Here is a 107,039-nt window from a genome sequence, read left to right as displayed (position 1 = left end):
AGCCAACTTTTTCACTCTCCTTTTTCACTTTCATCAAGAGGCTCTTTAGTTCTTCTTCGGTTTCCGCCATAAGGGTGGTGTCATCTGCATATCTGAGGTTATTGGTATTTCTCCTGGCAATCTTGATTCCAGCTTGTGCTTCATCCAGCCCAGCGTTTCTCATGATGTACTCTGCATATAAGTTAAATAAGCAGGGTGACAATATACAACCTTGATGTACTCCTTTCCCAATTTGAAACCAGTCTGTTGTTCCATGTCCAGTTCTAACTGTTGCTTCCTGACCTGCATACAGGTTTCTCAAGAGGCAGGTCAGGTGGTCTGGATATTCCCATCTCTTGGAGAATTTTCCAGTTTGTTGTGATCCACACAGTCAAAGGATTTGGTGTAGTCAATAAAGCAGATGTTTTCTGGAACTCTCTTGCTTTTTTGATGATCCAATGGATGTTAGCAATTTAATCTCTGATTCCTCTGCCTTTTCTAAATTCCGCTTGAACATCTGGAAGTTCCCGGTTCACATACTGTTGAAGCCTGGCTTGGAGAGTTTTGAGCATTACTTTAGTAGCATATGAGATGAGTGCAATTGTGCAGTAGTTTGAACATTCTTTGGCATTGCTTTTCTTTGGGATTGGAATGAAAACTGACCTTTTCCAGTCCTGTGGCCATTGCTGAGTTTTCCAAATTTGCTGGCATATTGAGTGCCGCACTTTCACAGCATCATATTTTAAGATTTGAAATAGCTCAACTGGAATTCCATCACCTCCACTAGCTTTGTTCGTAGTAATGTTCCTAAGGCCCACTTGACTTCTCATTCCAGAATGTCTGGCTCTAGGTGAGTGATCATACCATCATGATCATCTGGGTCATGAAGATCTTTTTTGTATAGTTCTGTGTATTCTTGCCACCTCTTCTTAATATATTCTACTTTTGTTAGATCCATACCATTTCTGTCCTTTATTGTATGTATTGTATGTCCCATCTTTGTATGAAATGTTCCCTTGGTATATCTAATTTTCTTGAAGAGATCTCTGGTCTTTCCCATTCTATTGTTTTCCTCTGTTTCTTTGCACTGATCACTGAGGAAGGCTTTCTTACCTCTCCTTGCTATTCTTTGAAACTCTGCATTCAGATGGGTATATCTTTCCTTTTCTCCTTTGCCTTTCACTTCTCTTCTTTTTACAGCTATTTGTAAGGCCTCCTCAGACAACCATTTTGCCTTTTTGCATTTCCTTTTCTTGGGGATGGTCTTGATCCCTGCCTCCTGTACAATGTCATGAGCCTCCGCCCACAGTTCTTCAGGCACTCTATCAAATCTAATGCCTTGAATCTATTTCTCACTTCCACTGTATAATCGTAAGGGATTTGATTTTGGTCATACCTGAATGGTCTAGTGGTTTCCCCTACTTTCTTCTATTTGTCTGAGTTTGGCAATAAGCCTCTTTCACCAGATCCCAAATAGCCAGTTAAACACTCAAAGTATTGAAAAGCATATATCTTTCTACTAAGCTATTTATTGAGTAATTATTAAATTATGGGCACCCTGCTAAGCCTTTTACATAGATTACACGATGTAGATTACATCCTGTTTCATCTTTGCAACTCACCAGGTAACATGCGAATTTTACCTGAATTTTACTTCGGATACTAGTTATGTGAAATACCATGTCGTATAAATGTCTACTAGGAAGAGCTAAACAGAAAAGTCACTCAAGGTTCCCTCAGCCCTTAGCCATTTTTGTAATTTCAGCCTACAAACTCAAAAGAGCAAAGCACAGGACCTTTAGATTGCTATAATTTAAAAGATTTATTAAAAGATTTAAGACATTGCTATAACTTAAAAATTGGAAGAAAAGTTATGAACAACCTAGACAGCATATTAAAAAGCAGAGACATTACTTTGCCAACAAAGGTCCGTCTAGTCAAAGCTATGGTTTTTCCAGTAGTCATACATGGATGTGAGAGTTGGACTATAAAGAAAGCCCGAGCGCCTAAGAATTGATGTTTTTGAACTGTGGTGTTGGAGAAGACTCTTGAGAGTCCCTTGGACAGCAAGGAAATCCAACTAGTCCATCCTAAAGGATATCAGTCCTGAATATTCACTGGAAGGACCGATGCTGAAGCTGAAACTCCAGTACTTTGGCCACTTGATGCGAAGAATTGACCCATTTAAAAAGCGCCTGATGCTGGGATAGAATGAAGGCTGGAGGAGAAGGGGACGACAGAGGATGAGATGGTTGGATGTCTTCAACGACTCAATGGACATGAGTTTGAGTAAACTCTGGGAGTTGGTGATGGACAGGGAGGCCTGGCGCGCTGCAGTCCATGGGTTTGCAGAGTTGGACACGACTGAGAGACTGAACTGACTCTCTGAAAAGATTTCCATTCAAATATAGCTTCATTATCATTTTACAGAGAGTATACTTGCTGCTAAGAAGAAACCCTCAATTTTTAAACCGGACGTGCAGGATCTAGTCTCTGTCCTTAAACTCAATCAGCACCCAGCTCAGGTGCTCTGGACTGTGGAGTAGTCTGGATGGGGTCTTGGGATGCCTCGGAACCCACGCGGTAGAGGAAAGAGGCGGGCACTAGGACCCGGAGGGAGAGTGGCAGATGCCCTCCCATTCCGGTTTTCCGGGTTTGGCGTGCTGTCAGCGGCCCTGGTCATGTGAACGTGTCGTCACGTGATAGCGTCGGTGGGCCACACGTAGGGGAATGCAGATCTGGTTCGAGTAGGGGGTTAAGGGGGCGGTGGGGCAAGATGGCGGCACACTTGTCCTACGGGCGAGTGAACCTCAATGTGCTGCGCGAGGCAGTGCGTCGCGAGCTGCGCGAGTTCCTGGACAAGTGCGCGGGAAGCAAGGTGAGGGACAGTGCGCGGCGACACCGCCGTCCGGCCTGGCCTCATTCGGTCCCTAACTGCCTGGGCTCCAGGTGTACTAGGTCTCCTAGGGCTTCCAGGGAGGAGAGCCGGCGGGAACGATAAGTCGGGGAGAGGGGCCTTTTGGTGGGGCTTCCATCGCAAAGTACGCGTGGCATCGCTGTTGTTTCGTGGCTGCAGAATAAGCCACCGTGTTGTCTCAGCCCTTCGTGAACCAGCTTGTGTCAGGTGCCCCTCCGGCCCAGAGAGGCGGATCCGGTGCTCTCTGCCCAGTTCCCACCCGAAATATTGGAACTGGGGAGGCGGCCACGCCCAGGAACGTAGCTGCACCAGTGTCCATTCATTACAAAGATCATACGTGTCGTTATAGATCATATTCTCAAAAGAATTAACATGAACTACCAACACCTTGCAATCTGCTGCTCACTTGAATCGTGAGAAGTCGTAACTATCTGAGATTTTTAACGTCAGCTTACTTAAATAGTATTGTTTTTCTTGTTAGATGTTTATTAGCACCCAATTCACAATGGAATCAGAAACCGTAGATCAGGAACTTCATAGGACTTCTTTTAAGTGGTATTACCTCCCTCCTCTCCCTTTAGGATTTATCAGTCTTCTAAGTAACTGGCAATATAACTCTGAAGAGAAGAGGAAAATTGGGGAAATTCAGCAGTCAGTATTAGAAAAAATAGGACCCCAAGAGGTGGGGTGAGTGCTAGCAGCTATGGATAGAAAACAAAAGCAGGCTAAGTCCTAGGCGCCCAGTTCCAGCTCATTAAATAACTCTGAAATCTGAATGAGATCATGGATTGTATCAGTGTCAATACCCTGGTTGTAAAGTCTATTGTATTGTAATTGTCTATAGTTTTGCGAAATGTTTGCATTGGGGGAAACTGGACAAAGCATATTGGGGAGTCTCCCTGTATTGTTTTTTCAACTGAGTATTTATAATTCTACAGATGTCTCAATAAAAATTCAATTTAAAAAAGAAAGAAAAGGAACTGACATTGGAGTTTAGCAGTAGAAATGCTAAGAGGATCCCAGAGCAGTGCTCAGTGAGGTCGTTCAGTCCCAGGCTGGAGACTTGACTTCTTTATGCTGTTTATATTCAAGGTCCTAATATGGCCTTGGACGTTTTTTAAGAATTAATTAATCTATTTATTTTTATTTTTGCTTGTGTTGGGTCTTCGTTGTGCCTGTGAGCTTTCTCTAGTTGCAGAGTTTGGGTCTACTCTCTAGTTTTGGTGTCCGGGCTTCTTCTTGCCGTGGCTTCTCTCCTTGTGGAGCACGGGCTCTCGGTGCACAGGCTCTTTAGTTGCAGCATGCAGGCTCGGTAGTTGTGGCTTGCTGGCTCTAAGGCACGTGAGCTTCAGTAGCAGCACGGGGGCTCATTAGTTGTGGTTCAAGGGCCCTTGAGCATGCAGACTTCAGTAGTTGCAGTACTTGAGCTCAGTGGTTGTGGTGCATGGGCTTAGCTGTTCCAAGGCATATAGAATCTTCCCAGACCAGAGATCAAACCCATGTCCTGTGCATGGCAAGTGGACTTCCATCCACTGTGCCACCAGGGAGTCCTGGACATGTTACTTAAACTTTCTGAGCCTTTAAAATTTTTCTCGGCGCCGCCCCGCCCTCGGCCCCGCCGCTCGCTCCGTTCCTCACGCTGCAGCCTCCGCCGTAGCCGCCGCGGAGCCCACTGCCAACGCTTCTGAGCAGAAGATGGCTGTGCCTCCCACGTATGCTGATCTTGGCAAATCTGCCAGGGATGTCTTCACCAAGGGCTATGGATTTGGCTTAATAAAACTTGATCTGAAAACAAAATCTGAGAATGGACTGGAATTTACGAGCTCAGGTTCAGCCAACACCGAGACCACCAAAGTGACGGGCAGCCTGGAAACCAAGTACAGATGGACTGAATATGGTCTGACGTTTACAGAGAAATGGAACACTGACAACACGCTGGGCACGGAGATTACTGTGGAAGATCAGCTTGCACGTGGCCTGAAGCTGACCTTCGATTCATCCTTCTCACCAAACACTGGGAAAAAAAATGCTAAAATCAAGACAGGGTACAAGCGGGAACATATCAACCTGGGCTGCGATGTGGATTTTGACATAGCTGGTCCTTCCATCCGGGGCGCTCTGGTGCTGGGTTATGAAGGTTGGCTGGCTGGCTACCAGATGAATTTTGAGACTGCAAAGTCTCGAGTGACTCAGAGCAACTTTGCAGTTGGCTACAAGACCGATGAGTTCCAGCTTCACACTAATGTAAATGATGGAACAGAGTTTGGTGGCTCCATTTATCAGAAGGTGAACAAGAAGTTGGAGACCGCTGTTAATCTGGCCTGGACCGCAGGAAACAGCAACACTCGCTTTGGAATAGCAGCCAAGTACCAGATTGACCCTGATGCCTGCTTCTCGGCTAAAGTGAACAACTCCAGCCTGATAGGATTAGGATATACTCAGACCCTAAAGCCAGGTATCAAACTGACACTCTCGGCTCTGCTGGATGGCAAGAACGTCAATGCTGGTGGCCACAAGCTTGGTCTAGGACTGGAGTTTCAAGCATAAATGACTATTGTACAATCGTTTAATTTTAAACTATTTTGCAGCATAGCTACCTTCAGAATTTAGTGTACCTTTTAATGTTGTATGTCTGGGATGCAAGTATTGCTAAATATCATGTTAGACTTCCAGGTTAAAGATGATTCAGCTTTAGAGTGTTACCCTCTCAGAGGTACAGAAGAAACCCAATTTCAAAAAAGGTCCTTTCAGCTGTAGACTTGGTGGGGAGCTTGCTGGCCCCATTAGAGATGTCAGGTTTCTTTTTTACCTAGAAATGGCGGCAAGTGGAAGCTGATAATTTGCAGGCACTTTGTAAATTCCTATTGAGTAACTGAATGAAATTGTAACTTCCTGAGAATTGAACCTTGGTTTCCTCCCCTAATTGATTGAGGAGAGGCTCTTTGTTTGATGGTGTGTACAAACTTATCTGAAAGGGACTTTTTTAGGCAGGGACTTTTTCCACCTCCATCCATCACCTCTTTTACACAAAAAGTAGTCTGCAGGGTGTGGTAGCTGTTTCTTTTGTGCCATTTTGGGGTGGAGAAGTTGTGATGAAGCCAATAATTCAGGACTTAATTCCCTCTCACGTTGTGGTTTTTTTGCCCTTGCACCAGAGTATGAAATAGCTTCTAAGAGCCCCAGCTGCAAGCTGGGAAGAGTCTCTGTGACTGTAATCACATGGTGACAACACTCAGAATCTAAATTGGACTTCTGTTGTATTCTCGCCACTAAAGTTTATTTTTTAGCAGTTTAATGGGTACATTTTAGAGTTCCATTTTGTGTGGAATTAGATTCTCCCCTTCAAATGCTGTAATTAACATCACTTAAAATAAAACTTGAATAAAATATTGAAACCTTAAAAAAAAATTTTTTTTCTCAAAATAAACTTTGTAATACCTATATCAGAGGTTTTAGTTTTTATAATTGAATTGTATGCTACTTATAAAATAGTAGGTTGAACTGTTGCATTTGACAGTTTCCATGTGGTTCAGTCTAATAATAATACCGTGACACAGATACACAGCAAACTACAGTTCCTTGTTTCCTCTAATTGTTCAGTTGCTCAGTCGTGTCCAACTCTTTGCAACCCCATGGACTTTAGCACTCCAGGCTTCCCTGTCCTTCACCATCTTCTGGGGCTTGCTCAAACTCATGTTCATTAAGTCAGTGTTCCCATTCAACCATCTCGTCCTCTGTCGTCCCCTTTTCCTCCTGCCTTCAATCTTTCCCAGCATCAGGGTCTTTTCAGCTCTTCACATCAGATGGCCAAAGTCTTGGAGCTTCAGCTTCAGCATCAGTCCTTCCAATGAATATTCAGGGTTTATTTCCTTTAGGACTGACTGGTTTGATCTCCTTGCAGTCCAAGGGACTCAAGAGTCTTCTTCAGCACCACAGTTCAAAAGCCTCAGTTCTTCAGTGTTCAGCCTTCTTTATAGTCCAATTCTTGCACCTATACGTGACTACTGGAAAAACCATAGCTTTGACTAGCCTGACCTTTGTTGACAAAGTAGTGTCTCTGCTTTTTTAATATGCTGTCTAGTTTGGTCATAGCTTTTCTTCCAAGGAGCAAGTGTCTTTTAATTTCTTGCCTGCAGTGATTTTGGAGCCCAAGAAAATAAAGTCTGTCACTGTTTTCATTGTTTGCCCATGTATTATCCATGAAGTGATGGAACTAGATGCCATGATTTTTGTCTTTTGAATGTTGAGTTTTAAGCCAGCTTTTTCACTCTCTTTCATCTTCATCAAGAGGCTCTTTAGTTCCTCTTTACTTTCTGCCATAAGGGTGGTGTCATCTGCATATTTGAGGTTATTGATATTTCTCCCAGCAATCTTGATTCCACCTAGTGCTACATCCAGTCCGGCATTTCACATGATGTGCTCTGCATATAAGTTAAATAAGCAGGGTGACAATATACAACCTTGACATACTCCTTTCCCAATTTTGAACCAGTCTGTTGTTCCATGTCTGGTTCTAACTGTTGCTTCTTGACCTGTACACAGCTTTCTCAATAGGCAAGTCAGGTGGTCTGGCATTCCCATCTCTTGAAGAATTTTCCAGTTTGTTAGAATCCACACAAAGGCTTTAGCATGGTCAATAAAGCAGAAGTAGATGTTTTTCTGGAATTCTCACTTTTTTTATGATCCAGCAGAAGTTGGCAATGTGATCTCTGGTTCCTCTGCCTTTTCTAAATCCAGCTTAAATATCTGGAAGTTCTTGGTTCACATATTGTTGAAGCCTCCCTTGGAGAATTTTGAGCATTACTTTGCTAGCATGTCAAATGAGTGCAATTGTGCAGTAGTTTGAGCATTCTTTGGCATTGCCTTTCTTTGGGATTGAAATGAAAACTGACCTTTCCCAGTCCTGTGGCCACTGCTGAGTTTTCCATATTTGCTGGCATATTGAGTGCAGCACTTTAACAGCATCCTCTTTTAGGATTTGAAATAGCTTAGCTGGAATTCCATCACCTCCACTAGCTTTGTTCCTAGTGATGCTTCCTAACGCCCACTTGGCTTTGAAGGACAGTGATTAAATCTTAAGTTTCCTAGGACTGCCAGTAACATTACTTGCCTTGATGCTGGGTTTTTTTTTTTTTTTTTTTTTTTTAAGATCCACATGATATAAATGTGACCAGAGCCAGTTACAGTCTGTTTATTCAGACTTTGGGGGCAGTAGTTCTACTATGTATGACTGCCATTTTCTGTTGATATTGTTGAAATTCTTGACATTAACTGTAATGTTCATTTCTCCCCTCTTGTAGGCAATAGTTTGGGATGAGTATCTCACTGGACCCTTTGGCCTGATTGCACAGTATTCACTGTTGAAGGTAAGTGAATTGTTCAGGTTTTGTTCAGGAATTAATAACTCTGTACTTCAGCAATAGTAAATGGCTTGCAGGGCTGTTTGGTCTTTATAAAACAGCTGCTAATGTATGGCTAACATTTTGTGTACAGTGATCCTTTGGTTAATGATTCTGTATTGATCCTGTTTGCTCTCCTTGTTGTCATTTAGTCGCTAAGTCGTGTCTGACTTTTCTGTGACCCTTTAGACTGTAGCCTACCAGGCTCCTCTGTCCATGGGATTTCCCTGGCCAGGATACTGGAATGGGTTGCCATGTCCTTCTTCAGGGGATCTTCCTGATCCAGGGATCAAACCTGCATTTCCTGCATCAGGAGGTGTACTCTTTTACCACTGAGCCACCACAGAAGTCCAGCATTATATGACTGTTACCTGGTATTTTTGATAGTTTATTGCATTAGAGTCATTTACACTCAAAGACTGTCACAGTGACTTCATCCTGAAACCTTATTGTTAATACAGCTGGCTTTGGGAAATCTAAATTTTGAGAACAAAGCATTGATGTGCATTGACTGCAAGTGTTTCTGATGTCTGAGTCTGACTATGATACTTAAAGTTGAGTGATTTTGTTAACCTTTTGTGTATGTGTTTTCTTAGGAACATGAAGTGGAAAAAATGTTTACGCTTAAAGGAAGTCGTTTGCCAGCAGCCGATGTCAAGAATATAATTTTTTTTGTCAGACCCAGGCTAGAATTGATGGATATCATTGCTGAAAATGTGCTCAGGTATTGCAGAACTTATGTTTGTGCCAGTAGGAGTTAATCCTTCTAATGTTTTTAATGTCCTGAGCTTTTCATTGTAACCCCTTCTCTTGCCAGTGCTTTGGATAGTGGTCTTTTGCTTCTTGTTTGTTTGTTCTTATTTATTTATCTGGCCATGCTGTGTCTTAGTTGCAGCACTCGGGACCTTTGATCTTCGTTATGGCATGTGGGGTCTTCAGTTGCAGCATGCAAACTTTTTTTTTTTTTTAAATATTTATTTATTGGCTGTGCTGGGTCTTTGTTGCTGCACATGGGCTTTTTCTAGTTTCAGAGAGTGAGTTCTACTCTCTAGTTGTGATGTGTGGGCTTCTCTTTGCAGTGGCTGCTCTTGTGGAGCACGGACTCAAGGGCATGTGGGCCTCGGGTGCTGCCGCTCATGGGCTCCAGAGTGCAGGCTCTGTAGCTGTGGTGCACGGGCTTAGCTGCTCCATGACACGTGGGATATTCCCAGACTAGGAATTGAACCAGTGTTTCCTGCATTGCCAGGCAGTTCCTTAACCACTGGACCATCAGGGAAGCCCATGCAAACCCTTCGTTGGGATCTAGATTCCTGACCAGGGATCCAACCCGAGCCCCCTGCACTGGGAAAACAGAGTCTTAGACCCTGGATCACCAAAGACACCCCAGCAAGTGGTCTTTTAGAAAAACTAGGACAAACATGGAAAAATACAAAAATGGAAATAGGAAACTTGTGGCATTGTTCAAGCAGTCTGAGAGGGCAGTTATTATAAAACCGCATTCTTTTAGGACAGCTAAAAGTTTGGATATGTATCAGTAGAAAGGAGCCTGGTTTTAAAAATGAACAACAACAACAAAAAAGCCTACTTCTAATGGTTATACTGATGACAAGGTGCTTGCATTTCATAAGCAAAGTAAGAGCTGATTAAAATTTAATATAGCATCCAGTCTAGAGAGGAAGTTCTGCCAGCTCCATCTGCACTCTGTGATATAATCGATTGATTTTAAGATTTTAAAATCTTAAAAGCCATATGGGCTATTTTGAGAAGTTCACTGTCAAGGAGAGGAGAAAGAAGAGTCAATACTGAGCTTTCATTTGAAAAGGAGTCTCTGTGGCTGCATTGGTTTGGTTAAAGAACCATTTGTTTTCAATAAGACACAGATACACCATTTCAGTAAACCTCAGAGCTTTAATGCCCCTGAAAATAGTTAAAGAGAAAGCTAGAAAATGTACATATTGGCTATGCATCAATGCTGGTTTCCTGTCGGGGAAAAAAAAAGAGAGCAAGAAAGTGACTGTAACTGTTTGGGTCTGAAAGTCAATGTCATACATTTATCTCACCAGCATTTATTTAGTGCTTTCTGTGTGCACGGCAATGGGGATAGAGTAAGTGAAATAGTCGAAGACTCTAGGGAGCTCATAAGCTAACAAATGTTCCTTCTTTTGCAGCGAAGACAGACGTGGCCCAGCAAGAGATTTCCACATTTTGTTCGTGCCACGACGTAGCTTATTGTGCGAACAGCGGTTGAAGGATCTGGGTGTTTTGGGATCCTTTATTCATAGGGAGGAGTATAGCCTAGATCTTATTCCTTTTGATGGGGATCTCCTATCCATGGAATCGGAGGGTGCGTTCAAAGTAAGTTTGGCATTTTCTGTTTTAATGTCAGGCTGTGATTTTTGCCCAATTTATGAGCTTGATGGTCATTTTCATCTCAGATGTACAGCAGAATGCTTCAGTATTTTTGCAGATTATATTCTATTATGGGTTATTATATTAGGTATAGTTTCATGTGCTGTACGTATATCCTTGTAGCTTTTTTTTTTGTACTAGTTGGTATCCGTTAGTCCCATACCCCTAATTTGTCCCTCCCCTCTTCCATGCCCCACTGGTTTCTTGTCTTGTCTTTTTTTTTTGGATGGGGGGCTGTGAAGTAGAAAAGAATAGCTTTATTGCTTTGCCAGGCAAAGGGGGCCACAGTGGGCTAATGCCCTCAAAACTGTGTGTCCCCTCCTGGAGGGAGTAGTGAGGAGTTTTATAGCAATGGTCCAAAGAGAGCGTGAGCAGCTTGTGGACACGCTTCTGATTGGTCAGTGGTGAGATGCGTGGAGGTCAGCATCATCAACCTTCTGATTCCAATGGGTCTGGAGTCTGCATGCTTAATGAGCAGCATACAGTTAACTTCTGCCACCTGGTGGGGGTGTCAGTAGCTGGTGTCTGGGCTTACTAAGGCTCAGGTTCTTTGTGTCTCAGCGCAGAAGGGATTCAGTGAGAGGCAAAGGGTTAGGCAAGAAGCAGAGTTATTAACATGGGACACTTGTAAGAGGTGCAGGCCGGCAGGTGGGGGCTCTGCCACCGCTAGTTGGTTTTCTGTCTGTAAGTCTGTTTCTGTTCTGTGTATACATTCATGGTATTGTCTTTGCAGATTTCACATGAGTGGTATCACGTAGTGTTTGTCTTTTTCTGTCTTATTTCGCTAAGCATAATATTCTCTAGGTCCATCCATGTTGCTACAAATGGCACTATTTCATTCTTTTTTAATGGATGAGTAGTATTCCATTGTACACTTGCTAAGTTGCTTCAGTTATATCCAACTCTGTGTGAGCCCATGGACTGTAGGTCTGCAGGCTCCTCTGTCCATGGGATTCTCCAGATGAGAATACTGGAGTGGGTTGCCATGCCCTCCTCCAGGGGATTGAACCCATGTCTCCTGCATTGGCAGGTGGGTTCTTTACCACTAGTGCCATTTGGGAAGCCCAATATTCCATTGTGTGTGTGTGTATACAGTCACATACATTTATATATATATACACACACACACACCCGCCACCCCCCTCCATGTCTTCATCATCCATTCATCTGTTAATGAGCACTTGGGTCGCTTCCATGTCTGTTGTAATTAGAACTCTCATGAATGTTGGGGTACATACAGTATCTTTTCAATTAGTGTTTTTATTTTTTCCAGATATATATCCGGGAGTGGGATTGCTATTTCACATGGCAATTCTAGTTTTTTAAGGAACCTTCATACTGTTTTCCATAGTGGCTGCACCAATTTATATTCCCACCAGTAGCGTGGGAGGGTTCCCTTTTCCCTTTGCTCCATACCCCCTCCAGCATTTATTATTTGTAGCCTTTTTAATGATGGCCATTTTCACTGGTGTAAGGTGGTACCTCAATGTAGTTTTGATTTGCATTTTTCTAATAATTAGTGACATTGAGCATCTTTTCATGTACCTACTGCTGCTGCTGCTGCTGCTAAGTCACTTCAGTCATGTCCGACTCTGTGCGACCCCATAGACGGCAGCCCACCAGGCTTCCCCGTCCCTGGGATTCTCCAGGCAAGGACACTGGCCATCAGTATATCTTTTTTGTAGAAATGTCCGTTTATACCATATGCTTATTTTTTTATTGGAGTGTTTATTTTTTCGTTAAGTTGTATGAGCTGTTTGTATATTTTGGAAATTAAGCCCTTGTCCATCGCCTTGTTTGAAAATAACTTCTCCCAGTTCGTATGTTGTCTTCATTTTGTGTATAGTTTCCCTTGCTTTGCAAAAGCTTATAAATTTGATTAGGTCCAATTTGTTTATCTTTGCTTTTATTTCTATTGCCTTGGGAGACTGACCTAAGAAAACATTGGTATGATTTATGTCAGAATGTTTTGCCTACATTCTCTTCTAGGAGTTTTATGGTATCACATCTTATATTTAAGTAAACATGGCACTTTTTAAACAAATTTTCTTGGTTGATTTATATTTTTGGCTGCAGTGGGTCTTTGTTGCTGCGCTAGGGGGCTAGTTGCCACAAGCACGGGCTACTCTCTAGTTGTCTCTTGACTTAGTTTGTGATAGTTTTTGCTATGTGTACGTCTTTCTAAGTATATTCTGTACTCAGATGAGTGCACAAATCATGAGTATAAAGTTTGATGGATTTTCACAAAGTGAAAACACCTGGGACTCTGCTTAAAAAGAAAACAACAACAATGCTACCAGTATTCCAGAATGCCTCCTTTTGCCACTCTAGTGACTCCCCACCCTATGTGTGTCTTCTTAATGTAGTCATGTTTATCTGTGTTTCCTTCTTTGAATTTTGCGTATGTGACAGTGATCCTCCTGGTCTGGAGACTAGAACTTTTGAGAAGCACTGGTGTTGTGCCCAAAGTTATTTGAAACTTTTTCTTCTGTATTATGTTGTTACTGTGATCACCATCTTCAAAGAGTTAACCTGAGGAAGAACTCAGTGGCACCCCTGATGAATTTTATAACCAAGAGAGTTTCTTGGCTCTTTTTTTTAAAGTCATGTTCCCCATTGTTTTGCTTACAACAAACCTCTTCCAGTGGTAGTACAGATTTCTCCACCTGCCCCCCGCCCCCAACCTAATGTTTTATATGAAACATACAGAAGAGTTGAAGCTTGACAGAATGGTACAGTGAACACCTGTATACTCATCACCTAGATTCTGGAATTAACATTTTGCTGTATTAACTTTAAATCACATACCTATAATGATGTACCCTGGTGTAATCAATTCACATCTGTGTAATTAATGTGACTTGGTAGCAGCTGAGGAAAACTTGCCCCAGCATGACAAAACCTGCCCAGAGGAGAGATTTCCTGTTTATTTAACCGCTGGTTTGCAAGAAAGGACAGAATTCTTTTTTGCCAAGAATTTCAAGCCCTTGGCTGTATATGTTCACTGAAGATTCTATTTTAGAAATCAAGGATTTTGCCTGGATAATAAAGCTAAGAATTCTACTTGAATGTTAAATTCAAGTCCGATTTCTAATAGAGGTGAAGTAATTATACTTATTTATTGGATTTTAAACAGTGAGCATAATTAGGTTTTTGGTTTCTTTTTTTTTTGGCATCAGGAGACACATGTGGATCTTTCTGTGCTTTGGGGATATGATTTTGATCGTCTTGAACGTTGTACTGTACAGAATGTGGGAATTAGAGTTCAGTTCAGTTGAATGCTCAGTCACAGGGCTTAAACTGTTTTGGCCTTCACTAGTACATGTAGGAATGAATACATAGAAAATCTGCCTACCTCCTTTTTAAACATTGCAAGATACTCTACTGTATAGGCATGTGGGACTTTGGGGTCAAAAAAACATGTATATTTAAATGTTAATAGGTATTAGCATTTGTCCCCTCCAAAAATGTCCTCATGGCTGAAATACCAGGTGAAATTCCACAAGCACAGAATAGAGGGATATTAGGACAAATAATCACCTACCACCAGTCATATGACAGCAAAAAATTCAAGATAAATGTGTATCCTCAACTTTTAAATCTTTTTTAAGAGATAGAATTATAAAAGGAATATCTTTATAGTAATGCAGCTTTCTAAATTTAAACAATTAATACTACTTTGAGAGATGTTCTCTAATTTTTTTTTTTTTTTAATTTTGTCTTGGCTCTGCTCCGATAGGGAGTTTTAAGTAATTTTTCCATAAAGTATGTCTCTGGACATTCTTGATTTGGCTGTGTCGTATGCGGTGAAATGTTAGCATTGCCAGGCTTGGAAGAGCCACCAGGCATTACTTTCAGTGAAGACCAAGCATCCTCACAGGCTCCTTCCAGGCACAGCCCCCCTTCCTCCCTGGGGCAGAACAGATGAATTCCGCCCTCTCATCCTGAATCCCTCCAGCGTCCCCTCCCTCCTGGCTTTGGAGGCTACAGACATGTCAGGAGGGTCAGTGACAGGTGTCTGGTCCAGTGTTCCATTCTGACTTATGAGTGGATGATGATTATGAAAAGGAAAAAATCCAAATGATTTCTAATTGTTATATAATAAAATAATAGAAAAATAAAATAATAAAATTATTGTTAATAAGAGCTATATGTGAATATCACTAGAAAAGCTAATAATTTTATTTATATTTTATTATTATATTAATAATGTTAAATATTAATATTGTAAATAATGACAAAAGCTAACATAAGCACTTGTATGTTTCAGGTCCTGGGATGAAATGTTTTACGTGTGTTTTCCTCATTTAATCCATATACTGTGTTGAATATACTCCTTCTGCAGACAATAAGGCATAGAGAAATTATCTAATTGCCCCAGGGCACCAGCTGGGAAGTGACACAGCTGAGGTTCGGAACAAGACAACCAGAGTCAGGAACCTGTGCTCCTACCAGTGTCAAAACTTCTGGAGTCTCTCCTGTCACTTCCTAGCTGTTCACTTCCTAGCTGTTTTTTTTATTTTTAACTTTTTATTTTGTATTGGAATATAGCCAATTAACAATGTGGTTTTTTCACTTTATTATAATTTTCATAATTTATTGACTTTTTAGGTTTTCTTCCCTTGAGTTGTCACTTTTGTGCCACTTTTGTGTATTATGTTTATTTTTATTTCTATGTTTTATTTTCAATTAGAGAATAATTGCTTTACAATGTTGTGTTGGTTTCTGCCATACAACAACGTGAATCAGCCATAAGGATACGTATGTCCCTCCCTCTTGAGCCTCCCTCCCACCTCCCCCAGCTGGTTTGGTGTGTATTTTTGTGTCCCTTTTTCTATGCCAAAGAAGCATAATTTTGCCTGCTTTACAAAATTTACCCTGTATACTTCATAAGGCAAAATATATTTTCTGAAAATGGGATCACTCTAAAGATGTTCAGCTGCCCCTTTTTCATTTCTCAAGATGTTATGGCCTTCAGTCGGCATCATTGTGTGAAAATCTGTGTCATGTTTGTAAAGACTGCTGCATATCCCATTGTGATGTCCCCTGGGATTCTGGGACTCGTGCACTCGTGGGCATCGCCACGTGGCCTCCCGCAGTGCCCTCCTAGCCTCTGCACTCGCCACTGTGAGTGAGGGAGCCTGGTTCCCTTCTCAGTCTTTCTTGGTAGTAGTGGTCTAGTCAATAAGTCATGTCCAACTCTTTGTTACCCCTTGGACTGTAGCCCACCAGGCTCCTCATCCATGGGATTCTCCAGGCAAGAACACTGGAGTGGGTTGCCATTTCCTCCTCCAGGGGGTCTTCCTGATCCTGCTTGCCAGGCAGATTCTTTACCACTGAGCCATATGGAAAGCCCGTAAAATCTTTTCTAATCAGTAGCTTATTCAAGAGCTGGTAAACTAGGAGGAGTGCCTTCCAGAAGGCTCTGCCCTGGGAGAATTGCTTCCGTAGCTGTCCCCTGATGGCAGAGCTCTTGGGCTCCTGGCCTGGGCTGCCAAACAGCAGCTTCGTAAACTGGACCCCAGTTTGCAGCTTCCTGGCAAAGTGGGGAAGTGGAACCCATCTTACCCAGTGGCTGCCAAGTCCCAACACCAGACGGAGGCAGGCACCACAAGGCACCCAGGTGACCGTGACTGTAACTAGCCCTTCCTCTCCACAGGAGTGCTATCTGGAAAGTGACCAGACCAGCCTGTACCACGCAGCCAAGGGGCTGATGACCCTGCAAGCTCTGTACGGGACTATCCCCCAGATCTTTGGGAAAGGAGAGTGCGCCCGGGTGAGAAACGGGAGATGCTTCTGGTGGTGGACCAAGGGCCCCCTGGTGCCTGGGAGGGGGAGGAGTGGGAATCTGTTTTGATTTGAAAATTCGCATACTTGCTAAAATTTCTTTATAGCTCCCAAATTGGCACAGTGCTCTGCAGATACGCTCAGGGAAGCAGTAATTTGTATCATCCAGTAATTGAAGTTGCGCATGTTCTCAGCTGAGATCACAGCAAGCAACGCTCTGCCTTCAACTCATACCATGAACAAGTGTGATTTTTGCCACTATACTGCTGTGCAGTACTCATTGCCACTTTTGTGTGTGTGTGTGCATTTTTGTGCCTTTTTTTTTTTTCAGTTGGTGATTTCACTGTTAAAATGGCCCCCAGCGGTGGTGCGGAAGTGCTATCCAGTTTTCAGAATGTAGGAAGGCTATGATGGGCCTTTAGGGAGAAAACTCATATTAGATGAGCTTCATTTAGTGTAAATGATAGTGTTGGAGAATCAACAGCATATATTTAATGTCTTTAAATAGAACACACATAAAACAAGATTATATATTGATCAGATGATGAAAGTGTTGTAATCAGAGACTCAGGGAGCCCTCACCCTAATGGCCCTGCAGAGCGGTGGTTCAGTATTCACTGATTCAGCATTCATGGTGACTTTATAGAATAGAACTTCCGTGAATAATAGAAATAGACTCTGATTTTATGCCTCGTTGAGAAATAGCTGGTAAAGTGTAAGCACTGGAATGGGCATCCAACATGGAGTGGTTTTCTGTCACTGTTTATTTCTTGTCTATCTCACTCTTCCACGATTTTTCTCCAGTTTTTACTTTTTTGATACTTTCCATTTTTAGCTGTTTTTTTTTGGCTGTGCCATGTGGCACATGGATATTAGTTCCCTGATCAGGGATCAAACCTGGGCCCCTTGCAGTGGAAGTGCAGTCTTAACTATTGGATCACTAGGGAAGTTCTAGCCAATTTTTTTTTTTTTTTTTTAGTCCTAGCCAGATTTTTAAATCTGCTTATGCCCAGGAGAGTCCCACCTGACCCCATGTTTTGTTTCCAGCAAGTGGCCAATATGATGATCAGGATGAAGAGAGAGTTTACAGGAAGCCAGAATTCAATATTCCCCGTGTTTGATAATCTCTTGTTGCTTGATCGGAACGTGGATTTGTTATCGCCTCTCGCCACTCAGCTTACATACGAAGGACTCATTGATGAAATTTATGGCATTCAGAACAGTGAGTAAAGTAACCCTGCCTTTTACCAATAGGTAATCTGATAGGAATATCCAAAAGACCAGTTGAAATTTTTTTTCAAAGAAAAACCCATATTCTAAGCAGTATTTATTATAGTGGACAGAGAAGAAAAAATATGCCGAAATTGTAATTCAAAAGACCATTTTTTTTTCAGGAGACACTTCCTTTCTAAATAACTCAGTATTTGGAAAAATTAAAATGCTGACTTTAGACACTAGGATTCAGTGACATCTGAGCACACTGTCCTTGTTGGTCACACATAGGCTGGCGAGTATTTACTGCACAGGACTGTGTGTGCCCCCTGTGAGCAGAGGCCCAGGGCTAAATGCAGGTGGCCCTGCAGTTGGAGAACATAGATTCCAAGGTGGGCAGTCATTCAGGAAAGCTTATGGACGAGGTGGCTTTTGTACTGGATTTGGAAAGATGGGTAGAATATAGGGGGGTGTTGCTGGTGAGGGGCAGTCAGCATAATACCTGTGGGGAACCATGGGGCAAATAGCTTGCTGAGGCAGGGGGCACAGCCGGGTACATTCTGGGAGAAAGGTGATAGATAACAGGAGGTTGGAGACACTTGATGATAGACTTGAGGGCCTACTAGAGTTAGGCTTAACAGACAGTTGGGGTCAGAGATCACAAGTGTGTTTTATTTGGTTTTGACCGCATGATTTGTGCCTGTTTCTGTCACTGTTTAAAATTGGAGAAGACTGTAATAATGATCTTGATGTATTCCATATCTTTAAAAACCTATGAGGCTCTGGCAACCCCATGACCACATTCCTATGTGGCAGCTGGTGCCCAGTGAATATCCCTTCTTTAGACAGGCCCTTCTCTCTAGAATACCACAGACTCCACCACTCCTGTCCCATCCAGGCCTCCTTCCCTCATTTACATGAGCCCCAGTCTCTTTTGGCATCCTGAATTATATCACAGGGAGCCAAGGAAGAGCCTTGGAGGAAAGCATGGAGGCAGAAAGCCAGCTGGTGGTGGCCAGGGCTCAGGAAAAGGGTGGGGAGTCAACTCCTGTTGGGTACGGGATTTCCTTTGGGTTTTTTGTTTTTTAATTTTTTGGTTGCACCACAAGGCATGCAGTATCTTAGTTTAGCAAGTAGGAATTGAACCCGCACCCCCTGAAGTGGAAGCATGGAGTCTTAACCATTGGACTGCCAGGGAAGTCCCAGGGTTTTCTTTTGGGATAAAAAAAGCTCTGGAACTAGAGACCAGCTGTGGTTGTAGAAAGTTGTGTATGTAATAAATGCTTTTGTAAAATGGTTAAAATGGTAAGTTTTATGTTAGGTGTATTCTACCATAAGAATGCATGGAGAGCAGATGGATAGATGGATGGCCAAGGGAGTAGATGAAGACACAGCCATGAAGAGGGGTTTCCACAAAGCAGAGTCTTTAATGATAAGGCTGTAAAAAGTCTTATTTTTAAATTATTTGTTCCAAAATTAGGCTTTTTTTTTTGGCTGTGTTGAGTCTTTTTGTGGTGCAGGGGCTCAGTAGTTGCAGTACATGGGGTTAGTTGCCCTGCAGCATGTGGGATCCCAGTTCCCCGTCCAGGGATCAAACCCAAGATCCCTGCATTGGAAGGCAGATTCCTAACCACTGGACCACCCGGGGAAGTCACCAAGAGATGGCATCTTGAATACTTCTAAAAACTCCATTTCATGGACAGAGGAGTTCTATGCTAGATAGTAGGTGGGAATCAAAGAAATGAGGGAGCCCCTCCTCTCATGGTTGCAGAGAGCAAACACCTAAGAGACCTTTAGAAGGAGCTAGGGTTTAGGGCAGGGAGGTGGCCTGGGGAGTGAGGGGAGGCCATGTAAGATAGGTGAGAGGTAGGAAGGGATTCTCCAAGAAGAGAAGGAATATGTGTAAATTCAGTATCTTGGCAGCAAGGTTTGTTTTTGTTTTTGTGTTTTTTTTTTTTATAATATAAGTCAAATGTTGATTAAGGGAAAATTGAAAAAATAAAGAAGGAAAACATACATCTTCCATGATGCCTGAAATCCTGCCCCTAAACTTTGGGACAATGTTAATATTTTGGTGTATTTCCTCATAGTCGTTTTTTCTATGAAGAGTTTGTTTTCAGTTAACAAAACGACTGAGCAACTTCACTTTCACTTTTCACTTTCATGCATTGGAGAAGGAAATGGCAACCCACTCTAGTGTTCTTGCCTGGAGAATCCCAGGGACGGGGAAGCCTGATGGGCTGCCGTCTGTGGGGTCGCACAGAGTTGGACACGAGTGAAGTGACTTAGCAGCAGCAGCAGCAGAATCAGCTTGTACAAATTATTCTGAAAAATTTTGGGGGGGTGGGTTGTGGGAGCCCACGCAGCTTGTGGGGTATCTTAGTTCCTTGACCAGATTTTGATTGAACCTGGATTGAACCCAGGTCTTCACAGAGAAAGTGCTGAGTCCTAACCACTGGACTAGGTACAGGGATTCCCTGAACCTCGTTTTTGATTTGGTATAAGATGAGCATTTTCTCAACATATGTATAATTTTAATAGCTTAATTAAAGTCCATAATATATATTATACCATGGTTTGTACAACCATTCCCCTAATGGTGGGCAATTTATGTTTGGGTTTCTTTTTTTTTAATGGTTATAAAGGCATCTGTGTACATAATTTTTTTTCATATACTGTATTTCTTCCTCTGCATTCTCTGATGCAGGATTTAGGGGTCAGAAGTATTAATGTTATAAGGTCCTTGATTCATACTGCCAGGCTTCTTAGAGTTAAACCAGTTTATATGCTAAGGCAACTCGTAAGAGCATGTAGGGTGTTTCTGGAAATGACTAAGTTGGTTTGGAGGGAGCACAGGTGGAAGAAGTGGATTAAGGCTGCTTAGTGGAGGGGCTGGATGCTGTGTTTTGCATGTTTGTTTATAATGCTCATCGCAACCCACCAACTTGATTTCATGATCCACTAACAGGACATGACGTACAGTTTGAAAAACACCATAAGATAATGGGAGAGATCCTTGTAAAATTTTTTTAAGGGAAAACATAACCCATCCCTGAATAAGTTTAGAAAGTAACTAAACATTGCTGCAGTGATTTAGATAGGTGACTCCAAAGAAAAGTGGAACCATGATATTAATATTGAAGAGTGACTGCATTCTGTACTGTGATTGTGGAAAAATCAGAGCCTCAGTGCCATGCACCATTTTTTATAAAGCCGGCTTCCACCCTCTTCTGAGTTGGAAAATTCTATTTAGTGCCTGAGCTAAACTGGTTCTTCCATTAAACGCACTCAGGGCCTTGTTCCCTTCCGCTGTTTTTCAGGTTATGTGAAATTACCTCCGGAGAAATTCGCACCTAAAAAACAGGGCGATGGTGGTAAGGACCTTCCTACGGAAGCAAAGAAGCTTCAGCTGAATTCTGCAGAGGAGCTGTACGCTGAGATCAGAGATAAAAACTTCAATGCTGTGGGCTCCGTGCTTAGCAAGAAAGCAAAGGTGATCTCTGCAGCATTCGAGGTGAGATGGTTTGGTTGTTACCCAGCTTCTGTAGGTCACAGGCTAGACTGCCCACCCCTCCTAGCGAGCAAGGACTGCCAAAGTGCAGCCACTGAGCAGGGCTGCAGTTCTGAGCAACTGTGGGCTCAGCCACTGGAGAACCCAAGGTTTTCTTTCTTTTTTTTTTAAATATATGCACCTTCATTCATTCATTCTGCACTTCGTAGCATGCAGGATCTTAGTTCCCCAATCAGGGCTGGAACCCCTGCCCCTGCATTGGAAGCAAGGAGTTCTAACCTCTGGACCACCAGGGAAATCCCTGCCAAGGTTTTCTTTTTAAACTTCTCCCCACACCTATGAGAAAAGGTGTTTTTCTCTTTCAGGGAGAGAAAGGGGTAGTATTTTGAGTTTACAAGCGTTCACCATAAATATTTGTTTTACCTTCTTTGTAATTATTTCCCATCTCTCTTAAGAGGAAGCCAGCTGTACTCTAAATTTAAGATCCTCTATAATAGAACTTGCAATTTGGGCCAATAGCTCCCAGTTTAGCCAACATGCCAATGGCAAGGGAACTCTGCAGATGCAGGAGGTGATAATAAGAGCGAAATCCCAGGAGCCCAGAGCTTTTAATTGGACGGCTTCATTATCACCTTCCTGCCTCCTCTTGCCCAGCCACTGATTTATTCTTGGTTAAGCTCATTTTTGAAATGGGAATTCAGTAAGATGCTGAACTCTGCGTGTTTAGTCTTTGGAAACATGTATTAGGAGAACTTTGAAGACTGATTTTTTGCACTGAGTGTGTATTTCCAGGTTTCATCTTTATTTTTTTTAGTGTTTTTTTTTTTTTTTTTTTTAACGTGGACCATTTAAAAAATCTTTATTGAACTTATTACCGTTTTTGCTTCTGTTGTTTATGTTCTGGTTTTTTGGCCATGAGGCATGTGTGATTCGACCAGGGATCAAACCCACACCCCCTGCATGGGAAGGTGAAGTCTTAAAACGCTGGACATACCTGGCAGGTCCCTAGGTTCATCTTTGTTAGGATTTGTTAATTGATTTTCTTCAATTTTCTGAGTTACTTGCTTTACAATTACTAAACTTTGCAAAAAAAAAAAAAAATTTCTCACCACGAAGTAAGGTTCTTTTTATCCGTGGATAATATTCAAGATTGAGGTTCAGCAGTAAGAATGGATTTTCTTTCTGTTACAGAGGAAACTTTTTGCTATTTATGTTCCCCTCTTAATATAATGTCTTCATTTTAATTTTTTACTCAGAAATGTTTCTGGATAACCTAATATCGTCCCCCACAAATACTAATCACAATATTATCTGGTCCCTGGGAAGGAAAAAAACCTTAGGCATTTGCTCCCTAAAAAAGTACTAATGTAGTGAACAGGAACAGTGAGCCTGTCTTTTCTGTTTTTCTGTGTCATGTTGAAGATGGGTCTGGCCTGATTTATTTGTATTCCCTTCTTTCTTTTGCATTAGTATAAATTGAATGTCCCCTAAGCAATACAAAGAACAGAGCGCTTAAAATATCTTCCCCACTTCCTGCTCCTGCTGTTTTATGCATTTCAGGAAAGGCACAATGCCAAGACAGTTGGGGAGATCAAGCAGTTCGTTTCACAGCTGCCCCACATGCAGGCAGCGCGAGGCTCCCTCGCAAATCACACCTCGATTGCAGAGCTGATCAAAGATGTAACTAGTGAGTATCCTTGGGAAGTGATGGAGCTTGCCTGGGGCTGACTAGCACGAACCATGACTGACACCATGGCCATTGGCACCGCCATGCTCCCTTGGGAGGGTTAGCTCTGTTTTAATACCGTATGTTATCCTCAGTGTTAATTAAATGTTCCCATGTTTAGAGTCAAAAATGTTCCCTTTGTGGTTAACTCAGTTTTCTTTCATTAATAAGATAATGTAATCATGTGATACAATATTTGGAATGTCAAAAAGAGAAAAAAATTCTTCCCCTAACATGAGGCAGTTAATTGTTTCGGTCTGGTTTTTATCGTGTCATTAAGGATTACTTAGAGCAGAATCCAGTTTCTGTTTTAGTTTTTGTTTTTCCCTTGAAGACTCCCTAGGTGGAGAGTGTATGTTAAGTATTTTGAAAGAGCTTGGGAAATGTCTATTACACCAAAGATGAATTTACTTGTTAAAACACAGGCTGTAAAAGCTGAGTTAGAGATTGTTCAATGCCCTGTTTTATAAAGTATGCTTTGAATCTTACATAAAAGTGTTAGAAAATCAGTCCTTTGTTTTCATATTGATGGAAGTGGAGATCAGGTGAAACTGGGTTAGATCTGATGATGCAAGTAAAAGGCTCTTGGCAAATTAGCTTTCATTGATACTGAAGAAAAGGAGAAGGCAATGGCAACCCACTCCAGTACTCTTGCCTGGAAAATCCCATGGACGGAGGAGCCTGGTAGGCTTCAGTCCATGGGGTCGTGAGGAGTCAGACATGATTGAGCGACTTCACTTTTACTTTTCACTTTCATGCACTGGAGAAGGAAATGGCAGCCCGCTCCAGTGTTCTTGCCTGGAGAATCCCAGGGACGGCAGAGCCTGGTGGGCTGCCATCTATGGGGTCGCACAGAATCGGACACGACTGAAGTGACTTAGCAGTAGCAGCAGATACTGAAGAAAAATTCCTAAGATCTTATTAGAATCCTAAGGATATTGAGATTTCATGAGAGTCCTAAGAATAGCGAAAGGGTACAGTGGTTGACTATTCCTGGATGTAACTTAGGAGGTCAGAGTTACAGTTTTCCATGTTTCTTAGATTCTCCTCAGGTGGCAGTTTGAATTTTTGTTTGCTTTCTTTTTTGCATGTCATGTTTCCTAGTCATGCTCTGTGTATAAAAGCATTAACATTTATTGAATTTCTTACTTACAAATTTGCTGTTTCCATTTTAGCTTCTGAAGACTTCTTTGATAAATTGACAGTGGAGCAGGAGTTTATGTCTGGAATAGACACTGATAAAGTATGTGAAAATGAAACTGTTCTAACAAATAATTGATACCTTATAAAAACTAAGATTACAGCTAGAAAAGCAATTGCTTTGATTCCCATGCCTTATCTAAATATTTTGAAGAGCAGATGCAAAATGTGAAAACAGAGATCTTAATCAAGTATTTAAGATTATTGTATTGAAGGCACTTTCTTCAGTGCACAGAGAGGTGAGGCCCTGCCCCTAAAATCAAAGATCTCTAAATGAATAGATTTACTTCCTAAATGAATTGATCTTTTTTTTTTTTTAATTAATTTATTTGGCTGCACCGGGTCTTAGTTGAGGCATGTGGGATCTTTTCAGCTGTGGCATGTGGGATCCAGTCCCCTGACTAGGATCGATCCCAGGCCCCCTGCATTGGGATTGCTGAGTCTTAGCCACTGGACCACCAGGGAGGTCCCAGCAAATTGGTCTGATAGTTCCTTTACATATCCACCTCTATTACTAAATTTGAAATGATTGAATTTGTGAAAATTCCCATCTTCTAGAAAGATTCTTGTTACTTTATGCTGATAAATTGCTGCTGGGATAGCCAGGATCACACACCCGGGACATGCAGCAGCCTCTGGAGGTTGTCCATCCATGGAGACAGATGAGTCCAGACAGGCTGCTGGGTCCCTCGAGTCTGCCCTCACCAGCCTGTGCTCCCCGATCGCTGGCGTGTCTGCGTGGTGGAGGGGGTGTGTGTAGCAAGGGCCGAAGGAGCTACTCTGGAGGGAGCTGAGGGAAAGTGCAAAAAGAATGAGCCCTTCTTCCACTCATCTCCTTTATTTGACTTTGAAAAATAATAGTAAATATCCAGTTCTGTCAGTCCCCAGACCAGATGCTGGTGCCCATCTACACTTTGTTTTCAGGTCAACAGCTACATTGAGGATTGTATTGCCCAAAAACATCCCTTGATCAAGGTGTTAAGACTAGTTTGCCTCCAGTCTGTGTGCAATAGTGGACTCAAACAGAAAGTTCTGGATTATTACAAAAGAGAAATTCTACAGGTCAGTATGTTTTTAAATGACTAATTTGCCAGGGGTGAAAGCGTCTTTCTAAAAAAATACTTCCCAAAGCTGCTATTTGGGTGTAGGGTTTCCATTATCTTTTAAATGTTTTAATACCTGGAGGGATTGTCCTTGGTATTTGTCTGCTGTGTTTGCATAATAATAACGATAGTTAATGTTTATTGAGCTTTTACTACATGCCAGGCTTAGTTAGAAGAGCGTTATGTGTATTCATTTGTTTAATCCTTACAAAGGTGATGAGCGAGATAGTCTTATCCCCATTTTATGGATGAGAAAACCAAGGCACAGAGTAGTGCTGTAACTTGCCCAAGGTCAGCAGCTAGTGTGTGCCAGTTGTTGTTTTTCATTCCCTAAGTTGTGTCTCTTTGAGATGCCATGGACTGCAGCACTCCAGGCTTCTCTGTCCTCCACTATCTCCTGGAGTTTGCTTAAATTCATGTCCGTTGAGTTTGTGATGCCATCTGACTGTCTCATCCTCTGTCATCCCCTTATCCTTTTGCCTTCAATCTTTCCCAGCATGAGGATCTTTTCCAATGAGTTGGCTGTTTGCATCAGCTGGCCAGGGTATTGAAGCTTTAGCTTCACCATCAGTCCTTCCAATGAATATTCAGGTTGATTTCGTTTAAAATTGAGTGGCTTGATCTCCTTGCAGTCTAAGGGACTCTCAAGAGTCTTCCAGCACCACAGTTCAAAAGCATCAATTCTTTGGTGCTCCGCCTTTATGATCCAACTCACATCCGTACATGATACTGGAAAAACCATAGCTTTGACTATGTGGACCTTTCTTGGTAAAGTGATGTCTCTGCATTTTAATACTTGTCTACGTTTGTCATAGCTTTTCTTCCAAGGAACAAGCATCTTTTGATTTCACAGCTGTAGTCACTGTCCACAGTGATTCTGGAGCCCAAGAAAGTAACGTCTGTCACTGCTTCCACTTTCTCCTATCTGCCATGAAGTAATGGGACCAGATGCCATGAACTTAGTTTTTTTAATACTTAGTTTTAAGCCAGTTCTTCCACTCTCCTCTTTCACCCTCATCAAGAGAGTCTTCAGTTCCTCTTCACTTTCTGCTGTAAGAGTGGAATCATCTGCATATCTGCGGTTGTTGTGTTCTTTCCCAGAGAATCCCATGGATAGTATGTACCGGAGCCAGGACCAACCCCAGACAGCCAGGGACTAGTGCCCCTGCTCTTTAACCGACAGTTCCACAGAGGAAGGGAACTTTCTGATGATGATTCCTTAGCCGACTTACTTAAATCAAGCCTGTTACTTTATAGTAAGGAAAAGCCCACCATTGTTTTTAAAATTCTCCTCTCTGGTTAAAAATGTTTCAGCTGTATGTATTTGCTGTTACTATTTACAGTTAAGTACATTATTGTCAAAACTAAATACTCACTTAGTTTGGGTTTTTTGTTTGCTTCTCCTTTAAAAAATTACATGTGCATTCTCATCATATAACATTCAAATGAAGCAGAAGTATATGGTGCAAGGGCTTCCCAGGTAGGTAGCTCAGAAGGTAAAGAATCTGCCTGCAATGCAGGAGACCCGAGTTCACCCCCTAGGTCTGGGAAATCCCCTGGAGAAGGGAATGGCAACCCATTCCAGTATTATTATTGCCTGGAGAATTTCATGGACAGAGGAGCCTGGCAGGCTACAGTCCATGGAGTTGCAAAGAGTCGGACACAACTGAGCATCTAACACACACACACACACATACACACACACACCGTACAAACTGTGACGCCCCGCCTCGCCTCCCCTGCCCACCATTCCCCTCCCTGGAGGGGACTTACATGAGCAGTTTGGTTGGAGTGCTTCCAGATCCCCTTCTTTGCGTGTGTGTACAAAAAACGTTTACATACACAGACCATGGGGCGAGACCAACTGGATCTGAGTCCCAGCTCTGTTACTCATTAGCTGTGTGACCTTGGGCAAGTTATTTAAAGTTCTCTGTAAAATGGAGATAATAGTATCTACCTCATAGGGTTATAGTAAGAATGATTAAGTTAACATATATAAAGCACTTAAAACATGGAAAGTATCATATAAGCATCAGCTTTTATTACTCATTAGGTCTCTTTTAATAGAGATAAAATCCTATTATGTGAAGTACAGTAAGTCCCCTACACACAAACCTTCAAAAATTAAAAACTTTCAAAGATGTGAATGTGCATTCCGTCAATGTGAGACTTAAGAGAAACTTCAGCTTGCCCTCCAATTGTGTTAGTTGGGTACTCAGGCTAACTTTGCTGGACTTAAAAACACACTCTCAGAACAGAACTTTTTCGTATCTAGAGGACTTAACTATATTCTATTTTTTTGTCCTTAAGAATAAATCCAGAAACTTGTTCTTAATCAGGATGTGTAGGTCTGCCTCATTCTGCTTTTAACAGCTAGTTATATTCCATATGAAAATATACTATAATTTTTTTTTTTGGCCATGCTGTGGGGGATCTCAGTTGCCTGACCAGGGATCAGACCCCCACCTCCTGGGGTGGAAACATGGGATCTTAACCACTGGATTGCCAGGGAAGTCCAGAATACTATAATTTATTTGATGCTCACTTAAGTTGGGCCCATAAATTCTCGGAACTTTAAAGTGAAAAGTTTAAATCCTTTGAGTAATCCAGTGAGCTGGATTTATTGTCATGGGCAAGCAGCTTTAGGACAGGCTTCCGTCCTGCCCTGCCTGCGCCCGCGGACAGTCATCACCTGGATTTTGGTAACGTGCCCCAGAGTGCTCACCAGTGAATTTGTTGGAAGTGCTCCTTTTTGAAAGTCACAGAAACCATTTTCCTGATTTGATTTCTCTTGCAGACCTACGGCTATGAGCACATCCTGACCTTGCACAACCTCGAGAAGGCTGGTCTGCTGAAGCCACAGACGGGGGGCAGAAACAATTACCCCACTATCCGGAAAACGTTACGCCTTTGGATGGATGATGTAAATGAGCAAGTAAGATGCTCCTCTTCAACTCACTGAGAGCTTCCCAGGTGGCTCAGTGGTAAAGAGACCGCCTGGCAATGCAGAAGATAATAATAATAGGAGACTCGGGTTCTATCCCTGGGTCGGGAGGATCCCCTGGAGGAGGAAATGGCAACTCACTCCAGTATTCTTGCCTGAAAAATCCCATGGCCAACGGAGCCCGGTGGGCTACAGTCCACGGGGTCGCAGAGTCAGACACCCCTGTGCATACTTCAGCTCATTTGAGTTCCCATTGCTGGTGTATTGCCATGACATACGCTACTTGATCTATTCACCTGCTTTGCTTTCTAAAGACAGTTTTCTAATTTTTTTTTTTTAATGTGTGGATCCTGGCAGAAAGCAGTGCTCTTGTACTGAGAAGTTTGATGGAGTTTTATAAAGATGGGGTGGGACAGGCAGTGCAGTAGAGAACCACTTACCCCCTCCCATCTGAGGTCTGAGGGCAGGAGTTCCAGAACCAAGAGAGCAGAGCTGTGTGGTGACAAGCCAAGGGACTCAACCAGCCTCTGGCAGCATTACAGAGAGGGATTCGGGCAACAAAACGTGACCGCACAGTCCTGTCCTCTCCATTTTCGAGCTGGTGTGGAGCCCACAGGGCTGCCTCCTGGGCACACAGCACCAGGTAGAAGGTGGGGAGGGTCAGGCAAGGATCCAGTACAAAAGGAAAGCAGATGGTGAGAAGCAAGGTTCCTCCCACAGCCAACCCGTCTCCACTCAGAATTGATCACTATAACCAGTTTGTTACGCATCTTCCCAGAAAGATTCTGTATATAGACAAACATTTTTTAAAATATTTACTTATTGATTTGGCCGCTCTGGGGTCTTAATTGTGGCATGTGGGATCTAGTTCCCTGAACAGAGATCGAACCCGGGCCCTCTGCATTGGGAGTACAGAGTATTACCCGCTGGACCACCAGGCAATCCTAGACAAACATTTTTACATAAATGGTGCATATTCTATACCTTGGGTCTTCAAAGTAGGGTGCACTTTGCTTTATATTTGTTATGTATTCCCATCTTTCTAAATTTCATTTTTCTTATATTCTTTTTTTGGTTTTTCATAAGGGGCTTTATTAGGCTGCCTCTTGGCACAAAAGCTAACAATTAAACAATCTCTTCTCTCAGTACTAAAATTGGATTGTTTCTCCCCAGTGGGAATATCAGTTCAGTTCAGTTCAGTCGCTCAGTCATGTCCAACTCGTTGCGACCCCATGAACTGCAGCATGCCAGGCCTCCCTGTCCATCACCAACTCCCAGAGTCCACCCAAACCTATGTCCATTGTGTCGGTGATGCCATCCAAGCATTGCATCCTCTGTCGTCCCCTTCTCCTCCTGTCCTCAATCTTTCTCAGCATCAGGGTCTTTTCAAATGAGTCAGCTCTCCACATCAGGTGGCCAGAGTACTGGAGTTTCAGCTTCAATATCAGTCCCTCCAATGAACCCAGGACCTATCTCCTTTAGGATGGACTGGTTGGATCTCCTTGCAGTCCAAGGGACTCTCAAGAGTCTTCTCCAACACCACAGTTCAAAAGCATCGATTGTTCGGCGCTCAGCCTTCTTCACAGTCCAACTCTCACATCCATACATGACCACAGGAAAAACCATAGCCTTGACTAGACAGACCTTTGTTGGCAAAGTAACGTCTCTGCTTTTGAATATGCTATCTAGGTTGGTCATAACTTTCCTTCCAAGGAGTAAGCATCTTTTAATTTCATGGCTGCAGTCACCATCTGCAGTGATTTTGGAGCCCAGAAAAATAAAGTCTGTCACTGTTTCCCCATCTATTTGCCATGAAGTGATGGGACCAGATGCCATGATCTTTGTTTTCTGAATGTTAAGCTTTAAGCCACCTTTTTCACTCCTCTTTCACTTTCATCAAGAGGCTCTTTAGTTCTTCTTCACTTTCTGCCATAAGGGTGGTGTCATTTGCATATCTGAAGTTATTGATATTTCTCCCAGAAATCTTGATTCCAGCTTGTGCTTCATCCAGCCCAGCGTTTCTCATGATGTACTCTGCATATAAGTTAAATAAGCAGGGTGACAATACACAGCCTTGACGTATTCCTGTCCCTATTTGGAACCAGTCTGTTATTCCATGTCCAGTTCTAACTGTTGCTTCTGGACCTGTATATAGGTTTCTCAAGAGGCAGGTCAGGTGGTCTGGTATTCCCATCTCTTTCAGAATTTTCCACAGTTTATTGTGATCCACACAGTCAAAGGCTTTGGCGTAGTCAATAAAGGAGAAATAGATGTTTTTCTGGAACTCTCTTGCTTTTTCCATGATCCAGCAGATGTTGGCAATTTGATCTCTGGTTCCTCTGCCTTTTCTAAAACCAGCTTGAACATCTGGAAGTTCACGGTTCACATATTGCTGAAGCCTGGCTTGGAGAATTTTGAGCTTTACTAGCGTGTGAGATGAGTGCAGTTGTGCAGTAGTTTGAACATTCTTTGGCATTACCTTTCTTTGGGATTGGAATGACAGCCGTAATTCCCGTGTTGTACAGTGTAAATGATGTATTAGTTTGGCTCTTCACTGCCCTGACCAGCCTGTACCTACCTCACCCACCCACCTCTTACCCTCTCAGCACTCAGGTTCTTACTTCCCGGAGAAGGGACGAAACCTGTGCTTCCTGCAGTGCAAGTACAGAGTCTTAATCCATGGATCACCAGGGAGGTCCCCTCCTTCATTCATTTATATATGTATTTGACTGCATTAGGCCTCAGTTGCTGCCTGTGGGATCTTTTACTATGACGTGTGGGTTTAGTTGCCCTGCAGTGTGTGAGATCTTAGTTCCCCAACTAGGAAATCGAACCTGTATCCGCTGCATTGGGAGGTGGATTCCTAACCACTGGACCACCAGAGAAGTCCCCCGTCCTTCATTCTTTTAACTTATTTTTAATTGCACCATAGTGGTTTTCAGTTATATCCTGTTTTATGATTTATTAGAAATTCAAGTCATTTGCAGTCTTTCACTAGTTCATTCAGTGTTGCATTAATATGTTTGTGCTTTGGTCTTTTCTCCTCTGGAGCACCAGCCCCTTTGTGGGATAAATGCCTGAAAGTAGAATTGACAGGTCCAAGGGTTCTGTTTCTCGGCTAGAGAGTTCCACTTTACTTGCCAAGAAGTTTCTTGCCAAACCAAGTAACAACTTTCCATCTTCAGTTCCTAGAGATGCTTTGAGTGGCTTTTGAAGGTTTGCGTCGAAAGTGCACCTTTGGATGGAATAGTATGGAAAGGTGTACATTACCACGTGTTAAATACATAGGCAGTGGGAATTTGCTGTGTGACGCACGGAGCTCAAATCCAATGCTCTGTGACAAACTAGAGGGGTGGGATGGGGTAGGAGGGAGGCTCAAGAGGGAGGGGATGTATGCATACCTATCCAGGTGGTGCTAGTGGTAGAACCCGTCTGCAGATGCAGGAGACTTGGGTTTGATCCCTAGGTCAGGAAGATCCCCTGGAGGAAGAAATGGTAACGCACTCCAGTATTTTTGCCTGGAAAATTCCATGGACAGAGGAGCCTGGTGGGCTCCAGTCCATGAGGTCGCAGAGAGTCAGACTCGACTGCACACATGCACACATGGCTGATTCGTGTTGATGTATGGCAGAAACACAATATTGTAAAGTAATTATCCTCCAATTAAAAGTAAATTACAGCTCTCTTTGCCGCATCTACTGTGAGAATGAAGACCATTCTGAGCAACCAGACTGTCGACATCCCAGAAAATGTCGACATTAACTTGAAGGGACGGACAGTTATTGTGAAGGGCCCCAGAGGCACCCTGCGGAGGGACTTCAATCACATCAATGTAGAACTCAGTCTCCTTGGAAAGAAAAAGAAGAGGCTCCGTGTTGACAAATGGTGGGGAAACAGAAAGGAACTGGCCACTGTTCGCACAGTCTGTAGTCACGTACAGAATATGATCAAGGGTGTTACACCGGGTTTCCGTTACAAGATGAGGTCGGTGTATGCCCACTTCCCCATCAACGTTGTTATTCAGGAGAATGGTTCTCTTGTGGAAATCCGAAATTTTGGGGGTAAAAAATATATACGCAGGGTTTGAATGAGGCCAGGGGTTGCCTGTTCAGTATCTCAAACCCAGAAAGATGAGTTGATTCTTGAAGGAAATGACATTGAACTTGTGTCAAATTCAGCTGCTTTGATTCAGCAAGCCACCACAGTTAAAAACAAGGATATCAGAAAATTTTTGGATGGTATCTATGTTTCTGAAAAAGGAACAGTTCAGCAGGCTGATGAATAAGATCTCAGTGATCCTGCTGCAGAAACAAGATAGCAGATGGTTCTGTGGACTCAGTTGTGATGTTTTAAAGAGACAATAAAAACTCTTGATTTGAAAAAAAAAAGTAAATTACAAAAAAGAAGAAGGTGACCCCTTGGCTGCTAAGAACAGAGCCAAGCATGAGTAGACTGGAGAAGAATATTTTGATATTAGAGAAAGATATTTCAATATTGCTGCCAGATATTTCAGCATTGGAGCAAGCTATTTTTAGGGCTTTGTGTTTCTACTTCAAAGCCAAATCAAATAATTTTGCATTACCCCAAAAGCCGCAGTTAGGTGGCTCCACTTCTCTGTCTCTTGCTGTACAAGCTTTTTTCTCTTCAATTATTTAACAGAATCCCACAGACATATCGTACGTATACAGTGGTTACGCTCCGCTCAGTGTGCGACTGGCCCAGCTGCTTTCCCGGCCTGGCTGGCGGAGTATTGAGGAAGTTCTGCGCATCCTCCCAGGGCCCCACTTTGAGGAACGGCAGCCGTTGCCCACAGGACTGCAAAAGAAACGTAAGTCCAGGGCCCGTATCTACAGATACTCATGCGCTGTTTCTGTGGTTTTCGCATATTAACGCACTTGCTTTATACATTTGCAAAGGACTTAGGAGTCAGAGTCCAATATACTGCTGCTGTTAGTTGTGAATTACATTGTAAGCACTGGAGCTCATTACTCCCTTAGGAGTAGCAGATTTCAACCTCTGAGTTGAGGATCTCCTAAGTTAGAAAAAACATTGAGATCAAAATCATGGTTCCTGAGTTTCAAGTGAACTGTCTGTACCAAGACATATACGACTTTTCTTAGGAATGATGCTGTTTTTTTAAGAGGTGGGAAAAGAAGCATCGATAATAAATAGTTCTTCCGTGGCAGTCCAGGGGTTAAGACTCTGTGCATTCCAATGCTGGGGGTGAGGGTTTGATCCCTGGTCAGGAAACTATGATCCCACATGCTGCACAGCCAAAAATAAATACATAATTTTCAAAAATAATGATAATGATTCTTCATTCTGAAATGTTCAAATTTTAGGTCAACCAGGAGAAAACCGAGTCACTCTGATCTTTTTCCTCGGGGGTGTAACCTTTGCTGAAATTGCTGCCCTGCGATTTCTCTCCCAGCTGGAAGATGGAGGTACAGAATATGTCATCGCCACCACTAAACTAATCAACGGGGCCAGCTGGTTAGAGTCACTAATGGAAAAACCTTTCTAGGGCGTTCCAAGTAGACTTACCAATGAACTACAGAATAAACTGCTCCTTTGAAGAAGTTACGGGAACGGCAGTGCAGTTCCATGGAGGAATAACAACAGGAATGCAGAATTTACTTTGGGGTCAGCTTCTTAAATTAGGCTGTTTTCTCCGTTCAGTTTCTCTTTTGTGTTCTTAAATTTTTTAAAGAAGAATGGAAGAGACTCAGCCTGTGTAAAAGAAATCCCAGTTTTTCATGTTCTGAGCCCAGGATCTTCATTAGAGACCTCTGGAAATACATGAAGCGTGGTGGGGATGGATAATCTGTTCAGCCATAAATGGGGCCAGTTCTTAAGAACGCAGGGACCAACCAGGTAAAAATGAAAATAAAAGTGGAAGTCCAACCCCTAATAAACAGTGCTGAATTTCTTGGAGGTGCATCATGCCTAGGGCAGTGGCCAAGTGTTAGGGACCTGGGGCTGGTATCTCAAATACCTGAGTTTGAGACTGTTTTTTCCTGTCGAACATGGCACCATACATCCAGTGTCACCAGTCTCTATGTTACCTGGTCGTCAGGGCAAGTTTTGGCTCCTTCTGTTTTTGATTCCAGTGCTTCTAAAAAAGCAAAAGGTTTGGAAGAGCTTCTTGCCGAAGAACAGATTTTATGCTGTGATCAGCTGAATTGGTGTGGGTCCCCAACTTATCAAGGGCTTTGTAAAACTCAGCTTTCTGAGAATGTATTTGAAGATGTGTTCTTAGCGCATGTTATTAAGAAATTTCAGTGGTAGATGCCTTCAGTTTTCTTCCCTGCTCATCGTGAGCCCCACCATCCAGCTGGTTCCCCCCCGTAAGCAGTGACAGCTTTGCTTCAGCATGTGGCAGCTCCCCCTCCCAGGTAAGTGCCACACCTGCTGCCCCAGCAGTCTGCAGCCACTCCTTACACAGCCTCCGGTGTTTGTTATGCTAGGAAACACCCAGCTCCCTGGTCTGGTGATGTCATCCCCCTCTGGTGCAGCTTGTTGGTGATCCAGGCATCCAGCTGCTACCTTTCCTGGGGGAGACTGCTAGGCTGTAGAAGGGAAGAGGGAAGGTGCTGGCAGAGAAGTTGGAAATCTCCCTCCTGCACTGTCCCAGCATCCGAAAGAGTTAAGGCCAAGAAGGGGACTAAATTAATGGTTTTATAGCCCTTGCCCAAGTCTCCAGCAAAATTAGTTGACCCCTCCCCCTTCTTTGCTGGGGTCCAAAGTCAGTGTCCCTCCCCAGGTGTCATTTCTTTTCTTTTTTTTTTTAAATTATTTATTTGGCTCCACTGGGTCTCAGTTGCAGCACTTGGGATCTTCTTTGCTGCAGCATGTGGGATCTAGTTCCCTGACAAGGGATCAAACCCAGGCCCTCTGCATTGAGAGCACAGAGTCTTAGCCAGCGGATCACCAGGGAAGTCCCCTGAGGTGTCATTTCTGTTGTTAATTAGTACCTGTACATGTTTTCGTCTCTAGTGAAATTCTGTTAGCACATGCCATGTTATGAGTGAAGGAGAAATCCTGCATTCAAAAAAAATTTCTTTAATGTAAAAATGAGGGGTAGAAGAGGGAATATTTAAAAGATAAGCTTCTTGTGAATTTGACTTGGCTTTAACATTCAGTATTTGGAAAGGTCTTAAAGAAAGCAATCCCTGTTTTAGGAATCCTTTCTCAACTTCTTGTTAGCCCAGGGAGATTAGTTTATACCTTCCAGCCCCAGTGGCTCTCAGTCTTAGCTGCTGTAGAGAATAAAATGCACCTTGTCCATCAGTGTTTTTGGCTCCTGGGATTCAATTCCAGTCCAGGCAAGTGCCCTTGGCTGGGGTTTTGTCCTGTGAACAGATGCTCAGTTGTGTCTCATGTGTCTGCATTCACTCATGACTCTCCACTCTCTTGCTCTGAGCATAGTTAGGTCAGCTCCTAAAAATGCATTCAGCATAAGACTTCAAAACCTCAATTGCTCCATTTGTATGCAAATAGAAAGTGGGGGATAATTATATATTACACGCCTTTGTGTAAGTTCACTTAATACTTGAAGCAGTCTTTGTCCCAAAGAAGTGTGCCCTTACTGAGAAAACGGGTACGTGAATGGTACATTTATTCTTGGAAAGGGTGGATTGTTTACATCATGTCTGGACTTTTTGTCTAGTTGGATAGACGGTTCTGCAACACCAGCAGTCCTACAAAAAGAAGTCTCCGTAGATAAAGAAGCCTACATAGGCGCTATTTTGTGTCCTTCTGTATACTTTTGAATTGTAGCCAAAAGAGAAATAAGTATTTGAACCCTAGTTTAACTGTGGAGCAAGAGACTAATGGTTAAAGGAGGTTTAAAACAGCGCACTGTAAAGTTTTTCTTGTATATTGGAGTACAGCTGATTAACAATGTTGTGATAGTTTCAGGTGGACAGCAAAGGGACTCAGCCATACATGTATCCATTCTCCCCAAATCCAGGTAACAGCACATTTAATTCTTGAAGAGAACTGGGAAGGGAGATTTCCATGTGTTCAGCCACTGTAGCTCTGTCCTCATGCCAAGTGGATTATGATTAATGTGACATGTAGTCTGTCTCTTGTTTTCAGTTGAACTGTTTATATTCAGCAGAGCTGAACTCAAAAAAAAGAAATACTTCTTTAAAAAAAAAATACCAGAACAAACTGAGTGCCTAAAGCAGCCAGTAAGAGGGGCTGTGCTAAGGATGGCAAGGCAGAGAAATACAGACACCGCATAAGACTATGAATGATAAACAGAATGAATTATACTCGAGAACCTTGTATATATTTCAGTCCTATGGTTTAACAATGACATAGTGTAGAAAATAGAGGATGTTTTTTGTCATCCAGCAATCAAAGACAGTACTGTAAAATTTCTCAGACTCTCTTATTTCTAAATGGATGCATGTGAACTTCAAGCTACATAATGTGTCTCAGCTTCAGTTACTCCACTGCGACATTATATAGTTGCTAAGTCAGGTCTGACTCTTTACGACCCCATGGACTGTAGCCCACTAAGCTCTTCTATCCATGGGCTTTTCCCAGGCAAGAATACTGAAGTGGGCAGCCATTTCCTTCTCCAGGAGTTCTTCCCAACCCAGAGATCAAACCCACGTCTTCTGCAGTGGCAAGTGGATTCTGTACCACTGAGCCACCTGAGAAGGCCACTCCGTTGGTATAAAATACCCCAAATTGGGTGGTGATTAGAGTCTACAAAGGCTGGAACACAAAACTGCCTTAAGATATCCGTATGAAGGATGTGAGAGTTAAAGGGTAACAGAATCAGGTCTATTTTAGTAGCCTTTTGCATGTTACTTTGGTGTGGGATTAGAATATAAATCTCAGCCATACTTGCCTGTGACTCGGCAGGACACAGCCCTCCAGATGACCAGGTCTCTGTGGGGAGTAATTACTCACTGGCTTCCTGCACGCAGCTTGATAATGTTCCGCTCCTGTTTTCAACCCGGCTGCAGCAGGGCAATGATTTGATAATAAGAGATCCTGATCAAATTAGAGAGCCATTTGGCTTCTGGATGAAGATGTTGATAAAAGTGTTGATGTCCATGCTGCCTGTTTTTTTTAAAGGTCAAAACATAGTCTTAACTACAAACTACTACAAAAAACAGGAATGGGGAGCAGCATAAAGTTTGTGCTTTCTTTTCCCTTCATTGTTACATCTGGGAAAGGGTCTGTTCTTTATTGGCTGGAATCCTGACTGGTTCTTTTAACCTTAACATTTGGAGGAGTTGAAATTGGAAGTAGGTACATTGCGAAGGTGTCTATATAATAAGTCTCTAAACTGCAACTCTGAATTAGAATCTAGCACTTGAGAGCTCTTGGTTTTCTGAGCTAGTTCTCACACAAATGCTTGTAATTGCATGTTTTAAGACAAAAAAACTAAAGTTTTTGCTTTAGTTGGACAGTCATAAGTGAATGTTGTATGTACAGTGGTTCTTCTTGTCTGAGACTCAAGGATGGGACTGCTGTTTGTGGAAGTTTGTTAGAAAAGAATCTGGACTGTATCCCATCCACAGTGTTTAGAAAAGCCAGGCAGAAGGGCCATGAAATCCCCCCTGTGTACCACTTGCTCAGCGCCTCTAAGACAGGAGCTTTTGCAGGCAACCTCAGAGCCGTGTGGGCTGTGATGGTGACACAGGCAGAGGGTGGGCAAGCCTGCCAGCGCCCCGCCTGGTCTAGACTTGCCTGTGCGCAGCTCCGTGAGAGCTCAGGGACCACGTGGAGATTGTGATTGGTCTCTAGACCACACCTAGTTGGTGAGTGCAGCTGCTGCCTGAAAGTCCCTCAGCTTTGCCGACATCACTGGAGCGCACACAAGCCTACCTTCGGACAGCAGACCGGAGAGGGACCGCAGGGCTGCCACAGTGGAGGATTCGTGGAAACTTTGTTGAGTGAGTGAAATGGGGAGACAGGGAAGTTGGTGGCTGGCACTGAGGGGTGTTGCTGGGCAGGGCAGCAGTGGAGGTAAAGAATTGGTTTGTAATTGTTACCATCTGATTCCATCCGAGGTGGAAGATAGAGGGCTGGAGCGGATGCCAAGAGCACAATGGGCAAAGAGATAAGCCCAGAGTCAAACTGATACCCACCTCTTGGCACTCCTGCGATCCTGGCTGGCCATAAAGCAGCGGTCCTCGGACTCTTGTAAATTGATAAGCCTTGGGGCCAGAAAAATTGCAGAAGGGCTGCAGTGAGGGCCCGCTGCTTTCCCACTACTCAAAACGATCTCTTTTCCTCTCCTAAGCAGCGCTGACAGCTGGGGCTGCGGCTTGAATGATGGCAAAAAGCAAGCTTTACTCCATTAGCCCATTAACAACACTCACAACATTAAAAATGCAGGAGGTGGATGGGAGGAGAGGGCTGGAGATGAAGACCAGTGCAGCAGCGGGAGCTGGGAACTCTCCTCTCCAGGCTTCCCTGCTCCGAGCTCAGATCCAGATCAGGAGCCAAAGAATGAGAACGTTCAGTTTAAAAGAACTATATGATGTAAATGCAGACAGTGTCCACGTGGGTTGTTAGGGAGAAAATCAGCCCTTTGGGCTTCCTTAGCCTCGGAGAGGGCAATGGCAACCTACTCCAGTACTCTTGCCTGGGAAATCCCATGGACGGAGGAGCCTGGTAGGCTGCAGTCCATGGGGTCGCGAAGAGTCGGACACGACTGAGCAACTTCACTTTTCACTTTCATGCACTAGAGAAGGAAATGGCAACCCACTCCATATTCTTGCCTGGAGAATCCCAGGAATGGGAGCCTGGTGGGCTGCCGTCTATGGGGTCGCACAGAGTCGGACACGACTGACGTGACTTAGCAGCAGCAGCCTTAGGAAGGTGTGTTTATACTTTTTAGAGGTCCTAGTCTAGCCCCGTGTCCACACTGCCTCTAACGGTGCGGGACTCGGTTGCGCCTGCTTAGTGTCCAGCGGAGGTTGGTCTAGCGAAAGAACCGTCCTCTTGGCGTGCTCAAGGTCTCCTGGGTGCCCCCACCCTGCAGGTTCTCGGGCCTCCCGCGTAGGGCGATGCCGACCTCGTCCACCATCCACGTGCTGCAGCTTCTGCGAGAGCTGCTGGCCTTCGTGCTCCTCAGCTACACGGTGCTCATCGGGGCGCTGCTGCTGGCCGGTTGGACCACCTACTTCCTGGTGCTGAAGTGACAGCGCCGCCTGCCCGGCTCCCTGCCCCTCCCACCTCCCGCCCCGCACCCGGCCCCAACCACCTGCCCTCTCTGCTCCGCCTCCGACCTCTGTCCTGACGGACCCGCACGGCCGGCCAGCCAACCAGAGAACTCTCCAGGGGCGAGGACCCGAGACCCTGTCCAAACACCCTTGGCGACGGCCGACTTCGCTCGGCTCCCTCTACCCCACGGTCGGCTCCGCCCCGCCGCGCCCCACGCGGAAGCTCTGGCGGTTAGGTGTCTGGCAACGCGGTTTCTGCCGTTACCTTCAGCCCCGCCCCTTTCATCGTCTGTCCAATCCCGACTGCGCTCTCGGGCTGGGGCGTGGTTATGGGACTAAGCCCTCTCAAGTGGCGGCCGCTCCCCGCCCCCTGCTCGCGAAGTGCCATCACTTCCGGCGTGTGCGCCTGGCGTCCTGCCGCCGCGGAATGGCGGCTCTACGGAGTTGGCTTTCTCGGAGCGTATCCTCGCTTTTCAGGTACCGCTGCGGTCGTGTAGGAGGTCAGGGTCGGACGGAGAGTGGGAACTCTGAGAGCGCCGTAACCAGACTGCAGCCCCGGCGTTGCGGGCTCGCGCTTCGCTTCTCGGCCGAGCGGGTCACGGCGTCCCGCCCCTCCCGGAGGTTTGAGGACGCCCCGCCCCTACTCCAGGTCTGAGGCCTCTACCCCCGGGACAAGCCCGGACTTTACGTCCCACTGACGCTTTTTCCGTTGTTCACCTGCCGAAAGAGCATTCCCCCACTTCGGGCTGTCTTTTGGGGGCGTCTCGGTCTGCCCGCGAAATGACTTCGGTTGGCCTCTTGAAGTCACAGGGGAGAATTAAGGGGAAAGGCCTGGGCTGGCGGTGGCTTGCCGGAGGGAATTTTCCCTGAGGGGGGAGGAGTTCCGGAAGTGTTCGGCTTCCAAGCAGGCCTGGTTCCCCTCGCAGCGCCTGCGGGCTCCACGTCGTGTCGCAAGGACCATCAGACCCTTTGCAGCCTAGGCCGGAGGACCAGCGCTAAATCCTGCCTGCAGAAGCGTTTTTATTTGGGCCTTAGTTTTTAAAAAGCTTTGAGACCACTATTTACACGTCTACACCTGGTACCTCTCAAACTCCACCACCATCCGCCCTCATTCCCGCGCGGGGGGAGCCAAGTAGCGATTGCCTGTTTGTGCGAGTCCAGGCCTCTCTAGTCCCGTCCTGTGAAAAGGCACCCTACGTCGTCATTTGGGTTCCAGCCTGGCCCCACTTTGAGTCTCCACCCCCTCCACGTAAATTGAAGAGGTTCTTCCAGATGGGTGGTTGTGCCTTATTAAACTTATTAAACTCTGTTTCTAGGTACAGACAGTGTGTTCCAGTCGTGGCTAACTTTAAGAAGCGCTGTTTCTCGGAATTGATAAGACCATGGCACAAAACGGTGGCTGTGGGATTTGGGGTCACTCTGTGTGCAGTTCCTATTGCCCAGGTGAAGTACCATCTTGTCACTCAGTGTTTTTGGTCTTTGTGTACTGTGTCCTCTGAAGTCTCAAATAGGCGATGAAGCATCTGACAAGCTCTAATGGTTTTCACCCAGCGCTCTCCCCAGCCCCAGGTGATGGTATGCTGTATCAGCATTGTTTCATAGCTGAGCAGATATATTAATATCCTCATTTTGGTCATTTGGTAGAAACTGGTATGTCAGTTTGGTCAAATTGTATAAAAAGGGAAGAAAGAAAATAATGTATTACAGAACAATAATCTTTTCATTGAACAAAACTTTATGGGGCAACTTTTATGTGTCATACACAAGAGACTAAGTAAATCAAGATTTCTGCTTTTGTAAATCTCACATTCTGGAGAGGAGGAGGAAGAAAAAGTGGAATGAGAGAAAAAAGATGAGCTCACAGATAGCGGAAGGTCAAAATGTACTTAAATGTTTGTACTTTGTGGGCCGTTGTAAGCATTGGAATTTATTATGATAAAGAAGCCACTGGGGATTTTAACATAAGATTATTATGGTCTGACATAAATTTTTTTTTAATTTATGTTTAATTGTAGGATAGTTGCTTTAAACTGTTGTGTTGGTTTCTCCTATACAACAGTGTGAATCAGCTACCAGTTCAGTTCAGTCGCTCAGTCATGTCCGACTCTTTGCAACCCCATGAATCACAGCACGCCAGGCCTCCCTGTCCATCACCAACTCCCGGAGTTTACTCAGACTCATGTCCATCGAGTCAGTGATGCCATCCAGCCATCTCATCCTCTGTCGTCCCCTTCTCCTCCTGCCCCCAATCCCTCCCAGCATCAGAGTCTTTTCCAATGAGTCAACTCTTTGCATGAGGTGGCCAAAGTACTGGAGTTTCAGCTTTAGCATCATTCCTTCCAAAGAAATCCCAGGGCTGATTTCCTTCAGAATGGACTGGTTGGATCTCCTTGCAGTCCAAGGGACTCTCAAGAGTCTTCTCAACACCACAGTTCAAAGGCATCAATTCTTTGGCGCTCAGCCTTCTTCACAGTCCAACTCTCACATCCATACATGACCACAGGAAAAACCATAGCCTTGACTAGACGAACCTTTGTTGGCCAAGTAAATATAATAATAAGTATACGTATATACTTTGCTTCTTCAGCCTCCCTCCCACCCCTGACATAAGTTTTTAAAGGTTGTTGTGTGGAACTAAAAAGACCAGTTGGGGTCCAGGCATGAGATGATCGTGGGCCTGAATCAGGTGGGGAGAAGTGGGTTGACGGTCAGCAGGTGTTGCTGTTGGGTTAGATGTAAAGTATATAACTTATTTCCAGTGGTTTTAAAAGGCCTCAGCAACTGAAAGAATGGTGTTGCCAGATACTGGGATGGAGAGGAGTGGGTTTTGAGAGGAGGAAATTTAAGAGTTTGGTTTTGCAAATGATGTCTAGGTAGAGCTGTCAACTAGACAGCTGATAGGGAAGTGACATCTTATTTTAAAACCATTGGTTATATGCCTTATCAGGAAGAACTAAATAGGAAACCAGCAAACATTTTGGCAAAATGTACTTGATACTTAAATGTGTGGTTAATCATGACAGCAAGATTAATTCCCTTTTTCACAAGTATTTTCAGCATCTTCTGAGGCTCTCTCATGAGCCCTTTCCTTTCTGTGCCGTACTCGGCCCTCGTCTCTGCAGACTGATGAATCTTTAACCTAAAAATGCTTACTTGGACACCAAGTTATTTTCAGTCATAATTAGGACAGCCTTTTCTTTCTTCCTCCAAAAGATTTTTTGTTTGTCCTTTGTAGTTTGTATATTGTTCTTAAGCCCTAGTTACCTCACTCAGTTCTGGGTCAGATGCCAGGACCCTTTGGTTGACAGGAGCCTCAACTCACTCTCCTGCAGGAAAAGCATTGCCACTTCCGTTCTTCAGAGCCTACAGTGGCTCTCCATTTTGTGTCAAAAAACTAAAATTCAGAGAACTTCCTCACAGTTCAGCAACCAGGCTAGATTCCCAAATAGCCCCTGCTTGCATCATATGTATTCTCCTCGTTTCATCTAACCCAGGATACCTGTCCATTCTAATCCTACTTGTCTTCAGACACAAGTCCCACCCCCGTGTGTGTTTGTTGTCGTTTTTAGCGTATTTATTCGTTTTGGCTGTGCTGGTCTTCATTGCTGCACTCAGGGTTTCTCTAGTTTCAGTGAGCAGGGACTACTCTCTAGTTGTGTGTAGGCTTCTCACTGCAGTGGCTTCTCATGGAGCGCAGGCTCAGTAGTTGTGACACACGGGCTTAGTTGCCTCACGGGCATGTGGAATCTTCCCCAACCAGAGACTGAACTTGAGTCCCTTCCATTGGCCGGCTGATTCTTAACCACTGGACCACAAGGGAACTCCCCCACCTCTTTTTAAAGCCTTCCTAGTTACTTGCCAGCAATGAGCTCCCTTTTCTGACCACTTATGTTGTATATTTTGATATTTGGTGATAATACATTTGACTCTGAGTCAGCAGAATACAAAGGAAACTTTGGAGTGAGGAGGTTTGGTTTGGAAAGAGTTACATAACTATTCTGAGCTTCCATTTTCTCATCTTAAAAAAAGACATAATAATACGTGGACTGTTGTGAGAGACAAGTAAATAAGCACTGTAAAATGGAAGGCATTTTATGAAGCCAAAAGGCTCAGCAGGTGAAGAGTCGCCTGCAATGCAGGAGACACAGGAGATCCGGGGTTTGATCCCTGGGTTGGGAAGGTCCCCTGGAGGAGGAAATGGCAACACACTCCAGTATTCTTGCCTAGGAAATCCCATGGGCAGAAGAGTCTGGTGGGCTGCAGTCCATAGGGTTGCAAAGAGTCAGACACAACTGAGCATGGTATAAAAATAAATAAATTTATATTTTTTTAATGGAGGGTATTAGCAAGACTTAACTTACCAGAATAAGTCAAAATTAGCTTTTCATGAGCAGAGAGGATATCATTCTTTGCTCTCTAGCTCTTCAATGCAAGGTACTTAATAAATTCTTACTTATTTGATCAAATGAAAAGTGTGATAAATATAATTCATGATTTATTCATGTATCTTTTTTTGGCTGTACCAGGTCTTAGTTGCAGCACATGAGATCTTTGATCTTTATGGTGGCATTTGAACTCTTAGTTGCCACATGTCGGATCTAATTCCCAGATCAGGGATCAAACCCAGGCCCCCTCCATGTGTTTATGCTCTAAATAGCAAAAAAGAGATAACAGATGATAGAGGGGTTGGTTTGTTAGTTCTGATACAGTAAGTCCTCTGCTGAGGGAGAAAAAGGGGAGAGTCATCACAGTTTCTAGTATTTAATCAAGGTGGTCACAGCCCCCTTAACTCATGAGCTGGTTATACTGGTTTTTGTTTTTTTCAAATAAAACAGCTGAGGTCAGAGGAAAGAGTCTCCCTGCTCCCCCCAACCAAGACTGTACAGCTCAATCAAGAGGGATTCACCCTCTCCACCAGCCGTTTACTTTCTTACGCTCAGCTGAACTCCTTATCAACTCTGTGAAACCTTTTCTAAGCTATTGTCATTTAACACAGATGTGATTGCTCCCTTATGTGCACCCCTCCAGACTTCTTCCATAGCACCCATGGTACTTGATTGTATTAATTCTCTAGTTCACTCTTAGCTCCGACTCCTCCTCCTCCATCTGAAATCTTTAAGATTCTTATCTTTATATCCCAAGCATCTAGCACTGTGGTAATGAAGAATCATACCTTTGTGAAATTTGTGATTATAAGTACTAAGTCTTTTATAAAAAGGAATACTTTGCTCTTCGGAGCAGAGAATGACAAATAAAAAAAAGTAGGTAGAAACCATACTGTAGAATCATTTTCATATGTTGTCTTTAATAGCACAAATAAAGCTTTAAAAGAAAAAGTTAACACAGAAGCAGCAGAATGTAGTTGTAGTGTGGGAATTACATTTTTTCCTTGGCTGTGATCTCAGCTTGAGTTTTAGGTTAAAAGTTAAGTAAAAATGTTTGTGTCTTTCAGAAACCGGAGCCTCATTCTCTTAGTAACGATACATTAATGAGGAGGGCTGTGTCTTTGGTAACAGATAGCACCTCTACCTTTCTCTCTCAGACCACATATGCATTGATTGAAGCAATCACTGAATATACTAAGGTAAGTGTCTCCTCGTTAAGTCTTGATCATCTAAATCCATCATTAGCAAACTATGGCTCACGGATCAAATCCAGTCTTGCCTGTGTTTGTAGTTTGATTGGAACATGGCCAGTTTCATTTGTGTGTTGTCTATGACAGCTTTCATGAGTTGAATAGTTGCAAACAGACCACTCTCTGGCCCTTGACCAAAAAAAGTTGCTTTGCAAATCAGTTTACCTGTACCATTTTTCTAGATTGCACATATAAGCAATATTAGGCGATTTTTTTTTCTCCTTCTGACTTACTTCATTCTGTATGACACCCTCTAGATCCATCCATATCCCTGCAAATGTTACTATTTATTTCATTCCTTTTTATGACTGAATAATATTCTGTTGTATATATGTACCACATCTTTTTAATCTGTTTCTCTGTTGATGGACATTTAGATTGCTTTCATGTCCTGGCTATTGTAAATAGTGCTGCAGTGAACATTAAGGTATATGCCTTCTTTTAAATGATGGTTTTCTCTGGATATATGCCTAAGAGTGGGATTGTTGGGTCATACGGTAGTTCTATTTTTAGTTTTTTAAGGAACCTCCGTATTGGTCTCCATAGTGGTTGTACCAGTTTACGTTCCCACCATCAGTGCAGGAGGGTCCCCTTTTCTCCACGCCCTCTCCAGAGTTTGTTCATAGATTTTTTAATGCTGGCCATTCTGACAGTGTGAGGTGATACCTCATTGCAGTTTGCCTTTCTCTGACTGGTACTGTGGAGCGTCTTTTCATGTGCTTTTTGGCCATCTGTATGTCTTTTGGGGAGAAACGTCTGTTTACGTCTGTTGTCCATGTTTTGATTGGGTTGTTTTTTTGATATTGAGCTGCATGAGCCATTTGTATACTTTGGAGATTAATCTCTTGTCAGTTGCTTCATTTGCACATATTTTCTCCATGCTGAGGGTTGTCTTTTAGTTTTGTTTATGGTTTCCTTTGCTGTGCAGAAGCTTTAATTAGACCCTATTTGTTTATTTTCATTATTCTAGGCAGTGGATCGAAAAAGATCTTGCTGTGATGTATGTCAAAGACCGTTCTGCCTATGTTTTCCTCTGAGCAATTTATAGTATTTGGCTTTACATTTAGGTCTTTAATCCATTTTATTTTTTGTGTATGGTGTTAGGGAGTGTTCTCATTCTTTTGCATGTAGCTGTCCTGTTTTCCCAGCACCAGTTATTAAAGAGACTGTCTTTGTTCCATTGTATATTCTTGCCTTGTCATAGATTAGGTGGTCATAGTTTTGTGGGTTTATCTCTGAACTTTCTAATACTATTCCATTATCTGTATTTCTGTACCATATTATTTTGATTACTCTTAACTGTAGTACAGTCTGAGGTCAGGGAGCCTGGTTCCTCCAGCCCCATTCTTGTTTCTCAAGATTGCTTTCACTATTTGGGGTCTTTTGTGTTTCCATATAAAATGTAAAATTTTGTTCTAATTCTGTGAAAATGCCCTTGGCAATTTGATTGGGATTGCATTGAATCTGTAGGTTGCTTTGGATAGTATGGTCATTTCCACAATACTGATTTTTCCAATCCAGGAACATGGTGTATGTCTCTTATCTGTTTGTATCACCTTTGAGTTCTTTCGTCAGTATCTTACATTTTCTGAGTACAGGTCTTTTGTCTTAAGTTTATTGCTAGATATTTTATTCTTTTTGTTGCAGTGGTAAATGGGATTGGTTTTATATATATATATATACACACACACACATATATATACACACACATACATTTTTCATATTCCTTTCCGTATGGCTCATCACAGGATAGCGAATTTAGTTCCCTGTGCTATATAGTAGGACTCTGTTGCTTATCCATTCTCTATATAATGGTTTGCTTCTGCTAATCCCAAACTCCCAATCCATCCCTCACAGTGGTGAAGTTCAATGAATAGCCAGTTTGCAGCAATGGGACTTCTATCCCATTGAGATGTAAGTCTCACCCTAATACATCTCACTTATTTTACTAATGTCTTCTGTATTTGTAGGCTGTTTATACCTTAATTTCTCTGTACCGACAATACACAAGTTTACTTGGGAAAATGAATTCACAGGAGGAAGATGAAGTGTGGCAGGTGATCATAGGAGCCAGAGTTGAGGTAAGCAAAGAGTTACTTGGATTATTCTGTTAGTGCTCCTACCTCATTGTGGTATCTAAATTATTAAATGAAGGTGTTTTACCAGTAACTGTCCTCTCAAACTGGTATTGAACTGAAGAAGTCCATTTAAATGTGCTTAATACTAATGAAGAGTCATGTTGTCTGAAGCGCTTTTGTTTAATTTATAGATGACTTCAAAACAACAAGAGTACCTGAAGCTGGAAACCACCTGGATGACTGCAGTTAGTCTTTCAGAGATGGCAGCAGAAGCTGCCTACCAAACAGGTAGGTTAAAGTTTGTACTGTAGAGGTGCTGTTGGAGTTTACATCCAGCCAAAAAATGAGGGATACTGTGGCTCTTTGTGAGAAGATGTTCCCATTTCCAGCATATTGTTTTCATTTACACAAAGAAAAAATTAATGCCCTTGTAGACCAGACCAGTAGAAGCTAGATGGTATAGAAAATGAAAAATGATAAAACTGTCAGTTGGAAATTTTGATTGCTTGCAAATAGTTAAGGATTTTACTTTTTTAGTAACCTAGATAATCTATCTGTATCTCAGGCTTTGTGGTAAACATTTTATAGATACTTTTAATCCCTGCAGTTCTTTTTAAAGTAGGAGTTATTATTATCATTCCCACTTTACAGATGAAGAAACTGGCAGATAGAGGGGGTTACATAATTCACCGAACATGCTGTGGTACCCAGTAAGTGAGCAGCCAAACTGGGATTCAACAAGTTAGGTCAAATCCTAAAGCCTTTGTCCCTGGTAGCCAGGGCAGCATCCTCTCTACCTTAGTGCCTCCCAGTATAGAATGGTGCCCCATTCACCAGGGGTTTTCTAACCATCACTATCCATCCAGTAGGCTTGAGGTTGAATGATTTTCCAGTGTATTTTGAGGGAAATCCTCATTTAACATCTTACCTGAATGGTCCCAAACTATGTCAACATAAAAATTCTTAAGAAACTGGTTTGTTAAAATGTTTGTTTTCTGAAATCTTAAAGATGTAAAAGATGTTTTAAGTAGATACAGAAGGAATTCTTAGTTAACTAATGCCCAAGGAATCAAGAGATTCTGCAAACAGGACTGGAATGAAGACCAAAACAACAGAAGCGTGAACTAGCATTAGTGGCACACCAAAGATGGGGGCAGGGTCTCCAGCACAGTGAAGAGGGAGCCTTGCTGAGAACATCGCCAGGCAGCCTTCACCACTCACTAGGCCAGCTTAAGGTCTAGCAGGAACAAAGAGGGAAGGTAAACTACAAGCATTATCTAAGAAAAAGACGTTTTCCCAGAACTGACTGAAGGGGCTCACAAAGGTTCTGAACAGAATTTAAAATATAAGTCTATCTCACATGGCAAGAAAATATTCAGAATGTAAAATATACAAAGAAAAATCCTAAAAACTATAAGAAAAAATAGAATACTTACAAAGGAAGTATATGCGTGAGTGTGTTAGTTTTTCAGTTGTGTCCAACTCTTTGCAACCCCGTGGACTGTAATCCACCAGGCTCTTCTGTTCACGGAATTCTCCAAGCAAGAATGCAGGAGTGGGAAGCCATTCTTCTCCAGGGGATTTTCCCAATCCAGGGATCAAACCCGTTGGTCTCTTGCATTGCAGGCAGATTCTTTACCTTCTGAGCCATAAGATAAACCCCAGAGGAAGGATATCTGCAACCCTAAGATACAAGGTGACAAATCAGTAATCATTCAAATATCATTAAAATGTAAGAGTGAAAGACCTTCCTACAGAGACTCAAGGTTTACCAGTTGCATGTACTTTCTGGAAAAGTGTTTTAAAAAAAAATTAGAAGCACCTGAGATACAGAAATAATGAACAAAACAGTACAACTTGTCAGAAGCTCTGAATGTTAAATTTTTAAGTAATCAAATCAGTTTGGGAAAGCAGTGAAAGCATGCTAAGCTTTGTTGTTTGAGAAGGGAGACGTTGGCTTAACATAGACATTGTTAAACACTTCAAGAAGAAGTGCTGGGGGAAGGGACAAAGAAAACTTAATAAATTCAGTTAAGGCTACAGGTTGAAGAAATAAAGCCTGTTAATTAGAAAATGCAAAGTAAAGGAACATGTTCAACCATCAGTAATCACAATAAAGAATAAATTTACTTACTAAATGATACTTCGTATTAAAAAATAATTCTAGCTAAAACTGTTTACAGAGGCACATCTAAAATAACAGATAGGAAGATTGGGTATTTTAAGATAAACTGAAATATTATCAAAAAGCTGAGCAAAAAGGTGACAGCAGTGTTAGAAGAGGGATTCAAGACAGAAAACATTAAAAGGGACAGAACAGTTTATCAAGACACCACTCGAAATGTGTGCCTAATAAGCCAAAATCTGATAGATTTACAAGGAGAAATTGAGCTTTACACATATCTCAGGCTCATAGGTCAAAACATGAAAAAAGCGATTAGGTGTTGGAACAGGATAATTTTTTTTTTTTTAAGCCTAACCAAATATATACACTGAATACAAAATGTTGCCCCCACCAAAAAAAAAAACTCTTCAAATACAAATAGTATATAAACATGTACAAAAATTGATTTTTATGCCAAGTGACAAAGACTCAGAAAATTACTTGATATCCCCTTCCTCACCAAAAATAAAAATGGAAATTTAACTTGCACAACTCAAGTATATTAAAAAAAATCCCTGATTTTAAAATGGACAGAAGACCTGAACGATTTTCCAAAGACATATAGATGGCCAAACAGGTGCATGAAATGATACACAGTGTTGCTAAGCATCAGGGAAATGCAAGTCAAAACCACGATGAAATATCACCTCACACCTGTCAGCATGGCTATTATCAAAGAGGATCATAAATAACAAATGTTGGTGAGAATGTGGAAAAAAGGTAACCCTAGTACACTGTTGGTGATGATGTAAAACGGTGTAGCCAACTGTGGTAAACAGTATTGTGGTTCCTCAAAAATAAACCTACACACCTATGGTCAACTAATCTATGACAAAGGAGGCAAGAATATACAGTGGAGAAAAGACAGTCTCTTCAAAAAGTGGTGCTGGGGAAACGACATCTACAAGTAAATGAATGAAATTAGAATGATCCCTAACACCATACTCAAAAATAACATCAAAATGGATTTAAAGACCTAAATGTAAGGCTGGATATGATAAAACTCTTAGAGGAAAACACAGAACACTCTCTGACATAAATTGCAGCAATGTCTTTTTTGATCCACCTGCTAGAATAATGAAAATAAAAACAAATGGGACCTAATTAGACATAAAAGCTTTTGCATAGCAAAGGAACTCATAAAAAGAAAACCCTCAGTGTGGGAGAAAATACTTGAAAATGAAGCAACCCACAAAGGATTAATCTACAAAATACACAAACAGCTCATACAACGCAACAACAAAAAAAATCAAAAAATGGGCAGAACAGTCAAGTAGATATTTCTCCAAAGAAGAAATACCTATGGCCAACAGCACATGAAAACATGCGCAGCTTCACTAATTAGAGAAATACAAATCAAAACTGCAATGAGATGTCACTTCACACTGGCCATCACCAAAAAGTACAAGCAATAAATGCTGAAAGGTAAAGGGAACCCTCCTACACTGTTGGTGGGAATGAAAAATTGGTACAACCACTATGGAGAATAGTGTGGCGGTTCCTTAAAAAAGTAAAAGTAGGACTACCATATGATCCAGCAGTCCCACTCTTGGGTATATATCCAGAGGAAAGCATAGTTCAAAAAAAATAAAGGCACACCAATATTGACTACAGCAACACTTACAATAGGTAAGATGTGGCAGCAACCAAACTATCCATCAACAGGAGTGGATAAAGAAGATGTAGTACATACTGGGCTTCCCTGGTGGCTCAGTGGTAGAGGATCTGCTTGCCGATTCAGGACACGTAGGTTTGTGCCCTGGTCTAGGAAGATCCCACATGTCAAGGAGCAACCTAGCCTGTGCTCTAGAGCTTGGGAACTGCAACCATTGAGCCCACATGCCCTAGGAGCAGCCACAGCAATGAGAAAGATGTGGCACATATATACAGTGGGATATAACTCAGCCATATAAAGAATGAAATAATACTGCAACTACATGGATGGACCTAGAGAGGGTCATACTTAGCAAAGTCAGAGAAAGCCGTATATGACATCACTTATATATGGAACCAAAAAAGGCAAAATAACTTAGAAAGATAAATAGAGTCACAAATATAGAAAACAAACTTACGGTTTCCAGAGGGAAAGGTTGAGGGTGGGAATAAATTGGAAGCTTAGGATTGACACATAGATACTATATATATAAAACAGGTAACTATTAAGGCTCTACTGTATAGCACAGGGAACTCAACAGTCTGTAGTGACCTATATGGGAAAAGAATCTAAAGAAGAGCAGATAGATGTATATGTATAGCTGATTCACTTTATTGTACACCTGAAGCACACCATTGTAAATCAACTACTCAAAACCTTCTTTTTAAAGAATTGTAAAAATAAATAATAAAACTGAAAACTGGGAATTCTGTGGCTGCCCAGTGGTTAGGACTCCATGCTTTCACTGCCAAGGGCACAGGTTCAGTCCCTGGTGAGGGAACTAAAATCCTACAATCTTTTTTTTTTTCCTTTTCTTTTTGCTGTGTGCAGCACATCCAAAAAAAAAAAAAAACCACTACTATATGATCCAGCAGTTCCTTTCTGTGCTGTGTGCATGTGTGTTAAGTTGCTTCAGTCATGTCAAACTCTGTGCAACCCTATGGATTGTAGCCTGCCAGGCTCCTCTGTCCCTAAGGATTCTCCAGGCAAGACTACTGGCATGGGTTGCCATTTCCTCCTCTAGGGGATCTTCCCAACCCAGGGACCAAATCCATTTCTCTTATATCTCTTGCATTGGCAGGTGGATTCTTAACCACTAGCACCACTTGGGAAGCCCTAATTACTTTCTACTCCTGGGTATATATCTGAAGAAATCTAAACTATGAATTTGGTTTTTTTTTGTTTGTTGTTTTTTTGTGTGTACACATTTAGTTTTATTCTAACAAAGCAACTTGTACACTTTTAAGGTTTAAAACTGAGCATCATCTTTCCTTTCCAGTGAAACAAAAAGAAAAATTTTAAAATAAACAGGAACAAAATTACAATAGAGAATGTCAATTGCAAATAAGATCCTACAGGTTCTGCTGATTATGAATTTGAAAAGATGTATGTGCTTCTATGTTCATAGCATTATTTACAATAGCCAAGATTCGGAAGCAACCTAAGTGTCCATCAGCAGATGAATTGATAAAGATGTAGTGTGTGTGTATACTGCTCTGCCACAAAAGAATGAAATTTTGCCATTTGCAACAGTATGGATGTACTTGCAGGGTTTAGGCTTAGTAAAATGTCAGACACCAATAAGTACTGTATATCACTTAGGTGTGGAATCTAAAAAAGAAAACTAGTGAATATAACAAAACAGACTCATGGGTATAGAGAACAAACCAGTGGTTACAAATGGGGAGTGGGAAGGGGATGAAGAGGTAGTGTATAAAATAAACTACAGAGATGTACAGCATGAGAAATAGAGCTGCACATAATATATTATTATAACAACTAAGTGGTTTAGAACCTTTAAAAGTTGTGAATAGTTATGTTGTACACCTAAAACTTCTATACTGTTGTAAATCAGCTATACCTCAATAAAGAAAAATGGAAATTTGAAAGTACTCAGAACTCTCATGACAAGTCTCATTAATAGCAGACACCTAGAGCGTTGTAGACAAAGTAGCTCTTAAATAGAAATGGACCCCTTATTTAAAGATGAATGTCATAAATACAAAACACAGCAACCATAAATGACAGGTAATGTTCCCTGTACCAGGAGGTACTGAAAATAAACTTTTAGCCCAGTAAGTTAGGAAAAGCAAATAAATTCAGACAGTGCCAAATAAAAGGTATAAGACGACGAAAAAATAGTCAAAAAGGCAAAAAACCTGGTTCCTTGTAAAGAATAAGGAAAATAAGGTTTAGATTGGGGGCAGGAGGAGAAGGGACGACAGGATGAGATGGCTGGATGGCATCACTGACTCAATGGACGTGAGTTTGAGTGAACTCCGGGAGTTGGTGATGGACAGGGAGGCCTGGTGTGCTGTGATTCATGGGGTCACAAAGAGTCGGACACGACTGAGCGACTGAACTGAACTGAAGTATAACTTTTAGAGTGCAGAAGTAACATCAGAAAGAGCTATTATAGTTTATCTATTTTTGGCTGCACTGGGTCTTTGGTGCACAATCTTTGGCGCTCAAGATTCTTGTTGTGATGGCTTCTCGTTGCAGAGCACAGGTTCTAGAGCACAGGCTCAGTAGCTGTAGCACACAGGCTTAGTCGCCCCTCAGCATGTGGACTCTTCCCCGACCAAGGATCAAACCTATGTCCCCTGCTTTGGCAAAGCCCAGAAAGAGCTATTAGGGAATTTTTTTAAATCATAGAATATTATGATATTTATGTAAATCCTGAGTTGGCCCAGGAAGAATCAAAGCAAGAGGAGTAACCACAAAAGTTGAAACAATATTCATAAAAAATCTGTGCCCCCAAATTAGACACTAAGTCCACGCAGTTTTGTGTGAGAATTTTATCAAATCTTCAAGAAACATAAATCCTGTGTTACAGAAAGTGTACCAGAAAATGACGACAAGCCTCCCAACTATTATAACTGTCTAAAGCCACCGTGGGCTTCCATGGTATAAAGAATACGCTTGCCAATGCAGGAGACATGGGTTTGATCCCTGGGTTGGGAAGATCCCCTGGAGAAGGAAATGGCAACCCACTGGTGTGAAGTGGTACCTCATTATAGTTTTGATTTGCATTTCTCTAATAATTATGTGATGTTGAGCATTGATATCCTTGCCTGAGAAATCCTGTGGACAGAGGAGCCTGGTGGGCTACAGTCCATGGGGTTGCAAAGAGTCAGTCACAACTTAGTTACTAAACCACCACCACCAAAGCCACCGTAGGCCTGAACCCAAACTGGACTAGACTAGCACTAGAACAAAAAACCTACAGCTCAGTGTCACCTGTGGATAGATATAAATTAAAAATAGCCATATACCTTCAAAATACAATTTTAATTCAACACTGGGGGGAAAAACTTATCAAGAGAACATAGGCAAAACATTCTCTGACATAAATCATACCAATGTTTACTTAGATCAGCCTCCCAAGGCAATACAAATAAAAACAAAAGTAAATAAATGGGACATAGTCAAACTTACAAGCCTTTGCACAACAAAGGAAGCAAACAAAAAAGAGCCTACAGAATGGTAGCAAATAATTGCAAACAGTGTGAACCGACAATACTTAATTTCCAAAATACACAGACAGCTCATACAGTGCAACAACAGCAACAAAAAGAAAACCCAATCAGAAAATGGGCAAAACATGTAAGATATTTCTCCAAAGAAATACATATGGCCAACAGGCACATGAAAAGATGCTCACCGTCACTAATTATTAGAGAAATTTAAATCAGAACTATAATGAGGTACCACCTCACACCAGTCAGAATGGCCATCATTAAAGAGTCTACAAATAACAAATGCTGGAGGGGGTGTGGAGGAAAGGGAACCCTCGTATACTGTTGGTGGGAATGTAAGTTGGTGTAGCCGCTATAGAAAATGGAGATTACTCAGAAAAGTAAAACTGCCATATGGTGGAGCAACCCCGCTCCTGGGCGTGTACCCAGACAAGACTATAATTCAAAAAGATATGTGCAACCCTGTGTTCATAGCAACACTATTTACAATAGCCAAAACATGGAAACAACCTAAATATCCATCAGCAGATGACTGGAGAAAGAAGATGGGGGTTCATGTACACAACGGACTACTACTCGGCCATAAAAAGGAAAGAATGCCATTTGCAGCAACATGGATGCAACTAGAGATATCATACTGAGGAGGAGAAAAACATACATACTATATCACGTAACTGTGGAATGTAAACTAGGACACAAGTGAACCTATCTGTGAAACAAGCATGGACACAGGACAGACTGGTAGTTGCCGAGAGGTTGGGGAGCGATGGACTGGGAGGTTGGGATTAGCAGATGTAAGCTTTTATATATAGAACGGATAAACAACAAAGTCCTACTGTATTACATAGAGAACTCTATGCAGTATCCTATGATAAACCATAATGGAAAAGAATATTTGCAAAAAGAATATATGTATTACTGAATCACGTTGCTGTGCAGCAGTAATTAAGACATTGTAGATCAACTGTACTTCAATAAAAATAAATTTTAAAAGATCTTGTGTACATACAGTGAAAAAACCCCAAAACCTATCAACATTTAATTCACTACTTAAGGTTATCTACAGTAGATTTAAGGAGAAAAGCCACCTCTGTAATCATATCAATGTATGCCCCAAGAAGCTTCAGTAAAATGTAGTGTCCATTTATGATTTAAACCTAAATTAAGTACAATTATAGTTTTCCTAACATCATAAAAGTAGCTGTACATCATAGTGAAATATGAGAAACATTTCCATCAATGTCAGAAATAAGGGTGCCTGCTGTTCTCCACTACCTTTCAACATTCTACTAAAGGTTCTCTTTAATGCAGTAAGCTAGAAAAGAACTGCTCGAGTGTTCTGTAGATGAATTAAATATGCGCATCTATATGGGCTTCCCTGGTGGCTCAGCTGGTAAAGAATCCATCTGCAATTCAGGAGCCCTGGATTCTATCCCTGAGTTGGGAAGATCCCCTGGAGAAGGGAATGGCTACCCACTCTAGGATTCTGGCCTGGAGAATTCCATGGACTGTGCAGTCCATGTGGTCACAAAGAGTCAGACACAACTGAGTGACTTTCATATGATGAAATACACTAGCAACAGGTATCAATAAAATGATATCATTCAAAAATAAAACTGCAAAATATGTTCAGTAAATACCGTTTGTGCCATTATGTCAATTTAGAGTCAATTTTTTCCTGAGTATTCCATGTGAATACAGTAACTTTTAAAAAAGATTAATCGGCCTTAGTGGTTCATGAATTGAACAGTAGCCCATCTAGTATTAATTAGTAGATGAAATGTTGCTTTACAGTAACATTTTAAAGGATGAGAAAGATGCTGTTTAAACTTCCAAAAGATAGAGCTTTGACAAATTTGTGAATGATCTCTTCATTGTCAAGTAGAAATGTATTACTTGAATGTAGTTTAAAAAATTAAAATCTTAAAACGCCTATACTAAGAGCTGTGCAGCCATAAAGATGATTGTGGGAATTGCATTTGATAATTATGACGACTGCTGACAGCTGGAGGAAAATGCCAGGGTTTTGACAATAGAGAGGAAAACAGACCTGAATATGGAGGTAGAAGGTTCTCTACTCTGCAGGGAGGCTCAGGTACAACCACAAAGAGCCCCTAGGCTTTCCTTGTGTCCACTCAGCATAAATGGCCCATCTTCCGGCAGGCGCGGACCAGGCCTCCATAACGGCCAGGAGTCACATCCAGCTGGTGAAATCGCAGGTGCAGGAGGTACGCCAGCTTTCCCAGAAGGCGGAAACCAAGTTGGCAGAAGCACAGACAGAGGAACTCCGACAGAAAACCCAGGAGGACGGGAGCGAGAGGGCCGAGCCGGAGGAGCAGGAGGCCTACCTGCGTGAGGATTGACACTGCTGCCGCTCAGCCTGCAGAAGGCAGGGCAGGCGCCACCCGGCCCTGGCTTAGCACAGCTTCCTCCGCACAGAGAGGCAGTGGCAGGGCCTGCCCGGGCCCGTCAGACCAGAGGTCGTTGGGAGCTGTGAGTGCCTGACCCCTGTCCCCACCGTCTCAGGCCTGTACTGGACCTGGCTCTTAGCCTGTGGGCACTGCACCCCACTCAGCAGGGTTGCCCTCTCGCCCACCCATGGATCTTTTTACCTCTCACCCAGAGCATTTCACCAACCTGGCCAGAGAGAGGGGGCCTTCTCTGTCATGTCCACAAGTTCAATAGCTGTTTAACCTCAGTTTTCCCATCTTATTTACATTTTCTAATGTGATTCAGTATTTGCTCCCTCCATAGGGGCATGAGTTTAGGGGAGAAGGGTAGACTGTCCTGTTTATGAGATTTCTTTGTGTTGAGTGTTTCTAATGCCTTCTGTGACCTGGCCCCAGTGCCCTGTAAGGATATCTCAGGCAAAGGAGCCAAAAATCCATTGTTCTTAAGGGACTGAATATGGAGTGTTTACCTGGTGCTCACAACAGGACTTACTCCAACACACGCTTCTCATTTCCTTTTTTGCTTGGAGTTTCTCTATTGTATCTGAAGGAAGATAATTTTTTTGCATTTAAAAAAGAAAATGTTTCTGTGTGTCTTCTGGAGTCCTGTGCAGTGGCCCTCCTTTGCCCGCCGCCCTCCCCCTGCCCCAACTAGAGGAGCCCTAAGGGCTCCAGGAGTGCCCCGGCACCTCATGGCGTTCTGGCAGCATTTGCCATGTTTTGCCCCTTTAACACATACTGGTACAAGTTAGCCAGATTTCAGTATTTTAATCAAAGGTAGCAAGGTGTGGGAGGGGTTTACAAAAACAAAGTCAGTGTTCCCTGTAGCCTGTCAAGGGCCAGGTTGCAGGGTTCTTGATTTCTCATCATGATTGAAAAATTAAACAGTCCACTCGCTCAGCCCACCCCAGGAAGCTGGGACAAGGGGGCAGCTGCACACTTGAGCCCCTCGTCTATTACCAGTGACCACATGGTCCACATCTCCAGGGGATTGAGGCGGTGGACCAGAAGGAGCCCTCTGTACAGACAGGGATCTAGAGGGTTCAGGGGCCGCCGGATTCCGAAAGTCTTGAAGCCAGCGTGGTGCATGGGGCTCACCCCCAGCTTTCTCAAGCACATCCCCACAAAGACGTCATCAATGGGGAAGAGTTCAGCCTCTTCCACAGCCAACTGGAGGCGCTGCACGGTGGCTCTGGACATGACATACCCCCCACCCCCAGCATAGGGCGGGTAGTGGCGGGCCCTGTACATGGATGGTGGGATGAAATATTTGACCTTGGTGTTCCTGTTGGGCAGGGCCTGACGGATGACGTCCCCCACCAGGAGGTCCTGGGCTGGGTCCCAGCCATCCAGGAACTCCAGCACATTGGGGATATGGACAAAGACGTCATCATCTCCTTTTAGTATGAAATTGGCCTGGGGACAGGCAGCAGCCACCCAGCGCTGCAGGTGCAGCTCTTTGAGTGTCAGGTTGAAGAAGTCCTCAGCAAAGTCCCACTGCAGGATGTCATCAAACTCGCGGCTCTCGTAGGCCAGCAGCTGGGCTGGGGGAGCAGGCCCTGCCAACCCCAGGAGGAACACCAGCTTCAGCTGCCGGCCCTTAGCCCAGCTTCCCGCCCGGCCCCACGTGCTGCGGATGGCCGCGCGCCGCTCCACATGGCCGGGCTGCGACTTGATGGCCAGGAGCAGAAAGGTGTCCTCGGCACAGCCCGAAGGCTCCAGCAGGATGGAGAAGTTGCGGCAGTGGCGGTAGGTCAAGAAGAGGCGGTGACGGGTGGGCAGGAACAGGGAGGCATTAGCCACCGTGTGGTTGGGTAGACATGGGCTGTGCCGGAGCCCTGGGGGAGCCCAGAAGGGCTGTCGGGCCACGGGCCCCCCTGCTGGCTGGGCCTCCTTCTTCAGTAAGAACAGGCAGCTGAGCAGCAACACTGCAAGGCTGTACAGGACCAGCCACCCCACCTTGCGGAACATGGTGGTCCTGCAAGGAGAGCGCTGGTGAGCGGACGCAGTCCTGGCCCAGCCTCCACCTCGTCCATCCAAGAGCAACCCACCATCCTGCGTGCGTGCTAAGTCGCTCACTCATGTCCGATTCTCTGTGACCCCATGGACTGTAGCCCACCAGGCTCTGTCCATGGGATTCTCCAGGCAAGAATACTGGAGTGGGTTGCCATTTCCTCCTCCACGGGATCTTCCCAACCCAGGGATCGAACCTATGTCTCTTGCATCCCTGCTTCCCTGGTGGCTCAATGGTAGAGAATCCGCCTGCCAGTGCAGGAGATATGGGTTTGATCCCTGATCCAGGAAGATCCCTCATACTTCAGAGCAGCTAAGCCTGTGCACCACAACCACTGAGCCTCCAGCAACTAGGTCCTTCTGTTTTTTTCAGTGTGTCCTCTGGCTCTTTCCACAGCCCCTCCCATAGAACAGACCAAGCACACCAGCCGTGCCAGCGCTTGCTTCCCTTCTGCTGTCATTAGAGAACTTGGCTCAACTTTTTCTCCAAAAAGACTTGCAGCCACTTTAGATATATGAGACACCACAAGTGTTTTCAGTATTTCCCAAGAAACTCAAGTACCTAATGAGTTTCAGTGAAAATGACACAGCTTATTTCCAGAAAGAAACTCGAGAGTGCTCTGTTGATGGAAGACCCAGTCTCAGAGATGACAGCCCCAGACACTGTCCTTAGGGAGTCTGGTCCACTGGGGAGAACCACTGTAGGGCAGCAGCAGGTGACAGAGGCCACAGAACGCACCCTTCACACCTGCCCCAGGTAGCTTGGGTTTCCTGGGGAGTCAGTGAAATGGGGCTTTAGGAAAAACACAAAAACATGCACAGGAAGAGCATGAAACAAATAGGGAAGCCATAGACTTGTATCAGGCTCCCCTGCAGACACCTCTCACCAGTTCCTACTGCTTACTGAGTTCCGGTTTTCTCTTAGCAAGTCTCCTGGTGATCCAAAGAGAAGGCTGAGAAATGGTAACTTAGCACAGTAACCTACCCACAGCTCACAGCAGCAAAGCCAGGCCTCAGTCTCCCTCCTCGTCACCTCCCTGCTATGTCCTGGACCAGCTAGCCATCACTTCGATCCAGTCTACCTGCATTAAGCTCATCCCTGTTGTCTCTGCTGCCACTCCCCCAAAAGCATCTCACAGCTGCCAGAACTGTGCTTTTGAACTGTGGTGTGGGAGAAGACTCTTGAGAGTCCCTTGGACTGCAAGGAGATCAAACCAGTCAATCCTAAAGGAAATCAGTCCTGAATATTCATTGGAAGGCTGAAGCTGAAACTCCAATACTTTGGCCACCTGATGCAAAGAACTAACTCACTGGAAAAGACCCGGATGCTGGGAAAAATTGAAGGCAGGAAGAGAAGGGGATGACAGAGGATGCGATGGTTGGATGGCATCACTGACTCGATGGACATGAGTTTAAGCAAGCTCCAGGAGCTGGTGATGGACAGGGAGGCCTGGTGTGCTGCAGTCCATGGGGTCACAAAGAGTCAGACACGACTGAGGGACTGAACTGAACTGACAGCTGCCAGGGCTGCTGTAGCAGGCAAAACTGGCAGGGTCACAGCTCTCACAGTCCAAGAAGCCAGTACAAACCTCAAAGTGTTGAAAAGAAATTAAAGCAGTGTGAGGGAATACAGTGACCCAGAAGGCTGTCTTAGCCAACAGTAGTTTAGAAGGACCTCCCTGAAAAAGAACACCTGAGCAAGAACTGAACAAAGTAAGGATCCAAACCACATAAAGGTGTGGGGGGAGGGGGAGACTTCCCTTGTGATTCAGTGGTTAAGAATCCACCTGCCAATGCAGGGGACATGGGTTCCATTCCTGGTCCGGGAAGATTCCACCTGCCGTGGGGCAGCTACACCCATATGCCTAGAGCCTGTGACCCACAACAAGAGAAGTCACTGCAATGAGAAGCCGGAGCACCACAACTAGAGTGGCCCCTGCTCACTGCAACCAGAGAAAGCAAGCGGGCAGCAACGAAGACCCAGTGCAGCCAGAAATAATTTTTTTATTAAAGATCTGGGGAGGAGGAGTGGGGAGAGGAGGGGAGAGCATGGCCTGGGCCGGAGGGAACAGTTGAGTGCAGAGCTCCTGACAGAGGACAGGAGGTGTGCAGTGTGGTTGGAGTGTAAAGGACAAGGAGGAAAGTGGTAGGTAGTGAAGCAGAAGCAAAAGCCTGAGGAAGGTCACATACAAGATCCATAGTGAAGTTCCCGGGAAAGATCTAGGGTTTTATTGTAAGCACTGCGGAGATCCCTTAGAGGATTTAGCAGAGAAGGTCACTACTGCTGATGCTTAGATGATGGTTTATGGAGGGGCAAGAATGGAAACACGAAAGTAGCTAGCAAACTCTTGCATTAGTCATTAAGGGAGCGCAGCTGAGACTAGGGTGGAGGCTGTGGGGCGCCTGAGGGCCAGATGGATTGCAGGCATAGAAAATGGCTTTCAGGTGTGGGAGATACACTGGCTGCGGGAGAGGACGCCGGGGGAAGGGGAGAGTGGGGGCAGATTGGTGGCGCCATTTACCGAGAAGGGCGCAAAGCCAGCAGTTTGGTTTTGACTTGTGCGTTTCAGAGGCGCTGTGGACCCGATTGCCCCTTTGCCCACAGCGCTCCCAGTGCGCCCAATTCCTCGGCGCTCCACTGCAGGAGCTAACCCCCAACTCCCCACCGCAAGGAGGGGCCGTTCCTCTGCTCCCCACTCCACTGCACTTACTGTGAATCCAATTCAGTACCTGCTAAACACAAGCCTCCCTCCATTCTGTGACCCGCCCCTCCCCCCCCCCAAGCCTGGTCCTTCGGTGAGTGCACGCCTTACCCTCAAGTGGGTGCTGAGCCCTAAGGGTCTGATATTGCTTCTGGGATCCTCACTGGTCTCGGTAACCTGGTATGCTTCGATGAGGGCAAGGGTCAAGGGCTGGTTCATTCTCCACACGACAGTCCGTAAAGGACTGTTGTGGGGGCGCAAAGTCCCGCGGGGTCGCCAGAACAGGAACCAGAGCCCCGCGGTGGGCACCCCTCTCCCGGCTGGAGCACAGTCAGCAGCGCTGCACGACGGGGAATCCGGAGCAAGCGCCCCCAGGCTGCCCCCGGCCAAACCCCCAGGTCCGGCCATTCGGCATTCTTGCCCCAGTGGGGCGAACAGAAGCCGAGAGGTATCAGGAGACACCCCTCACCCCACCCCCGGCCCCGGCTCCGGCCCCGACGGTTCACTGGGGGCAGGAAGCGGCTCCCGCCGGGCAGGGCGACCACGACCTCAATGCAACCAGGTCGGTGCATTGCCCCTCCCGGGCATGGGCCCGGCACCCCTCTGCTCACACTGGGACAGGCCCCTCCCAGTAGAGGGGCTCCAGGCGACCCAGACCCGACACCCGTCCGCCCGCCCCTCGCCGACCTACCTGAGCCGTGACGCCGCCTGGGCATAGGCGAGGAGCTCGCGCAGCGGCACCAGGTGAGCACAGTTTGCTCTTCTGGGCTCGTGCGGAGGGCGGGGCTTCGCGGCGCCCGCCAGCGCTGGCCACGCCCGCGCACGGCTGCCTCCCCAGCCGCGGACGTCGGGCTTGGGGGCGAGGCTTCTGGAGGGCGGGGCCCCTCCACCCCACGCACCTGCAGGCCAAGAGGTTCTCCCCGGCCAGGGACCCTCTTCCAGTTCGCGGCTCCTCCCCACCCCAGCTCCCCCGGCCAGCAACCCCCTCCTCCCCTCCTCGAGGACAACCCCTACCCCCCGACGCCGTTCCTCCCTGGCCAGCCCCCAACCCCCGCTGCTAGCCTCCTGCTCCTCCCTAGCCAGGCATTCGCCGCTCCTCCTGGCCAGCACCCCCCTCCCAGACGCACGGCGGCGGCCGGACTGTCGCGGGGTCAGAACTGGACCGGCCGGACATCCACAGTGTCAGAACCACCTTTAATCCCGCCCTACATGACGAGCCCCCGGAGCGCCTCCTCGGTCGACCGCCACTGGATCAGCTGGATCTGGATCTCCACCGTCAGGGGCTCAGGCTGATAGTCATTTTCGTACACTGAAACCAAAAGATTTTACTTCTGAGGGAATATGAAAATGTGAATCCGGAGAGATGAGTGGGTTGGCGGTGCACGGCCGACCCGGGCGATTCCGTCCCCAAAATGCAAACCTGACCTGGGTCCCCAGGCCAGCACGGTTTCAGAATCGCCCTGGGGTCTTAACCGTAATAAGGCATAAATCACTTCTAATTAAGTCATTCAACAAGCTTCAATTTGAGTTACAAGATGAACTAGCTGCTTTTTCTTCAGACATCTTTTTCACTTGAAAGAAGGCTGACAAAATATGGTTATTTCTGCACTTTTTGGTGGGCCCAGTGGCTAGGACCCCACACTCCCAATGCAAGGGGCCGGGTCCATTCCTGGTCAGGGAACTAAATCCCACATGACCGGGAGCAGCCAAATAAATAAATATATATATTTTTTAAATATGGTTATTTCAGCGTGAATATTTGGCAAATATTTTCTTAAAAACGAATGAAGCAAGCCTGGCACTCCAGGCAAAACATCTGAAAGCATTTGGATAAATACATTTGTAACATTTGCACTTTCAAGTAGAAAGTGCAAATACTTTGTAACATTGTATCTGCCACCATGAACTTAACAGTTTTCCAATACTGGAAGACTTTTCCAGTGATAGGTTTGAGGATAAAGAAGGCGATTTGGAGATAATGGATAAAGAAACACGTGAACAGCTGGAAAATATGCGTAACTCAGTGAACCAGTATTTCACAAAAAACAATGACCAGATGTTAGCAATTGTCCATGAGTAAGACAGATGTTCAAAATGCAGCGTTTGTTTTTTTTTTTTAAAGGCAATGTAGACTAATGAATTTAACATAACTTATTATGAAAAACTTCATTCATATAGATTGTTTCCATGTTGTAACAACCTTCTTTTAAAAACTACTGGTTGTCAAGCCTGATGTAATGTCAAAGAATATCCACAATTATTTTAAAGTCTATTAAGTTATTTCCATCTTTTCCAGTTGCATGTCCATGTGAGAATAGATTTTCTTCATATACTTTAACTACAGCAAACATCACACAGACTCACTGCAGAAGCACCTCTGCATATGTGGCTTCCTCAGTTAAGCCAGACATTAAAGAAATTAGCAAAAATGTAAAAAGTAAAAGCTTTCTTTGAGCTCATTTTAATCCCAGGGCTTAATGATAAAATTGCTTAAAATCAGTGATAAAGAGAAAACTTTTAAAGCTTAAAGAGAGAGGGCGAAAAAAGGACACATTATATAAGAGGAACAAATATGAAGATGACATCAGATTTATCATCAGAAAAAAAAAATGCAAACCAGAGGACAGTAGCAGAACAGTGGACATTAAACACTCAAATTTGAAAACTATCAACTTAAATTTCTCTCTTCCCTCCCCACTCTCCTTTGGGGGCTCCCACTCTGTGGATATGATTTCCTTTGAGTTTATGTCACTGATCACTAATGCTCTGTTCATTTTTTTTCCAGCCATTTTTCTCTCTGAGTTTAAGTCTGGGTAGTTTCTCCTGCTTCCAGTTAGTTTCCTCAGTCTTCCTTCTGCATTGTCTAATCTGCCATTAATCCCTCCGAGTACATTTTTCAAGTGATACTGTGGTTTTCATCTCTACAATTCTGATTTATCTTCCATGTCACTATGTAACATGGTCAATCTTTCCTCTAGCTTCTTGGCTATATGGAATATAATGATAAAGATGGATTTAATGTCCTTGTCTATGAATTCTATCATATATGTCATTGCTGAGTCAATTACAATTGATTCAATTTCATTATATACTGAATTGTCTTGCTTTTTTACATGCCTGGTAATTTCTCACTGGGTGGCAGACATTGTGAACTTACCTTGAGTGGCTGGCTACCTCACCTTGGCTTGGCTATTTCTGTATTCCTATCAATATCCTTAGGTTTTGTTTTAGGACACAGTTAAGTCTGACCCTTTCAGGTCTTGCTTTCCCTTCATGCTCAGAATCTGTAGTGTTTCCCAGAGTACTGGGCTCAACCCTTTTCTATCAACAAACTCATATCTTCATGGCTTTAAACACCATCTATAAGCTGATTCATTCATTCAATCGATGTGCTGGGAGCTGGAGATTGTTTGGCTTTAAAGAATACAAGCATAGCTCCTGCCCTAATAGAGCTTACTTGTGTGTACATACGTGTGTGTGTGTGTGTGTGTTAGTCACTCAGTCGTGTCCAACTCTTTGCGACCCCATGGACTCTTTGCGTCCACCTGGCTCCTCTATCCCTGGGTTCTCCAGGCAAGAATAGGGGAGTGAGTTGCCATGCCCTCCTCCAAGGAATCTTCCTAACCCAGGGATCGAACCCAGGTCTCCCACACTGCAGGCAGATTCTTTACCATCTGATCCACCAGGGAAGCCCAAGATCTCACACGCTGTGGGACAACTAAGCCCATGTGCTGTAAATGCTGAGCCCGCACCCTAGAACCCGTGCTCTGCAGCGAGAAGCCACTGCAGTGAGAAGCCCTCGCACTGCAACTAGAGAGCAGCCCCCATTCACCGCCCCTAGAGAAAGCCTGCGTGCCGCACGAAGACCCAGTGCAGCCATAAATAAATAAATTTAAAAAAAATTAAGCACCTACACAGATTCACATCTATGTAGGTATCATTGTGATACCTGTGATCATTGTGATTTCCTGTAAAGGAAAACACAGGATGCTGTGAAGAAGATAAAGGGCCTAACCCCAACCAGACGATCAGCTTCCCTGGAGAAGGGTCACTGAAGCTGACTGACCCAGGAAGCAGCAGTGGAGTGAGTGGGAAGAGTAAAAGTACTCTGAGTAGACTTCCCCCGTGCAGGCTAAGGAAACTGCAGTCGTTCTGAGTGAAGACCGCTAGGTGTTCTGACCAGGGCAGAGGAGATGGAGTCAGAGAAGAGGAGGCAGCTCAGCACACTGTCGACCATGGGGACTCTGGATGCACACCCAACTCAACTTCTCAACTTCACGTCCCCAAAGCTGAGCTCATCTTCTCCCCCCACCGCACCGGGCCCCAATCACTGCCAGGCAGAAGTCCTGCCTGCTCCTGCTCCCCAGTCACCAGGTTGGCCTGTTTCTTCTTCCTCATGGCTCTCTGCTCTGTCTTCTCCACACCATCCCCACCACCCATTCCTAAGCCCAGGCTCTGATTCTTGCCTTAAGTGCTTCTTTTTTTTTTTTAAGGTGACTTTTTTTTTTCCAGCGAGAGAAAATTCTCATAAAATTCAGAACATTTAAACCATTTAAAAGCATACAGTTCGGTGACTTTTAGTAAATTTACAATGGTGTGCAACCATCACCACTAATTCCAGAACATTTTCATCACCCTAAATGGAAACCCATTAAGCAGTCACACCCCTTTCCCCTCCCCCACTTCCAGGCAACCACTGATCTACTCTCTGTCTCTATGGGTTTGACTCATCTCAACATTTCATGTAAAATGGAATCATACACTACGCAGTCTTTTGTGTCTGGCTTCTTTCCCTTAGCACTGAGTTTTCAAGCTTTACCCATGGAGTTGGATGTGTCAGGGCTTCATTCCTTTTCATGATGGAATAATTGTATGGGGACTTCCCTGGTCGTCCAGTGGCTAAGACAAGTCTGAGCTCTCAATGCAGGGGCCCCAGGTTCGATCCCTGGTCAGGGAACTGGATCCCACATGCCACAACTAAAAGGTCTCAAGTCCCACAGCTAAAGATCATGCATGCTACAACTAAAGAACTGGCTTGCCACAACTAAGACCGAGCACAGCAAATAATTTTTTTCTTTAAAAAGTCCCACTGTATGGGTCGGTCACATTTGGCTTATCCAGTTCATCCACTGATGGTCATCTGGGCTGTTTCCACACTGCCTGCTGCTCACAGCACTGCTGTGATCTTACCTAGACTTTTGCAGCACTCTCCCAACTGAGCAATGTCTTCCATCTCTCCCGTAAGCCAAACAGTTCTAAAAATTAAATCTAAAACTTAACTATTTCAATGCTGCCACTGCCCACACAACAAGCCTGAGATCCTCATACAGCAAAGAAGAGCTAATGCCCTGCAGGAGCTTCCCAGGTAGGGCTCACATGGTAAAAGAACCTGCCTGCCAATGCAGGAGACATAAGACACCAGTTCAAACCCTGGATAGGGAAGATCCCTTGGAGGAGGGACAAGTATTCTTTCCTGGAGAATCCCCATGGACAGAGGAGCCTGCCTTGGGATGGCAAAGAGTCAGAGACGACTGAGCGACTTAGCATGCCATGCAGGAGCAAGACTACCGCTGAGCTGGAAGGACACTGGACCCCCCGAACCCGAGCCTCCCCTCCCCATTCCGTCCTGCCCCGCCCCGGGACGCCTGTCCTGCCCGGGTCCTGACCGAGGCAGGCCCCCATGCACAGGGCCACACAGAAGACTCAGGGCTTGGTCCTCAGGGTAGGTGTGGCCCTCCCATCAGCTGGAAGATACAACTCTCCATCCTCCCATCCCTTCAGTCCCCAGTCAGGCTGACCCCTCAGGGAGTCCTGCTATATTTGTGCCCTTCCCCAAACTCCTGTGTGGAAATCCCAGCCCCCCATGGTGATGCTGTTGGGAGGTAGGGCCTTTGGAAGGTGATTATGTCATGAGGGCGGGGGGTGGTTGGTGCTGGCCCCTCTCCCACCAGGTGAGGACCCAGGGGGAAGGTGCCAACCAGGCCGAGGGCCGTCACCTGGTGCTGCTGGCATCTTGGTCTTGGACTTCACCTCCAGAGCAGCTGGAAAGCAATGTCTGGTGTTCACTCGCCACCCGCCCTGGGGCAACTTACAGCAACCCTAACAGACTCGTCCTCGGCAAACCCTCCCTGCCCTCTGCCCCTCATCAGCACCTACCTTTTTTACCTTTCTTATTCTTCTTTGCATCCTGAGAGAGAGAACCACAGAGTAAGTTCCTCACTGGAGTGGGGGGGTACTGGGGGAGGGATGGGTCCAGACGCTAGCGGGTGAGAGCTCCCTGGTCAGGGTCCCTCTTAGACCAGGGAGGTGAGGCGGGGGTCTCCTCCGGAGGAGCTTCCCGGCCTGCCTGCTTGCCTGGCCCTTCGGACTCGAGAAGGCCACCCATCAGGCAGGTGACCCTTGTTGCATGCCCTGACCCCCACCCTCTTGTGGTTCTGCTGCTCTTCCCCATCCCCCCTCCCCCTCCATCCCCTCCCCACCATGACCAGGCATCTGTGGGCAGGGGAGGGGTGGGGGGGGGCATTATACCCTGTTAAGTGTCAGCCGGTCAGCTTCCAAGGTCCGGATCACCCCAAAGTTGCACACGGTAGACACGAACGGCTCCCCCGCCAGCAGGGGCTCTAGCACCACCGGGCTGCTGCCCAGCACCCGCAGGATGGGCGGGTCCTGGCGCAGCTCCTTAGGAAGCTCCTTCTGCTTCTTGCTCCCCTTTTGTGCCTGTGGGGAGAGGCCAGGTGGGTGGACGGGGTGGGCAGGGGGCCGGGAGCATCCTCCCACCACCCAGGCCACCGCCCCACCTGGAGGTACCTTGGGGGGTTCTTTCTCCCCTTTGCCTGCCTTGTCTTTGCCCTTCTTGTCTTTCTTGTCTTTCTCCTTCTCCTTCTTGTCCTTCTCTCCTTTGCCCTTCTTAGCAGCCAAGGGACTGTCTGAGGAAGACGGCTGCTCCACAGGCCAGGAGAGAATCTAGGGGGTGGAGGCGGGGAGGGGGCTAGCCAGGATCTTTCTGGAAAAGCACAGAGACCCTGCCAATGGGGGAGTAGGGCTACAGATGCCCGACAGAGAAGCAGAGCACAGGAGACAGGGGCAGAGTATGAAGCCTGGAGAACGCTGGCGCCCACCTTCTCCTCCACGACGGTGACCACGGTCCCTGAGAGCAGGAAGGCCTTGAGCGGCACCAGGTCCTTCAGCGTGTGCTGCATCTCGTAGTTGCAGGGGATGACGTCAGACCAGGGCTTGGGGACTGTGCTGAAGAGCACGGTCCTTGGGAGCAGAGAGGCCACATGGTGGGGGGCTGTGCCATCCGGGGAGGGCTTTGAGAAGATCAGCAACACATGGGCACAGCCAGGGACAGAGGCCAGGAGGGATGGGGGCACAGAGAATGGTAAACATCCGGTGTGGTCTGGGCCAGGTCCCCAGCCACGTGAGCATCCTTACCCCGGGGATGGGCAGAGCCGGGGATCCAGGAGTGGCCGCAGTTTGGCCAGCTCTTCTGCAGAGTCTGTGGACCGTGGCAACGGCTCAGAAGCACCAGAGACAATGGACTCCTCCATCTCCCCCAACTCGGACAGGGAGGCCAGCCCTGATTCCAAGGACTCTTCTACGTCTTCGATGATTTCTTCCAGAATGTCCTCACCCAGCTGTTCCAAGCTGGAAGGGGGCTTGATGATCTGTCAAAGATGTGAAAATACATTCAAGACTGCCAGCCTCAGAGCGCACGCCCGACACGACACGCATACGGTGCGAATGGGCGCCTGTGCTTGATGGATGTGAAGCAAAGAAACGCATGGCCTTAGAGGGCAGGAAGTTAAAAACCAGCCAAGCAAACAAACTGAACAGCCAGTCTTGATTCTTCCGAAAGTTCTGTGTTAGGAGTAAAGACAGGGACTTTCCTGGATGTTCAGTGGCTAAGACTCCAAGCTCCCAACACAGAGGGCCTGGCTTCAATGCCTGGTCAGGGGACTAGATCCCACATGCCACAACTAAAGATCCTGCATGCCACAACAAAGACGGAAGATCCAACATTCTGCAACTAAGACCCGGCACAGACAAACAAATAAATGAGTAATAATAATAAAGAGTCAAAATAGTAACAATTTCTTCACACGTTAGGAAACCCTCGCATTTCTCCTAGTCGGATGACGCTGTTGAGTTTTCTTGTGATGGGAAGGGAGAGGGGAGGTACAGGGGGAGTTGGAGAGCAGGGTCGGGAGGCCAGCAGCCTAGTCCCGAGAATCTGGGCTGCTCCCTTGTTAGGTCCTTTGCTTCTGTTTCAGGGGGGATTAGGAAGGGGTGAGCAGGACTGAGAGTCACTCCAGCTTCAAGGGGCTTCCCAGGTGGTGCTAGTGGTAAAGAACCCACTTGCCAATACAGGAGACTTAAGAGATGTGGCTTCGATCCCTGGGTCAGGAAGATCCCCTGGAGGAGGAGACAGCAACCCACTCCAGTATCCTTGCTTGGACAATCCCAGGGATGGAGGAGCCCGGAGGCTACAGTCCAGGGGATCGCAAAGAGTTGGACACGACTGAAGTGACTGAGCACACCAGCAACACCAGCTTCAAGAAAGGGGCTGAGCAGAAGCTGCCTTCCTGTTCAGAGGAGGGTATGAATTGGAAAGGCCCATGTCAAGGGGTTTCCTGGTTTCCCTAAAGCCATCCTGTCTGCACAGGGGATCCTGAGAACCCAAGGGCAGAGCTGCCCAGGCACCCACCTCGGCCAGGACGCCACCGTATTGGCTTCCTTCGCCTTCTTCATCTTCTACAAAATCGTACGTCACATAGTAATTGTAAGTGATGAAAGGGCCTTGGGGCCCTGGTTCTGGGTCCAAGACCGAGGAGTCCAGCACCCCTCGGAGGTTTCCAACAGTCACCAATAACTGTGCCTCGGGCGCCAGGAGATCTGCAGGAGGGAACAGGCAGGGGTGAGGGGAACTGAGGGATGAGATGGACAGACAGAGAGCAAAGGAGGGCGGGTGAGCACGCCTCCTGCCTCCTGCTCTGAGCCGGGCTGAGCCTCACTTTGCAGACTTGGGTTCATGTCCCAGCTCTGCCAAGTTCAACACGCAGGGAACTGGGGTAAGTCTCAGGGGCTTCCCTGGTGGCTCGGACAGTAAAACATCCACCTGCAATGTGGGAGACCCGGGTTCAATCCCTGAGTCAGGAAGATCCCCTGGAGACGGGAATGGCTACCCACTCCAGTATCCTTGCCTGGATAAGTCCAAGGACAGATGTTACAGTCCATGGGGTCACAAAGAGTCAAGACACGACTGAGTGACTGACACTTTCACTTTCCTTCGGGCAAGACACCCCTCTTCAGCCTTGTTTTCCTGATCCGTATAATGGAAATGGCAGGAGCTGCTTTGCAGGATGCTTGCAGGTGGAGGCTATGTGACTTTAGCCGGTGCCTGACACGCAGAGGGCGGAGCTATTACTACCCTGTTTCATCACCCTGACCTTGAGGAGACTCTGGTACAGCCACAAGGGGTGATCTCAAGTCACCAGCAAGCCAAGAAGCTGATTTAAAGAATGTTTCCCATTTGTCTCGCAAGGAAGGGAGGGGACCGCAATGGTCCCAACCCCCTACCATTTCTGTCCCCAAATCTCAATCACGTGGATCAAAATCTGGGCGAGAACTCTGCCCAAGAAAGTGAGTTACACCTGACCAAGGTCTGAGTCAGCCGAGTTGGGTGACAAACAAGACATGTACACCCAGTAGGGTGGTGGGTAGGCCGGGGGGCCCTCAACAGTTCCCCCAAGCCCTGCGCCTTGGCCCCCTCACCCTCGCTGCGGCTGAGCCCCCGGAAGAGATGCTTCTCGCTGGATGCCACGGTGATGTCGTCCAGCACGCAGAGCCTGGCCAGGCTGTCGATGGTGAAGCCCCGGTAGTGGGGCACCAGGGCCAGTGGATTGCCCTGGAGGAGCAGCAGCCTCAGGTGCTTCAGTGTCTGCAGGCCGGCCACCATGTTCTGCAGGTCCGTCAGGTTGTTGAAGCTCAGGTCCAGGGAGACGAGGTTGGGCCTGAAAGGCGAGCGGCACGGCCCAGGAGCACAAGGCCAGGTGAGCAGAGCGGTGGGGACAGGCAGCCGTGGTCGTGTCACTGTGCCTGCATCTGCCAGCACCCCCGGCACCCCGAGTCCCGGCTGGACAAGGCCCAGTGCTGAGGGCGGGATGGGAGACTGTGGCCTCCCTGACACTCAGGCCTCAGGCTGCTGTTGACCCGAGTTAGCCCCCTGTCTGGATGGAGCCCCCGTTTCCCCCGACCCTCTGGCTCTTGCTGTGCACAGAGGTGGCCGTCACATCCTGCTTCCACTCAACTTGTATGTGTATAGACCTCTTCTCAGCTAACCATCTGGCTATCTCCCATACATCTAGAAGGTTCTCAGCAGAGACAGAGAGACTGGTGAGGAAGGTGGAGGCAGGCCTCTGTATGGAGGGGCCGTGGGGGTGGGGTAGGAGAGCCCGACAAACAGGGGGGCCTGGGAAGAGGGGGTGTGAGCCTTGAAGGGTCTGGAAGCTGGAAGAAGTGCCCCAGGGTCAGACCAGGCCACGACTGTGGGAAGCAGTCTGATTTGTTCCTTTTATTTTATTTAAATATTTACTTATTTATTTGACTGCACCAGGTCTCGGTCCTGGATGTGGAATCTAGTTCCCTGACCAGGAATCAAACCCAGGCCCCCTGCTTTGGGAGCACGGAGTCTCAGCCACTGGACTGCCAGGGAAGTCCCTGGTTTGTTTCTTGGGGCACGTAGGTGAAGAAGAGCCAGCCACTAGGGACAGAGGCGGCGCCCGCACATCCCACCCGGTGGCGGGCCTCCCTACTGTGCAAACCAGAAAGTGAACGGATTCCAGCTCTGAGAGCAGAGGCAACAAATACAGTTCACAAGGGGACACCTCATCAGCACAATCCCGCCATCACACGTGACCATCTCCCAGCCGCACCTGCCCTTCTTCCCTCCTCTCATCCTGCCCTAATGTTGACCAGCCAGTCACAGAAATACCCGAGAAGAACACTTCGTTTGGACCGGCACACAGATTTTGCCCAGTACCAGCCTCCTTCAGGAGAACTGGTGGAAGCATCAGAAAGATGGATTCGCAGGACAAGTACCCTCCTTTTAAATTCAAAACAGCAAAAGATGGAGCTTTCACACATACATGTTTCTATGAAATCCACACTCAGCATCAAGCAGGCGACGTTATCATAAGCCTGTTTTCCAAATCAAAGACCAGAACACTTAAGGGACGTCCCTGGAGGTCCAGTGGTTAAGACTCCGCGCTTCCACAGCAGGGAGTGTGGGTTTGGTCCCTGGTTGGGGAACTAAGATCCTACATGCCATGTGGCCAAAAATTTTAAATGAATAAATTAATAAAAAATAACCAGAACGCTTAGAACTCTGGCAGAGTTCTGAACTCAGCTGTCACACACAGCCCAAAGCGTGTGTTCTCTTCCTGTGCCTCGGCAGCTTCCCTGACGACAGAGGAAGTGGAAGTCAGGGATTGGAATTGTGCATGGTTGAGGTTCTGCAGAGGCAGCTTTGCCAAGATAAAGAGGAGGAAGGAGGAAATTAGGGTCAGAGACAGGCCTTCCATGAGCACGTTCCCAGGCCACCTGGGAAAGCTGCCCTGCTCCTCGAGGCCTTCCTGGGCTGTGAGGAAAGAACTGTCATGAACCTCAGCCCAGGGAGGTCTGCCCGGGATGCTGAGCCCCGGGAATCCTCACAGGGGCTTTGACAGGCCTCTCTGGCCCAGCTTCCTCTGAGGGAGGGTCTTTTTTTCTTTTTTAATGTGGATCATTTTTAAAGTCTTTATTGAATATGTTACAATGTTATTTCTGTTTCATGTTTTAGGGGTTATCAGCCCCAAGGCATGTGGAATCTTAGCTCCCTGACCAGGAATCGAACCTACGACGCCCTGCACTGGAAGGCAAAGTTCTAACCACTGGACTGCTGGGGAAGTCCCTCCTCTGATAGGCTTTCATGGGTGGTGTCTGCTGCCCTCAGATGACTCAGACTGACCACTGCTCACCCACCAAGGAGACAAAGCCAAAGCAGACTTGTCTATAGGGCAGTGGTTCTCAGGTGGGGGTAGCTTTGCCCCCCAGTGGCCATGTGGCACTTTGGGTTGTCACAGCGGGTCTGGGGTGGATGCTCCTGGCCTCTGATGGGTGGAGGCCAGGGAGATGCAGGACGGCCCTCGGAACCAAGAATTCACTGGCCCGAACAACAGCAAGAGGAATCCTGAATTGGAAGCACGTCCTCAAAGCAAAAGGTCCGCTCACTCTCATTGGCTCTTGGTGCCCTCCCCTGGGCCTCAGTGGGATTTCTGGTTTATGACGTCAGAGGAAAAAACCCTAGGTCTGGACTTAGCAGCCAACCAGGAGTTATTACAGAAAAGAGCAAAGCTGAGTTCTCCAAGTCTCCAGCTTAGAGGGGCCCCAAAGCTCAGCCCCCTCCTCCCTCTTCCCCCGGGGGGCTCCCGAGTTACCAGTGGTCGCTGGTGACGTGCAGACTCTCCAGGGGGCCCAGGAGCTTGTTGTGGCCCAGCCCCAAGTGCTGGAGGCGCGGGGGTGGGTGGTGGCACAGACACTCCATGCTGGCTATCTTGTTGCCGTACAGCTCCAGGACCTGAGACGAGCGGACAGACAGCCCGGGAGCCCAGGTAGAACAGAGTCCGCCCCCTCCTTCAGCCCTGGGCAACTTAGGAGGGGAGCTGCGAAGTACTCAGGCCTTGTCTCTCTCTGCCCACCTGGACTCTCTCCTAAGGATCCAGGAAGAAGGACTTCCCTGGTGGTCCAGTGGCTAAGACTCCACACTCTCAGTGCAGGGGGTCCAGGTTCAATTCCTGGTCAGGGAACTAGATCCCATATGCTGCTGCTAAGACCCAGTGCAGCCAAGTAAATAAATATTTAAAAATAAAGTAAAAAAAAAAATAATAAAATAAAGTAAATACAGCCTTTGGGTTGGTGATTTTTAAAAAAGGGTTCGGGAAGAAAATATTCCTGCAGTAGCTGTCAGAAAGCTTCTTTTCCTTTTGCAAAGGAAACTTTAAAATATGGAGTGGAGCTGATGTCGGAGAGGGTGAGAGGGAACATCTGTAATATTTTGGCAACTTCCCAATCCATGGCAGTTGTCCCTGGGAAAGCCAAAGTGCCCCTGGACCAAAGAAATAAGCCCAAAGATAACAGATTCTTGTGTTTCTCCTCCCAGGCCTTCCTCATTTTCTTCTTGAGCCCGGCACTGAGACATACAGCGGAGCCTCTTCTGCCATCAAATTTACTAGTCCCGGCATTTAATTTAAAATTGAGACCATTTTGATACACTCAGCTGAAGACTCATAATATTGTCTGGCCTACCATTTTTTCATTGTGGTTTTGTATATATTAAAACATAATTTGTGATTTCAACCCTTTTTAAGTGGACAATTTAGCAGCTTTAAGTACACTCACTCAGGGTACATCCGTCATCATCACTGTCCATTTCATCGCCCCACACAGAAACTCGACCCACTGAACGTCTCCCCAGTCACTCCCCTGCTCCCCCTGTATCCTCTAATGTACTTTCTGTCTCTCTGGATTTGCCTCTTCTACGGATTTCATGTAATCATCTAATACGTGGCTTTTTGTGTCCGACCCCTTTATTCAGCATCACGTTTTCAAGATCATCCACGTTGTTCATTTCATTTTTTTTTTCTTGCCACACTGTGTGGCATGAGGGATCTTAGTTCCCCAACCAGGGATAGATCCCATGCCCCCTTAGGTGGGTGGAAGCAAGGAGTCTTACACACTGGACTGCCAGGGAAGTCCCTGTCATGCCTTTTCATGACTGTGTAGACAGACCACATTTTGCTGCTCCATTCATCTGCTGATAACACACAGGCTGTCTTCACCGTTTGGCAACTGTGAACAGTGAACACTAGCGTACAAGAATCTGAGTCCCTGCCTTTGAGGCTTTGGGGTGTATACCTAGGAAGGGAATTTCTGGGCCACATGGAAATCCTGTGTTTCACTTTTTAAGGGATCTGGCCAACCTTTCAAAAGCCTTGGACCCACCCTTAGCATAAGACATGATGGTCAAATCTCTTGGGGAGTGGGCAAGGAAGTGCAGGGTCTCTGGGCAGCTCTGGCTCCAAGACCCAGAATGGAACCTGGGCTCCTTTACCTTGAGAGTTGGGGGCAGGTTGGTGGTGTCAATCTCCTTGATTTGATTAGCACTCAGCACCAACTCTTCAAGCTTCACAAATTTCAGGAGCTCTTTGTCCACCAGGCTTACCTGGAAAGGAGGAAAGGGATATTGGAGCTGCAGTGGCCGGGGTGGCCCTGGAATCTACTAGAGGACAGCAACGGTGGGTCCAGCCTCAGAGAGTGACCACCCCACACCCCAACCCCCTTCCTCTCCTGTGCGCCTTTCCTGCAGCTTTCTGCCAGGGCCTGCAGAGGCCTCTCACCTCTCAAGCCTCACCCTTCCTCTGACACCCTTCCAGCTTCCCTGTCTTGTGTCCCTTGCTGGACTGTCAGCTCCCGAGGGCAGGAATCAGAGCCATGGTGAACCCTGTGGTCTTAAAGGACCACTCTAGTTTACATCCCACAGGGTCAGGCCAGAAACTTCAGGGGCCTGTCTGTGAATCCTCAGTTGACTTTGGCTCCAAGGACATTACGGGCCACCCTGGCTGGGCCTCCCTTCTCTGGGGCAACAAACTAGGCAAGTTTGCTGGGCTTGGTAGCCCTGCTCTGTGGACAAGCTGGTGAGATTAACCAGGAGGAGGGCAGAGCTAGGTCTTACCACCCGGTCCCGTAAGGGAAATGGCTCCCCTCTCATCATCCCTGTACTTGAGGCTCACTCCCAGCACTCACATCCTTGTCCACCACCCGGAGCGACCTGAAGTAGGTGTAGAAGAAGCTGTCTTTGAGCATCAGTGGATTCTGGATGGCCAGCTCTTTCAGGAAAAGGTCCTCTGCACTTGAGCCCTCCACCAGAGCCCAGGGTGAGTGGGCGCTGCGGACTAAGCCCAGCAGATCCTCTACAGTCTCCTCCCCAGGGCTCAGGGACTTCTCCTCTCTGGGGATCAGCTCCCGCCATACTCGGCTAGTTTGAGGAAGAAATCGTGACTTATTCTGCAGTAAGGGGTGGGGGAGGGGAGGAACAGAATTTCTCTCTTTATGACTCACCCCCTCTCAAGGATTCAAAACTCCCAAAATGGAATAGACTATAAGACAGGACGAGCAGGGTGAGCTTAGAAACCAGGAGGTGTGAAAGGCAATCTGTGGGAGGTACTTAGCCAAGGAAAGGTTTCCGAAGCAGAGGTGGCAAAGGCTGAACATTTGGCCCTTTAGATGCCATAAGTGGAGGATGAAATGTTTTGGTCCTTGAGTTTACTGTCTTCCACCCCTTCGTCTTGAAAGGCGTCTGTCTATGAAGCCCCAAAGCACAGCACAATGCCAGGCACACAGTAGGGGCCCAGTCAATGTTCATCAAACAAGTTAATTAGTTCCTTGATTAGCATCTCGGTTTTCTCTTCTGTGAAAATGGGGACCAGCCCGACAAGGGAATGTGGGGTCCCAGCTTCCCACTAGTCAATCCTAAAGGAAATCAGCCCTGAATATTCACTGGAAGGACTGATGCTGAAGCTGAAGCTCCAGTACTTTGGCCACCTAATGCAAAGAGCTGACTCATTGGAAAAGACCCTGATGCTGAGAAAGACTGAGGGCAGGAGAAGAAGGGGATGACAAGATGAGATGGTTGGATGGCATCACCGACTTATTGGACATGAGTGTGAGCAAACTCTGGGAGAGAGTGAAGGACAGGGAAGCCTGGTGTGCTGCAGTCCATGGGGTCTCAAAGAGTTGGACAGGAACACCAAAAGGCCTCCCACCAAGCCCATGGGAACCATTCAGGACTCAGGACTTCCTGGCACACTTGAGAAGCCCCTGGTTCTGAAGGTCATGCTCCTCCTGCACTTAGCTGGTGAGGACAGCCCCTTTGGCCACATCGCAGCAGGGTCCTAACTGTACACCTGCTCTCAGGACGATATTTCACCCCTAAAGGAGGCTGGTGTCTTTAAGAGAGCCTGCCCCGGGGTCCCGCTCTGCTAGAGGCGGGGTCCCTGCCTTCTACCGGGTCAGTGCCCACAGGTGGGGGCCTATCTCGTCCTCTCCTGCAGCGTCCCTGTTCCCACAGTCCACCCCATCACCACCCCCAGGTCAGGACGCTCCCTAAACGCCCCGATCCAAACATCCTCTCCAGGCTTCTCCTTATCGACCAACTCCTGGGGCTGGTGGCGCCCTCAGCACCCAGAGCCAGCCCTTCCCCAGCCCCGCTCTGCATCCCTGGGCCCTGGCCTGGCCCCTGGTCGGTCCCCTCCGTTTCCCAGACCCCCGAGCACCTCCCCCGGCCGCCCCGCCAGCGCCCGCACCCAGCTGCCGGTGCCGCACGGGAACTCGTGCAGACACAATTGTCGCAGGTGCTCCCGGACCGCGGCGCTCAAGGTCCGGGTCTCCGGCTCCATGCTCGCGCGTTCGCCGAGCCAGCTGGTTGCTAGGCACCCGCCGGGACGCTCCAGGCGGCGGAGGCGCGGTTGCGCAGGCGCTCCTGGAACCCACTACTCTCGCTTGCGGACACTTTTCCCTCAGCCAGAAATCAGAGACCCAACTGCACCGGGTTAGCAATACTCTTCCCACCACCGCCTGGGGGTGATTACTGTGGTGGCCCCTGCAGGTATTGAGCGCTTCCCAGCTGCTAATCTGTTTCTTCTCTGGAGCACCTCGGAATAAAGTATGAATTCTTATCCCCCTTTGGCGAAACTGGGGAGGAGAAATGAATCCAAGGACAAACAGTCCTCTCTAATCAGTGGATTCCAAGGTGGATCTGTTTAATCCCTGCGTCAGAAGTTTTAACCACTGTCCACCCAAACAACAGATTTATCACCAAGGCCCCGTTTTAGACGGGTCCAATCTCATTCATCTTTCCATCCTCAGTATCTAGCCCACTGCCCGGCTGGCAACAGACTCCTGGGCACCGGTTTGTGAAATTAACAGGATAAGATGATGGGAGTGGGGCCTTACCTGGTGGTCCAGTGGCTAAGATTCCACAGTCCTAATGCAGGGGGCCTATGTTCCATTCCAGATCAGGGAACTAGATCCCTGCCCTCCACCCTGGGTCAATGCCCACAGGCCATATGCTGCAGCTAAGAGTTCACATGCTGCAACTCAAAAGATCCTACATGCTGCAACTAAGACCTGGTGCAGCCAAATAAATAAAAATAAATATATAAAAAGAGATGGTTCTGATTCCTATAATTTGAAAATGCAACATCTTGACTGAGATCTAATGTATGTAACTAAAATTCACCTGTTTAAAGTGCACAATTCTTAAGTATATTCATCAGTATTCATTCAGTTCAGTCGCTCAGTCGTGTCCGACTCTTTGCAACCCCATGAATTGCAGCATGCCAGGCCTCCTTGTCCATCACCAACTCCCGGGGTTCATTCAAACTCACGTCCATCGAGTCGGTGATGCCATCCAGCCATCTCATCCTCTGTCATCCCCTTCTCCTCCTGCCCCCAATCCCTCCCAGCATCAGAGTCTTTTCCAATGAGTCAACTCTTTGCATGAGGTGGCCAAAGTACTGAAGTTTCAGCTTTAGCATCATTCCTTCCAAAGAACACCCAGGACTGATCTCCTTTAGAATGGACTGGTTGATCTCCTTGCAGTCCAAGGAACTCAAGAGTCTTCTCCAACACCACAGTTCAAAAGCATCAATTGTTCGGCGCTCAGCCTTCTTCACAGTCCAACTCTCACATCCATACATGACCACAGGAAAAACCATAGCCTTGACTAGACGGACCTTTGTTGGCAAAGTAATGTCTCTGCTTTTGAATATGCTATCTAGGTTGGTCATAACTTTCCTTCCAAGGAGTAAGCATCTTTTAATTTCATGGCTGCAATCACCATCTGCAGTGATTTTGGAGCCCCCCAAAATAAAGTCTGACACTGTTTCCACTGTTTCCCCATCTATTTCCCATGAAGTGATGGGACCGGATGCCATGATCTTAGTTTATAGTGCCACTATATCCATAGTGCAGCTCCCACTGTAATCTAATTTTAAACTTTTTCTTCATTGTTGGGGGCCAGAGTGAGGTACTCCGCCCATGGCAAAGGTCATGAGGAAGGAGGCTTGACATACGCAAAGGTGGGATCAAGCCTCAGGAGTCCCCCTGGAAATCCTTGAGCATCTATCCCCATAACCAGAGCCTGCCTACTTTACTACTTTGTGCTCACCTACACCTCTGACTTTACGGGGGGCTGTCCCCCACCACCTCTTTTGGAGAAGGAATTAACTTAGAGCTCCAGTTAATAATAATTCCTGGGCGTGATAGGAGTGTTTCAACCTACAAACTCCTCTGAAGGTTCTCTAGCCTGCCTGACAGGCTTGTCCGGCCACATGTGATTGCTCACAGCCTCCCAAACGTGAGAGACATGAGATGCTTTAAACCTTCTAAAAACAGGTTCCTTAGAAAAGTTAGAAAACTATTAGTATAAGTATAATGGGCTGATTAGAAATTGTATTGGTGAAGGGTTTTTCATTTGTTGAGCCAATGTTTGTTGCTAAGTCTCCATATCCCCTGCCCTTACACACATTAATGAATATATAGAAGAAATAAGTATTAACCTTTGATATTAATCACGTTAGACCTTAGGCTAAGTAAATTCTTTCCTTAACTAAAACCCACTACATCCTCACCCTATAGGAATGTAACTTTATTTGGGTAGTGTCTGTTTTAAGAATAATCACCCCTGGAGAAATAAGTGTCCTGGTTGACTGACCGTTGTCACAAGGAGAGGGTCATAAATTGTCAGCAGGCCCCCCTGGCCAGAAGATGATGTAACACCCCTAAGACCTCTGTATACATTTGTGTGAAGCACCTGACTTTAATTAAAGTCAGGACTGCTGACCCCGCGTGACTTTTGTATAACATCTCAGTGTATAAAAACAGACTCTGGAAAATAAAGAATTGGGATCAGTTCCTCGAAATACTGGTCTCCCCATGTCGCTCTCTCTCTCTCACTCTGGTTGAGTCTCCATCTGGAGCGCGGAACCCACCAAGCTTACTAATTTTGCCTGGGCTTCTAAGATCCGACCGGGGGAGGCCTCAGTGTCTCCTCTCCTTCGGGAGAACGGAAGGATGCCTGCGGCCTACGTAAGTGGTGCAAGCTTCTTGTCTTGAAGTTTTATTGGTCCCCCGCGTAAACCAAGCTACTCAGCCTCTTTTCTCCACTGAATTTTCCTACTGAGCTATCCTCATTCTATTACTCTTTATATCTTTGATAAATATTTAAATAGCCGCCGAAGCCGTCTCCCCTTCGAATACCCTGGATCAGCCGGGGCTGGACCCCAGCACTTCATCCCAAAAGGACACACAGCATAATAGTTTCAAGGTTCAGATATGTTGCAGCACATCAGTACTTCATTCCTTCTTATGGCTGAATAATATTCTATATATGGGTAGAAGGCATTTTTGTTTATCCATTCACCAGTTGAAGGACATCTGAGTTGTTTCTACTTTTTGGTTCTGATGAATAATGCAGCTATGAACATTCATGTACAAGTTTTGTATGAACATAAGTTTTCATTTCTCTTGGGTGGATACTTAGGAATGAAATTATTGGGTCATATGGTAACTCAACGTTTCACATTTTGAGGACCCGCTAAACTATTTTACACAGAAGCTGCACCATTCATTTTACATTTCTACCAGCAATATATGAGAGTTCCACTTTTTTCATATCCTCACCAACACCAATTATTTTACATTTACAAAACCTATAGCCACCTTAATAGGTATGAAGTGATATCTCATTGTGGTTTTCATTTGCATTTTCCTAATGCCTGTCAAGAAGGGACTGGCGACCCACTCCAGTACTCTTGCCTGGAAAATCCCATGGACGGAGGAGCCTGGTGGGCTGCAGTCCATGGGGTCGCTAAGAGTTGGACATGACTGAGTGACTTCACTTTCACTTTTCACTTTCATGCATTGGAGAAGGAAATGGCAACCCACTCCAGTGTTCTTGCCTGGAGAATCCCAGGGACGGGGGAGCCTGGCGGGCTGCTGTCTATGGGGTCACACAGAGTCAGACACGACTGAAGCGACTTAGCAGCAATGCCTGACAAAGAGATGGGAATACCAGACCACCTGTCCTGCCTCCTGAGAAATGTGTATGCAAGTCAAGACGCAACAGTTAGAACTGGAGATGGAACAACAGACTGGTTCCAAATCGGGAAAGGAGTACAGTTCAGTTCAGTCTGACATGACCGAGGGACTGAACTGAACTGAATGCCTGACTGGGCTCCCCTGGTGGCTCAGTGGTAAAGAATACACCTGTCAGTGCAGGAGACATGGGTTTGATCCCTGAGTTGGGAAGATCTCTTGGAGAAGGAAGTGGCAACCTACTCCGGTATCTTGCCTGGAGAATTCCATGGACAGAGGAGCCTGGCAGGCTACAGTCCATGGGGTCCCAAAAGAATGGGACACGACTGACTGACTAAATAACAACAACAACAATGCCTGACTAATGATGCTGAACATCTTTTCATGCGATTATTTGTATTTTCTTTGGAGAAATGTCTATTCAAATACTTTGGTCATTTTAAAATTGGGTTTGTTTGTTTGTTATCATTGAGTTGTAAGAGCTTTTATATGTTCTGGATGCTAGCCCCCCCGTCTTGTTCATGATTTTCTCCCATTCTCGGGGTTGGCTTTCACTTTCGTGGTAGTGTCCCTTGACAAGCAAAATGTTTTAATTTTGCTGAGATGTAATTTATCTGTTTTTTTCCCCTTTGGTTGTTTGTGCCTTTGGTGTCATTTTAAGAAACCACTGCCTAAACCATAAAACTGAGTTTTGAGCATTCTTTCTATATTCTGCTCAGAATTCCTTTGTTGGATTTGCATTTGGTTAACATTTTTTTCCCTAGTCTTGGTTTATCTTTTCATCCTCTCAACAAGGTTTTTAGAAAAGAATTATTATTTTTTTTTAATTTTGAGGAAGTCTGATTTACTGACTGTGATCCCCAAACACCTGGACATCTGTCATTCTTTTTGATTGTCCTGTATTAGAACACCTTTACTGCTGTGAGAAAAATTTCCCAGAACTTGGAAATAAGACAAAAAAGGAGCCATGCATCTTTTTAAAGAATAAAACAAATATCCAAGAGTCTACAGTGATCAGTGATATATATCAAAGAGATGAACCAGGGAGGATACCTGGGATTCCAGGGACACGACTGAGTTTGTGGTTTTACTTTTTCCTCCATTCCAAAACCACAGTATGGCTTCCCCTTGCCCAACAGTTTATCCAACCCCCACTAGCAAATTTCCCAGTGACCTCATGTTCTCAAACCTACTGTATCTCTTCAGCCTTTATCTTATTTGACCTCTCTGTGCCTTTTGGTGGTGCCAATCATTTCCGCCTTCTTGAAACCGCTTCTTATCTTGTTCCATGACCACATGTTTTCAAGTACATTTCTTTCCCTCTTGAGGATGTCTTTTCAGTGCTTTAGACTAAATCCTCTTCCTGTACCTGTTCCATTAATGGAGGTGTGTGCCAGGGCTCCACCCTTGATTCACAACTCACATTGGTCCTCTCTCTTAGACGTCCAGTTTCATCAACACGATATACAGGTGGTACCCAATGTATGTCTCCAGTTCCTTCCTTCAAGCTCCAAGTGCAAATGCCCAGTGGCCTTCTGTGCACTCCCACCTTACCACATCAATAAACAAATTCTTTATGTCACCTGAGCCCTGTAATCCTCTCCCAGTAGGGACCAACACCATCTATCCAGTTGCCCAAACAAGACACCTGGAAGTCATCCTCCATTCCTCCCTTTCCATTATCCCCAGATTCAATCAATCACCTCCTGAAGATGGGATTCTATCTCCTGCAGATTTTGCCAATCCATCCACAGGTCTTCATTGCCTTTCTCACTATCACCCTGGTTCGCAGGGTATGCACCTCCATTCTGGCTATGTTGAACATGAAGTCCAGGTGGGCCATTCAGGTGGAGATGTCCATAGGGCAGCTGGACATTTAGATAAAAGGAGAGAAACATTAAAGTGTGAGAACATAGACCGAGCACTGGGCCCTTTGAGGCATGTCCATTAAAGAGCAAAGCAGGAAGATGATTCAGCCTCAGAATGCACTGTGAGAAGCTGATATCCAAAACATATCAGGATAACATTTTCAGGGGGAAAAAATGTTCTCAAGAAGAGGAACTAGTTGATATTATTGCATGCCATGAAAGGATGAAGTCAAATGATAGCTGAAAAGAACCCAGTAAGCTTGGCAATATGAGGTCACTAGAGACTATGTGGGTTCTCACAAAAGTTATAAACTTAACACCTTAAAACCACAAAGATTGCTATTGTTGTTCAGTCCCTAAGTCATGTCTGACGCTTTGCAACCCCATGGACTGCAGCATGCCAGGCTTTCCTGTCCTTCACTGTCTCCCAGAGTTTGCTCAAACCCATGTCCATTGAGTCAGTGATGCCATCCAACCATCTCATGCTGTGTCGTCCCCTTCTCCTCCTGCCCTCAATCTTTCCCAGCATCAGGGTCTTTTCAAATGAGTCAGCTCTTCGCATCAGGCAGCCAAAGTATTGGAGCTTCATCTTCAGCATCAGTCCTTCCAATGAATATTCAGGGTTGATTCCCTTTAGGGTGGACTGGTTTGATCTCCTTGAGAGTCTCCAAGGGACTCTCAAGAGTCTTCTCCAGGGCCACAGTTCGAAAACATCAATTCTTTTGTACTCAGCTTCTTTATGGTTGAACTCTCACATCTGTACTTGACTACTGGAAAAACCGTAGCTTTGACTATACAGACCTCTATTGACAAAGTGATGTTTCTGCAGGTCAGGAATCCAGTATGGTGTAACTGGATTCTGTTCTCTGCTTGTTCTGTGTTCTCTCTTTAGTTCTTTACCAGCTAAAGTCAAGGTATCAGCTGGGGCTGCAGGTCTCACCTAGGGCCCAGGTGCCTCTTCCCAACTTACTGGTTGTTGGTCAAACTAATTTTCTTCTCATGCTTTCCACCTGGACCCTCCACCTTCAAGCTAGCAATGGGAGCTGGGTCGTTCTCATGCTTTGAGTCTCTCTCACTTCTTCCTTAAGTCTCCTGTGATGACACTGGGCCCACCTGGTAATCAACCTGCCTTAGGGTCAATTGATTAGTAACCTGAATCACATCTGCAAAGTCCCCTCTGCCATGTAATGTAACAGCACTGTGGGAGTAAACACCAGAGGCTGTAAGTCATGGGGGCAAAATGTTACCTAGTGTGGACTTTTCTAGAGGGTTTTGAATAAATCATTGGAGTGAAAACCATACTGTGAGGTAAAAGTAAGTCTAGATCTCTCTGAAGAAGCTTGGATAAGAGGCGAAAAGGGGGGACTTCCCTGGTGGTCCAGTGGCTAAGACTCTGTGCTCCCGATGCAGTTGGCCTGGGTGTGATCCCTGGTCAGGGAACTGGATCCCACAATTTGCAGCTAAGATCCAGTGCAGCCAAATAAATAAATAAAAATAAATACTTTTTAAAAGAATAGGAAAGAGACAGCAATGACTAGAGGAGGACTTGGGCTTAAGGGTGGAGGGGGTTGCCAACTGTCTCTTCTGGTGTACACTGGGTTCTATGAACCACCCAGGTCTGACCTCATCCCTGAGCTTGTGACTTTTATCCAGTGGCTGACCTGACATTAAATAGATGCCCAGAGGGCATCTCAAACTTAACTGACTCCAAATAGGACTCTTGATTTCTCATCTCTAGACTTTATCCCCCCATGGCGCATTAACCATTCAATGGCTGTATTTAAACCTTGGAGTCACCCTTGATTCCTCTCTTCAGTTCATCCCCACACCAGTCCAGCAGCCATCCTGTAGATCTTCAACTACTCCATCCTGGTCCAAGTCACCATCACCTCTCACCTGTATGGCTGCATAACCCAACTGGACCCTCTGCTTCCACCCTGGATCACACAATCCATTGTGCACTCAGCGGCCTATCTCTTTTTCATTCTCTAAAGGACACCAGAGCCTATGTTTCCCCACCTATAGCCATGCAGCAGTGCCTCATCATACTTAGAATTAAACCCAAATTCTTTTTTTTTTTTCCTTTGGTTGCACCACACGTGACATGTGGGATCTTAATTCCCAACCAGGGATCGAACGCATGCCCCCTGCAGTAGAGGAACCAGAAGCTCGGAGTCTTAACCACTGAACCACCAGGGAAATCCTAAACCTAAGTTCCTTAAAGCCCTCTGTGACCTGGCCTCCGCCCAGCTCTCCACCACCCTCTCCTTCTCTCAGTTCATTCCAGCTACCATGACCTGTGACATCAAGATCATTTTTGCACCATGGGACCCCCTGCTTGGAGCACCCATTTGCCAGATCTTCCCACAGCAGACTCCTACTCATCTTTTAGGTCTCCGCTTCAGTGATATCTCATTAGAGAGACATTTCCTGCTCCCCTGACTACATATGTCATCTATCACTCTCTGCCTATCTCTATCTCTGATCCACTCTTGTTTATTAATGGTGTTTGTTGTCAGCTCCTTGCCCACGAGAACACTAGTTTCCTGAAGTCAGAGACCTCATCTAACTTTTTGGCCATCATTTCTGAGAGCTGAGAATAACATCAAGTTAGAGTTGGCACTCAAAATACGAGTAAGTGATTTCAACAAATAACTCCGGGACTTCCCGGGTGGTGTGGTGGTTAAGACTTTGCGCTTCCCTTGCACTGGGCCTGGTTATGGAACTAAGATCCCACATGCTGCGAGCAGCCTGGCCAAAATATATAACAACTAAAAATTAAAAAACTAGTTGACAAGAACCAGGTAACTCTGGAGCATGGATTCTGGCTTGAGGCCTGTGGTTACAAAGATGCTGTGGAGGATCCAACGATGTTTAAGGCCAAGCATCGGGGAGTCAACATCTTTGACTCACTCAAGTTCACAGTGGTTATCAGGGCTGTCCCCGAGCTCTGGCATGGGCATGCTTCAGAAACTTCCAGAGATAATACATTTTATAAGCTTTGTGCCGGCTTTACACCTACACACATTCACCATGACCCTCCCCAGAAATTTCTTGTGGGGCACTGACCCTCAACTCCGGTTAGTCATACGTTCCTTGGGGGTTCTGCCTGTCAACCCCGGGGGCTTTGAAATTTCTTCTAGTCAAATCACCAAGCTCTTTCCAAGAAGAAATGGCAAAGACGTGTATGCCTTCCTGTGGGCTCCGTGTGTGCATCTGGACTGAGTCAGGCATCTGCCCACCTTGAGGGTAACCTCAGCATTTCCTTCCAGCCCTGCTTTCACCCAGGCTCGGATGGCAGAAGTTTGAAAGTGCCTTCTGTAGAAAAGCTGAGTAATGACTTTGCCATGGGTGGGACTTTCAGTGTCCCTCTTCCTTGCAACTGGCCCTTTATATATATACCTCCCTAAGACTATGGCGAGCACATCTCACTCCAGCAGCTGTTGCCGAAGCAGCCTTGCTCTCTCCTGCCATGGTCTCCCTCTCAGGTATCACTGGGTCCTGCGGCCACGGATGCTGGGGGGCACGGTCGGGTCTCCCCAGACGGAGAAGAAGACTGGAGGGGCCCAACCCAGCACAGCTCCGGTGGAGGAAGCTGGGGCGGGTGGGGGTGTGCGGTCCGTGTACCTCACAGCATCACTGTCTTTTTCCAGGATCCTCCGGGCTTGCCCTGTTCCTGCTCTGCTGTTCGGGAGCTTTGCTCTCCTCCCATAGCCATCCACTACCACAAGACGTACAATCAGCTGTAATCACAGAATTGAAGTTCTCATTTTCGAAACTCATGGAAGAATATGTAAGTGCCCACCAGATTTCTTTTCTAAGCCATTTCTTTAAAATGCCTTCCTGGGCCCCCAGAAGAAGCCTACTCTTTTTCAGACCAGAAGCTAGGGCTGTGGACATACCTGGAAGGGATGGGAACAACTAGACAGGCTTTTGTCGTTCTTGTTGTTCAGTCACTCAGTCGTGTCCGACTCTGTGACTCCATGGACTATAGCACATCAGGCTCCTCTGTCCTCCACTATCTCCTGGAGTTTGCTCAAATTCATGTCTATTGAGTGAGTGATACAATCTAACCATCTCATCCTCTATCGCCCTCTTCTCCTCCTGCCTTCAATCTTTCCAAGCATCAGGCTCTTTTCCAACAAGTCGGCTCTTCACATCAGGTGGCCAGAGTATTGGATCTCCAGTTTCATCACAGACAGGCTAGGATGGAATTTTTGTGAGGTTGGTGGTGGGGGTCAGAGACAGAGATTAGCCCAGAGACCCCCAAGCTCAACAATTTCTCACGCACCCCTACTTTTGTGGGCTTGTTCATCCCCGACATATTCGGTTCACAGGTAAATTCGTTTTCCTCCCTCCCTGCTCTTCAAAGAGCAGCCAATCTCAGCCTAAGCTGTACATGATAGCCCAGAAAATACAGGATGCTAAAATCCTCCTGTGGGTCACAAGGAGCGTCTCTTATGGCAAACAAGGACGGTTAACACATGTGTGTGTGTTACTTATGAATTAGGGCTCCATCAGCTTCTAGTAGAGGCCCAGCTGAGCCTGACCCACGGCAGGGAAAGTGGGAGGCTGAGTACATGAAAATGCTCTTTCAGTTTCTCAGGTTTGTGGTCAAGACAGGAGCTCTTACACAGCTTTGAGTAAACAGAAAGCAACACGTGGAAGTGAGTCGTAAGATTGGCCTTGATCTTCCCTTCCATCCTGGCATTTAAACTTTAGCCTTGGCTTTTTTTGTTTGTTTGCTTAATTTATTTATTTAACTTTGTCTGGACTGGGTCTTCATTGCTGCACATGGGCTTTCTCCAGCTGCGAAGAGTGGGGGCTACGCTCTAGTTGCGGTGTGCAGGCTTCTCACGGCAGTGGCTTCTCTTGTGGGCACAGGATCTAGAGCAAAGGTTCAGAAGTTGTGGCATCAGCGCATATTTGCTCCGTGGCTTGTGGGATCTTCCCGGACCAGGGATGGAAGCTGTGTTCCCTGTATTGGCAGGCAGATTCTTAACCACTGAGCCACCAGGGACACCCCTGCCTTGGCTTCCTTCTACAGATGCAAAGGCGGAGGCTGTTGGCTCTGGTGATCAGGCAGCTTGAGGTTGATGAGATGCTTCTAGTCCCCAGGAAGAGAGATGGGAGAGGGCGTGGTCTGGAGTCCAGGGTGTGTTGGAGTAAAACCTCTCTGGCATCTTGGAGACCTCTCCAGCCAAAAATAACCACCACCTCCCACCCTGGCTAGGAGAGGGGGATATCTTTTTTAATTAATTTATTTTAATTGGAGGCTAATGACTTTACAATATTGTGGTGGTTTTGGCCATACCTTGACATAAATCAGCCATGGGTGTCCCTGTGTCCCCCATCCTGAACTCCCCCTCCCACCTCCCTCCCCATCCCACCCTTCAGGGTTGGCCCCAGTACACTTGCTCTGAGTGCCCTGTTTCGTACACCGAACATGGACTGGTGATCTATTTCACATGTGGTAATACACATGTTTCAGTGCTTTTGAGAAGGGGATATATCGACTTTACATAGAGTCACAGAGAACCAGGAGCAGCATAGAAATGCAGACGCCCTCCCCTTCCCCACCTCTCTGGGCCCCTGAGCAGCTAAGAGTGGATTCCAGAAGGTTGCGCAATCCTCAGAGGAGAGGAGGTAGAGACGTGCAGAAGAGGCAGGACGGAGCCGCGGTTAGTGGCACAGGCTTTGGGAGTGCTGCCTGATGTGGGTTGGAATCCCACTCATCACCTGATCTTGCACGAGCTCCACAAACCAGCTGAGCATTAGTTTCTTCTGGGAGAGGGGACACTGCCCATCACAGGCTTGTGGCACCGGTTAGATGAGCCACTGAAGAGAAAGCACTGCCCAGGCCCCTCGACTTATTATTGATGTTTAGTTGCTCATTCGTGTCTGACTCTTCGCAACCCCTTGGACTGTCACCCGCCAGGGATTCAGACTGTAGTCTATGGGATTCTCTAGGCCAGAATACTGGAGTGGGTTGTCATTTCCTTCTCCAGGAGATCTTCCTGACCCAGGAGCTATCAGGATTTCTGGCTGCTTTGCAACACTAATGCTCACCCATTTCCCCTCCTCCTTCCACAGGAGCAGAAAGAGAAGGGAGTGGCAGAATCCTGCACGTGCCGCATGCAGTGTTTTTCTGTGAGCCCTCAACCGCCACACAACATCAACAGCTCAGCCATCCTGCCTTATTTCAGAGCGATCAAACCATTTTTCAAGGACACAAATAATTTTTCTGATGTCATGGACCATCTCAAAAAACTTGAATTGCAACGTGCTCCAGACATTGCTGTTCCTACAGCCACCTATCCAAGTAAAATGTTCGTCAAGTGTGTTTTAGAAACGTTTTCAAAGTGCCTGAAATTAGTGGGCACTGAACCCCCGAAGGTCACTGAAGACCATCTGGTTGACCCTGTTCCTTTTGACTGGCAGGAATGCAAGGAGCCTTAAAAAAAAAAGATGAGTAACAGCTGTGTATGAGAATTCGGCTGTGAGTTAAGTAAATCATTCTAGTTATCCTCTCAATGAAGCCTCAAAATTGCAAGTCCTGGGAAGACTGAGATATAAATGTCTGAGCTAACTTGAAAATGATTTCAAGTTATGTCATTGTTCTTTGTCTTGTTATTTATAGAATGTTTTTCTTTGGAAGACTTAAATTGTATTACACCCTTGTGAGGGCAGGAGGTTATAGCTATTTTAATTTATTGATATTTATCATACTGAGATTGTTAATGCTCCTTGGAGGAGCCCTTGGAAACTATTTAATAAATTATGCTGAATTTTTCTCATAACCTGTTTTGGATTTTGTGCATGGGTGAACAGTGGTGACTGAGAGGGTAGACGGGGTATCCAGGCTTGGTGGTGTTAGGGCTTAGGGTGACTGAGACGTGCTGTAGAAATAAATAATATCTGTCACTGCTGTTTCTCCTCATTGGAAAGGCTTAGTGGCAAAGGATGATAATTTTAGCAGTAGTAAGCGTTTATTGGGCATCTTCCTGCCAGACACTGAAAGTCTCACTCTCTCCTCTCTGTATAGGTGGGGAAACTTAAGCAAGAAGTCACGTAGTCATTTGCCCAAGATTGTTAAGTGTGTGCGGCTGGGGGACAGATTCAAGCCTTTTTTAAAAATGTATTCATTTTTTGCTGCGCTGAGTCTCCACTGCCGCCCTCGGGCTCTCTCTAGTTTTGGCGAGTGGGGCTTCTCTTCCTTTCAGTGATGCACAGGTTTCTTGCTGTGGGGCTTCTCTTGTTTCGGGGCACAGGCTCTAGGCACGAGGGCTCAGTAAGCTGTGGTGCACAGGCTTAGTTGCTCCATGACATGTGGGATCTTCCTGAATCAGGGATCAAACCAGTGTGCCCTGCATTGGCAGGTGGATTCTTAACCACTGGACCACCAGGGAAGACCCTCAAGCCTACTCTTTACCACTCTGCCTATCTTTGTTCCTCTCTGGGCAGCAACTGGGTCTTTGAGGCATTTAATGCCATGCCTGGCACAGAGCAATCATTCACATGCCTACTGCCTAGCTCCCCACTGGATCCTCAGTGACCCTGCTCCCCTGTTCCTACAAAGGTCTGTTCCATCATTTCAGCAGTGACGTAGCCAGGGCCAAGGATTTCCTCATGTTAAGAGATACATCCATAGCTGTCCACAGTACTCAGCTATCATCTGGACGAATGGTTCTCCAAGTGTGGTCTCTGGATCAACAGCCTTGGCATCGGCTGACAATGTGTTATAAATGCAAAGCCCTGAGCCCTACCCGAGACCTAGCTAGGCCTACTGAATCTGACACTCTGGGGGTGCAGCCAGCACCCTGTGTTTGAAAAAAACCTCCACATGTGTGCTCCAGCCTGAGAACCACTGTTGATCAGCACCTTCATCTTCACCTTAACCGGGGGGAAACTGAAGCCCAGAGAGACAGTATAATTTGCCCAAGTTCTCGTGTAAAAGGAACGAGGTTAGGACTCTGAGATACACAGTCCAGCCTCGGCTTCTCATCCTTATTTTTGTGGGTGTTTTCTTCTTCTTCTTCTTTTTTGGTTCTGTTGCTCACCTTGCAGGATCTTAGTTCCCCAACCAGAGATTGAATCTAGGCCACCACAGTGTAAGCACTGAGTCCTAACCACTGGACCTCCAGGGGATTCCTTCTGGTGGGTATTTCTACTCCAGTCCCACACCAGTCTTTTAAAGTCCCCAAATATCCTAGCCTCCAGTGACAATGTTTTGATCAGTCCTTCCAGAAACACCCATGTGCTTGGACATCTATTGCTCCTTTTGACTGTCCTATATTGGAACATTCTTACTATTGTTAGAAAAACCATCCAAAACGGGGACATAAGGCAGAAAGATGACCATATGTCCTTTCAAAGAATAAAATTAATGTGTAGTACTCTGTGGAGACATAAATAAATAAAAAGGAGGAAAAGGATAAATGTTCCTTGCATAATTCTAGTTAACATAAAAGAAGAAAATAGAAAATCACCATTAAGCACCACAGTAGTAACTGCTGAAGATAATATCAAGAGATGAAGGCTGAAATTAATGGGGGAAATGGAGGAGAAACACGAAATGTGCACAGGCTTCCAGCAACTGTCTCCCAGTTTTCACTAATCATTGTGGTGATTTTACCTTGCATCCACGGAGTCTCCAGGAGGTGCTCCAGCTGGACTCCCCTCTCCTTGACAGTAGGGCGGACAGTGACTTGCTTCTAAAGCAGAGTAGTAACTTCCCTGCTGGTCCAGTGGTTAAAAAAAAAAACAACAACCTAAAACAGAAACAATATTGTAACAAATCAATAAAGACTTTAAAAATAGTCCACATCCAAAAAAAAATCTTTAAAAAAATAAAAAATAAGTCTCAGAGTAGGGATGGGAAAGACAGAAACCCACTGGACGATAAACATGGCGGACACCTTCCTGAGCCAAGGGGGAAGAAGGTCAATACCACCTGTAGCGGCAGAGACACCTCCAGGCAGGGGTCTTGGATGCCCCAGATGTATCATGATGGGAAGGGCACCTCCTCACTTTTGGGGGACTCTTCCACCAAGTCCACAAGCCCAGTCTCCTCCTGAAAAAATATCAGACACACCCATATCTGCAAACTGTGGGCTGTTCTGCAGGTTCCCCGACCGCTTCAAAAGCGTGAGAATCAGGAAAATCGAGGAAGACTAAGAAATTGTCACAGAGCAGAGACCAAGAGGGGATGATCACTGGATACAGTCTTGGAAGGGATTTGAAAAAGGCAGTAGTGAAAAAAAAAGCTAGTGGATACCCAAATTAAGCCTGTTCTGGTATTAATTTCTTAGTTTTGTTTTGTTTTTCAGTCGTGCTGCACAGCATGTGGGCTCTTAGTTCCCTGACCAGGGATCGAACCTGCGCCCCTTGCAGTGGTAGTGTGGAATTTTAACCACTGGACCATGGGGAAATCCCAATTTCTTACTTTTGATAGATGTGCGCCATGGTTACATAAGACGTTTGTATTTAGAAGAAACTGGAGAAGGTGTATGAGAACTCTGTACTATCTATAACTTTGCTGTATGTCTGAATGTATTTCAAAATAAAACATTAAAAATAAAATCCAGTTCCTCAGTAATGCTAGCTGCATTTTAAGTGCTCAATAGCTACGCGTGGCTGAGGCTCATCCTATATGGGACAGCTCAGAACATCTCCACCACCACAGAAAGTTCTGTACAGCACTGGTCTCAGAAAACGGGACTCTGGCACAATTTATTATTGATTAGGTTCCCAAGTCTGTGAATGTGGAGAAAGTTGCTAAGACGATTTCTGTCCAGTAGAGAAGACAACTGCTGGGTGACGGCTTTATTGACTACAGAGCACTAATGAGGTGGACATCTACCTGTGCATCGTCTTCCAATTTTCATTTTCTTCACGGATGGTGGATAAACAGAGGGTCAGTCCTTCTTGTACTGGCCGTGGAGTCAGTTGTGCTGTACTCATTGACTCGTTCATGGACGAGGTAAGGAAAATCTTGGCGTGTGCTCACTCTCTGTGTAAGAATTAAGTTTAAACAGCCTGAAACTTATGTTTGGTGGAAATTGGAGCCTGCCTCCTGCTGCTGAAGCTGGAAGGGGAAGAGATTGGCAGCTGAGGTGTGGGTGCATCATGGAAAACTGCTTCCCCCTCCTAGAATAATTCTCCCTGAAAGGTGTGTATTTTCCCCTCCAGGCAAGTCTTCAGTACTCCATGGGCACCATCTGGGTGTCCTACAAGTCAATTCAATTCTGACACTAACTTTGTGGGGTTAGCACAGACCCTACCGTCAAAAGCTCAGTCCCACAAGACAGCTTCTCTCTACTTCAGATACCAATCACAGAGAGTGGGTCCCAAGTTACTCACATTTTTGTCTGTCTCAGCTACAAACCAGGGGTTCCCACAACCCCCTGATGAGGCTCAGTGATTTGCTAGAATGGCTCCCAGAACTCAGGGAACCTTTGCCTATGTTTATTGGTTTATATAAAGGATGCTGTAAAGGATAGGAACGAACAGCCAGAGGGAGAGGTACAAAGGGTGAAATAAACAAGGGTCCTGAGCACAGGCGCTTCTGTCCCCGTGGAGCTGGAGTTTGTCCTCCTCTGGCACATGGATGTGTTCACCAACCCCTGCAATTCAGATCTACACAGAGGTTTTATCCTGCGAAATTCTGGGCTGTATGAAGCACAAGCTGGAATCAAGGTTGCCGGGAGAGACATCAATTACCTCAGATATGCAGATGACACCATCATTATGGCAGAAAGCAAAGAACTAAAGAGCCTCTTGATGAAAGTTAAAGAGGACAGTGAAAAAGCTGGCTTAAAAATCAACATTCAAAAAACGAAGATCATGGCATCCGGTCCCATCACTTTGTGGCAAATAGATGGGGAAACAATGGAAACAGTGTGAGACTTTATTTTCTTGGGCTCCAAAATCACTGCAAATGTTGACTGCAGCCATGAAATTAAAAGACACTTACTCCTTGGAAGAAAAGCTATGACCCATCTAGACAGCATATTAAAAAGCAGAAACATTACTTTGCCAACAAAGGTCTGTCTAGTCAAAGCTGTGGTTTTTCTAGTAGTCATGTATGGATGTGAGAGTTGGACTATAAAGAAAGCTGAGCCCTGAAGAATTGATGCTTTTGAACTGTGGTGTTGGAGAAGACTCTTGAGAGTCCCTTGGACTGCCAGAAGATCCAACCAGTCCATCCTAAAGGAAATCAGCCCTGAGTATTCATTGGAAGGACTGATGCTGAAGCTGAAATTCTACTACTTTGGCCACCTCATGCCAAGAAGTGACTTGTAATCATGGTTTGGTCTTTCTGACAAGCATCCTGAAGGTGTCCAGGGACCCATCCAGAGTCCCTTCATTAGAACCAAGACCTCCTACAACAGAGGAAATCCCCAGGGATTTAGGAGCTCTGTGTCAGATACTCCCAGCATCTCCATAAACTCAGGAAATTACAAGAGGAATTGGGGGCAGAGACTGAATATATATTTCTACTCTGTCTCCGCAGGTGATCAAGGCAGTTCAGACTTTGCTTTTTTTTATTGTTGTTTCTTAGATTTTTTTTTAATGTGGACCTTTTTTTGCTCTTTTTAAATTTATTTTTAATTGGAGGATAATTGCTTTGCAATGTTGTGTTTGTTTCTGCCATACAACAGCGTAAATCAGCCATAAGTGTACCTATGTCCCCTCCCTTTGGAACTGCCCTCCCACCCCACAGAAGTGGACCATTTTTAAAGTCTTCATAGAATCTGTTACAATATCCCTTCTGTTGTTTTATGTTCTGGTTTTTCGGCCATGAGGCATGTGGGATCTTAGTGTCCCGACTGGGGATTGAACCCGCATCCCCTGCATTGGAAGGTGAAGTCCTAACCACAGGGAAGTTCCAGTTCCATCAGATTTTGGATCAGGAGGCAGGGGGGATGCTCTACTCAAAGGCAGGAGGGCACTCGGTGGGATTCCCAACTGCTGGAAGGTTGATGGTCTCGAGGCGAGGAGGCAGATGCAATAAGATCCGGACTAGGGGCCATGGGGGCTGAGACGTTAGTGGCTACCAAGCCCCCGACCCTGCCCCAGTCAGGCCTCTCGCCTGTCTCCTTGCTGTTCTGCTTGAACCAGTCAATGCTCAGTTGGTGGGGAACCCAGGACCTCCGAGAGATCTGCCAACAACCCCAGTCTTTCTCCCTTTTTTTCACTGAAAGCCCGCAGTTTGGGGGAATGACTCAGCCATGGGCTGGGGACTCCACCGTGGTCTTCTAACTAAAACCAACTTGTGGCTCTTGGAAGGAGAAGAAAGGTGCTCTTGAATTTTGTGATGTCTCCTCTCGGACTTCCAGCCCCTCCACCTACAGCTTCTCTGACCGAGAGGCAGAGGATCTGCTCACTGAAGTCCCTCTTGCCTTTGGGTGGACCATCCTTAACGTGAGTCTGGGCTGCAGGGCTGGATTTGGAGGCCTGCAACCTGAGTGGCGGCCCAGGGCCCTCTTAGAAGGGCCACACGCTGTTTTCAATACTGTGTGGCCACTGTCTTGAAATTCTGAAGGATTTTTTTTTTAACAAGGGGCCTCACGCTTTCATTTTGCACTGAGCCTACAAATTATATAGTTGGTCCTGCTGGGGTGTTTGTAGATTTCTGGGTTTTACGCCAAGATTCTGACTGAGCGGGTCTGGTCTGGGCCTTAGACTCGGTATTATTAACAGCTTCACTGATATGTAACTTACCTGCCTTGAAGTTCACCCGTTTCAAGTGTTTAATTCAATGTATTTTAAGTATAGTCAGAGTTCTGCAATCATCACCACTATCTCATTCCAGAAAATTCTCGTGCCCCCCAAAAACCCCCCGTTTCCCCTCCCCGCAGCCTCCAGGAAGTCTTGATCTCTGCCGCTCTGTGCTTGTCTTTTCTGTACGTTTCAGAATCAGACAATATGTCTCCATTTTTGCCCGGCTTCTTTCATTCAGCATCATGTTTTCAAGGTTAATCCATGTGGTAGGGTGTGCCAGTGTTTATTGCTTTTTACTCTTGAACATTATGGGATCAGCATGTTTTACACAAGCCGTCAAGGTCTGAGGTAGTTGGTTCACCTGTACGGAGACGTTTGCCTTGAAGCCTGCTTTCCCCATTTCACAGAAACAAGAAAAATTTGGAGGGGAGATGAGGGAGGAGATTAGGGGTAGAAATTTGTCACTAAATCAAGACCACCTACCACAACACTACGCAAGAGGGAAAAAAAGTCCAATTCAGCTTTGTCTTTCCTGATAACACCGATCTAGGACAGAGATGACCACGGTGATAAGAATGATGAATCCTAAGTTACCTGGAACTCAGCTAACAAGAACTCTCAAATAATTAGAATTTCTTTTGGTGATAACCTGCCAAAACCTAGAAAGAGGCCAAAAGATGATCAGATTTTAACATTCTGGTGACAAATTTAATATCTCCTCCACCAAATGATTTCCAGGGTCCGTCTTGTGAATCAGGATTCCACATGGATTAACCTTGAAAACGTGATGCTGAATGAAAGAAGCCGGACAAAAGTGGAGACATATTGTCTGATTCTGTTGTTACACTCCAAAGTGAAAACATTTAAAAATCAAGTGCCGCTGATTTACAGAGGAAAGGAAAACAAACACGCCATCACGGGTCACAGAGAAGAAAACACTAATATGGTCATAGGACTCAGTTTTTTCAGAGGGAATTTTTTGGACTGAGCTTAAACATAAAGGCTTAAACTCGCTCAGCTTATAAGAGAAGAGTCAAGAATATGAAGCTGTAAGAAAAACACTTTTAAGCAATGTCATTTTCTTATTCTGGAGGTTCGAGATGTGAGAAGAAAAATCAAAAGGAAATAGAAAAGGCAATCAGATAATAAGAAAATGAAGAGAGGAGGAGGGAAGCAGAGAGAACAGGAGAAAGAAATGCGTAAATGTGAAAACAAGAAAACAAATGTCCAGTAAATGTGAAACTTGGGGGAACCCCACCAAGTAATTGAGAAAGGCAAATAAACAGAAGGCTCTCTTTCCTGCCCGTCCAATCAGCTCGGCCTGGAGGCTGTGAAAGGCCTCCTCAGCCACTTCAGGAAACAGGTATCCATCTTATAAAAGGATTCTACCCCTCACCGGGAACCCCACCTTGGCATCCTATCCTCATGGAACTTCCTAAGGAGATGATCATAGCTGGGACAGGATATACACAGTGACATGTCCATAACAGCATTAATGAGAATATCCGAAATAAACGGGGAGGGACTTCCCTGGTGGTCCAGTGGTTAAGAATCTGCCTGCCAATGCAGGGGACACGGTTTGATCCCTGATCTGGGAAGATCCCACATACCATGGAGCAACTAAGTCCTTGTGCCTAGAGCACGTGCTCTGCAACAAAGAGTAGCCCCCGCTCCCCACTAGAGAAAGCCCACGTGCAGCAACAAAGACTCAGCACAGCCAATAATGAATTAAAAAAAAAAATGACTTTGCCTTCCATAGGGCCATGGGTTCTATCCCTGGTTGGTGAGCTAAGATCCCACAGGCCTTGTGGCCAAAGAAAACAAAACATAAAACAGAAGCAACCTTGTAACACATGGTCCACATTAAAAAAAACCCTCAAAAATTTTTTAAATAAAATCTATTAAAAAAGAAAATGAATAGAGAAACAAGAGTGGAAGCAACCTGTGTTAGTCCAGGCCACCCGAGGTGCGTATACCTAGATGGGATTCGCTGTGGAAAAAAGGTTGCTCTGCAGACAAGGCTGTGAGGGAAGGGGAGGAGGAAGGAAAGGAGGAAACAGAGGAGGAAGAGGCGGGTCTGGCCCCTGCAGAAGGGACCAGAGAAGGAAGGAGGGTAGGGAGTAGCTTCTCACCTGTCAGGAAATCCTCCCAGTCTCTTTTCAGAGGGATGTGTGTGTATTATTTTAGAAGTCAGTAAATTAAACACACTTCAGATTTTGAAAGAAATAGCTGTCAGAGAAAAAAGGATGAAGAATGGAGAGGTTTGAAGGGTTTTACACATATCGGTAAAAAGGTAAAATTCTTTGGCTGTTCCAAGGCAGTTCACCATAGTAGTGGGTTGTGAAATTTGTAGTTTCTTCTCTCTGAACTTTGAAATTAGGCTAGAGTCCCCTGTTCGCAGCTCTTCAGACTCCCAGCTGAATGGCACAAGCAAAGCAGAACATCAGGGCCAATCATTCCTTGCATAGTATAACTGATTTCTCAGTGTATCCAATATTGCTTCTCTCAGCCTTTCTATGGGCTATCCAAAACTGTAGTACTTTATCATGAGGACTATTCAAAATGACAATTCTGAGGTTCTGTGAGATCCCAACTTTATGAATTTACTTATTTGAGGGCCCTGGAACAATTCTTCCTCCAAAAGCTTTGGTGTAAAAGCAGATATTCCTGGGTTTTAGTTTCTGGTCTCTTCTCTACTTAGGACCAGATATAACCTTCAATAAGCTACTTCAGTTTTTCTAAAGTATGCAATTTAGTTGTGTGTGTGGTGTATATGTGCATATATGTATATTTAGAGTTGTGTAACCATCACCACCACCTCGTTCCAGAACATTTTTATCACCCTCAAAGAAACTTTGTACCCCATTGCAGTCACTTCTCATTCTCCCTTTTCTTCAGCTCCTGGCAACCACTAACTTACTTTTTGTTTATGGATTTGCTTATTCTGGACACTTCACGTAAATGGAATCATACAATACGTGGCCTTTTTAGTCTGGCTTGTTTTACACAGCATAGTGTTTTCAAGATCCATTCATGTTGTAGTTACTTTACATGTCAGTACTTTATCCCTTTTTATGGCTGAATAATATTCCATTGTATGGCTATGCCACATTTGATTTATATGTTCATCAGTTCAAGGGCATTTGGGCTATTTTCACACTTGGGTGGTGTGAGTAATGCTGCTATGGATATTTGCACACAACTGTCTGCTGGAGTCAGTTTCCATTTCTTTGGGGCTCATGCCAAGGAATGGAACTGCGGAACCCCCACAGAAACTCTAACTTTTGGAGGAACTACCAAACTCATCCACAACGGCCGCACCTTTTTACATTCCTACCAGCCTTGTGCAAGGTTCTAATGTCACCACATCTCAAGAACACTTATTTTCCATTTATTTTGTTTTTATTATCACCATTTTGGTAGGTGTGAAGTGACCGCTCACGGCGATTTTTAACACGCATCTCCCTGTGCTCGGTCGCTCAGACGTGTCCAACTCTTCGCAACCCTGTGGACTGTGGCTTGCCAGGCTCCTCTGTCCATGGAATTCTCCAGGCAAGAATACTGGAGTGGGTTGCCATTTTCTAGTCCAGGGGATTTTCCCGACCCAGGGATTGAACCTGAGTCTCCTGAGGCTCCCACATTGGCAGGCAGATTCTTAACCACTGAGCCACCCAGGAAGCCCAGGCATCTCCCTAATGACTAACTTGTGATGTTGAGCATCTTTTCTTGTGATTGTTAGCCATTCACATACCATTCAAGTCCTTTGTCTATTTTAAAATTGTCTGTAAAGGTCCATTCAAATCGTCGTCTTTTTATTATTGAGTTGTAAGAGTTTTTCTATATGTTCTGAATACCAGCCCATCGCCTAATACATGATTTGCAAATATTGTTTTCCCCATTCTGTGGGTTGTCTTATCACTTTCTTGATAGCATCCTTGACCCACACAATTTTTATTTTTGATAAACTGTACTCTATTTTTCCTTTGGTTGCTTGTGCTTTTGATATCAGTCTAAGAAACTGTTGCCCTGTCCATGGTGATGAAGATTTACATCTATCTTTTCCCGTCACTAAGTCCCAACACCATCTGCTGAAAATATTATTCTTTCCCCACAAGAGTCTTGGCATCCCTATAAAAAACCATTTGACAGTGGATTTATAGGTTTATTTCTGGACTCTCAGTAGAATAAAAGTCCATTGATCTACATGTCTGTTTTTGTAAATTTATCTTTTTAAATTTTTTTTTTTGATGTGGACCATTTTTTAAAAGTCTTTATTGAATTTGTAACAATACTGTTTCTGTTTTATGTTTTGGTTTATTGGCCTTGCAGCATGTGGGATTTTAGCTCCCTGCCCAGGGATTGTACCCACACCCCCTCTGGACTGGAAGGCAAAGTCTTAGCCACCAGACCACCAGGAAGTCCCTCCATGTCTGTTTAACGCTGGTACCACCCTGTCTTGATGACTGTAGCTTTACAGTAAGTTTTGAATTGACAAGTGTGAGCCCTTCCACTTTGTACTTCTTTTTCAAGATCGTTTTGGCTGTTCTGGCCCCTTGCAAATATTTCCATATGAAGTTCAGGATCAACTTGTTCATTTCTGCAATAAACACAGTTGTGATTCTGATAGGGATTGCACTGAATCCGTAGGTCACTTTAGGGAGTGTTACCATCTTGGCAATATTGTCTTCTAATCCATGAACACAGGATGTCTTTCCATTTAGGTCTGCTCTACATTTTTTTCAACATTAAAAAAAACTGAGAGGTGACATTTACATGAGATGAACCATCTTAACATGTAAATTCAGTGGCATTTAGTATAGTCACAATGTCATGTAACCACCATGTACATTAAGTCCCAAAACAGTGTCGTTACCCCAAAAGAATATCCCATATCCATTAAGTACACCCCTATTCTTCTCCCCCTGCCAACACCAATCTACTTTCTGTCTCTAAGGATTTGCCTACTCTGGATAATCCATTTATGTGGGCTCACACAATATGTGGCCTTTTGTGTCTGGTTCCCTTCACATAGCATCATATTTTTGAGGTTCATCTACATTGCAGCCTCTGTCAGTACTTCGTTCTTTTTTATGGCTGAATAATATTCCTCAACCTCAACAACGCTTTACAGTTTTCAGTGTCAGAGTCTTGCCCTTCTCTGATGAAATTTATTCCTAGGTATTTTATTCTCTTTGACACTATCCTACAGGGACTTGTTTCCTTCATTTCGTTTTTGGAGTGTTCACTGTTAGTGTCCAGAAATACAGCTGATTTTTGTGTATTAGTTTTGTGTCCTGGGGCCTTGCTGAACTCATTGACTAGCTCTTAGCGGTATGTGTGTGTGTCCCTCAGGGCTTTCTATACAAAGCATCTTGTCATCTGCACAAAGGGAGTGTTTTTCTCCCTCCTTCCTCATAGGAATGCCTTGGGTTTCTATGTCCTGCTGATCTGCCCTGACTGCACTCTCCAGGACAGTGTTGTCCAGTCCTGGAGACAGCGGACATCTCTGTCTTCCTCTTCATGGATGGAAAGCATTCAGGCTGTCATCATCCCATATGTTCACTGGGGGCTTTTCGTAGGTGCCTTTATCAGGTGGAGGAACTCCCCTTCCACTGCCAGTCCCTGGATGCTCTCATCATGGCAGGTAAGCCTTTGCTATCTCCAGTGTAGGATGAGGGTCATAATCCCCACCTTATGGGGTCTTTTGAGGATAACAAGGGGTAACATAATGATGTCTAGCACGGGGCCTGGCACCCATCGGCTGTTATCATTTGCAGGAAGCCCCAGAGTCAGACTCACTTGGGGCTGCAGCCCCGCTTCGCAGGCATCAATCAGTGATGCTGTGGGCAAGTTCTGCGACTCTCTAAGCCTCAACTTCCTTATCTCTACAGCAGGGATAATCGGAGGACCTGTTTTGTGGGGTTGTTTCATCATCCCTGGCAGGTCGTGGTAGATGTAACTTAGATCATAAGCTCAGGACACTAAATCTCTGTGCTCAGGGAGATGAGTGATAAAATGAGATGTGGCTCCTGTCCTTAGGAAGAGGTGATGTTGTGAATGCGGTCTTGACATTCACAGTACCAGGTGGAAGGGGGCATGTGATGCCAGCGACAGAAATGGAGCCCCGGTGGTAGTTCAGGGTCCAAAGTGGGGTGGCCCAGGCCAGGGCAGGCTACAGACAGGCGGAAGCACTGGGCCTTCCGGGGTGGGGGTGGGGAGGATGGCACACAACGAAGAAGCTGCATAGCCACAGCGGGTGCAGCTTGCCTGGAACCTGTTGTGGGAGACAGTGTCAACGCCGAACAGAAGGCCAGGCTGAGGGCAGGGCTTTGTTCCTGAAGAATAAGTTCTCAAGGGCTGGGGGGGGGGCCTCAAGATTTTGGAAAAAGGGATGGTGGTGGAAATCTCCCTGCTATTTTCAGGTCAGGGCTGGAGAGGTTGGTTGGGAAGTAGCTCAACTCTGACCCATACCAGCTGTGCCTGCAGTGTGGCCTGGGACCACAGTCAGCGACTTTGTGGAGAAAGAATTCACAGCACAAGGATGTGACGGATGAAAAGGAGACAGGCAGGATGATGTGGGGAACGAAGGACCAGAAGGACTGCAGGATATTAAAAAGGAGGATGGTCTCAGCTACGCGTTAATAAAGACAGGGATCGTGGGAAGAGGGGCTGGGGGAGAAGGTGGGAAAGAAGGAAGGAAAGAAGAGCGAAAAGAGCTGCCTATAAACTGGCACGTTGAACCCTTACAACGATCCGGTGGGGCTGGTGTAATTAGTGTCCACATTTTATAGTTGAAAGATTTGGGGGCCCAGAGGGGCTGTCACTTGTCCAAGGCAGTGGGGAACCAGAGGGTAAAGAGTCTGGCTTTTTCTCTAAATGCTGCAGGAAGCCACTGGATGGTTGACCACGGGAAGACCAGTGTTGGTAGGCATCTTTAAAAGGATCCTGCCAGCCATGTGGGGAACTGAGGTGGGAGCAGCGAGAGGAGGAACCCAGGAATGTCACACTGTTGGGGTGGGAGCTGAGGGTGGGGAGAGGTTGTTGGATTCTTGATCATTTGGGGGAACCCACTGACAGGACTCCCTGGTAGATGGGAGATGGGAAGTGAGGGAAAAGGACAGAACGAGGGGGCCGTGTGAATTTCCAGCGTGAGCAACTGGGCAGGTGGTGGCGTCATGTGAGGAGATGCTGAGTATCTGGGGGTACACACGCTCTAGGCTGGGGAGGGTGAGATATAAAAGGCAGGCTGGTTACAAGGGGAGAGACTTGAGATGCTTGTGGGGAGAGAGGAAGGAGTCAGCTGGACAAAGAGAAAACTGCTCGAGACAGAAGAGGCTAAGAGCCGAGCAAAAGCCCCAGTGGAGAGGGAGGGCAGGGTTGACCCGAAGGGAGGTGTTACATCTGATCAGTGTCTCTTCCCATGAAACATGCTCTTCCCTGTGGGTCTTGCCCCCTCTGCTTGGCTGACTCTTGTCCTGCTGGGTCCTGGTTCGGGGGGTAGGGGCCACTCCCTGACCCCCTCCTTCGACCCCAGGGGTGGTTCCTGCTGCTCCTCTAGGGCACCCCATGCTCCTCCCCATCCCTACACATCAAGATGGGTTTTGTCGTGTCTCCAATAAACTCACTGTGTGACCTCTGAGCTGAGTCCAAATTCAGCCTTCAGCACATGTGTCTTGATCAAAGTCTGGAGGAAAGAGAGCAAGTTGGGTGAGCCTCTGGCAATTTTGGGGGTGGGAGGAGGTGCAAAATTGATGCTTTGTCTATCAGGGTGTGTGTCGGGGGTGCTCAATTAGGCTAGGGACTCAGGAGACACCAATAGGTTGGCATCCAGGCTGTGAGACGACAGGTGAGGGGGCAGGTGGAAATGGCCCCATCCCCTCCACCGACCTGTATGGTATCAACCTGCCCTGCTTAGTCACACCAGTGGGAGAGACGATCAGATAGGCTAGACCAAGAGATTAGACTGTTTGCTATACAAACCCATTAAGGCAGGAAAGTAGACAAAGCTTCCCCCCCTACCACCCCCTCCGCCGACTCCCTAAACAATAAGGGTTTTCTAGCTAATGATTCAGTGAAACAGAAAATCAGATCAATCAGGTCTCCCCATTCCCCAGGGTTCTCATTAACTCTGACTGTAGTCTAACACAAAGCCTTTGTGGGTTTTCAAACGACGGACACTGCAGGCATAGATGCAGTTCTAGGAAATGGTACTCAAAAGCACATTTACTATTAACAGATGAAACCCATATGGCGTCTGGGATGTGCTTCAAAATAACGGGGGCGGGGTGAGGTAGATACCAAAGAAAAGCGGCCCTGAGTCGGTCATCTTTTAAAGTGGATGGTTGGGTACATGGGGTTCATTGTACTGTCCTCTCTGTACTGTACTGACTTCTGTGTTTGCTGGAGAGTTTCTGAAATAAAAAGGTAAAAGCACACATTGAGTATAACCACACCAGCCTAGCAAGGCTAACTTCAGAATCTGACATACAGATAAGAGCGACTGAGAAGGTAAACTGCGTTCTATAGAATCGGGTCCAAATCCAAGATGAAGTGCTCGCAGATGCCATTTGGAAACTATTCTTACCACATTTACAATCCAAATGACTAAAGTTGATGCTTCATATTAAGTATACACTCATAGTAGCCAACCTCTAAACCCTGCAGGACACCTACACGTCTGCACCTGCTGGTTGCACCCCCCTCCCCGCCCCAGCTCTTCAGGCTCCCCACACCCTCCGCCTGTCTGGCACAGAGTTGGGGAAGGGGTAGCTGGGTTGGTGGAAGGGCGAGGGCCTGAGGGTCACTGGGCGGGTTCCCTGGGTACCTGCTGTGCTGGTTCTGAGCTGGGCACACTGGCGGCTGTGGGCCCCTTGTCCTGAGGGGTCTCAAAGCCCGGTGGGGAACATGCACGGTAATGACCAGCATCCTGAGGAAATACAGTTGTCTGAGGTCTGACTTGGTGTGTGCATGTGTGTGTGTACACATGTGTCAAAGCTCACGTGTGTTCACATGTGTGAAAGCACATGGGTACCTGTGTGTCGCGGGGTGGGGCAGGAACATTAGGGCTGGTTTCTGAAGAACAGACATTTAAGGATTATATTGGGAAGAAAGAGGGACTTCCCTGGTGGCCCAGGGGTTAAGGCTCTGAGCGCCCAACGCAGGAAGCCTGGGTTTGAGTCCTGGTCGGGGAACTAAGATCCCACATGCCTCAATCAAGCCTGCATGCTACAACTGGAGAAGGTTGTATGCCACGATGAAGACTCAGCACAGCCAAAATAAGTAAGTAAACTGGAAGAAACAACAGGAGTTATTCAAGAAGAGGGGTGGAGATGGGCAAAGTCTTGGGCAGAGGGAGGAGGCTTTGGGAAAACCTGAAGAGAGAAACCAAACCAAACCAAGCCAAGCAGGCCCGCTCAAGGCACAGAAAAGAGCAAAAATGTGATTGGAAAGGCAAGCAGAGGAAGGACGGGCTCAACGCAGAGGGGCGGACGGACCTTTCCCTGGAAGCCCTTGAAGGAGTCAGTGCCATGACTGGACCTGGACCACTTCAAGCTCCCATGGACTGTAAGGCCAAGGCTACAAGACAGAAGGGATAGAGGACATAATCGTGTGAACTTGAGGGGCGACGGCAACTTGGACTTGGGTGGTGATGACAGTGGGGCTGGAGAGAAGTAGATGGTGTGTTTGGAAGACTTCCAGAGGGCACGTGAGACAGAACTCGGTGTGGGAGAGGGGATGGCACAGATAAGCCTCTGGATTCGGTGGATGGAGGATAAAATACATTTTTAGAGGATGAAAAATGAAAACTCCAGCCTTCTGGTCTGACCCATGTGGCCTCGCCATCTCAGAAACGACTGATGTCTTCCTCTATGAAATGAGGAAACCCACGCCACTGACTCAAGAACTGTCCAGAGGTGGCCCAGTGCCTGATGCTGAGGCAAGCAGGCTCCAGCGCCCTGGCCTCTTCCCTCCAGACACTCTGTTCCCCCTTTCCCCACACTCAAACCCTCCCTTCTTCTCCTAATTATGCCCCAAGTTATCTTTTGAGATTCCAGACCTAACATGTGGCCAGACTCAAAAAGCTAGAAGAACCCACTGATTATCTCAGTGGAAACCAAGTTCCTTCTCGCCCCAAGGAATCCATGAACCACTCACCGATTTGTCAGGGGCCCCTGATTCTCAAGGCCTCAGATCTTGCTTTGTGTCATGAAGGTGTTTTTCCTCGGGGAAGGCGTGGGGGTTTGATCAGACAAGAGCCTGCGTATCAACCCACTGCATTTTAGTCAAGAGATACGGATCTGTACAGTTGTTCAGTGAAACAAGACAGCGGCTCTGGAGAGGGGCCGGCAGCCCAAGAGGCCGGCACGGCTTACCTTAAGAGTCATGCTGCCCAAGCACAAGGAACTGGGGGAGGGCGGGGTTGGGCATGGGCAGAGGAAGATGGGAGGGCAAAAAGAAGGGCTTTTAGATTAAGCAGAAATCATCAAAGTTCTCAGCACAACAAAGGGACATCTCTGCTGGTCAACTTTCCAGCATCTTCTGTGTATGGTATTGGGTCGACAGTCAGCAGGGAGGCCCCTGCCCCTTGGGGTGTGACGATGACGTAGATCCCCGCTGGGTGCTGGCCTGGGGCTGGCCATGCTGGTGGCAATCTGCGCTTTCTGGGAGCTGGACATTCGTGATTTCATGTGACCC

The 107,039-nt window shown here is 45.8% G+C and overlaps 6 protein-coding genes and 1 pseudogene across 7 annotated transcripts; 5 read left to right on the top strand and 2 right to left on the bottom strand.

Moving 5' to 3' along the window:
* Window positions 1-2,689: 2,689 nt before the first annotated feature.
* Window positions 2,690-34,105, top strand: VPS33A (VPS33A core subunit of CORVET and HOPS complexes). Its single transcript, XM_005904695.3, has 13 exons — window positions 2,690-2,857; window positions 8,197-8,262; window positions 8,892-9,019; window positions 10,464-10,650; window positions 16,364-16,480; window positions 17,539-17,713; window positions 21,024-21,217; window positions 22,775-22,901; window positions 24,116-24,183; window positions 25,065-25,202; window positions 28,041-28,178; window positions 32,847-33,015; window positions 33,530-34,105. Exons 1-13 carry the CDS (start codon window positions 2,756-2,758, stop codon window positions 33,709-33,711), a joined length of 1,791 nt encoding a protein of 596 aa, XP_005904757.1. The 5' UTR covers window positions 2,690-2,755; the 3' UTR covers window positions 33,712-34,105.
* On the top strand, window positions 4,496-6,304 carry LOC102276673 (non-selective voltage-gated ion channel VDAC1). Its single transcript, XM_070386243.1, has one exon. The coding sequence runs from the start codon at window positions 4,592-4,594 to the stop codon at window positions 5,441-5,443; it is 852 nt and encodes a 283-aa protein (XP_070242344.1). The 5' UTR covers window positions 4,496-4,591; the 3' UTR covers window positions 5,444-6,304.
* Window positions 31,650-32,802, top strand: LOC102276945 (large ribosomal subunit protein uL6 pseudogene; annotated as a pseudogene).
* A 3,938-nt stretch (window positions 34,106-38,043) lies between the features above and the next one.
* Window positions 38,044-39,575, top strand: LOC138991487 (uncharacterized). The gene has a single exon (XM_070386247.1). It carries the CDS (start codon window positions 39,227-39,229, stop codon window positions 39,359-39,361), a length of 135 nt encoding a protein of 44 aa, XP_070242348.1. The 5' UTR covers window positions 38,044-39,226; the 3' UTR covers window positions 39,362-39,575.
* Window positions 39,576-39,709: 134 nt separating this feature from the next.
* DIABLO (diablo IAP-binding mitochondrial protein) lies at window positions 39,710-57,445 on the top strand. Its single transcript, XM_070386246.1, has 6 exons — window positions 39,710-39,859; window positions 40,699-40,825; window positions 44,835-44,966; window positions 46,988-47,098; window positions 47,287-47,383; window positions 56,556-57,445. Exons 1-6 carry the CDS (start codon window positions 39,810-39,812, stop codon window positions 56,753-56,755), a joined length of 717 nt encoding a protein of 238 aa, XP_070242347.1. The 5' UTR covers window positions 39,710-39,809; the 3' UTR covers window positions 56,756-57,445.
* Window positions 57,446-57,574: 129 nt separating this feature from the next.
* On the bottom strand, window positions 57,575-62,862 carry B3GNT4 (UDP-GlcNAc:betaGal beta-1,3-N-acetylglucosaminyltransferase 4). Of its 2 annotated transcripts, none has more exons than XM_070386244.1 (2): window positions 62,750-62,862; window positions 57,575-58,820 (listed from the first exon to the last, which is right to left on the bottom strand). In XM_070386244.1, exon 2 carries the CDS (start codon window positions 58,811-58,813, stop codon window positions 57,740-57,742), a length of 1,074 nt encoding a protein of 357 aa, XP_070242345.1. In that variant the 5' UTR covers window positions 58,814-58,820; window positions 62,750-62,862; the 3' UTR covers window positions 57,575-57,739. The 2 variants fall into 2 exon arrangements, with proteins under 2 accessions (XP_070242345.1, XP_070242346.1); XM_070386245.1 differs by lacking the exon at window positions 62,750-62,862 and adding an exon at window positions 62,249-62,481.
* Window positions 62,763-78,055, bottom strand: LRRC43 (leucine rich repeat containing 43). The gene is made up of 13 exons (XM_070385570.1): window positions 77,958-78,055; window positions 76,399-76,659; window positions 75,707-75,817; window positions 74,034-74,173; window positions 71,332-71,570; window positions 70,265-70,452; window positions 68,992-69,224; window positions 68,676-68,817; window positions 68,365-68,520; window positions 68,086-68,274; window positions 67,714-67,744; window positions 67,471-67,598; window positions 62,763-62,870 (listed from the first exon to the last, which is right to left on the bottom strand). The coding sequence occupies exons 1-13, from the start codon at window positions 78,048-78,050 to the stop codon at window positions 62,763-62,765; spliced, it is 2,019 nt and encodes a 672-aa protein (XP_070241671.1). The 5' UTR covers window positions 78,051-78,055.
* Between the last annotated feature and the right edge of the window lie 28,984 nt (window positions 78,056-107,039).

Source organism: Bos mutus, chromosome 17 (assembly GCF_027580195.1).
Source record: "Bos mutus isolate GX-2022 chromosome 17, NWIPB_WYAK_1.1, whole genome shotgun sequence".
In the NCBI taxonomy this organism is placed as follows: Eukaryota; Metazoa; Chordata; class Mammalia; order Artiodactyla; family Bovidae; genus Bos; species Bos mutus.
Note: the sequence above shows the minus strand (reverse complement) of the source record. Positions and strands in the feature narration are given on the sequence as shown.

What these genes read in the sequence shown, in the direction of transcription:
- VPS33A (XM_005904695.3), top strand. Translation starts at nt 2,756, where the DNA reads ATGGCGGCACACTTGTCCTACGGGCGAGTGAACCTCAATGTGCTGCGC. An exon ending in GGAAAGGAGAGTGCGCCCGG is followed by an intron (nt 16,481 to 17,538) that starts GTGAGAAACGGG and finishes TTTTGTTTCCAG; the next exon opens with CAAGTGGCCAATATGATGAT. An exon ending in CTGGAATAGACACTGATAAA is followed by an intron (nt 24,184 to 25,064) that starts GTATGTGAAAAT and finishes CTTTGTTTTCAG; the next exon opens with GTCAACAGCTACATTGAGGA.
- LOC102276673 (XM_070386243.1), top strand. Translation starts at nt 4,592, where the DNA reads ATGGCTGTGCCTCCCACGTATGCTGATCTTGGCAAATCTGCCAGGGAT.
- LOC138991487 (XM_070386247.1), top strand. Translation starts at nt 39,227, where the DNA reads ATGCCGACCTCGTCCACCATCCACGTGCTGCAGCTTCTGCGAGAGCTG.
- DIABLO (XM_070386246.1), top strand. Translation starts at nt 39,810, where the DNA reads ATGGCGGCTCTACGGAGTTGGCTTTCTCGGAGCGTATCCTCGCTTTTC. An exon ending in CAATCACTGAATATACTAAG is followed by an intron (nt 44,967 to 46,987) that starts GTAAGTGTCTCC and finishes CTGTATTTGTAG; the next exon opens with GCTGTTTATACCTTAATTTC. An exon ending in TCATAGGAGCCAGAGTTGAG is followed by an intron (nt 47,099 to 47,286) that starts GTAAGCAAAGAG and finishes TTTAATTTATAG; the next exon opens with ATGACTTCAAAACAACAAGA.
- B3GNT4 (XM_070386244.1), bottom strand. Translation starts at nt 58,813, where the DNA reads ATGTTCCGCAAGGTGGGGTGGCTGGTCCTGTACAGCCTTGCAGTGTTG.
- LRRC43 (XM_070385570.1), bottom strand. Translation starts at nt 78,050, where the DNA reads ATGGAGCCGGAGACCCGGACCTTGAGCGCCGCGGTCCGGGAGCACCTG. An exon ending in GGGGCTCAGCCGCAGCGAGG is followed by an intron (nt 70,453 to 71,331) that starts GTGAGGGGGCCA and finishes TCCCTCCTGCAG; the next exon opens with ATCTCCTGGCGCCCGAGGCA. An exon ending in GGGAGAAAGAACCCCCCAAG is followed by an intron (nt 68,275 to 68,364) that starts GTACCTCCAGGT and finishes CTCTCCCCACAG; the next exon opens with GCACAAAAGGGGAGCAAGAA.